This window comes from Pan paniscus, chromosome X (genome assembly GCF_029289425.2).
Source record: "Pan paniscus chromosome X, NHGRI_mPanPan1-v2.0_pri, whole genome shotgun sequence".
NCBI lineage: Eukaryota > Metazoa > Chordata > Mammalia > Primates > Hominidae > Pan > Pan paniscus.
In genome coordinates this window covers 70715787-70855679 of record NC_073272.2, presented here as the reverse complement: position 1 = coordinate 70855679, position 139893 = coordinate 70715787, and the positions used below count along the sequence as shown (strand labels likewise).

General features: G+C 47.3%; 6 protein-coding genes and 1 pseudogene across 22 annotated transcripts; 4 read left to right on the top strand and 3 right to left on the bottom strand.

Annotated features, from left to right (window-relative positions):
• Positions 1 to 7200: 7200 nt before the first annotated feature.
• On the bottom strand, positions 7201 to 33466 carry NLGN3 (neuroligin 3). Of its 7 annotated transcripts, XM_008973558.5 has the most exons (9): positions 33309 to 33450; positions 30898 to 31041; positions 30103 to 30759; positions 29404 to 29463; positions 24772 to 24831; positions 22945 to 23094; positions 13983 to 14168; positions 10511 to 11300; positions 7201 to 9142 (listed from the first exon to the last, which is right to left on the bottom strand). In XM_008973558.5, exons 3-9 carry the CDS (start codon positions 30557 to 30559, stop codon positions 8299 to 8301), a joined length of 2547 nt encoding a protein of 848 aa, XP_008971806.1. In that variant the 5' UTR covers positions 30560 to 30759; positions 30898 to 31041; positions 33309 to 33450; the 3' UTR covers positions 7201 to 8298. The 7 variants fall into 7 exon arrangements, with proteins under 7 accessions (XP_008971806.1, XP_003820194.1, XP_034806072.1 ...); XM_003820146.4 differs by lacking the exon at positions 30898 to 31041 and having other exon boundaries at positions 33309 to 33466; XM_034950181.3 differs by lacking the exon at positions 30898 to 31041 and having other exon boundaries at positions 30103 to 30246; positions 33309 to 33439.
• Positions 33467 to 35822: 2356 nt separating this feature from the next.
• Positions 35823 to 59715, bottom strand: MED12 (mediator complex subunit 12). Of its 11 annotated transcripts, none has more exons than XM_008973561.5 (46): positions 59390 to 59702; positions 58766 to 58870; positions 58366 to 58557; positions 58073 to 58229; positions 57086 to 57267; positions 56801 to 56911; positions 56422 to 56676; positions 55892 to 56038; positions 55631 to 55730; positions 55364 to 55500; positions 55012 to 55143; positions 54519 to 54645; positions 53850 to 54079; positions 53395 to 53475; positions 53093 to 53263; positions 52744 to 52888; positions 52526 to 52576; positions 52085 to 52203; positions 51755 to 51898; positions 51107 to 51270; positions 50772 to 50903; positions 50119 to 50346; positions 49799 to 49943; positions 49521 to 49641; positions 49024 to 49125; positions 48810 to 48923; positions 48383 to 48558; positions 48024 to 48203; positions 46622 to 46693; positions 46037 to 46170; positions 45705 to 45866; positions 45314 to 45425; positions 45058 to 45147; positions 43801 to 43910; positions 43419 to 43554; positions 43014 to 43175; positions 41612 to 41986; positions 41238 to 41388; positions 40875 to 41080; positions 40632 to 40709; positions 40487 to 40541; positions 40324 to 40411; positions 37418 to 37640; positions 36905 to 37045; positions 36309 to 36390; positions 35823 to 36098 (listed from the first exon to the last, which is right to left on the bottom strand). In XM_008973561.5, the coding sequence occupies exons 1-46, from the start codon at positions 59486 to 59488 to the stop codon at positions 36055 to 36057; spliced, it is 6468 nt and encodes a 2155-aa protein (XP_008971809.1). In that variant the 5' UTR covers positions 59489 to 59702; the 3' UTR covers positions 35823 to 36054. The 11 variants fall into 11 exon arrangements, with proteins under 11 accessions (XP_008971809.1, XP_063457633.1, XP_034806071.1 ...); XM_063601563.1 differs by having other exon boundaries at positions 36905 to 37042; positions 40884 to 41080; positions 59390 to 59635; XM_034950180.4 differs by having other exon boundaries at positions 40884 to 41080; positions 59390 to 59634.
• A 6584-nt stretch (positions 59716 to 66299) lies between these two features.
• On the top strand, positions 66300 to 70509 carry IL2RG (interleukin 2 receptor subunit gamma). Its single transcript, XM_008973562.4, has 8 exons — positions 66300 to 66481; positions 66856 to 67009; positions 67218 to 67402; positions 67611 to 67750; positions 68524 to 68686; positions 69219 to 69315; positions 69568 to 69637; positions 69992 to 70509. Exons 1-8 carry the CDS (start codon positions 66367 to 66369, stop codon positions 70175 to 70177), a joined length of 1110 nt encoding a protein of 369 aa, XP_008971810.1. The 5' UTR covers positions 66300 to 66366; the 3' UTR covers positions 70178 to 70509.
• A 650-nt stretch (positions 70510 to 71159) lies between these two features.
• CXHXorf65 (chromosome X CXorf65 homolog) lies at positions 71160 to 74094 on the top strand. Its single transcript, XM_034949774.3, has 6 exons — positions 71160 to 71381; positions 71487 to 71573; positions 71776 to 71913; positions 73083 to 73151; positions 73516 to 73622; positions 73808 to 74094. Exons 1-6 carry the CDS (start codon positions 71357 to 71359, stop codon positions 73931 to 73933), a joined length of 552 nt encoding a protein of 183 aa, XP_034805665.1. The 5' UTR covers positions 71160 to 71356; the 3' UTR covers positions 73934 to 74094.
• A 293-nt stretch (positions 74095 to 74387) lies between these two features.
• Positions 74388 to 82073, bottom strand: FOXO4 (forkhead box O4). The gene is made up of 3 exons (XM_003820148.6): positions 80942 to 82073; positions 76185 to 77241; positions 74388 to 75849 (listed from the first exon to the last, which is right to left on the bottom strand). Exons 1-3 carry the CDS (start codon positions 81392 to 81394, stop codon positions 75842 to 75844), a joined length of 1518 nt encoding a protein of 505 aa, XP_003820196.1. The 5' UTR covers positions 81395 to 82073; the 3' UTR covers positions 74388 to 75841.
• Positions 82074 to 109760: 27687 nt separating this feature from the next.
• On the top strand, positions 109761 to 120466 carry SNX12 (sorting nexin 12). Its single transcript, XM_003820149.7, has 4 exons — positions 109761 to 110160; positions 115356 to 115451; positions 116335 to 116459; positions 117184 to 120466. The coding sequence occupies exons 1-4, from the start codon at positions 109996 to 109998 to the stop codon at positions 117284 to 117286; spliced, it is 489 nt and encodes a 162-aa protein (XP_003820197.1). The 5' UTR covers positions 109761 to 109995; the 3' UTR covers positions 117287 to 120466.
• Positions 120467 to 132875: 12409 nt separating this feature from the next.
• LOC100995991 (suppressor of cytokine signaling 5-like) lies at positions 132876 to 137499 on the top strand (annotated as a pseudogene).
• Positions 137500 to 139893: the final 2394 nt, after the last annotated feature.

Genomic DNA, 139893 nt, shown 5'->3' with positions numbered 1-139893 from the left:
GCTGAAAATGACCGTGTCTAAAAAAGTTGTGATGTGGCTGACCAGCCTCATTACTTCTTACAATCAAACAGGCCTGCTTCCAGCACCGCAGATGCGTTCCATAAATACCCATCCCTAGACTCCTCCACCTGGAATTCTGTCCTCTCTCAGCCGTGTCCATCTGTCAGATCCATCCCATTTGTCAGGGTACAGATCAAACTCTTTGAAGCCTCTCTTTTGGTTCCCCCCAGTCTGAAGGGCCTGCTCCCTCTTCTGAATTACTGTAATAACTTGGGCCATTTTGCCCTGTTATACTTTATACCACGGCTATTTGTGAACATATCTCTGCTACAGAACTGTGAGCTCCCTGAAGGCAAAGACTATGTCGTATTTATCTTTTCATAGCCTATACTGAGGAACACAGTAGGCACTCAGTCATAATAATAATATCTGACATTTGTATAATGCTTACAGTTTCCGAAGCACATTCACATACATCTTCTCATTTAATCCTTACAACAACTCTGTGAGGTAGGTGTAATCGTCCTGTCCCTATTTTACAGATGAGCAAACAGACTCGGAGATGTTAAACCCTTCAACCAAGGTCATCCAGCTAGGAAGAGGCAGAGATGGATCTGAATGCAGGTTTTCTGACCCTATAGTCCAGTTATTTCAACTTTCTACATCTGAGCTGTTGGTTGGAAAATTCCTTCTTGGAGACTGAAGCCACAGGGCTCATCCTGGGGGCTGGGGAGAAGGGAGGAGAAGATCTAAAGGTCAAACTCCTCTCCTTTCGTTCCCACTCCCTTCTCCTCCCCACTCCCTGTTTCCAAAAAGAATTTCAGAATGCAGTCTTGTTTTGTTGAAGAATGCCCTGGCGTGAGATGTCCTTGTAGATAAGAAGGAAAAATGTGGGGTGAAGACAGGACAGTTGGGTGTATTCACAGCTGGTGACTAATGGATCTTTGTCAGCCTGGAGGGAGGTCCTTTGCCTAGCCAATAATTTAATTAATGACTTGGATGAGGACATTGATGACGCGCTGATCAAATTTGCAAATGACATGAAGCTGGCTTCAGAAAGATCCCAAGAGTCCATAATGAACCAGGAAGATGAAATGTAAAGTTTCATAATCAAGTTTTTAAAACCAAATGCTTAAGTGCAAGGTAAGAGAGACATGTGTGAAAAGGTTTTAAGTGTTTGGGGTGATTGTAACCTCATTATTTTTGACACTAGCTGCCCCAAATGCTAGTATGTTAGGGTCTGGAATGGGGGAGATTACAGTTCTGCTTTCCTCTCTGCTCATTAGACCACACTGGATGACTGTCTTTAGCCTTGGATTACCATATATGAACAGGGATGTTAGCAGCCTGGAGCGTGTACAAAAAGCAAGAGACCAGGAGTGTGGGAAGACTTGAAAATCATTGTGTATGAACGACTGGAGCTCTTTAACCTGGAGTGGAGATCAACAGGGTGATGATGGTGGTTCAGGATCCAGTTTTCAAATACAGGTTCAAACTATTGGGGTAGGGCAAGGTGGTTCACGCCTGTAGTTCCAGCACTTCAGGAGGCCAAGGTGGGAGGATCACAAGAGCCCAGGAGTTGGAGACCAGCCTGGGCAACATAGCGAGACCCCTTCTCTAGAAAAATATTTTTAAAAAATTTTGGCTGGGTGTGATGGCACACGCCTGTAATCCCAGCACTTTGGAAGGCCGAGGTGGGTGGATCACAAGGTCAAGAGATCAAGACCATCCTGGCTGACATGGCAAAACCCTGTCTCTACTAAAAATACAAACATTAGCCGCGTGTGGTGGTGTGTGCCTGTAGTCCCAGCTACTCGGGAGGCTGAGGCAGGAGAATTGCCTGAACCCAGTAGGCGGAGCTTGCAGTGAGCCGAGATCACACCACTGCACTCCAGCTTGGGTGACAGAGCAAAACTCCATCTAAAAATAATAATAATAATAATTTTAAAAAAATAAAAAAATTAAAAAGAAAACAATACAAGTATTGGAAGAGTCCTCATATAGAAGGTGGATTCACCTTGTTTTGCTTTGTAACAGCGTGCAATCAGGAGCAATGGGTGGGTACTGTGGGAAAGCTGATTTTGAATCAACATAAGGTAGAACTTCATAATGGTTTGAGATGCTATAATATGCACTAGTCTTTTTGGGGAGGACAAGAATTTCCTATCAATGGAAGTATTTAATATTTAAGCAGAGGCAAAATAACTACTTGGCAAAGAGATTGCAGAAGGGAATCAAGCACCAGATCATAAGGGAGGGGAACTAGGTAACCATTAAGGCTGCTTTTTCTTTTTCCTCTTTTTTTTTTTTTTTTTTGAGTCAAGGTCTCTCTGTGTCACCCAGGCTGGAGTGCAGTGGCTCGATCACAGCTCACTGCAGTCCCGACCTCCTGGGTTCAAGTGATTCTCCCACCTCAGCCTCCTGAATAGCTGGGACCACAGGCATGTACCACCACGCCTGGTTAATTTTTTTGTTCTTTTTTTTTTTTAGAGACAGAGTGTTCCTATGTTGCCTATGCTGGTCTCAAACACCTGGGCTCAAGATCCTCCCACCTCGGCCTTCCAAAGTGCCGAGATTATAGGTGTGAGCCACCGCACCTAGCCTAAAGCTACTTCTGACACTATAATTTTGAAATTCAAGTTGGGGGGGTGGTTGGAGGCGAAAATAGTTTTAGCCCTCAGAGTAGGTACCTCTGAACTAGTTATTATCTCTGCTTCCAGTCTTTCCTCCTCTAATTCACCTTGCACGTAGGCTCTAGAAATATTTTCTTGAATACTCTACCATGAGACCTTCCAGCTCAAGTATGATAGAATCTCAGTAACCCTAAAGGTCATCTGGTTCAGTCTTTTATCAGATGCTTTCATTGTCTGCATCATCCACATGGAGTCCCTGCTTGAATATTTCTGGTGATGGAGAACTGCCTACTTTTAGGGGCAGTCCATTTTAATTGCAGAGAGTACTACTAATACTAGAAAATTCTTCCCAAACATAGCAAAATGCTTATATTTAGATGTTGGGATTAGGACATTTTTCTTCTGTTTTTGAAACTGTTGGTAATACATTTTAAAGGACTTCAAGAGGCTGGAATCAGGAGCTGAAACTTTTATTATAATTTTTCATCATAAAAAAGGAAGGAAAAGGAGCATCTTCCTTATGTTGAACCCAAATCTGCTTTCCTATAATTTCCATCCATTAGATCTTGGAGCCCTGAAGTCACGCAGAACAAATCTACTGTGAGCCCAGTAATTACTCACTGACAGTAGACAAATTTCTCCTGGGATTCTTCAGTCTTCTCACTCTTCTCTGGATATACTTTTGTTAACATCTCCCTTGAAGTCTGGTGCTCATAACTGAACACTGGGCATCAGATATGGTCTGATCAGTGCAAAGTAGCACAAGATGATCACCTCCTTTGTTCTGAAAGTTGTACTCTTAGTAATATGGCCCAAGGTCACAATACTTTTTACAGCAACCAAACCACACTTTCAACTCATGAGCTTTCATTCACTCTAAAATGCCTCTAAGCCACATCTCTCACATCTTACATTTGTACTGCCACATTTTGAAGTTCAAATAAGGGACTTTACCAACTTTGTGTAATTCGCAAATTTGATCTAGTGACATTAAAACAGAACTATTTTGTATGTAGTCATTCAACCAGTTAAGAATTCGCCTAGGTTTACCTTTACCTACCCCACATGTATACATGTTTTCCCAAAAGCATTGAGAGAATGTTTGGTTGAACTCTAGATACGCTGTGGGTGATAACTTTTCCCTCCTCTACCTGTCCAGTCACTCTGTCAAGGGAAATGAACCCAGTGGGGCATGATTTGTTTTCCCTGAATCCATGTGGGGACTGAGTGATTATCGCTTCCTTTTGTAAGTGCTCACCAACCATCCTTTTAATCATTTGTCCTAGAATCTTGCCCTCAATCAATATCAAATGTATTGATCTATAATTTGTGGAGTTTACCTTTTCCCATCTGTCAAAGTGGGGCCATGTTTACCCATCTCTAGGCTGCAGCACGTATCTCTTCCCTTCTTCATGGGGTTTTCAGGGCCACCACCAGTTGTCCTGCAATTTGAGCTGCAAGTCCTTAAGTGCCCTGGGATGCTACTGACTCAGACAATGAGATGCAGTTACTCAAGGCAGCTTACGGCTCTCTTGAACTAGACTGCCTTCAGGAGTTTCTCTCTGGTGTTCACCTTGTCCTTTCTAGTCTGAAAATCGTTTTCCTTGCAGAAGAGAAGGAGTGAAAGAGGAGCTGAGGAGGTTTTGTTTTTCCACCATAAAACTATTGGCAAAAGAGTTCGGTCAGGGTGTCCAGTTGCTCAATCAATAATTGCCAAACTCTTCTGCTGTGAAGATCTTCATGAGCTGCCTTACCAAGCTGATTTCCCACCATTTTGGCCCATCCCCTCAAGCACACCTAGACCTTCTCATCTCCATGATTTGGCTGAGGTTTCCCTCCAATTTGGAATGCCCACTACTCTACCCACCCACCCCAATCCCATCATAGCCTTTCTTACAGTTTCTCCAATCCGTTTAACCTTTACCATACAATTGAAGCACATGCATTTCATTCATTGGATTGTGGTTCCGTTTTGTCTTCCTGACAGTACACAACCCAAAATAGGTGTCTTCTATCCCCCACAGTATGTAAACTAGCACAAGGCCAAGCCTACAGTCCTGGTAACCATACTTCAAGCTATGGAGATTTCCACAGTGACCAACCTCTGACCCTTCACACACACTACAAATTCAGATCATATGATAGCTGTGTCCAACTCCTTAAAGGACTAAAATAGAAACCAGATAAATCTAGGGATGTGGAGTGACCGAATCTAGGCACTAATGCTTTTTGCAATGTTAAATAAATCCAAGTATATCCTCAGCTTCACTTCAAACAAGGAGCTGGGCATTTTAGCTGGACCCAGGGCTGGCCATCAGCAACAGGGCTGAGAACCTGAGGCTACAGGGGCACAGAACTGACTGTCAATTAGATTGAAATCATGCCTGTCTTGGAGGTCACCTCTTCCACCTAGACCTTTCAAAGGTGTGAAGACCAATTGTAATCTCTCACTGATGGGTCCCTAATAGGATTGGAGCTGGTTTTGCTATGGCGCCTTGAGTTCTTAGAGGAGAGGCAGTGTCTAAATCGTCCCAAAATAGAGAGCACTCCTAACTTGGAGGTACACTCCCCACTAAAGAACAGGAGGCCAGGTATGGTCTCAAATAGGAGGCCACGTAATATCTCAAATGGAGCAATCAAAGGATGGAACATAAGAACAAAGACTCTGAATTGACCTCAAAAGGTCAATTGGGAGGCCGAGGTGGGAGGATTGCTTGAGCCCAGGAGTTTGAGACCAGCCTGGGCAACATGGTGAAACCCCATCTCTGTTAAAAAAAAAAAATAATAATAATATAATCTAGCTCTCTGCTTTCAGGAAGATGAGAAATACCAGTGCTTCCCTTAGTAGCCATTCACTCAATTTGGCAACTGCGATTGAGAACTCACTAGGTGCTTGTGATCATTTCCTATTCATAGCACAGTGATTCCTTGTATTTCACTTGATCTCATTTTCCCCTCTATCATTCTCAAAAGAAACGGAGAACAGGTCATCAGCTCTGTCCTTATTTAGGAGTTAAATTTTGAAGATGGGTATAGCACACTTTTCACATGGTAGGTGCTCTACAACCATTGAATGTTACCTCATCAGCTTTTTCCTTTCTAGATCACACACACACACGCGCATGCACGCACACACAGCACCTAGTCCCGTGGCATTATTTATGCTCTTCTCCAGACCTTCTCTAGCTTTCCACTTATGCTAAAAATGTGTTGGCCAAGGGTAGACCCATCATGCTTTGAAAGGTATGACCAATGGCAGGTAGAGTGGAACGAGTTGAGTGGGACTATGGCAAGGGTCGTGTAGTGCTGGGTGGCATTCTAGGTCTGTTTCTAATACTAACTGTGACGGGCTTTTCTGGGCCCATTTCCTCAACTATAAAATAAATGGGTTGGACTAGATGACTCTCGGGTGACTTCTGGTTCTAAAACTCACACTTGGATGACTTCTCAGATCCTCCATGCTGTGTTTTTGTTACTATATGCAGGATCCACATTAGTTTTGGAAAAAAGAAAGGAAAGAAGGGTGTGAGGAAAGGAGGGGGAAAAACCAGTTTTACACCATGGACTCACTTGTGATGTACCCTTACACCATCTCCCCAGTTCTTCTTCTTTTTAACTATACTTGTGTCAAGTCAATCACTGCCCATCTCCAGTGTACCATATTAGTGTATTAGTTCTAGGTTTTGGTCTTTGTACACACTACCTGTGTTCGTCCTCTCTGAACATGGTCCTCCTTGTGATGGTTCATCTCCCTCATTTTGTCAGGGTCATTTGAAGAATTCTATTCCTGCTTTCTGAGGTATCAGCAACCCCACCCAACTATCATACTTGCCGAGCACACTCCCAGTTCAGTCTTTCAAGTCACTGAGAATAATATGAAATCCCATAATGCTAACCCTGTGAGGCCCCACTGAATCCATGCCCCAGGGTTGATAGGGAGTCACTGATCACAATCCTGTAGAAAAATCGCTCCCAGGGCCCCAAGGACTTCTCCAGTTCTAATTCACAGAGCAGCAAACAAGTATCCCTGGGGAAGGAGAGGGCCTCTGCTCTGTCAGTCACTCAAGGCCAGGGAGTCCACGTCTGACGCTGCACTGGATTCAGATAGGAGAAAGAATTTCAGCATGTTAGAGGTCAAACCTCCTCCCAGCCCCCAGTCCAAGGTGAGGGCAGGGTGGTTGCAGCAGAGGAGGAGGAGGAGAAGGAAGAGGAGGAGAAGGAAGAGGAGGAGGAGGCCGCAGCGGTGGCAGAGGAGGAAGGAAGTATTTTTGCCATTTCATTAGGAGGCCTGAAGTGCTGAGAGGAGGCTTCAGCTGCAGGAACCCAGCGCGCTGGGGGCAGGGGGATGGGAAGAGCAACCTGATTAAGATTGGAGAGGCCTTCATGCAGGGGCCCCCAACCCCCAACCCCGCACAGTGCAGCCCAGACTCAGCTTAAAGTATCAGCTTTAAGTATCAGCTTAAAGATACAGGAGGCAGGGGGAGGCTGCCTGATTGCCTGATTCCCAGCCCGCAGAGGCACCCTGTTCGGAGGTCTGTTGGGGCAAGGCCTGTGCAAGGGAGGCAGGTTGGGAGTGCTAACTGGATTTTTTATTTTTATATCAAGACACTGTGTTTAAAATTTTTACAAAGGACAAACTCCATGGGTTTCCGTTAGTGTTTTAAGAACTTTTCTTTAAAAAAAAAAAAAAGCCAACAACAACAAAAAACACCGCCTTTTTGAAAGAGAAATGACAGACACAAAAGACTGTAAAGAAAATGGGGCGAATTTCTGATAGCATTTCCCCAAGGGCAGAGGCAAAACCCAGATCAGACCTGGGGGCCCAATAGTGATGTGGCTTCCATAGTACGTTGTTCACCAAATCTAAGGTCACCTGGTCTGGCCAGGCCAATGCTGTTGGCCTTTGGGGAAGCAGGTCACCCTGCAGGCTCTGCAGCCCTCCACACGGACACAGAGAGAGTTGGAGATCTCTCCCCTACGGCCCTCCAGCTCCATCCAGTGCTAGCCCCTTTCTCCTTCCACCCCATGCTCTTGCTTAAATCTGTTTCCTTCCTGGGGGTCTTGTTCCTTGGTCTGATTGTGTGAGCACTGGGGGTCCTAGAGCCAGAGAGACCTTCGGGCCTGAAGCCCTCCCTTCCAGAGGCTCTTAGCACTCATGGGTTGGAAAAGCATTTGTTCCAAAATTAAAAAAGAAAAATCAACAAAACAAGACCCAGAAAAAAGACCAAGTCCTGGGGAGGAAGAGCTATCCTGCTCTTTAAAGCTCCCAAGTCTGGAGTTGGTCGGTGGTGCAGTTCCAAGAGAGGCCGAAGGCGAGCACCAAGGGGGTGTCCAGCTGTTGCTTTCAGGCCCCCCAGGAGTGTCTGTGGTCAGATTCAGGGAGCTGGCTTCAGCTGCTGTTTCATGGGTTCTCGGTTTACCGAGGACTCATCTGCGTCCCCATTTAAAGGGTTTGTTCAGGTTTACTTCCGTATTTGTGTTTTTGTACATGCGGGTGCATGTCCACATCTGTCTATGTTTGTGCAGGTGGATCTGCTGTAGGGTGTGGGTGCGTGCGTATACATATATGTGTGTGTGTGTCTGCGTGTGTGTGTGTGTGTGTGTGCATGTGTTCCTGGATCTGGGAGGGAGGGAGCCTGGAGATTGGCTGTGCTCTGAGTTGGAGCTATACCCGGGTAGTGGAGTGTGAGTGGGGCAGCCCGGTACTGTTGAACCCTGCGGCAAAGGTGTTATAGGGGTGCAATGTCTGCAGCCCTACCAGGGAGTTGGGGATCATAGTGATGGTGTTGGGGGTCATGAGTGGGATGTCATCCGGGGAGCGCCGCAGGGTCAGGGTGTAGTCGGGCAATGCAGTGAGGCGCAGCGTGTCATGGGGGGGACCGGCCTCACACTCGTGGTGGGTGGGGCCCAGTTGTAATGCTGCCAGCTCCTCCTCTGGAGCAGCTCCCAACTCCGGGGCCCCGGCTCCCCGCTGAGGGCTAGGCTGCCGCAGGGGCTCCTGGCGCCGTTTGTCCTTACGGTAGTAGAGGGCAGCGAAGGCCAGAACGTTAAGGAACAGGAGGGAGGCCCCCACGGCGATGGTGACACTTAATTCAGTGGAGTAGTCACGAGGGTTCTCCACCAGGAGTGGCCCTGCATCCTGGTCCCCGTTCCAGGACCCCTGGGCATTCTCGTTGCTGTAGGCAGGTGAGATGGCTGGCCGCTTGGTGCTCCAGGTCTTGCCATTGGGCCTGCGGGTGATGTGGGAGCTGTGGGTGGTATCCGGAGGCGGCACTTTGGTGGTGGTGGACGTATAGTGGAACATGTCATGCAGGTTGTATAGGTGGGGCACCAGATGTTTCCAAAAGGCCACCTTAGTGGCCCGGTAATGATCTCGGACCCTTGGTTTCAGCCCGATGTGAAGGTAGAGCTGGTCTCGGGGATTGTATTTGGACCAGGCCACTTCCTCAAAGCGGTTGGCCTTGGTGTGAATGAACTTGGTGTCCTGGGGGACCGGCTTGTTGGGATCCCTGAAATACCACATGGAAATCTGGGGTCACCACTCTATCTGGATGAGGAAAAGGCCCAGCATTTTTCCTCTGACAGCCAAACCTCTTTCCCAGTTTAGAACTTCCCACCATTTCCATCTTTTTCAGGGTCCCCTGCTCTGCCCACACCTGCTTCTTCCCCAGGGCTTGAACTCCTATATCCTCCTTCCCGGCGCTCATCCCTTAAGATTAAGGCTATAGATGCTTTTTCTTTGCACATGCTACTGAGCATTTATCAATCTTTTCAGCTGCCCAATTTTGCCAGGAGCCCCCTAATAAAGGCTCTTTCTTTTATTAAGCAAGCAGAAGTTGCTGAACCCGAAGTCTCTTTTTCTTTCTTTCTTTCTTTCTCTTTCTTTCTTTCTTCCCTTTTTCTTTCTCTCTCTCTCTCTTTCTTTCTCTCTTTTTTTTTCTTTTTTTTTTTTTTGAGACAGAGTCTCGCTCTGTCGCCCAGGCTGGAGTGCGGTGGGGCAACCTCGGCTCACTGCAACCTCTGCCTCCTGGGTTCAAGCAATTCTCCTGCCTAGGTAGCCGGGACTACAGGCACCCGCCACCACGCCTGGCAAATTTTTTGTATTATAGTAGAGACGGTGTTTCACCATGTTGGCCAGGCTGGTTTTGAACTCCTGAGCTCAGGCAATCTGCCTGCCTTGGCCTCCCAAAGTGCTGGGATTACAGGCATGAGCCTCCGCGCCTGGCCCTGAAGGCTCTTTCTGAAGTACTGCATTCCTATTTCACATAGCCTGTGACCAGCTAACCTTGAATCCCATAGTGTGTGTGTGTATATGTGTGTGTGTGTGTGTGTGTTTAAGATAAGGTCTCGCTCTGTCACCCAGGCTAGAGTACAGTGGCGTGATCACAGCTCAGTGTAGCCTCACCCTCCGGGGCTCAAGTGATCCTCCCACCTCAGCCTCCCAAATACCTGGGACTACAGGCATGCACTACCATGCCTGGCTAATGCTTTTTCTTTTAGAGACAGGGTCTTTCTATGTTGCCGTGGCTGGTCTTGAACTCCTGGGCTCAAGTGATCTGCCTGCCTTCGCCTCCCAAAGTGCTGGGATTACAGCCGTGAGCCACTGGGCCTGGCTAAATCCCATAGTTCTTCCAGTAACTCTCATTCCTTCCTAGTCCCGATGCTAACTGAGTTCTGAGCCTCAACAACATTTTTGAAGGAAGGAAAAATGGCATGAAAGACTCAGGAAGGGGAGATAGGAAGATGAGTGAAGGGGTACCAAGCAAGATTTTGGGAATATCTTAGGAAGGGATATGATGGAAGAGGTTTAGCTAGAGGAGCAGAGGGGAGGGCATGCTGGGGTCTCAAAGAGGAAAAAAACCCTATTTTCTCCTTACCCAGTCTTGGCAAAGTTGGTCCAATAGGTCATGACGACAGCACTGAGCATAACATCATTCTTGGAGAAGTTGCAGGGGAAAAGGTCAGTGGGGCCTACCATAGGAACCCCAAAAACATAGGGTACTTCATCCCCATGAGCTGCATCTGACCAAGCAGGCTTCATGAGGCTCTGGCAGTGATGATAGAAGGCGTAGAAGTAGGTAGGCGAGCCGTAGCGGGCATGCAGATCGGCTGTCACCACTGAGGGCTCCACCCACTGGTGGTCAGTGAAGAGTGCCACCAGTGTTTTACGGCGGGTCTCAGGGTTGTCACGGTCTGCCCAGTCTGTATACATGAACTTGATGGTCTCTCGCAGGGTGTCCTTACCCTCAGGATAGCCATACAGATTGTCCACAAAATTGGAGACGGAATAGTCAAAGTCAGTGCCAGAGACACCATCCTCAGGGTCCACCACCCCTTCCACAAACTTGAGACCCTCGCCCTGGTTGACACCTAGCATGATGTCATAGTTGAGGAACTCGCCCTGCTCCATGAGGATCTCAGGGTCATCAGGAATGACATCACCATCAATCACAGGGCCAAAGGCCACGTGGTAGCGGGCTGGCTGGATGTCCTGCTCTACCAGCTCCTTGGCACTCTTTTGCCGAAGACAGTCCACCATATCCACGGTGTCCAGCACATTACAGCCCACTTTGTCTGCCAGCAGGCTGGTGTACTTCACTGGTTGGTAGTTCACAGCCCAGCTGGACAGAGCAGAGCCACTTTGGATGATGGCTCTCTGGAAAAGGCCTACAGAAGACAGGTAGCGCCAGGTCAGATCTGTCGTGTCACACATAGCCATAAATCCCTTCATTCCTTTGTCACTGAGGCTGCCCCATGGTTTAAATGGGCTAGGAAGGGGGAACAACTCTTTTGGCAGGGGATGATGTAGGGCCAAAGGAGGGGTTGCTGAACCCCTTCCTTGATGGCTTCCACCATCCCTTCCCTGTCCTGGTGCGATGGCTGGTAACTTAGGGGTTAAGGCAATGTCAGGAAGAATTAACCCCTTGAATCCCAGACATCAGCCCCCTTATGCCGCCTCTCTTTATCTCTCCTTGTCTTCCCCTCTTGCTTCCTGCCCAGCTGGGCCCAGCTCCGTGCCAGCGCACCACCAGGGAGCTGGCACTTGCACCACAAAGGAGTCTTTTTCATGAGAGATGAGAAATGCAGGCAGGCAAGAGCCCCACATTCTGAGGGCTTGGGGAAGGAGCCCAAGGGCAAAGGCCTTGGGGTCTGAAAGTCTCCAGGGAACCTGTGCTCCCCGTCTGTGGTCTCCACTGAGACTTTGTTTTTTTTTTTTTTTTTGGAGATGGAGTTTTGCTCTTGTTGCCCAGGCTGGAGTGCAATGGTGGGATCTCGGCTCACTGCAACCTCTGCCTCCCAGGTTCAAGCGTTTCTCTTGCCTCAGCCTCCCGAGTAGCTGGGATTACAGGCACCCGCCACCACGCCCGGCTAATTTTGTATTTTTAGTAGAGACGGGGTTTCACCATGTTGGTCAGGCTGGTCTTGAACTTCCGACTTCAGGTGATCCACCCGCCTTGGCCTCCCAAAGTACTGGGGTTACAGGCGTGAGCCACCGCGCCTGGCAGAGACTTTCCTTTTATCTGAAGCTACCGATACTTCAAATTCAGATTTTCCCCTAGCAGAGAGGGAGCCAGTCCCCCAAACTCAAAAAGAAGATAATTTTCCCCTCTAGAAAAAAAAAAGGATATCATTCTCTCCCTGGCCCCAACATTCCCAAGGGAGAATTTGTCCCTCAGGCACATAATTCCATTCCTTTAAGAGAAAGCCAGTTTGCATGAGTGGAAAGAGAGGGAAAGAAATGATAGATTACTACTTAAAAGACAGCCTCATTTTCCCAAAGATTATTCTCCATGCATCAATTACAGAAAAACAGAGAGAACAGATCTTTAAAGAAGTCAAACCTCGGCCAGGCACAGTGGCTCATGCCTGTAATCCCAGCACTTTGGGAGGCCGAGGTAGGCAGATCGCTTGAGCTCAGGAGTTTGAGACCAGCCTGGGCAACATGGCGAAAACCTGTCTCTACAAAAAAAATTTATCCCCAAAATTAGCCGGGCATGGTAGCATGCACCTGTAGTCCCCAGCTACTCTGGGGGCTGAGGCAGGAGGATCACTTGAGCCTGGGAGGAACAGGTTGCAGTGAGCTGTGATCACACCACTGCACTGGGGGACAGAGCCTGGGGGACAGAGCGAGATCTTGTCTCAAAGAAAAAAAAGAAGTCAAACCTCCAGAGACACAGGCCCCCTATGAGACAAAGCATAGCACCACTCCAGGAAAGGCTTTCTTCTCCTAGGGGAGGAGTCCCCAGTCAGAGGAGGCACAGAACATCTTTTCAGGCCAAGGCACCCTTGCAGCCCGTCATTTCGCCCTCCTTTGGGGAAAAAGGGAAGATTCCTGTTCCCACTATGGTCACCTAGGAACACAGTCTCTCTCTTTAGAGATGCAGATCCCACCTAAGTCTTCCCTCACCAGGGTAGTCCCTGGAGGGGCAAAGACAGAATTTCTAGGTCAAAGAAGGTGGTTCTTCTCTCTGAGAGAGACAGAACTTCTTCAAGAGATGGAAAGTCTTCCTGTGAGAATGTCCCTAACTCAGGGGGTTAGTGTTCAATTAAAAAAGAAAAAAAGCATCCTCGCTCACAGATTTCCTTACTTCAGAAAAGGGCACCTATTTCAGGAAGATCTTTTCTTCATGAGAAGCTCAGCTTTGCCTCTCAGAGATAGAATGTTCCCAGTAGTCCAGAGGTGGAGAAAACATTTCCTGCCGAGCAAAAAGGACCTATTCTGCTCTCTTGGAAGGGTCACTGGCAAAGGGACCCACCACAAGGAGAGAGGCCAAAAATGAGAATCTCCCCGGCAGCTTGCACAGTCGGGGAGAGGTCTGGAGTCTGATAATAGACCATCATCCTATGGAAGAAGCCCACCTCGCGGGTTAGTGACTCTCATTTCAGACCCACTTCCCCCTCTAGGATGTTTCCCCTCTTGTACAGACTTGTTCTTCAGAGAGAAAGGCAGAGAATGGATGTTTCTTAGACCTAGAAACCAATTTCCACCCTATATCTCTACTGTGAAGTAACATGTCCTTCCCATGCTGAAAGATCCTCCCCAACCCCTGTCAAACTATTGTCCTCTGAGGGGACAATTGTTCTATTCCCACTCCCCCAAATAAGACTCCCACATCAGAAGGAGAATCTTGCTTTCCCGGGACATAAATGGGATTCTCTTCCTTCCCTCTCCAGCTTTGGGAGAAGTACTTCTCCCAGAGAAACATTTCTCTTCCACTTCTTGCCAAAGGGATACCAAGCTGGTAGAAGAGAGCTGGCCGATTCCCTTGGATGCCCTGGGGCATGGATGGGGCATGCTGGGACAGCCGGCACTTGGCTAGTTCATGTTTTGCCCCACGAGTTACTCACCCTCTGAGTGATGTGACAACGTGAGGAGGCTGACGCAGGATGCACCAATGCCCGAGCCAAAGACAGTGATCCGGCGGGGGTCTCCCCCGAAGAAGGCAATATTCTCGCTCACCCAGCGGAGGGCCTGGATCTGGTCAAGGAGCCCATAGTTGCCCTTGGCAGCCTGATCTCCAGTACTCAGGAAACCTGGATTCAACAAAGGGCATGAAGACAATGAAGGCAGAGGGATGGAGGATTTGGGTGATGACGGCAGGCAGGGTCAACAGGGGAGGTGGGAATAGAGAATGAGCACGCAGTGTAGTTCTTCCCACATAGTTAACTTAAACCAGTGCTCCTTTCTGCAATGTCCAGCATCGTCAACAGAGGAGGGGTCAGCTCCCTGCCTCCCACCTGTTATCCAGCTTGGAAGGAGGGGTCTGCAGACCATTTGAAGTGCATGCCTCCAGGTGGGAGACAAACTGCAGAAACTGCAAATGTCCAGAACTCAGCATTCTCTGCCCTGATGTACTATTGGGGACCTTACCCTAACATCTGGCAAGATAGAATGGAAACCCTGGAGTCAGACGGTCCTTGATTTGAATCCTGGCTCTATCACATCTTAGTCATGTAGCCTTGGGCACTTAATTTAAAATCTCTGGGCCATAGTGTCCTCTTCTGTAAAATGGGGATAAAAATACCTCACAGGGTTGTAACAAGGATAAAATGAACATAAGCATCTATAACATGCTGGGCACATTGCAGCTCTATAGTTACTTCTCTTTCCCCTTTCTTCTCTCTCCAAAGGAAGTGTAGATGATCCCAAGAGGCAACAATCCCTAAGCTCTCCTTGCCCTTCCTGTTCAAATCAGTCCCTCTCCACTTCCTTCCGGGGCCTCGATGGCCCCCTTCCCCTCATTTTCAGGGCAGGTCCTCATTTCCCTCCCTTGGAGGCCTAAGGAATCAGAAACTCTGGGGTGGGGCCTAGCAATCTGTGTTTTTAACAAGCTCTCCAGGTGATGCTGATACCTGCCAAAGTTGAGAAACCACTGGGTCAGACCATCTTTTTCATCTGGTGGAGAAATGGGGAAGTAGCGCAGTGCGTTACCACAGAAACAGGTCTTCCCGCCCCCCCACTGGAATTTGCTGCTGAGGAGACATGTCACCATGGAGACTACCTTCCCACCCACCTGCTGGGATTTGCTGCTGTGGAGACTTGTTGCCATGGAGACTACCTTCCTGCCCACCTGCTGGCTATCCCACAGAGATGTCCTATATTCCCCCCTACTCTGCTTCCATTTTAGACTGAGCCTGCGGCCTTATTTCATCTCTCTTCCCTGAATCCTTGGGTCCCTTGGAAGGCTCTGTCTTCTCCTGCCCTAGGCTTTTGGAAGAAGTCTTTGGAGGTGGGTAATTGTGAAGCTCCTACACATTGGAAACCCACACTTGGATCAGTATTTTTTACTCCCCAGTTAAAAGCTCATTCACAGCACCTGGAATCAACTTTGTGAGAGGCCATGTTGGAGAAGACTCCCAGAGCTCATGGGGAGTTCTCTGGCGTCCTTGCAGTCCATAGGCAGAGGCTGAATTCAAATAGACTCAAGCAGTCACAAGACCTCACCACTGTCTTTCTCAAGTCCTTCTGTACCTAGCTTCTGCAAAAGAGCTCATCTCATCCTCTTCAAGTGTGTTATTAATTTACCTCTGGTACAATTAAGTATGTAAAGTACTTAGTTATTTCTCCCGGGCCCTAGTCACAAGTCCTCTTTAGCCCCAGGTTCCAGAGGAGGAAATGAGAATGAATTAGAGAAAGCCTGCATGAGGATGAAGAAGGAACCCTTGCTCTTCCAGACAAGGAAATCAGCTTTTCCTTTGCGTGGCCCATTCAGAAATTGAAGCTGCTCCTTTGAGTCTTAAAAACTTGGCCGGGCATGGTGGCTCACACCTGTAATCCCAGCACTTTAGGAGGCTGAGGTGGGAGGATCACTTGAGGTCAGAAGTTTGAGACCAACCTGGCCAGTGTAGCAAGACCCTGTCCCTTTTTGTTTTTAAAACAAAACAAATTAGCCAGTTGTGGTGGTGCATGCCTGTGGTCCCAGCCACTCAGAAGGCTGGGGCTGGAGGATCACTTGAGCCTAGGTGTGAAGGCTGCAGTGAGCTGTTATTACCCCACTGCACTCCAGCCTGGGGGACAGAACGAGACTCCATCTCTAAAAAAGCAACCAAAAAAAAAAAAATCCCTCAAAACCCCAACTCTGTTGACCATGATCCAACCCAGCTGCCCAAGCCTTGGGACCCTCTGGCAGAAATCACTGTCCTTCTTTTAGTCCTCCCTCCTCTCTCCTTCCCCTGTATTCTCTTTTCCTTTTCTTTCATTTAGGCAATAGTGGTCTTGGCTTCAGCCTTTGCCAAGGCATCATTTACTGAAATGTGTCAAACATGCCTGCCCTAATCAGCAGGCAAAGCCTGCATTTGGATGTAGTAGAGCAGATTTCTCCAATGTACCAATTTCCTGGGTTAGGAACAAAGGCCTGAAAGGGCTGGATGGAGGATTTATTTATTATTTATTTTTTTTTTTTTAGAAGGAGTTTCACTCTTGTCGCCCAGGCTGGAATGCAATGGCATGATCTCGGCTCGCTGCAACCTCCGCCTCCCAGGTTCAAGTGATTCTTCTGTCTCAGCCTTGCGAGTAGCTGGGATTACAGGTGCCTGCCACCATGCCTGGCTAATTTTTGTATTTTTAATAGAGATGGGGTTTCGCCATGTTGGCCAGGCTGGTCTTGAACTCCTGACCTCAGGTGATTGGATGGAGGATTTGACCATCACTCTCTGCTCTCTCAGATCCTATGAGCCTCTGGTTAAGGGGCCCCGAAGCATGTGGATGATGCCATGTCAATGATCCCTACTCCATGAAGAGTCCTGCTTGAAATGCTATCTCCAGGCCAGGCGTGGTGGCTCATGCCTGTAATCCCAGCACTTTGGGAGGCCAAGGCGGGCAGATCACCTGAGGTCTGGAGTTTGAGACCAGCCTGGCCAACATGGAGAAACCCCATCTCTACTAAAAATACAAAATTAGCCGGGCTTGGTGGCATGTGACTGTAATCCCAGCTACTAGGGAGGCTGAGGCAGGAGAATCACTTGAACCTGGGAGGCGGAGGTTGCGGTGAGCCGAGATAGCGCCATTGCACTCCAGTCTGGGCAACAAGAGTGAAACTCCATCTCAAAAAAAAAAAAAAAAAAAGAAAAGAAAAAAGAAATGCTATCTCCAACAGGCTCAGGAAGATGACAGCAAACCTGACCAACCACAAGCACACAATATCTGGCATTCTGGGAGAGGTCACTCACTGCTAGTTCCCCAGTAACTCAACCATCCACAGAAACCATGTGAGAATGAAGGCTGAAATACTAAACTCCATAAACTGTCAGAATAAATCGGAGCCAGTCTCCCTGGGCCCAAGTTTATACTGCAGTTCATGGTAAACTGCTCGTCAACAGAAGATGGGGAATCTGGCAGATTGTAACAAAACCAGATATTTGTGTCACTCAAGGCTTGATGTTTACTGGGTTTTCGGTTTGCCTGGAGGGTACCTGAGCAAGCATGTAGGATTCAATTCTGGAACCTGGAGTAAAACTTGGCAAGTGCCTGCTTCCTCAGCCTCAGGGATTTCCACATCCTATATCCTGCTGGAGTCCCTTTCTTTGTTGGCTTCAAGCCCAGTGGGGCCTTCTCAAATAATAGCTACCCCTCTGCCTTGGAGAGGATCCATGGATTAGCCTGTGACATTCTCAACATTCATGAATCACCCAAGATATCTAGAAAAGCACCTTAGAGGCCGGGCGTGATGGCTCATGCCTGTAATCCCAGCACTTTGGGAGGCCGAGGCAGGTGGATCACCTGAGGTCAGGAGTTCAAGACCAGCCTGGCCAACATGGTGAAACCCCGTCTCTACTAAAAATACAAAAATATGCCGGGTGTGGTGGCAGGCGCCTGTAATCCCAGCTACTTGGGAGGCTGAGGCAGGAGAATTGCTTTAACCGGGGAGGCGGAGGTTGTAGTGAGCCGAGATCATGCCATTGCACTCCAGCCTGAGCGACAGAGCGAGACTCTGTCTCAAAAAGAAAAAAAAAAAAAAAAAAAAGAAAGAAAGAAAGAAAAAAGAAGAAAAAAGATAAGCACCTTAGAGTGAACCGCCTGATGGGTTCAGTGCTCAGGAAAGCTGATGGGAAGGAGAGTGAATGAATGCCTGTGACTGGGGTCCAAAACAAACCACCTGTTCTGGGATGCTTTGGGCAACAAAACAACAAAGGCCCCACTACACAGGAAAATTCCCCGCCGGGCGCAGTGGCTCACACCTGTAATCCCAGCACTTTGGAAGGCTGAGGAGGGCGGATCACCTGAGGTCAGGAGTTCGAGACCAGTCTGGCCAACATGGCGAAACCCCCGCCTCTACTAAAAAAAAAAAAAAAAAATACCTGGGCGTGGTGGTGCGCGCCTGTAATCCCAGATACTCCAGAGGCTGAGGCACGAGAATCGCTTGAACCCGGCGGCAGAGGTTGGCAGTGAGCTGAGATTGTGCCACTGCACTCCAGCCTGGGTGACAGAGCAAGACTCTGTCTCAATAAAAAAAAAAAAAGAAAAGAAAATTCCCAAGCATCAGGGACAAACCCATGTTCTACATCTGGTGTCAAGAGACAAAAACAAACATCTTATATGTACCCGGCATCCAATACGGGCTTATTGATTATATTTGTGTTCCAGAACAGGAACTGAAGGGTGTGCAGGAAGTGGTGAGGAACTTCTGAGCAAATCTCAGTGTAGGACTCCTTCTGAGTTTTCGGTGATATTTGATCATCAACTGCTTAAGCTCAAAGAATGTTCCTGCGCTCTAGATGTGCTGTTCTGGTTATCCAAATGACGGGGCTGTCAAGTGCGAGTTCTTAACCTGACTTTCATGGATGAACTTAAGGGGGATCTGTAAAATTGTTTTTTCTTTCTTTCTTTTCTTTTCTTTTTCTTTTTCCTTTTCTTTTTTTTTTTTTTTTTTGAGATGGAGTCTCACTGTGTTGCCCAGGCTAGAGTGCAGTGGCACGATCTTGGCTCATTGCAACTTCCGCCTCCCAGGTTCAAGCAATTCTCCTGCCTCAGCCTCTTGAGTAGCTGGGACTACGGGCGCGTGCCACCATGCCCAGCTCACTTTTGTATTTTTAGTAGAGACAGGGTTTAGTTGGCCAGGCTGGTCTTGAACTCCTGACCTCAGGTGATCCACCCACCTCATCCTTCCAAAGTGTTGGGATTACAGGCGTGAGCCACCACACCCGGCCCTGTAAAATTAAGTGTGTGTGTGCGCACATGCATGTGTGTGCACACACGCATGTGTGCATTGTTCCAGGGGAGAGTCCGTAGCTTTCATCAGAATCTCAAAAGGGTCCAAGATGCCCCCAAAGGTTAAGAACTTCTGGTGTAGAAGCTTAAGGATTAGAGCAGCTGAAGGACTGTGAAGTAATCAGCAAATCAGGATATCATACGGAATGCTCACCAGCGACAGCCTTCTGTGCGGCCCACAGTTCCCAACTGACACTGTGGAGACTTCACATCCTACGTGAAATGCCGAGTCTCTCCCCAGATCCTAAGTCTCTCCTTCTGTCTCCTCTCTGCTTCCTCTCCCTGACTCTCTATTGTCCTCTCCTTTTCTTCTCTTCCTTGCTTTCTCCTCTTTCTCTCCCTCTTTTCCATGCTCTCTTTCTTCATTCCTAGCTGCTCTGAAGCATATTTTTAGTATTCTTTGTATTTTCCAATAAACCTTATAGAATGGAGCATTGTGTTTATATTTTTTTAAGCAGCTGAGCTGAGTGTTTTCTGTCACTCTAAGAAAAGAAAGTAGCAAAATTACTTTTGGCTTTGAACTACCGTGTACATGTGTCTGCATATCTGTTTGTGATTACATTTGCGCGTTCATTCCTCTCTAGAAACTGTGCAGCCCAGCCGGGCGCGGTGGCTCACGCCTGTAATCCCAGCACTTTGGGAGGCCAAGGCAAGTGGATCACTTGAGATCAGGAGTTCCAGACCAGCCTGGCCAACATAGCGAGACCTTGTCTCTACTAAAAATACAAAAATTAGCTGGGTGTGGTGGTGCACACCTGTAATCCATAATCCCAGCTGCTCGGGAGGCTGAGGTGGGAGGATCACTTGAGCCTGGGAGGTCAAGGCTGCAATGAGCCATGGTTGCACCACTGCACTCCAGCCTGGGTGACAGAGTGAGACTCTGTCTCAAAAATTAATTAATTAATTAATTAAAAAAAGAAAGTGTGCAGCCCTAGTGTGTGGGTTTCCAGCCACCTTCATGGTACCATGGTACCATGGTACCAGGACAGAACAGCTTACAAGAGCCTCACCATGGTGTCTGAGGTGATGCAGAAAGACAGAGGGGCAGGAGCAGAACCATGACATCCCAACATCCCAAGCCTACCAGACCGTGGGGAGGCCAGCGTGAATGGCCTGCATGCTCCATATTCAGTCTCCCGGGCGCCAATGAAGGGGACACCGACTTTGCTTTTTTAAAGGAGCATCATTTCTGCAGTTTGAACCCCAAAAGAGTATCTTCCTATCTCACATAGTATTAATTGTAAGCCAAGAGAAGATTGCCGTTCTGCGCATACAACTGCACCCAGAAGTGAAATGCAGCCCCGGAGCCTCTGAGATTGGAACTGACAAAGCAATATAGTCAAGAGAAAATTAAGGGCCAGGCGTGGTGGCTGATGCCTGTAATCCCAGCACTTTGGGAGGCTGAGGCAGGCAGATCACCTAAGGTCAGGAGTTCGAGACCAGCCTGGCCAACATGGTGAAACCCTGTCTCTACTAAAAATACAAAAATTAGCCTGGCATGGTAGCGGGTGCCTGTAATCCCAGCTACTCAGGAGGCTGAGGCAGGAGAATCACTTGAACCCGGGAGGCGGAGGTTGCAGTGAGCCAAGATGGTGCCATTGCACTCCAGCCTGGGCGACAGAGTGAGACTCTGCCTCAAAAACAAAATAAAAATAATAAATAAATAAATAAATAAGCAAATTAAAATAAGGCCCTTGAGGTGGGAGGATGATCACTTGAGCTCAGGAGTTCAAAACTGGCCTGGGCAAGAGTGAGACCCTGTCTCAAAAATTAAATGAAAATAAAATAAAATATGGTCGTGTCCCCTAGTTAGCCATGGAATAAGCCATGCCTAACTGCTGGTTTAGCACCCATATGCCTACAGACCTGACCAAGAGCCTACACTCCCGCTGAAACTCTTCCTCCAGAAAGAAGTTGGCTTCTTCATGCCACTACAGGGATGCGGGGCTTGGGGGAGCATGAGCAGGGCCCTGTGTGCTTAGTCACCCTCTCTGAGGCACTCATTTACCTCAAGACTTTGGCCATAGATAGGCATGGGTGGTCACCAAGGAAGGTACAGGGTTCAAGGGCAGCCTAAATGACTGACACAAGCTTGTGCACAGCAGAGAATGCGGGGGTGGGGAGGTGTATGGGTGCATATGAGGAGGCATTTGGGCAATGAGTGCATATGCATGGGAGTATGTGTGTGATGGGTGGGAGTGTGCAGGGGACATGCTTAGAGTACAAAGAGTGTGTACGTGTGCATATACGGGGTAAGGAAGTGTGGGGAGACTTGGGGGATGCGGTTGGGCCTGGGTAGAGGTGTGTGTGCATGTATGGATACAGATGCAGCCCCATGTACACGGATGTGTATATATTTGTGGGGTGGGGTGAGGGGAGAAGTGCATGGGTGTGTGCTGGGTGTACATATACAGGCTGTGTATGGAAGAGTGTGCGCATGTATACGCGTGCATGCATATGTGGATGTGTGTGTGGGGGAATGTATGTGTAGGGGAATGACATAAGGGCAGTGTGTGGGATGTATGTAGATGTGGATATGGTGTGTGTGTAGTATCTGTGTATGTGTGGGGTGGGACAGTGTGGACAAACAGGTAAGAGTATATGTGTGTAGGGAAGGGGAATATTTGTTTGTGTTTCTGAGGAGATAGTGAGGGACAGGTGTGTGTGGTAGTAGGTGGATGTGTAAAGTGGATGTGGAAGTAGGGTGTGCAGGGGGATACGGGCGTGTGTAGGTATTTGTGGGGGGTGGGTGGAAGGAATATTTATGTACATTTAAGGTGTATATGTGTGGAGTTTGGGTGTGGACATGGATGTGCAGGGTGTAGGTTTTTGTGTGGGCTGTAAATATGGGGGTAAAGTGTGAGTGTGGGTGTGTATGCGTCGTGGGTATCGGTGTAGATGTGGCTACAGAGACATGGGGAGAAGTATATGAGCATGTGTGTGTGTATATGCAGAGGGTGAGAGCCATCTGCGGGGTGCAGACGTGGAGTACACAGACCGTGTGGGTATGTGGATATGTGTTCTGGAGAGACCATGTGAATGGAGTTACCTGGAGTGCTAGGAGAATGTGTTTACATGTGAGGGGCCTGGAGATGTGAATGTGGGGCTAGGTGTGTGTACTTTATGGGGGTGAGTGAGAAATCACCGTCTTCCTGCAGGTGCATGGCGGGGTGGATGTGTAAACACATGAAGGTAAATAGGTGTGTGGCCATGGAGTGGACTGGAAGGAATATCTGTGCATGTGTGGGGTGTTTAGAGATGTGGGGCGGGTGGGTAGAGGTGAAGACAGGACAGTGGAAAATCGAAGCATCCTACAAAACTCAGCCAAGTCAAAGTCTGGAAGCAGAGACCTGGCTTGGGACCTGAGAGAAGGTGTGAAGTTTGAATTGAATTTCTGGTGGCATCTAAACCTTCCAAGAAAGGGCCTGGGGATATGGGGAAGCCCCTAGCATTTGGGTAGGGGCCAGAGGATAACACCATTTTGACTGTGGTTATTAGCACCAGCTAGAGAAGCAAGGCTATCTGTTTTTAAATTCTCCAGCATTCTTTCCTCCCCCCTTGCGAAGCCAGTCTTCCTTCCAGGCACCAGGCAGGGAACCATACCTAGCACTCCAACCCGATAGTTGAGGGTGATGACGATGACATTGCCATAACTGGCGAGGACGCTGCCATCAATCATGTTGCCTGTCCCTTCCATGTAAGAGCCTCCGTGGATGTAGACCATGACGGGTTTAGCACCACTGTCCCGGATGTCTGCAAGGAGAAGGGGTGAGACACAGGCTGGGTGGGATGCCCTTGCTCCCCCACCCCTGCCAGCCCAGGGGGTGGGTGCGGGCAGCAAAGCTATCCCAGGTGCCAGGACACCACCGCCATCCCTGAGGGCAGGACTCATGGGGTTGCTCAACCTGGAGCTCAAGCATCAGCCCGAGACAGTGGGGCTTCAGTGATATTTTTAAAGGCTCTGGTTTCAAGTGCCTCCCAGCTGAAGGCAGCCAGGCATGTGATACAGCCAGGCCTCAGTGGGCCATGGCTGGGCCCTGGGCGCGGGGGGCAGCAGAAAGAGGAAGGGCTGGTCCTTTAGCCACATCAAGTGAGTCGCTACCCTGGGCACCCAGGAGTCCTGGGACCTGACATGGCTTTAGAGAGCAGGAGCTGGGGAGCCCTGAAACCCCCAAGACTAGACCAGTTACATGGAAAAACGGCCATTGGCAGCAGCTGGCCCCCCAGTGCAGACAGAGACAAGAGGTGTGGGAATAAGGGGTGGCACAGGGAGAGAACAAGGAAGGATGTGGGAAAGGGGAGTGAATGGCAGAGATAGGGTGGGGGGAACCTTGTTGACATGGTTTCTTAGCCATGTGCCCATTTCCCCATTCTCCCTGGGCAGACTTAACCAGAAGCATTGGGGATGGGGAAGAACTAAGAATGACAGAGCCTGCTCCCAGTCAGCACCAAGATGAAGATGGAGCCTCCCCAGAGGCCATTCAACAAGGGACCATCAAGCGGCTGCTCCCGAGCCCAGGCGGCACGGCATCAGGGCTGGGGCAGTCAAGAGAAGGCTCCAGGCCTGATCACCTCCGCCTGTAGCCTGTCAGTCCGTGAACTGGACCAATACTCTCTGCCATGCCAGCACAGCCCTACCCATCACCACTGGGCCCCCCTGAGCTGCCTGGCCCCTTCAGGGCAGAGGGGCAGGGCCAGGGCATGGAGGAGGAAGGGAATGCTCTCTGCTGCGGAGCAAACAGAACTTGTTTCTCCAAGGAGGAAGGCTGGTCCGATCATTGCCCAAGGATCTTATGCCATCTATTGATGGCTGTGGTGTCCTGGCCTCAGCCTGGCATTTTAGCCCATTCTTTCTGGCCTTGTCTTGTACCTACTGCAGCCCCTAGCCCCGAGACCATCTCTCTCTTTTCTAGAAGGCTGGGGAGGTTCTGGTGCTGCTTTTCCAGCCCCTTTGGTTGTCACTGCCTCACTCCCCAGTTCACCATCCTGCGGGGCCCCTCTCCCAGAAGCCAGGCTCCCTGTGAGACACAGGGGTCTCTTCACTGAAACACAGGTAGTCTCCTTGCCGTTCCGTTGTCTTTGTCCTCTCCCCGCCCTCAGTGGTCCTGCTTTCTCTCCACTCTCCCTGCTGCTCAGTAGGGGCAGGTGCCTCTGAACCACAGAAGATGGGGAAGGGGCGGGAGACCCAGGCAAGGAGGATGTCCTCCCCATGGCTCTGCTTGTGGTCCCCTGCTCCTGCCAGCCATGTCCATCACCCCGGAACTCCCAGTGGCCAACAGGGCCAAAGACAGATGAACAGCCCAACGGCCTTGTACAGGAACAGAAACACACCAACGGACAGACAGACAGACAGACGGGGCTTCTCCCCATCGAGAAGGGGAGGGGCTCTGTGCCATGCACCAGCCGCCGCGCCCTGCAGCCCCCAAATACCTTCATCTTCATCCCCGTCATTATCCGCTAAGTCCTCGCCCTGTTTCTTAGCGCCGGATCCTGGGGACCAGACACGGGGAGACACAACAGCACAGAACAGAGAACAAAACAGAGAGAGAATTCAAAAACAGCATGACTGCAGTGTGGCCCAGCAAGCCAGCTCCGGGCCTGGGCCCAGGACAGGCAGGAGGGATGGCAAGAACTGAGGGAATGGGTGGGCTGAGGCCCAGACCTTCATCAGGATGATGGTGTTGCAGGCCCCTGCTGTGCTGGCCTCTCTGCACCGCCTTGCCCCGCCTCCTTGTCCCCAACAGCCCATCTCAACCAACTACCTTTCCAGTGAGGAAGGAGGTAGCAGCAAGTGGGCCAGGGCACAGAGCCAGAGACCCTCTCAGGGGAAGGATTCATTCTGGGTGGAAGGGGCTGCTTGTGTGTACACAGGCAGGTCGAGCTGGAGAGCAGGGTCAGGTACCAAGGGTGAGGGGTGACACTGCCAGCAAGTGTGGAGGTTGTGGATACGAGGTACTTAGGGCAGAGACGTGTAGAGGGACCCCAGGCCTGAGCTCCTGGGGCCCAGTGGGCAGGCTCAAGCTGGGCCTCAGCTGACCCTGATTCCCACAGGAGAAAATGGGAGATGAAGCTTTCCCTCTGGTCTTCCTTGTTGGAGCCCCTGCTCTGGTTAATGGCAAATGGGGTTCCTGCCCACAGGAACCAGTGTTGAGAGCAGCAAGCATTGCTCTGAGATGTAGAGAGAGCCAGAGAGGGAGAGAGGGACAGAAGAAAGGGGAAGAGGAGAAAGGGATGGTGAGAGAGAGAAAAAAAAATAGAAGAGAAATAAAGAGATAGGAATAATGGTCACAGCTCCAACCATGTACTGAATATTCACCATGTGCCAGACACTCTGCTTCTGCCATATTGTTTGATCCTTACACCCCAGTGAGATAGGTCCTATCATTATTACTGTTTCACTGATGGGGAAACTGAGGTTCAGAGGGGTAAAGTGACTTGCTCAAGATCACACAGCTAGGAAGTGCTAGAGGTGCGATTCACACCCAGGTCTGCTTGACTCCAAAGCCCATGGTCTTTCCACTGCATCATGCCACCTTTCTGGGGTGGGGGAAAGGGGAAGGGAGGGAAGAAATAGATGAGAAAAGCAGTGGGGCATGTAGGGGGAGAGAAGGGGCAAGGAGGGGAAGAGAAAAAAGAAGAGACTAGAGGTGAGAAGGGAGACATTTAGGATCTGGGGCTAAGCTGGCACAGATTCTCCTTCCTGTTCTAAGGAGGCTAGAAGTGCATCCTGGCAATGGCTGTGGAGGGAGAGGACCGGCTGTCTGGATGCTGGTCAGTGTGTGGAAACAGAGGGGGCTGTGCTGCCAACCCAGGCATCTATGACATCAGATACCCTCAGCCTGGAGGGAGTAAAGAGCCCTCTTTCCCAGCCGGTCTGGACTCTGATGACTAGATTTCCTTACAGCCATTCATCAAAACAGGAACTGCCCTCATCCTACAAAATGGCTTTTCAACCAGGACAAGAGCACAGCTCTAGGGGAGAAATTGCCTCTGGCTCCCTGAACTTCCGGTGGCACCTACCGTCTTAACACATTAGCTCAACACCTGCCAGTGCTGTCCTCAGAAACCTTAATGGGACATGGGCATCATCCCTCACACTGCGGACAGCCTACCAAACGGGAAGGAATTGCTCATCCCCAGACACGAATTCCTTCCAACTTGATGGGGTGGGGTGTTGGGGAGATGGGGCAGGTCTTCCCCAGGAAACCCTTCATTTCCCATCATCGCTGACTTAGAAGATACGTCCCTTGTGAATCCCTCTGAAAGTGTTCCTGGGTTGCTGCATTGTCTCAGCCTCCTTCACACAGGTGCCTCTGCTCCTTCAGCCTGGCACTTGCTGAGCAGCTCCTAGCTGCCATGCCTCTCACCCAGGCCAGCCTGACTGCCGACCACCATTCCCAGACCCTGCGCCGCTGAGGGATCCCAGCCAGGCTGGTCCCCAGACCTCTGCACACCACAACCCTAACGACCTCCGGGGATGGGTCTCCCTCAAGAGGCGGGATTTGTCACTCTTCCAAATGGCCACCAGGTCCTGGGTAGGGAACTAATTTGAACAGTGAAATGACCAAATGCCTTCCCTTGCACTGTCTGGAACCCACTTCCTGATTGGCCCATGGGACTTAGGGAAACCAGCTGAGTTTTTTTTTTTTCTTTTTTTAGATGGAGTTTCAGCCTTGTTGCCCAGGCTGGAGTGCGATGGCACCACCTCGGCTCACTGCAACCTCCACCTCCTGGGTTCAAGCGATTCTCCTGCCCCAGCCTCCCAAGTAGCTGGGACTACAGGTGTGTGCCACCATGCACCTGTATTTTTAGTAGGGATGGGGTTTCACCATATTGGCCAGGCTGGTCTCGAATTCCTGAGCTCAAGTGACCCACCCGTCTTGGCCTCCCAAAGTGCTGCAATTATAGGCATAAGCCACCGCGCCCGGCCAAACCAGCTGAGTTTTAATACAAGGCTAAGAGCTTCTTCAGAGCAGTGATTAGGCCTTTAGTCATTTCTAAATCTTTCCTCTACCTCACATCCCTCCACATCCCAACAACACCTAGCACATGGCCTTGCCCACAGTCAACAATCACGATTGGTAAATGTGCATGTTTGAGCCGGGGCTTCCAGTCTGCTCTCTGGCCACACTCTCAGGGCTGGACTGGACAGCCCAAGGCTCTTACTGGGCGATCATTCTTCCTAAGAAATGGTTAATGTGAATGCCATCTCTCCTTCAGGTTTTTTTCTTTTCTTTTCTTTTCTTTTTTTTTTTTTTTTTTTTTTTTTGAGATGGAGTCTCGCTCTGTCGCCCAGGCTGGAGTGCAGTGGCACGATCTCAGCTCACTGCAAGCTCTGCCTCCTGGGTTCATGCCATTCTCCTGCCTCAACCTCCCGAGTAGCCAGAACTACAGGCGCCCGCCACCGCGCCCAGCTAATTTTTTGTATTTTTTAGTAGAGACGGGGTTTTGCCGTATTAGCCAGGATGGTCTCGATCTCCTGACCTCGTGATCCACCTGCCTCGGCCTCCCAAAGTGCTGGGATTACAGGCATGAGCCACCACGCCCGGCCTCTCCTGCAGGTTTAAGAGACCTTCTTCCTGAATTCATTTACAGGCTAATGGAATGCTAAGGCCAGAACTGTACCCTACCAACCTCAGATGTGGAAACAGAGGTTCTTGAAGGACAAGACTTGCCTAAGGTCTCACTGTGAGTTGGCAGCAGAGCTGGGACTCAGGCCTTGTGCTTCCCAGACCTGTACTCTTTCTGCAGCACCATGATGCTTCTGAATTACACAAAAAACATCAATTGCCTATGGTGTGTGAGGTCCTGGGTGGGGTATGGGGCTGTGGTGAAATACTATCCCTACAGCAGCGGGTCTCACTCCATGCTCGGGTGTGCATTAGAAGCGCTCAGGGCTCATGTTCAACATATAGATTCCCAGGCTCTGCCCCCAGAAATTCTTATTCAGTAAGGAGCACCCCATCCCAGAAATCCTGGCAACCCCATTCTGAGAAACTCTGCCCTAGGACATCAAAGGAAAACAAACTCCCAGCTTGCCAGAGGGTTGTAGGGATCAAGCTGTGATTTTTCCACCTGTTCCTTAGGCTGTTACTGTTCCAATTCTCCCCAGCCCAGCCACATCTCACCATTTTTTTTGAGTTGGGGAGATGGGAATGAGCAGATGGGAGTTGCTTCTGTGTGCTACAGTGGAAAGAACACGCCCTGAGGGTCAAGAGACCCAGGTTTTGGTCCCAGATCTGCCACAGACCAGCGACGGGGGCCTTGAGCAGCAGCAAGTCACTCCCCTGGGCCTGTTTCCTCATCTGTAAAATTGGGATACTGATTCCTGCCTTAGACGCTTCCAGAGATACAGGGAGGATTCTCTAAGGTAAATGCCAAGGCACTTTACAGAAAACATGAAGCGATATTCCAACAGGAAGAATTATACAGGGGGAGAAACTCCTCTCAGCATGAGGGTAAATTTAAAATTCAGGATCTTTTGCCTCCTTTAAAGTCCATAGTTCCCAGAGACCCCCAAGTTCTGCCACCAGAGCAGCCTGGGTCTATCAGCTACACTCTGGCCAGAGGTAGTGGGGTGGGAGACAGAGGTGTGTATGGCAGGAGTTACTAAACCTGTGTACACGTTTGGTCTAAGCTTCAGGGTGGGAAAATTGAGTCTAGACTTTCAATCCAGGAGAAAGAACACAGAAGGGATGGTCTTCTGGCTCCACCCACTAGGAAAAGGGTGGAGCCTCTGGCTCCATCTTGGCTTCCTAGAGTTTCTCCTGAGGTGTCACCGAGAGAGCCACTGGCTCTGCCTTTGGCACACACTTTAGGGTGGAATTTGGGGCTGGGAAGATTGGAAGAAATAGGGTTGCTGCTTCTGCTCTGAGCCTGCCTTAGGCCACCAAATTCTCCCTGCAAGGCAGCCAGGGCCCTCAGATGAGGTGGTGCTTATGCCTGCTTACTGCCCCCTGAGCCTGGGCTACTTGGAGGAAGGCTGGGTCCTGGGGGCAAGGGCAGGTGGGCAGGCAGCCCTCCCTCTCTCTCTCTCTCCCTCCCCGCCGGCTCGCTACCTACCTCCTTTCCTACAAATTTTCTTGTTGGGCTTTCGGGCGCATTCCTTGGAAATCCGCTTTACTGTAAAATGAATAAAAAACTAAAAAATAACAGGAGGCCTCTGCCCAGGGGCATGCACCCCCCACCCCCCAGGCCCCAAGAGCTGAGCTGCTCTGCAGGCGGCACATGGCAGAGAGCCTGTCCCACCATCTCCTTGTTTCTGTCACTTACCTTAGTGTGACCCCCGCGGGAGGAGGCATCAGCTAGTGAAAGAGGAGGCACCTAAGCATCACCCACCAGGCTTGCCGCCCCGCCCCCCACACACCCAGTGCCCTTGGCCACACACACCTACCACCTTTCGAAGCAGGTGGAATGGCAACAGGGGGGCCTGGTGGAGCCAGCATCCTCCCGCGGGCAGCTGCCAGCCGTGACCCATACTCCCCCAGGGGACCCCCATCCAGCACTGGACCTAGACCCGTCAGAGCTCTCAGGCCGGGCCAGGCCCCTCCTGGCAACAGTGTCACTCACACATGGGAGCTCGGACAATGCTGGGAGAGGGAAGAACAGGGAGGGGGGTGGGAGGCCAAGCAGAGTGATGGTTAGAAGCATTTTCACAGACAGACAGATGCATGCTGCAGGGCACACAACCACATGCAAGCCACAAACACAGCAGGGCAGGCGGGAGGCAGGGAGGGCACAGTGCCTGGCCGCAGCACTCACCATCCTCCGTCGGCACATAGACGTTCAGGTAGAGACAGTCTTCGTTGGGCTCCTGGATGTAAGTAGCGACGATATCCAAGTTGGCAGTGAACCAGACCGGCAGCATGACTTCGGGCACAGCTGTGTGGATGTTCTGGGGGCACACTGGGGGAAAGTGTGTGGCGTTCCGGATGCCCGACCAGGATGGGGGTGGTTCAGGGGGCAGGAAACGTTTCTCGCCGATCGGGGGAGCTGCGTAGGGCACCCCCAGGTATTGGTCCACAGGCCCCAGGATCTCACTGGGCAGTGGTACTCGGGCACCCCTTAGCTTCCCAAAGTGAGTGTTGACTGTGGGTGCTGGGGCCTGGGTACTGGCCCTCAGCGCCAAACTGAGGAACCACAGGGTGAGGCACAGGCTCCTGCCAACCGTGGGCTTGGGGCTCAGGGACAGCGAGGGCGGGCCAAGCCGCAGCCACATGTTCCGGGCAGGGGGACTGGCAGGAGAGGCAGACTCCAGGGTCACAGCATCAGCCCAATAGGCAGCCCCTTCATGGCCACACTGACTTGAACCTCAAAACTGAGCTCTCGAGGGACACCTACAGGTGCCCAGCAATGTAGAGAGCAGGTCGTCCAAGCACCACAGCTTCAGAAAGGGGACTCCCTCAGGGCCAGACAGGCCTGTGGAAAGAGGGAAGTATGCGTCATCCAAGATGGTCTGGGAGGGCAACAGAGTTGGTCTTTGGGGGCCCCGCTGGGCTTGGGCTATTCTCTTATAGGTAGGAGAGGTTTCACATGCCCAGGGGCCCAGGGACTCACAGATGATCCACTGCCAATCAGAACCATTCTATGTGCCTGGCCATGGCTGGAAAATCCAAGGGGTTTGACAGTGACAGTTGTTGCCACTGCAAGTTCCCGGTGCCCAACTTCAATTCCACAGCCAAAGGGGTTCATCAGGGTCGGCTGGAGCCAGTAGCATGTGACAGCCAGGGGGTGGGGAGAAACAAAGATGGAGCTCAGGTCCCCGGGCATGCTGCTTGAACAGAGCTGTGTAGCCCTTGGGACCTGGTAAGCCCACACAGGGACCTCCACTTCAGGACAGGGTGGGATTGTCAACCTCACTCCGGGACACTAAGACACAAGAACAGAAAGCAGCAAATCGGCAGAGTCCCACAGAGAGACTCCCTCACCCTCAGGCAGGGCAGAGGGCGGGACAGCCATTCACCGGAGTCCTCGGACCCTCCTGCGCCCCTCCTGTACATTTCTCCTCAGCCCTCACTGCTCCCAAATCCTTAAGCCTTGGTCCTTTCGGTTGGCTCTCTCTTAATTCACACCGAATTCCAGAAGTGAGGCAGAAAGAGTTCTGCCTAGCACCCTAGGCATTGTGGATGCTCTTCCGGTGTATTATAAAATAAACAACGGAGCATGGGGAACACATATTCAGAGACTCATAGAAATAAACTCATAAAGACTCAAAGAGGGAATGAGAGAGACCAAGCCAGGATCACAGACACTGCGATATTCACTCACAGAGACATATATTCCAAACCCACAGAGATCCCCTCATATAGTCCCACATTCTGAGACAGAGCACCTCACACAGCCAGAGCCTCACAGAGTGATACATTCAGAGACACATATAGAGACTTACTGAAATATAATCACACATACCCGCATAGGTAAATATCCAGACACATGCAGCATAATGGTGACACATAGGTGGAGACAGAAACAGAAATAGCAACACACTCAGACACATAGGCCTTCTGACACAGTTACACAGTCAACACATAGACACAGGCACACACAGATACTCCCGCATGCTCCCGCACACACACGCACACACAGGCACACTCACGCCACATGCACATTTAGTTTTCCTCCATTTCTCCCGCCTTCCCAGATTGCAGGCCTGCTCCTTTAAGAACTGGCTGAAGGGGTGGGGGAGGGAGATTGGGAACGCCCGGCAATCAGCCACCACGAGAGGGGAATGAGAATGTGTGTGTGTGTGTGTGTGTGTGTGTGTGTGTGTGTGTGTGTCTGTGTGTGTGTGTGAGAGAGAGAGAGAGAAGAAAAAGGAAGAGGAGGGAGGGCGGGTAAAGTGGCTAAAGGGGTGGGGGCTCAGAGGAAATGAGGAAATGGGGAGCAAAGTATGGGGGGTAAGATCCCAGACACTGCCCAGAATGCACCCGGGTGTGGGGAGGAGGGGAAGGGGAAGGAAGGGGTAGGAGTAGGGAGGTGGGGCAGGAGGGAGTGGGTGGGTGTGTGTATTGGGGGGGGCATAGTCCGCAGCTGAGTTCACACAATCCCCCCATTCACCGTCTCCATGGCAACTCCAGGGCACAGACCGCTCATTCACACAGCTTCCCCACCAGCAACCCCCCCACATTAACCCCCTCGGTGCTGCCCCCACCCCACAAATTCCATTAACCCTTTCGGGATGCCCCCCTCTCCAGTAACCCTTCGGCGCCAAATGCCAAATTCTCCTTTGAGTCAATTCCCTGCAGCCCCTCCTCCGTGAACACCTAGACAATCGGACCGACCCCCAAACGCCCTCTGTACCCTAGGACCCACTGTGAATCCCCAAGGCCAAGATCTCCATCCTGGTCCAACTTGCAATTTGGGAGAAGACAAGGGGAGGCAGCAATGCCGGGGATGAGAATGGCATCTCGGGGTACTTTTGGGGCTGCAGCGGTGCTGGGCGCGGGGCATTGTGCAGGAATGGACCAATATTGAGAACTGCAGTATTGGGGGCTACGAGGGCTTGGAATGGATTGGGGGATGGAGTTGCACTGGAATAGGGGAGGATAGGATAAAGGCCTCCATTGGGTGGGGGGGCTGCAGATAGTGGGGGAGGGAGCCTGGCTATGAGATGCTATGATGGAAGGGGGATGGGGCTGCACTGCAGGGGAGGGGGGACTGGCAATGTGCAATCCCGGGATGGGGCTGGGGGCCCTCAATAGGGGTATTTTGATGAGCATGCGGGATGGGCTGTGGAAATAGAGGGACCATGGGCGGGAGGATGTTAGGGATGCGGGATTTAGGGAGGAGGTAGAGGAGAGAACAGAAGCGGGGGAGGATCGGGGGTCAGGGGTGCCGAGGGAGAACATGGGGTTGAGAGGGATGGGGGCCACTGGCTGGGGAGTGGAGGAGCCTGGGATTGGGAGGGGTTAGGATGGGGGCAAGGTATGGGCAGCTAGAGGATGAGAGACCGGGGCAGGCGGCCTCACCTGTTCCCCGGGCTGCTGCAAGCGACTGAACCGGGCCACGGACCACCCATATCGCCTCCAGGCCAAGGGCTCCGCACCCGAATCCCCGAGATCAGCTCTCCGGCAGCCTGGCTGCTGTGCCCGCGCACCGAGGGGGCGCGCTGCGCGTGCCCGGACACGGGGGGGCGCGGTCCCTGCCATTAACTCCTTTTGTGCCAGAGATGGCTCAAGTCCTGGGGCATGGCCCAATTCCCCCCATGCTCAGGCACGTTCCGCTCCCTCTCTCTCACGCGGGCGCACACACACACCTCAGATTGCAAGCTATCAGACAGGTGATCTTCCAGGGCAGCTAGCCCAAACTTTACCTGCAAAGCTTGAGACCTTGTCCCAAAGGGAGAAACTGAGGCACTGCCTGCAGGAACCCTCAGTCATACTACACAAAAACACACCTCCACCTCAATCAGCATCCCTTATTTCTCAGCGCCAGCACTACCCAAGCAGCAACCAGTGGGGCCACTCTGCTCTCATCCTGTCACTCTCCCAAAGGTCAATGCTGTTCCCTTCTGCTGCTTCTGCTGGGGCATGTCAGACTGTCAGCATGCCAGTTGTCTGACCATTTCAGTCTCTCCCCTCCAGGTTCAGTGTCTTTGTGTCTTGTGTTTTTGTATGTGGCGCACCTGCCATTTGTTTAGCAACCCCCAAGCCCCTCTGAATGTCCCTCATCCCAGCCAAGCCTGTACTCCTGTGGCTCCTCAGAATGTTTATGTCAGGATAGAATAAGTGAGAAGAAAGCTTCAGTCATGTTTGCCTTTACACTGTTGGGGAGTTCCATTCCTTGTGCACGCAACTCTTAAACTTGGTAAGTCCCATATAAGCAAGGGCTTCGTGGGCCTCAAAGAGGGCTATTTTATTTTTTATAACTTGGGTACTGATTGGTGCTCCTGGTTTTGCCAGCACACTAGACACTTCCCAGTAATAGGGTGCAACTATGGCTTGCATGTTATCCTTAAGTTGTCAAATCATCCTGTACCACCCACTCACAAGGCTGAGGCTGATCCTCTTCCAGCCCTAGCTAGGCAGGGCAGAAGACTCCAAGACTCCATTGTAGTAAACCAGTTGGCTCTCCTGGACAGCCTTGGATCTAGAACTCAAACTGGAAAGCAAGAGGGCGAGAATGGCCCTGCCGCAGCTCCAAATGTGACTCTGGGGCAACAGTTTTGAGTTTTCTCTACTGTAAAATGGGAGCGAGCAAGTCATCCTGGGTAACTGCCAAGGTGGGTCACGTGAGAACAGGCAGTTCTGGCAGTAGGGCAGAGAGAGAAAGGGTGCTTATTTTTACTGGTCTCTCTTCCTCCTAGAACCAAACGGTCCTTCCACGACCTATTCTATGATGGCACATGCCAATGGAGGGCAATTTTTCATCCAGGAATGTGACTCTCAGGGAAGTTCTCTGTCCTATGAAAGGTATGCCACTTGGTGCATGATGGGGACCACACAAGATGACAAGAAGGGTAGGCAGTGTCTGTCATCTCCACCCTCCCCAGCTTGTTTGAGGCCCAACATCTGGGGTGTTGTGGAAGAAGAATCAGGTTCTATTGATGTTTCCCCTGGCCTAATGGCCCCTCCTCAATCCCAGCGGTATATCCCCCATGGAGGAAAGCTGTAAAGAAGCTCCAACATTTAGTTGAGAATGTTCATTGCCCCTTCTTAAAAGACTAAGGGGCCGGGTGTGGTGGCTCATGCCTGTAATCCCAGCACTTTGGGAGGCCAAGGCGGGCAGATCACCTGCGGTCAGGAGTTCGAGACCAGCCTGGCCAACATGGTGAAACCCCGTCTCTACTAAAAATACAAAAATTAGCCAGGCGTGGTGGCATATGCCTGTAATCCCAGCTACTCGAGAGGCTCTGAGGCAGGATAATCACTTGAACCCAGGAGGTGGAGGTTGCAGTGAGCTGAGAGTGTGCCACTGAACTCTAGCCTGGGCGACAAGAGCAAAACTCCATCTCAAAAATAAATAAAAAGAGACTAAGGGCCTATACCTTAATGTGTTGCCATGTTGAAGAAGAGGAAGAGAGGGTAGCAATCCAATTAGAATTAAGAAATTTAGGCCGGGCGCGGTGGCTCACGCTTGTAGTCCCAGCACTTTGGGAGGCTGAGGCAGGTAGATCATGAGGTCAGGAGTTCGAGACCAGCCTGGCCAACATGGTGGAACCCTGTCTCTACCAAAAAAAACACAAAAATTAGCCGGGCGTGATGGCACATGCCTGTAATCCCAGCTGCTCGGGAGGCTGAGGGAGGAGAATCGCTGGAACCCGGGAGGCAGAGGTTGCAGTGAGCCGAGATCGCGCCACTGCACTCCAGCCTGGGGGACAGAGCAAGACTCCGTCTCAAAAAAAAAGAAAAAAAGAAATTTTAGAGTGTAAGGTAAACAGGGGAGATGATCAGAATAGAATGAAGACTCTTACTTGTTGGTCCAACCCCCTGCATTCTCCCAAGAGACCACCCTTCCCAGACATGCAGAACTCGCACACTCCCTTTGCAAAGAAGCTCTGTGTATTGGGTGCAACAGCTCTGGGGTCTCTATATAAATAATATACAAAACCCAACAGCTCAATGCCTCACATTAACAAAAATACTAAAAACTTATTAAAAATGGAGCCTGAGGGGAGGGCCCCAACCACTACTGGTGCTAGCCCAGGAATGGGATTGGGAATTAAGAGGAAAGGGTGGGGCCACATCCAGTGCACAAGCAGTTCCTCCAGGTGGCTCAGTAGCGTCCAAATATGTTGGTACTGGGCTGTGGCTGGGTATCTGTGAAAAACCAGAGATTATCAGGGATGGAAGACCAGGCAGGGGTGTGGGTATGCACGAGGAAAGCTGTTCAGGTATCGAGGGAAGGGGATGGAATGGAATGCCTCCTCTCATAACCCGGGCCTGAAGCCATCGTTTCAGCCACTTTGGCCCACCCCGCCCCCTAAATTTATTCCATGGGGTTCTCCTTGGGAAGGCAGGCAGGCTTACTAGAGAGCTGTTGTTGAAGTTGCCGGACCAAAGCTGCTGTCTGTTGCTGCTGCTGGGTCTGCTGAAGCCCCTGGCGCTGGAACTGGGTGGAAATAGGAAGTGGAAGACTGAAGTCGAACTTTTCTCCTTCTTCAACCTCCTTTCCCAATCCGTTTTTTTTTTTTTGAGATGGAGTCTCGCTCTGTCCCCCAGGCTGGAGTGCAGTGGCGTGATCTTGGCTCACTGCAACCTCTGCCTCCCAAGTTCAAGCAATTCTCTGCCTCAGCCTCTTGAGTAGCTGAGATAACAGGCACCTGCCACCATGCCTGGCTTATTTATTATTATTATTTTTTGTATTTTTAGTAGAGACCGGGTTTCACCATCTTGGCCAGGCTGGTCTTGAACTCCTGACCTCAAGTGATCCACCTGCCTTGGCCTCCCAAAGTGCTGGGATTACAGGCGTGAGCCACTGCGCCTGGCCTCCCAATCCATTTTTAGGGTGCCATGCCCTGCCTCCCACCTCTACCCTATTCCATACTGTCCCCAACCCAGTTCACTGGCTGCGTGCCCAACCTGGGCAGCTGTCCCTGAGCCTGGGGCTGTAGTCCAGCAGCTACCTGGGGCTGGGACTGGGGCTGGGGTTGGGGAGGAGCCGCCTGTTGCTGCTGTTGCTGCTGGTGTTGCTGTTGTTGCTGTTGCTGCTGCTGCTGTTGCTGTTGCTGCTGCTGCTGCTGCTGCTGTTGCTGTTGCTGCTGCTGCTATAAGAACATAAAAGATACTTCAGAAGGAGCAGAGGGAGGAAGCTAAGCCTCAGAACTAAAGGGCTGAGGGCAGGGGATGAGGAAGCAGGGTGGGAGCTCGGGGTCTACTGCCTTCCCTTTTTAGACAGCTGCACAGAAAGAAACCAAATCTAGGGTACCCAGCAGACAATGTCCAACTCTCTCCCACTATGATCCCCAGAAAACAAAAAGGGGGAGGGTAGAAAACTTCTCCAGCACCACTAGAGGCCAGCCGCTCTGCTAGGTGTTTTGGTACACTGCCTTGTTTAGTCTCGGTAACTGTGTGGGAAGAACTTGTGCCTCTCTTCCTCCCTGGGCTCCCAGGTCCCAGATGAAATCCCAGTGCCTTACCCGCAGGATCTGCTGCTGCTGCTGCTGCCGGATGTGGTACTGCTGCTGCTGCTGCTGCTGTTGCTGTTGCTGCTGCTGCTGCTGTTGCTGTTGCTGCTGTTGCTGCTGCTGCTGCTGCTCAGGTAGGATGGCTGTTGAGCGGACGCCTGCCTGGACGCCCTGGGCACTCATTGGAGTCATGGTACTTATCATGGGTGTCTGCTGCAGTGTCTGGTGTGAAAACCTCCAAAGACAAGAGGGTCAGAGGTCAAGGCATGAGGGAGGTGAGGAGAGGGGGTCAGTATAAACCTTGGGTCCCTGACCTGAAAGAAACGTTAGCAGGTTATTTCATTCATTCCTCGTGTCACTAACCAGACTTCCAGTCTGGGGAATAAGTTGCATAAGATGATACTCTATTTTAGTGTCTCATAACCTTAATGGTTAGGAATTTTTCAATTCTGCATTAGCTATTTTTCTCTTACAAAAATGAAAAATAGGGCTGGGTGCGGTGGCTCACACCTGTAATCCCAGCACTTTGGGAGGCTAAGGTGGGTGGATCACTTGAGGTCAGGAGTTCTAGACCAGCCTGGCAACATGGTGAAACCCCATCTCTAGCAAAAATACAAAAAAAATTAGCTGAGCGTGGTAGTGGATGCCTGTAATCCCAGCTACTCGGGAGGCTGAGGCAGGAGAATTGCTTGAACCTGGGAGGTGGAAGTTGCAGTGAGCCAAGATTGCACCACTGCACTCCAGCCTGGATGACAGAGTGAGACTCCATCTCAAAAAAAAAAAAAAAAAAAAGAAAGAAAAGAAAAGAAAAAAATAGTCTTAGCACAAGATAGGCATTCTATAAACACTCATTGAGGTTTTTTGCTGTTGCTGTTGTTGTTCCCAAATAACATTTCAAGTTGTTCTACCACATGTGTATATCACTTCAAGAGTCTACTGGCCAGGCTCCCCGTCTCAAGTCTTCTTTTTTTTTTGAGACAGAGTCTCACTCTGTTGCCCAGGCTGGAGTGCAATGATGCGATCTCGGCTCACTGCAACCTCCACCTCTCAGGTTCAAGTGATTCTCCTGCCTCAGCCCCCCAAGTAGCTGGGATTACAGGCACATGCCACCACACCCAGATAATTTTTGCATTTTTAGTAGAGACGGGATTTCACCATGTTGACCAGGCTGGTCTCGAACTCCTGACCTTAGGTGATCTGCCTGCCTGGGCCTCCCAAAGTACTGGGATTACAGGCATGAGCCACCGTGCCTGGCCTGAAGTCTTCTTCTTGCACCTTCCAGTACACATCCTATCCATTCATTCCAAGGAACCTTGCAACATACCCAACTCCTATCACTCTTCTGATCAAAAGAGCCCTTTCTGGGACTGCGTCTCAATTCTTCGGCTGAGCATTCAAGGCCATCTCTCAGCCTGCCCCCTCCTAGCCTAGCCCCAGTGACTTCCCCAGCACAGATTTTACACTCCATCCAGGCCCTTCTCCCCAGGCACCATCCTCATTCTGGTCCCCATGTCTTTGTTCATGTTACATCCTCTACCTGGAATGCCCTTTCTTTTCCTCTTCTCCACAAATCCCAATCACAGCTATTCTTCAGAGGCCAACTCAAGTCTGACCTCCTTCATGAAACATTCTCTGATGAGTCAGGCCCACAGATATTACCACGTACTTTTTCTCAATCCACATTTTACCTCATAGCATACAACTGCATACCTGATTATATCTTTGCTCAGAGTGTTCTCTCAATATTCTTCTATAAGTCTCATCTCCCCAGCTATAGTAAAGATTCTTTGTAGTGAGGAACTATGTATCGTGGGGGTTTTTTTTGCTATCTTTCTTTACCTCACCCAGTCCTGGTATAGTGCTGGCTACACAATGGGCAGTTAGCCCACTCCCCACTGTTCTTAATCCTAAGCTTCAGAGTCTCTATACATGGTTACAAGGCCTCAACTAAGGCTTGACTAACGTTAACCATGGTGGGAGGATTCATTCATTTGTCCATCCTGGTATTTAACCTGGTATTCAAAGCCGGTACTGGCTTTACGACTCCTTGTCATGTAGTTCATCTATGAACTCCAGATATTTTTTTCTTTTTCTTTTCTTTTTTTTTTGAGACAGGGTCTCACTCTGTCACCATTGGAGTGCTGTGGCACAATCTCGGCTCACTGTGCGATTACAGCTCACTGCAGCCTCAAACTCCCAAGCTCAAGCAATCTTCCCACCTCAGCCTCCTGAGTAGCTGGGACTACAGGCATGCACCAACACACCTGTCTAATTAAAAAAAAATTTTTTTTGGCCAGGTGTGGTGGCTCAGTTCAAGACCAGCCTGGGCAACATGGCGAAACCCCATCTCAACTAAAAATCCAAAAAATTAGCTGGGCTTGGTGGTGTGTGCCTGTAGTTCTAGCTACTTGGGAGGCTGAGGTAGGAGGATCACCTGAGCCTCAGAGGTCGAGGCTGCAGTGAGCCATGATCATGCCACGACACTCCAGCCTGGGCAAATGGAGTGTGACTCTGTTTCAAAAAAATATGTATTTTTTTTGTAGAGATGGGATCTCCCTATGTTGCCCAGGCTGGCCTCGAATTCCTGGAATCAACTGATTCTCCCACCTTGGGCCCCCAAGTGCTGGGACTACCAGTGTGACCTACCACACCCAGCCCAGATTTTTCCTTGAGTCAGATAAACAATTTCCCCTCTCTGGGCCTCAAAGAACTGTTAAGGAAGTAGTCATGAAACTATTGGTCTCCAGGGTCCCTTCCAGCTCGAGACTTCTGTTGGTTATGGGCTATGTGGCAGATAAGTATTCTTGATGTCTCCGAAAGTTCTGACCAGTCCCACCACTTTCAGGCACAGGCTTTCCCAAGTCAAATGCTCCCTTATACCTCTGCATCTCTTCCTAGCTCACCACTACTTTGGGTACCTTTGAGTGGAGGTCAGTCCATGTCCATAGGTGGGGGCCTGCTGGTGCACATAGCCACTGGGCCGCTGTTGCAGGTGGCGGGTAGGATCTACAAGAGTAGGATTGGTAGAAGGGTGGGTGCTCTGGTAAGGCTGGCTGGAGTAGCTGGGGGGCACCATGGTACCTGCAGGGCCTGTGTGTTGCTGCAATCCCACATGAGAAACATAAGGAGTATAGCCCTGGAGGGAAGAAGGAGAGAGGGAATCAGGGCCGAGAGTATGCAGAGCAGTTTGCCTCATCCCCCTAGTCTCACAATCCCAGGCTCTTACCTGGGAAGTCTGCAAACCGTAGGAAGAGCTGGGAGTCATCTGATGGACAGATGACTGTCCCAACATGCCCTGACTCTGCTAAAGGGAGAAAAGAGAACAACTCAAACTCAGGAAATGCTTGCTGCCATCTCATCTCTTGTGTCTCCCACCCTGAGTGTCCTTGTGAAGATCCCAAGTGTCTCCTCAGTCCTGTGACCCTCAAAAGCCCCTCTCCCTGACAGCCCTCCCTACTGCCCCTCTCACTATCTTTGCCTGGAGCTGTTGGCGAAGGCGCTGTCCTTGGGGCACCGCAGGTTGCTGCTGCCGGTACACAGAGGTCTTATAAGAGGAGGGTTCTAAACCCATGACGCCAGTCATGGTTGTGGGCAGCACTCCAGGGTAAGTCGGTCGGGTGGGCAGCTTCTGCATTGGTAAGCGCACAGGGCGGTATGGGTCCACACGAGGGCCACCTGAAAAGGAGAGTGGGCTGACCTCTAGGCTCCTCATCCCTCTGTCTCTTGCTCAGTGTCCTTGACATCCATAGCTCCTCAGGGGAATGGCATCATCCTTTGGGCAGGGGGAGTGTACAGGTAGGTCCCTCCAGCATTCCTAGTGGCTGGCACTCACCTGCAGGTAGTGGCTGGTTCTGGGTGTACAGGCCTATGGAGCCTTGCCTGTAGTTAAGGTGTGTTATAGAACCAGGGTTTGGGTGGTGCAGGAGGTCCGGAGGCACTGTCACACCATAAGGGCCGCTCCGACCCGGGCCCATTCCATAGTCCTGTGTGAGTGGCAGAGGAAGAGGGTGAGTGGGTTGTAGCTGAATGGGGTCGGGGAGCTGGGGGAGAATGAGGTAAAGAGGAGCTGGATTCGTATATGGTTAATTTTTATTATGATTCTAATGGCACCCCTTCCTTATGCGCCCCCACCCCTCCCACAAACCAGAAACCGGAGCGTCATGAAGTGAGAGGCTGTGGGAGAACTGTCACGGGGGAGGCGCTCACCTCTGTCTTGGTAGCTGGCTGGCTGCGTTTCTTGCCCTTGGTGGACTTCTTCTTGCGTTCCTCAGTACTGGGTGGAGCAGCCCCCGGTTTGTCAGTTTTGGGGGGCTCTGGAGCCTTTTTCTCAGGCTCTAGCAGGGTAGGAGCAGGCGGCTCCTCATCTTCTGGGGGCAGTGGCAGTGGCTCCAGGTAATAGGCGCGGGGCCGGGGCCTCAGGTGTGTGTGGTAGAGCAGCAACCGCTGCTGCTCCTCTCCTCGAGCCACTCGCCGGTCCACTCGGACTGTTCCAAACCAGCCCCAAGAGAGTGGTGCTGACGGCTTCAACCCCTCGAAAAGATCCCAGGGCGAGATCTTCTGTTTGGTGGAAACCTGTAGACCCTGCTCCAGAAAATGAAAAACAATAAGCTGTTGGGACTTAGAAAACAGAAGACTGCAAGCATTTGTAGGAATGGGTAGAAAGAAAGTCACAGGTAGATTCAGGAGAGATGGTAAGAAGCAGACAGACAGACATGGATACACATATACATGCGGAAGAGAGTTATGCCGGGAGAGAGTGAAGGGTGGGGGACAGGGAGAGGTGTGGAGGTGCAAGATGAAGCCAGCCCGGACCAGGAGAGGAGATGAACAAACGGGGCGGGGGGCATGTGGGGAGAGAAGATTGGGAGAGAAAGGGGTTGGCGAGAAAGCCAGAGAGGGAGCGGGGAGGGAGAGGGATTGACATTCAGAGGAAGACAGAAAAAGGAAGGCAGAGAAAGAGAGAGAGGAAGGCAGGGAGAGACTCTGCCTTTAGGCAGGCCGAGAAAGAGTCAGAGAGAGAAAGAAACAGGAAGAGAGAGACAAAAAGGTGGAGAGACAAAGAAAGGCAAACGAGTCAGACAGGGAGAGAGACAGAGACGGAGGAAAAGAGACAGATGGACTAGGAAGACAGATGAAGAGAATGTATATATGAAGGAGTTAGACTTTGGGTTTTAAACTATACACAATAATTATGGTTACTCAACAAATACCGCAACTGACAGAGAGGGAAAAGATAAAAGTGTGCAGAGATGGGTGGGTGTAGGGAAACACAGAAATAAAAGAGATACAGGCTGTCGGCCAGATAGATGGGTGGGGTAGGACATGGGGCAGGTGGAGCAGAGGAAAGAGGAGGGTAGGGTATTGAAAAATGGGTAGTATGTTAAAAGGTGAGGGCAGGGTGAAGGAAAGAGGGTGGGACTTCAAGGATGGAGATGAAATGTAAGGTAAGTTAAGTGATTTGCTCAAAACCCCAGAGATGGTGTTCACCGGCAGAGACTGATGGGCTCCTGAATCTGATGAGTCTGTTGGAGCTACAAAGCTGATGCAGGCAAAGTTCTTGCCCAAAGGGGAAAAAAGGCAAGGGACACGGGCAGACAATGGAACATGCCTCCTTCTTGAAGATGGAATCGAAGCCAGCAATCTTGTTGCCCTTGGTATCGATAAGGGAGCCCTGTGGCTCACACGTGATGACATCTCGGGTCTGCTTGGGCAGTGGCAGCAGCTGGCGAACCTTTTCCAGACTGTCCGACTGGCGCTCCCCCAACTCCTTCTGCAGGCACAGGAAGATGGGACAAGAGTTCAGAGATACAGAAAACAGGGATGGGAAGTCTCAGGGGACAGCACAGAACCTGGCACAGAGAAGACCCCCACTCAGTAAATGCTCACGGCATGAGTAACAAAGAAAAGACAGACGTGAGAAGGAAAGGTAGAGGGCTCCAGCCAGAAGCAAGTTCCTGAGGCTGGACAGCAGATTCCAGTAACCGCAAACCTTGCCCCCGCCTCCTCTGCTTACCTGCAACTTCTTCGCCAGGTTCATGTATGCACGCTTGTTTTCTTCCATGCTACCTTGTGAGATGCTAGACATGTCTGCAGCCAATGTCCCATTGATGAGCACGCTCAGCATGTCCAACACAGTAGTGAAGAGCTCACTGAGACAGGAAGCCAGAGAGAAAACCAGAGAAGAAAGAGGTGAAGATAGAAAAAGGCCTCAGCAGAGGATGCAAGCAGGGAGAGGTGCTTAATATGTCATCCCAAGGGCACCAAAACTGTATGGGGAGCCCAGGGCCACGGAGTCCACAGTAACAGCCACACCAATCTCAGTGGGTGCACCTGGCATGGGAGTAGGGGGAGCTTCTTGGGTATGAAACTGCAGGGAGCGGGTGGGGATGCTTTACTTGTTGGACTGCATGTCGACAGTGCCGCTGATGATGATCTCCAGGAGGAGCATGGCCCACTCCGTGGTCTGCTGGGTGCTGCGCTGCACCGTGTCAAACATGCCCCCCACCTGCCAGGGCCACAACAAGTCAGTCAGATGGCTCAGGGACAAAGGCCAGAGTTTCAGGAAAGCTTAGTTCCAATCTGAGTTGGGACGCCTGAGTTCATGCTTGAGTTTTTTTTTTGAGACGGAGTCTCGCTCTGTCACCCAGGCTAGAGTGCAGTGGCGCGACCTCGGCTTACTGCAAACTCCGCCTCCCGGGTTCACGCCATTCTCCTGCCTCAGCCTCCCGAGTAGCTGGGACTACAGGCGCCTGCCACCACGCCCAGCTAATTTTTTTTGTATTTTTAGTAGAGACGGGGTTTCATCGTGTTAAGCAGGATGGTCTCGATCTCCCGACCTCGTGATCCACCCGCCTCGGCCTCCCAAAGTGCTGGGATTACAGGCGTGAGCCACCGCACCCGGCCATGCTTGAGTTGAGCCTATGATTTGCTACATGATCTCAAGACAATGACGGAATTCTTGACGTCTCTAAGCCTCTGTTTCCATACTTAGAAAGTGATGGGAATTGGACAGAATGATTTCCAGGATTCCATTCAACATTCCACAGTGGGTTTCCAGTGCTTCTAGGGCCCAGTCAGAATCTAGGATACTGAGGCAGAGGCCCTGCAAGGATCCAGGGTACATAACCTATTGGACCATGACCACAGTGATCCAGCCCCCTTAACCACTTTCAGTCCCTGCATACTTTCAGAGAACAAGGTTAATACTTCAAGACTCAGGCTGGGCACGGTGGCTCATGCCTGTAATCCCAGCACTTTGGGAGGCCGAGACAGACGGATCATTTGAGGTAAGGAGTTCAAGACCAGCCTGACCAGCATGGTCAAACCCCATCTCTATGAAAAATACAAAAATTAGCCAGGTGTGGTGGTACACACCTGTAATCCCAGCTACTCAGGAGGTTGAGGCACGAGAATCACTTGAACCCAGGAGGTGGAGGTTGCAGTGAGCTGAGATGGCGCCACTGCACTCCAGCTTGGGTGACAGAGTGAGATTCTGACTCCAAAAAAACACAAAAAAAACAAAAAAAAACCCTTCAAGACTCAGAATAACCTGGGGCCTCTATCCTTACCCCCATTCTCCCCAACCTGAGGCTTTTGCACTCTGCATTTCCAGCCCTACCCTCTTCCTTCTTCTCCCCAGCTGGCCTTCTCACCAGGTTGAGCCGCAGTTTGAGTGCCTCATGCATAAGCTGCTTTGGTTTGCAATCATCTAAGTACTGGTCATCTCGCCAATTATTCACAATCTAGAATAGAAACAAATAAAATATGCAGCTCAGGGATCTTCGTGTTTCCATCCCACAGCAGCCAATATGTTTATCAGAAAGTACTGAAGTTTCCAAGTACAGAGTAACCCCTTAGGTGCATCCTTCCCTGACCTCCTGCCCACCTCCATGGCCCAGAGATCTGTACCTGGTGCACCTGGCTGTAGAGGGAGGTAAGGAGTCCCTCACGTTGTTCATCCTGCCCTTTCAGACATGTTAGCACCAGCGATAAGAAGGGCTGCTGGCTCAATAGGGACATGCTAGAGACAAGAGAAAGAAGAGAAGAGAAGAGAAGAAGAGAAGAGAAGAGAAGAGAAGAGGAGAGGAGAAAAGGGAGACTGTGGGTTGGGAGTCAACTTCCAACCTCATTCTCCAGACTACTCTCTTAAGATCTAGCCTCTTGCTCAGCCATGCCCACTCTTATCCTCTGATTTTCCACTTTCCTATGATGCTTCTCCTTGGCCCATTTTATTCTTCCCCGGGCCTGCCTCTTCTCCTTTCTACCCCTCAATCTTGGTCCACTCCCTAAGCCCCTTTACCTCTTCTGCTTTTGTCGATCACGTTCTTTGCGTGAAGAGGAACCCAGGTGCTGACCCTTCTCCAATTCTTCCCCAGCAGCCTTTAACACATGTCCCTGGACTGAGGTGGGCAGTTTAGCAATAAGGGGGGCCACCAGCCATACACCAGAGCGCTCTAGAGAGCTGGAGAACAGACAGAGGACACAGGGTCACAGGGGAGCCAGGCAAGGCTGGAACAATCTATCCTCTCCTTTCCCTGATGGACATGCTGGCATCTCCACGCATCTGATATCACTCACGCTACCAGCAGAAAAACTCCTAAGGGGATGGGTCCTAACATGTTTCTATCCGACCTGAGCACAGGCTTGGTCTTGCTGCTGCTGGGCATGTTGCTTGCAGTACTTCCAGAAGATGACCCTGTCTCTGCTGACTGTTGGAAAACCTCGATTGTGGCCTTGGCGATGTTCTCCAAGAGGGAGTTCATCTCCTGGGGAGGATGAAAGGCACAGAAGTGCTAAAATAGGTAGCTAAGGGTGAAGGAAAGCAGATGGTAGGAGAGATCGGAGATGACGGAGAAGGACAACACTGGCGGAGATTGATGGGGAGATAGGAACGCAACTCTGTTAGGAATCATGCCCTCTAGTACCTCCATATTTCTCCAATTCCTCACTGTCTTCTCCTTTACATACCTCCTTACATCTATGGCCAGAGAAACAGGCTCCACCACCACCACCAAGCTTCCCCACAGCTCAGAGCTCCAACACTCTCAACCCATTTCCCTTATCATCAGCTCCACTTGTTCACCATTTTCCCATCCCCTCTTATCTCTCAGCTCAAGAGCCCAAGGGTAGGATCTAGGTTCTTCTGTGGTGGACCGCCTCCCTGACACATGGAGCTGAACGTGAGCACAGGAAAGGGAGGGTCCAGGCACTACTCACATTGTTAGGGGTCTGCTTGATCATGAGCTGCAGCTCCAAGGAAGACTGGCGCATGGTCCACTGGTCCAAGTTCTGTGATAGAGGCCCCACACCCAGGCTAGTCATCATCGTGTTACCCCCAGCTACCCAACAATCTGAGGCCAATTCCTGATCTCCTGCAACATTGAATCACAGACTCCTGGAGGTCTGAAAGGGACCTCTATGTCCCCATCTTTAAGAAAGACTACATTTAGGGAGGCTGAGACAGGCGGATCACCTGAGGTCAGGAGTTCGAGACCAGCCTGGCCAACATGGCAAAACCCCATCTCTACTAAAAATATAAAAATTAGCTGGGTGTGGTGATGGGCGCCTGTAATCCCAGTTACTCAGGAGGCTGAGGCAGGAGAATTGTTTGAACTTGGGAGGCAGAGGTTGCAGTGAGCCGAGATCGCACCACTGTACTCCAGCCTGAGCGACAAGAGCGAGACTCCGTCTCAAAAAAAAAAAAAAAAGACTACATTTAAATAGTCCAAACTATTTGAAAATCTTTCCAATTTTTAAAATAGTTCAGGAAAGATTTCACATCTTTCCCATCCCTTCGTATCAGGAAGTTCTGCTTAATGCTTAACCTTGAAACCCTCGATGTTAAAGTTGAAGCCTGCTTCTCTTGTTTTAGACCAGCTGCTCAAAGTCCCTGACAGAACCTTTATAAGACAATCTCTCAAAGTCCTGTAGAGACCAGAAGGCTACTGTTAGCTAATCTCTCTTCAACACTATCTCTTCTGCGCTGAAGAGACCTTATTCCTTTAGCTTTTCCTCAACGGCTTTATTTTTCCACTCTCTGGTCATCTGAAGGTGTGAAGCAATGTGAAGAGGAAAGTGCACAGACATGTCTGGGTTCACATATTGACTCTAAACTTATCGGCTATGTGACCTTAGACAAGTTACTTAACCTCTTCAAGCCTCAGTTTCCTCATCGGTCAAACAGGGAGGCTCACCTACTTCATAGGGTCATAACGATTAAATGAGGAAATGTGTGCAGAGTGCCTAGCACAGTACCTGGCACAAAGCACATGCTCAGCAAGTAGTAGCTATTACTATTCAGTTCCTGAGCCATGGCCAAAATGCCAAATATACACGGCCCACACCTAGGCCTCCCAGATGCTATGCTTCCCATTGATAAGCTAGATTCACTCCAGATAGCTATGCCCTCACCTAATACTCTTACACTGGAGTCTAGACTCTACTGGACTTGCTCCTCAGCCCATGCTGGAGCTGTTTCTCTCGCTACCTCTCCCCTCCCCTATATCCTTGTTTGTCTTCCTCTCTACTTAACTCCCCCTCTCCTTTTCTCAAGGTTCCTATTGTTTCTCCCCAGATTGGGCCCACTGCTTCCTCCACAGCCCCCACAGCCTTGGCCTACCTGGAGAATGCGCTTTATGCGCTGCCGCTGGGGGTTTTCCCCATCCTCATTGTCCAGCAGTCGATGTGGATAGCAAATGAGCTGCATGAGGCGCTGCGCCTGAGCACTACTCAACACTGGGTCTTGCAGGTCATTGCTGTCCTCACACAGAGACTTAAGGCAACGTTCTCCTACCCATTCCTGAGGAAGCTGACAATCAGGGACTGGGAACAACCAGTGAGGGGGTTAGGAATATGGGGGATGGGCTGGAGTTGTTAAGGAACACAATGTATAGTAGGGAGCTGGTGTGATCACGGGCTGGAAACAGAACTATATTACACAGAGGCATTTAGGAGGTGTGGGAGGAAGGTGAAACTGACCTGTTGGCAGATGCTGCGCAGCACGTACTTGGCATAGACATCCAGACTGGCTGTCTCCACAGAGATGTTGCGGCCACCCTGCCTCCGACCACCACTGCCACCTCCTCCCTCCTCCTCTGGAAGTTCTTCTGTTCCTCCTGTCACAGTGAAGCCTGAACCTTTCAGTTCCGCATCCCCTGTGGTTCACGGGTGGGAGATAGGGAGGGCAGAGTGAGATTGGAACACTGTGTGGAGACCCACCCTGGGCCCACAGAGGTAGAAACACCCCAAATCCTGCCCTATGGGACAGAAATATACTTCTCTCCCTCCCCTCCTCCCCAAAGGTCAGAGAGACCACCTTCAGAAGGGAGAAAGACTGTCCCTTGTAGTTTAGCTGGCACTCCACCCTATACACACTTCTGGCACCACTCCCTTCCTACCCCCGTACCAAGTACAAACACAGCCTTGAGAACAGCAAACACGGCTCCATCCACGATGCGGTTCTGGGAGGCAGCCAGCAGGTGGCGGTCGCAGGAGGAGCGGATTCCTACTGTAGGCTTGTCTGGGGAAGGCGATGAAGTCAGGGGAAGCAAAAGTAGAATCCACGGAGGCAGGGGAACCACACTTTCTACTGTTGGCTGGTTCAGATCAGGGTCACTTACTTCCATCAGACTGGCAAGGATTGAGCTGCGGTGTCTTGAAAAGGTGAAGGAGGATGCGGCAGGTAAGCCGGGCCCCTGGCTCAGAGTCCTGTTCACTACAAGCTAAAAGGAAGACAAAACAGATCTGGAAGGGATGAAGTTAAACTGTATGTGGGTTTATGTGTGTGCGTGCCTGCATGCATGCAAGTGTATGGCAGGGGCATGGGAGAGAAGATGAGGTAAAGTGAAAGGAGAAAAAGCAAGATAATATTGAAAGCGAGGTAGAGCAGAGAACTGTTACGCAGTTGAAGGGTCAGAAATTGGAAAGGTCAGGGCTGCAAATCCAGGGCTAAAAAACAGGTTTCTTCTAGCCTTCAGCATACCAAAGGACTGGCCTTCTGAGGAAGGCCAGGGAGCCGCAGCAAGGTCTCCCACAGTGAACAATGAGAGGATGGCCGTCCAGTGTGTATTGAAATTTGAGGTCTAGAAATGCTAGGGGTTACAGATTGGTAGTTCACCAGCATTAAGGAGTGAAGGGATGGCAGCACAGCGAATCAGATCTTCCAGGAGCAAACACTGCCGAGCGATGAGGATGGCAACAAAAGTAGCCAGCGAGTCATGAAAAGACAGGTCACTGACCTGGAGGAAAAAACAGACAGACACCACGACTCAGTGTGGAGGCCCACTCAAAGCAGTGTGCCTCCACTCTACGGAACTCTGTCCCTGGTCAGAGGATCACAACCAGCCCCCTGCCCTGGTCACTGCCCCACTAGCAAAACCCCACCCCAAGTCTCACATCAACATTGCAGAGGAGATCGTTGAAACCACAAGTGCCATTGTTAGAGGAGCAGCACAAGGCCTTAAGCACTCCTAGCCATTCTGCACTCAGTGACTTGCAATAGCCGGTCAGCTCTGCACACAGGATTGCGATGTCATTCACCCTAGGGAAAAGTACAAATGCCCTCAGGAAAAACCTTGCTCCACAAAACCTCAGACCCATTAACTTCTCATCTCTGCCCCACTAAATAATCAAGGTTGTAGTACCGCCCGGGTACCTCAGCCCTCCCTATCTCAGATGGGGGCATGGTGCCCTTCCTCACTCAGTACACCCCATACCTATCGGGATCATGGTGCCCCACACAGACGTGCATAAGGGCATTGCAGACAAAGCTGTAGCGGTTAGCAGGGTTCTCACTAAGACTCTTGCCTAGCCCCGTGTAGGTGAAGGTGTGAGCTGCAGGGTTCTCTAGAGTGTCGATCATGAACTCAGGTGCCCAGCGCATATTTGATTCCGATGGCTCCACGTTGCAGTAGATAGTGTTCTTCACCTTTGAGCAAAAGTCGCTGCAGGGATGGAGGAAAGGAGATAGTAGTGTTGAAGAAGGTCTGCTGAGGTCGAGGGATGGTCAGGAAAGGGGAGAAAAGAAAAAAAGGAGAAAGTGAGGGATGAAGGATCTTGAGACAAGAAAAGGGAGATGGGACAAAACAGACTGGGCAGGAAAGGAACCACATGGGAATAAGGAACTGGGGCCTCCGAAGGCAGTGAGGAAAAGGGGGAAGAGGGTGGGCCCCACAGATATAGGCGGGGAGCAAGCCTGCTGAGGAAGAGGGCCCACTCTTGGTAACACAACAGTATGTGGAGGACACAGTCCACAAATGACCCTAGACAGGCAGCAGGGTCCCGGGCCATCCTCTCCTCCTGAGTTGGGTGGTCATGGGAAGAAGGGAGTAGGTCCCACTCGCTACCCCTTACCTTCCACCTCTCTTACCTGAAGAGCTCCCCAAATTTGTTCTTTAAATGGCTACAAGAGGTGTACAGATCATAGAGATAAGCAAGGATACAGCGCTCTGCAGAGGAGCCATCGGACCGGTTCATCCCATGCTTCACGACGCCACACAGCCTGCATGAAGAAGCAAGGTTGGGAGGGTCAGCAGATGGTATGCGGGCTCCTCCAAACAGATTCAAGCCTCTGGGAAATACCATTCCTTTCCCACCTGAGCAGCAGGCACTTCCCCAGAGTGTGAGGAAGTGCATGCTCTTCCCAGGCCACTTCCACCGGCATTCGCCAGAGCTTTGTTTCAGTTATTCCGAAGCTCTGCTTACCCCTCAAAGACCTGTGCCATCTGGTCCTGGTTGAGGATGAGGCAGGCATGATAGTGCCGCAGGACAGCCACGATGCACAGGCACAGGCTAGTAGTGTAGCTGCCCACCAGATCCGAGGATTTGAGAAGCAGCTCAGCCTCAACTACACTCAGTTCATTCAGCAGCTAGCAGAGTAAACGGGGGTGAGAAATGCAAAGAGGCCCCTCGTGTTACATAGAAACCACCTTCCTATGGGGACGCTGGCAAGGCTGGGCCTGAGCCCCTTCCTGCTGGAGCCACCACAGGATAGAAGGGCTCGTTACCCTATGCCACAGTCTATCAACAACACCTCTATTGATAGTTTATTGTTGATAGTTTATTCTATCAACAACACCTCTAACCAGTGTCCAGGATACAGTTCTATGAACTCCACAGTGGGAGGATGGTCTGTGCCCAATGCTCTAATCTGCCTCTTGGCCTCCCCAGGGAGCACTTAAGTCTCTATTCCTGCAGTCTTAGCTCATGTTCCACTCCCCCCATGCTAGTCTTTCTGCCCCTTCAAATAGCTTGGGAAACTGGCTGGAGCCTCTACCCCTGTCCTTATGACCCTCCATAGCCGCTATATGGCATGAACTCCTGCCTCCACCCTCATCTCCCCAACTTCCCCACCTGAATGGCAAAGTCGATGAGGCCACTGATGCTGAGTGAATATTCCATGAGGTCGAAGATGAACTGCACATGCTGCACCAGAGGCAAGTGGTATGACATGCCAAGGGCAAAGCTCGTGATCTGCTCCAGAACATTCCGGGAGACCTGATAAGGGCAGTGGGAGTGAGATGGGAGTGGAGAGAGGAAAGAACCAGGGAAGGAGGAAAGGATGACACTGGAAGGGGATGAGACCAGGAGGCTTAGCCTGCCTAGCAGGGAGAAGATAGGGAAGAAAAGGAAAACAGAACAGGAGGCCAGAATGTGGGAAAGGGGCTGGGCTTAGGCCCACACCTGAGCCGTGACCTGGTGTTGGTCATAATGTGAAAGGTGCTGGAACTTAGCAAAGATATCTTCAGCAGTGGGGAAGGCTTCAGGCCGGTTGCGTCGCCGCTTCTGCCCATCCTCCCCACCTGAGGGGACAGTTGAAAGGGACCAGTCAAGACAGGGAAGATAACTAGTTGACTAGGGGTGGGGAGTGGGGTATGGAGAGAAGGCTATGGGAGGGAGGGAGGGAGAGAGGGAAGGAGGGAGGGAGGGAAGGAAGGAAGAGGGAAACAGGGAAGGGAGGGTCAAGGAAGGGATGGGGGAGGAATGAAGGGAAGGGAACAGTGAAGCAAAGGTTTAGAGGACCACAGACTATGTGGACCTTAAAGGAATATGTACAGGGAGGTGCTAGGTTCAGGGAGGGAAGGGAGAGGGAGGGAGGGCAGTATGGGGCTTACTGTGAGGTACCTAAGAATGTCAGGTCTCCAGGATTCAGAGGCACAATAGGAGCAAGCTGGTCTGTAGAGGGGGGGAATGAGGGGGGAAGTTTCAAAAGGACTAGAGCTCTCAGGAGACTCCAAGAGACAGGACATTGGGACATGACTGGGGAGTTCCCTATACTGGGGAAGGGAAGACTGACTAGGGCATTCTTTGGGGGAGATCTGTTTAAGGAGCCTCAAACCCACCAGTTTCTGCTGTCCCTTTGCGGTTCAGAACCTTCAAGATATCCTTGGTGATTTTCTTGATGGCATGGCGGGCATCATCTCGCTGCTTTCCCACCCCAAACAGCACGACCAACCGCTGGTTGCACTCATGGCTGCATGACTCCTCCTGCATCCCAGCAGCACCATCAGACTCCAGCACCGATCTCCTTCCCTCCTCTTGAAAGCATGCTTCAGACCCCTCAGCATCCACATGCTAAAGCCCTTCCCTTTCCCAACCCACATCCTCAGAACAGCTCCAACCCCTCAGCAAATTCCTTGGACAGCAATCTGGGTTCAAAACAGATCATCACAAGGTGCTGGGGAATAGTACCTGGGGGATGGGAAAATGGGTGGCGTACTGCACGTGTCGTGGCTGGTCATAAAGAATCCCAAGGGTCCCTTCAATCTTCTCCTTGGGTGGGGGCTTCACCTCCTTCTCGACATCTGGCTTCTCAGGGGATGGACTGCCCTTCCCCTCACAGGGCATAGTAGGGGAGAACAACTGAGAGAAAGGTGAGAAAGCAGAACATGAGAAGAAGGAAAGTGGATGAGGGGGCATTAAAAAATGCCAAAAGCAAGCATAATGGGAAGATCCAAGGATCCAGATTCTGCCACGCTCAGGATTGAACTTACTGAGAAATCAGGCTTCTCCATGTCCTCAAAGAGCACACTGGAACTAGGGTCAATGTCCATAGATTCTGAGAGCCCTGGATCCTGAGGGCATAGAACATAAGCGAAGTTGCTTTAGCCCTAGGGAGTGGCTCCCACCATCTATAAAACTTCACTGGGGAAGTGGAGAGAGAAGACCAGATTGGGGAAAGCACAGGATCTGGAGTCAAGCCTCATCCAATCACTTAACCAGTATAGGCTCTGTTTTCTTCAGTTTGAAAATGGGGATAAGAGTACCTCACAAGGCTGATGGGAGGAACCAATGAAACAATTGATGTGAGAGTGCTTGGTCAATCACCAAGTGCTAAGAAAAATACTACCCCCCTGCCCCAGGCAAAAGAGGCTCTTAGAGGCCCCTGGGAGCCATGAAGATGGAAATGTCAGAAGAAACGATCTAGTGCAAGGAAAAGCCCACTCACTTCCAGCTTGCTGCTGCTGCTGCCTTCAGCCTCCTTGTGCTCTGCGTCATCGGCAGGATCATCAAAGGGAGAGGGAGGCCGGGGACCAGGGGCTCCAAAGGCAAGGTCCCCTCGGGAGATGAGAGTGCAAGTATACATGTTGTGGGAGAAAACATCATGTCGAATCAGTTCACAGAACAGCAGTACTAAGTTAAAGAATTCCACCCGCTCACTCTCACTTCGAGGGTCCGCTGGAGGAAGGGAATGAGGAAACATTAAGTTAGGAGAACACAAAAAGGTGGGCCAAAAGAGAGAGGGACACACCTAAGGCAATAATAAGAGTGATCAAATAGAAATCCCAGAAATTGTTGAGGGACAAAGTGTGGTTGGTTACCCCACATGCTGTCCCACACACCATCTCAGAAAGGAATGTAACATCTTTGTTGCGATTTATGCAGTGAAAATGCTTCAATCACAAGCTCTTGTTTTTATCCTTCTCTGTATTTCTCTACTCTGTTTAACTGTAAGATGACCAGTTAAAGAGGATCACTAGAACTACATCTAAAAGTCATTCTGCACAGAGCCCAAGAGAGAAATATAGACCAGAGGGCTGTTAATTATGCTTTCTGATGACAGTGGCGGGTAACTGAGTCTAGGCAGAGGTAACTAGAGAGTGGTAGGGGTCCGTACTCAGCATGGGAGCCTGTGTATCCAGAAACTGCAGGAGGACATCCTGGAAAATGGGAGCACTGGGAGCAGAAAGGGAGCCAGAGGCGATGGAACCCTTCTCATCTGCGGCTTCTGATTCTCCACAACGCTGCAAGATGACAGAACAAATTGTAGAACTGACTTTTACCTGCTTCTTCACTCCTCAATGTGTAGGCCTTAAACTACCACCTGCTTGACCTCTACCCCATGCTTTTCACTTTCATTCCCCTGCTGACCTCCACGTTCCTTACCACCTCCCAACTGAAGCCTTGATGTTATCTCTAACTCTTACTACAATCCACTCTTCTCTACTTTCGCCTCACGTCCGTAACTTTGCCTTAGGTTCTCTTCTGCTTCTTTACTCTGTTCTCACACCTTCAACTCTGGTCCCTCCACCACCTCCATCTCTCGGTCTCCAACCCCAGTAAATTCCTTCCCATTGGCCAATCTTGTTCTCTTATCTCTGCCCTCTAACCTCAGCCTCAATCTCCGCCTGTCTCTTCTCCAGGAGCTTGGCTACCACCATAGCACGATGCCGACCAGAACGCTTGCAGCTGACAGCCCATTCACATAGCAATGACACCACAGCATCATCATCTGAGGAGATCTGGAGAACAAAGGAAGAGAAGGAGGAGTAAGGTAGGGGTGGGGACAAAGAAATGAGTTCCAATTTCCTAAAGACTGGGCTCTATCATAAAACATCCTGGGCCCAGTAAGATCATTTCTGCAGATATGCTCTGCTTTCAATGCCTCACCATGACTTCCCCCTCAGACATATTATTGCTCTTGCAATGTTTTTTGCTCCTTCTATTCCCCTTTTCGCTTACCTCATGCCCATCCTTGCTAGGCCCCAATCCAAAGATTCGGTTACAAAGGGAGTCAAGAGAGTTGCTGAAGTCAGAGCGCTCAAAACTATGGCTGTCCAGCACTTCCAAAGTATGAAGTACCCGTCCAATGGTGAAGCCTAAGGAGGAAAAGTGGTAAAGGGGACTGAACCAGAGGCCCGGTGCATTCTGGCTCTCAGATCTACATGTCCTTACTATCCCCATCCTTTCCTCAAACATATTTCCTATTATCTGTTCTCTGACACATACCTGCAGTAGCTTCCTGGCATTTATCGAAAGACCAGCGAACTTCAACTGCCTGTCCCCGCTCCTTGATCTGCTGCTCGATCTCCCGCAACTTTGCACGGACCTGCAATGTTAAAAAGGAAGGCTACAAGGATGTACCAAGGCATATAAAAGGCCAGAGCCCCAGGCTAGAAGAATAGTACTAGACTCCAAATCACTACTTCTGAAAGAGTAATTTAGCCTCATAGCCCAATCTGAGAGTACCAGGCTAGTGGTCAGACATACCTGCTGAGTGAAGGCACTGTTACCCTCTGGCATGGGCAGGTTGGACGGGGCAATAGGCAAGTGGTCAAGTGGTGAGCCGGTCTTAATTCTGCTATCAGTCAGTGAGTAGTGCCAAACCAAGGCACTAGGACAGCACAGGAGGATGGTCTACCAGATAGAAACAGCTAAGTCCAACTCATTCACCATGGTTACCCCTCTGGAATCCCATTCTAAGACCCAACCCGTAGATTCCAGATCCAAAGTTATTCTGACTGGGTCCCCAAGACAGGCATCACTCCACCCCGATCCCCTCCCTTCACTCACTTTCCTAAAAGGCTTTGGGCCCACTATTTAGCCTTGGAAGGGAGAGAGAGGCAGGTGAAAACCCCCAAAGGGGACTAACACCCCATTACCAAGAAACAACAACCTCCAAGCAAGTACTCAGCACCTACTCCCACATCCAGTTTGGAATTACCCCTATTCTCTGGGATGGGCACCTGATTCTTCTCAGGCTATCTCTCAATGCTTCCTTGGGCCCGCCTAGTACCTACCTGTAGGATACAGCTGAGGCCAAAAACCAGGGGCCGGTGCTGAGGGCACATAAGCAGGTCACTAAAGGGAGTCGAGGGTGTGCTGCTAGTTGGGGGCTGAGGAGCAGGGGTGGTGGGTAGCGTGCTTGTTGACTGAGCAGATATAACATGAGATGAGTGACTGCTCACACCATCCAGCTGCAGGGCCAGTCTCCGTGTACAGAAGTAGGCAAGCCGGCGGGACAGGTATGCAGACTGAACAAATTCCCCAGAGTACTGTGAAGACACGACCATCAGAGCCCCTAGTTCTCTCCAGGGGACCCTGCTCTAACATTTTATTCTTCCTCAAATTCTTCTTAGACTCCCCCTGCCCCACCAGTACCAAAATTCCAAGCCTTACTCGGAGAAGCAGAGGCAGCAGCAGTTTAAGCAATTCATCCTCTCCAGGGCGGATCTTCTCAAAACACTCAAGCACCCAGGTCAGGAACTCATGTCTGTCCAGCATTCCATCCTATGGGTACCAGGGGAGGGAAGAGGGGACTATTAGAGATGAAGCAGATAAAGTAAATGAAAAGATGAAGAGAACCACAACTGGGGCAAGGTGGCAGGCAGATTCTGTTCTCTACTGGCAGAGTACAAGTTCAAGCTCAACCCAATGCCCCACACAGCATGCCCTACTCTCTACCTGAAACATGAACATGGCCAGCTTCTCGGTGTAATCCCACTGCCGGATTGCCACCTCTACATCATGGGGCAAGGGCCCTATCGTGGAACCACAGCCCCCACTTCCTGCAGGCCCTGGCCGGTAGTATTCAGCCATCTTCTGTAACTGCTCCCATAAGTACTTGGTGATGATCTGAGTCCATTCTGGAGGAAAGAGGGAAAAAGGGCTATTTGATACTATCCTTCTGCTTAGAATATCCTTCTACTGGCTGGGTGCGGTGGCTCATGCCTGTAATCCCAGCACTTTGGGAGGCTGAGGCAGGTGGATCATGAGGTCAGGAGTTCGAGACCAGCCTGGCCAAGATGGTGAAACCCCGTCTCTAGAAAAATACAAAAATTAGCCGGGCGCAGTGGTGGGCGCCTGTAATCCCAGCTACTCAGGAGGCTGAGACAGGAGAATCACTTTAACCCGGGAGGTGGAGGTTGCAGTAAGCCAAGATCCTGCCACTGCACTCTAGCCTGGGTGACAGAGTCTTGCTCTGTCTCAAAAAAAAAAAAAAAAAATCCTTCTACTTAGAATACCTTACCCCCACCCCTAATCACCATATTTGTAAATTCAGTTCATCCTTTTAGTCTCTAGTCAAATCCCACCTTCCTAAAGCCTTTCCGGGTACCCCCATAAGAAAGTAATCTTTTGTCCACTCAAAGAACCTTCTGCTCCTAGCTTGACATTCACCACTTTCTATATTTAATTATGTTATTTGTACATATACCTTAGCAGCCCTGTTAGACTACTAGTATCCTAGGGGCAGAGATTATGCACCGGACGTCTTTGTAGCCCAGTATATGCGCACAGTAGACACTCAAATTTCTCAGTGTTTACTGATCAAGCAAATGCAAGAAACAAGCAGAAACAAGGAATCTAGATTAAGAAGGAGGATGGTTCCAAGGGTGTCTCTATCACTCCTTGAAGCCATCAGCAGTACACCTGGTGTTAGGAGTTACTCACCCATGAAAGGGTCAACATGTCTCTTCTTAACCTTGGTCTCAGAGATTGCTGCATAGTAGGCACAGGTCATCTTAATGAGCCAGGCAGCCCGCATCACAGGCACTGTGTATTTGGCTAAGTACCCAAACACCTCTTCCTTCTTACTGAAAATGGGGACCTGGATGGACATTGCAAATAGTGAGGTCTCTATTATCCCCATGAGCTGACACCCATGTAGCTTAATATGGGAATAGGAGGGTACTTGGTACCCCATGCTCCCTCCTTGGCCTGAAGGACAGGAAACAGTACCTTACCTTTTTGGCTAGTTGCGTGAGTGGCTTGGTGCCAGCCAAGTCAGTGAACCAAGTGTTAATGGCACTCTGGGATCGTGCAGTCACCAGCCAGAAGTTGTCCTTCTGGTTCACTTGGGGCTTCCTGCGACCAGTGTCAGGGAGGGTATTACAACGTAATTTCTCTGCAATAATGCTGCTGAAGTTGGAACTGATCTGAGGGAAGAAAAGTGTACCTCAGGGTGGGAAGAAGGGGCAGACAGGTGGTCCTGCCTTTTGCTGGGCAAATGCCAATGAGATAGTATTAGGTCATGAAGGCAAACTCAGCCACTTAGGTTGTCCCTATAAGTCTTCCCAACCCAGGGCCTTTGCTCCTTCTCAGATTCTTCCAGCCTTTTCCTTCAGCCTGGCAGAGTTGTCTCACCTTGGCAGGATTGAAGCTGACGTTCTTGGCACTGCCATGCTCATCCCCAGAGACAGCAGGCTGGTTATTGAAACCTTGTTTTACATTCAAGGCCGTCAGTTCATCCTGAGGCAGGAAAGCGGCGTTTAGTTGTTTTTTCCTTAGGGGAAGGGGGAAGGGGTGGGAGAGTAGGGCAGGAGAAAAGAAGGAACAAGGTGAAAGGGCAGGAGGAGGGTTCCGTGTAGAACAGATCGTTACTTAAAGCTGGGCCCTTACATTCACTTGGACCCCACCCTCACTCCCATGGTCACTAGGATTCCCAGCCACCCAGCGCGCCCTCAAACATCACTCTTCTCTTGCGAACAGCCGAGCAGCCGTACCCCACCAAGCTGTCTCAGACAACTTTCTGAGGTGTGTGTGGAGGAGGGCGCCTCTGGTGCGGCCCCTACACCACCCCCTATTCATACCTTGGAACCCCCCACCGCCCCCCGTCCTGCCCTCCCACGCCAGCCCACTTTACTCTTCCCCCTTTCGGGACTTTTGCTCTCACCGAACCGCCCCGCCCCCCATTCCCAGCCGTCAGTGCCTCCTCCTAGGCTGACCGCGTGCCCCCGGCCCCTCCAGAGCCCCGATTTTCGAACGCACCTCCTTCTGTTTGGGGTCCTGAGGGTAAACATCGGGAGGCCCCAGCCGCGGCCGCTTCAGGGGCCGGTGTTCGTAGCTCAAGATCCCGAAGGCCGCCATCTTGCCCAGCCCGTAGCGCCGGAGGCACCAGCAGGGCCAGGCTGACTGGGGGAACGGGAAGGGGGAGAGGGAGCCGAAAAGGGGGGCGGTGGTTGAGAGGACGGCGGCCGAGAGACAACAAGGGGGCACGTTAGAAACTCTCGACCATTGCCGGAAACTACCGAGGGAAGCCGAGGTACGCCGGGAACCATCGGACAATACCGACCGCAGAGGGGGTGGGGCCTGGCCCGGTGGGGGCGGAGCTCTGTGCCCCGGGAGTTTTTCGGCGGTGGCGGCAGCAAGTCGATTTCACTCAGCAAAAATCTATGAAACGTTCCGGAGGCGCAGAATGAGCTGGGGATGCAAACCAGGGAAGAGGGAGGCCTCTGTGGTGCTGAGTTCTGACTGGACTTCGGTTCCCAGAGCCTAGCTCGGTTTTGGCCTAGAAAAGTCTTCAATAATATTTGCATTGGTTAGGAACTCCGTCTATTACAGATCAGTTCGTTTCTTAGTTCCGGCATCTGAAAAATAGGTGCGCTAACACCTCCTTCAAGGGGCTATTGTGAACATTAGAAACTATGTATGCATGAGAAAGAACCTATTAAACCCTGAAAGGCTGGCTCTAATCCCTCAAGGTCTACCATCGAGTTGTCTAACCTTTTCTTGTTTGTTTTTCTGCCCAAGGGTACCGCATACTAACGTTTTTGATTCACAAACCCTTAAAGGTGCTGATGAAAGCTATGGACATTCTTCCCAGAAATAATAATAATAATAATATGCATATATTGACATGCAAAATGTTGCTTTAGATTCTTAGATCCCCTGAAGTTCATCCATGTATCCCCTAAGGGTCCATGAACTCCAGGTTAAGAACCCTTGGTCTAGCTAAAGAGGCACCTACTGTGTCAGATGCTTTTCAGACACTATCTCCTTTAATCTGCTCACAGCCTCATGAGTTAGGGATTATTATTGGCTCGATTTTGCGGATGGAGGAAGCTGGTTTTCAAAGTGTGAAAATTCACTTATCCAATATTATACAGCTACTGAGTAACAGAGCTGGCACTAAGATTCTGAATTCCAGAGCCAATATCCTATTGTCGTATTGCTATTTGTTTATTTTGAGGCAGGTTCTCCCTCTGTCGCCTAGGCTGGAGTGCAGTGGCGCTATCACGGCTCACTGCAGCATCAACCTTCTGGACTCCAGCGATCCTCCCGCCTCAGCCTCCCAGTAGCCTGGACTACAGGCGTGCGCCACTGTGCCGGCCTTGTATTGCCTTTTAGAGAAAAGACAGCCAGTGTGCTGTAACAAAAGTAACAAATAACAATAAACAAAAATAACACCAGTAACAAAAATAACAAAATGCTATTGAATCACAATGGAAAGAAAAAGTAATTCAAGGCGGGGAGTGATGGCTCACGTCCGTAATCCCAGCACTTTGGGAGGCCAAGGCAGGGAATCACCTGAGGTCAGGAGTTCAAGACCAGCCTGGCCAACGTGGTGAAATCCCATCTCTACTAAAAATACAAAAATTAGCTTGTGTGGTGGCAGGCGCCTGTAATGCCAGCTGCTCAGGAGGCTGAGGTAACATTTGAACTAACTCTGAAGGATATTTTTATTTTATTTTATTTTATTTTTTATTTTATTTATTGTTTTGAGACGGAGTCTCACTCTTGTTGCCCAGGCTGGAGTGCAGTGGCGTGATCTCGGTTCACTGCAACCTCCGCCTCCCAGGTTCAAGTGATTCTCTTGCCTCAGCCTCCCCAGTAGCTGGGATTACAGGCTTGCGCCATCATGCCTAGCTAATTTCTGTATTTTTAGTAGAGACGGGGTTTCTCCATGTTGGCCAGGCTGGTGTCAAACTCGTGACCTCAAGTGATCCGCCCACCTCGGCCTCCCAAAGTGCTGGGATTACAGGCGTGAGCCACCACGCTCAGCCTGAACGATAATTTATTTATTTATTTATTTATTTATTTATTTATTTTGAGACTGAGTTTCGCTCTTGTTGCCCAGGCTGGAGTGCAATGGCGCAATCTCGGCTTACTGCAACCTCTGCCTCCCTGGTTCAAGCGATTCTCCTGCCTCAGCCTCCCGAGTAGCTGGGATTACAGGCATGCACCACCATGCCCAGCTAAATATTTTTTTGTTGTTGTATTTTTAGTAGAGACGGGGTTCCTCTATGTTGGTCAGGCTGGTCTCGAACTCCCGACCTCAGGTGATCCACCTGCCTCCACCTCTCAAAGTGTTGGGATTACAGGCGTGAGCCATCAACCTGAAGGATATTTTTAAAAGATAATTTTTCTTTTCTTTCTTTTTTTTTCTTTTTTTCTTTTTTTTTTGACAAGGTCTCACTCAGTGGCCCAGGCTAGACTGCAGTGGTGCAATCTCACTTCACTGCAACCTCTACCTCCTGGGCTCAAGCAAACCTCCCACCTCAGCCTCCCAAGTATCTAGGATCACAGGCGCTGGCCACCACACCCGGTTAATTTTTGCTTTTTTTTTTTTTTTTTTTTTTTTTGGTGGAGACAGGGTTTTGCTATGTTGCCCAGGCTGGTCTTAAACTCCTGGTCTCTAGCGATCCACCCACCTCAGCCTCTGAAAGTGCTGGGATTACAGGCATGAGCCACAGCACCCAGCATAAAAGAATTTTTTAGAGCAGTTTTAGATTCACAGCAAAATTGAGAGGAAGGTATGGAGAATTCCCATATACTGTCTGCCCTCACACATAGATAAACTCCCCCATTGACATCCCCCACCAGAGTGGGCCAGGCATGGTGGCTCATGCCTGTAATCCCACCACTTTGGGAGGCCGAGATGGGTGGATTGCTTGAGCCCAGGAGTTCTAGACCAGCCTGGGCAACATGGTGGAACCTCTATCTCTCCAAAAGCAAAATAAAAAATTAGCAGGGTTTAGGGGCGGGCGCCTGTAGTTCCAGCTACTCTGGAGGCCGAGGGGAGAGAATCACTCGATCTCAGGAGGTGGACGCTGCAGTAAGCCATGATGGCCCCACTGCACTTCAGCCTGGGCAACAGAGTGAAACTCTGTCTCAGAACAAAACAAAACAACAACAACAACAACAAACCCACCAGAATGGTATATTCGTTACAGTCTACCTTGAACATCATTACCCAAAGTTCATGGTTTACGTTAAAGTTCACTCTTGATGTTATTTTATACAGTCTGTGAGTTTGGACAAAGAATAACATGTGTCCACCATTGTAGTATCTTACAGAATATTTTCACCGACCTAAAAACTTTTTCTGCTCCACCTATTCATCCTTCCCTCTCCGACAATCCCTGGCAACCGTTGATCTTTTTACTGTCTCCATAGTTTCGCCCTTTCCAGAATGTCATATAGTTGGAATCCTATAGTAGGTGGCCTTTTCTGCATGGCTTCTTTCACTTAGTCATAAGTATTTAAGTTTTCTCCCATGTCTCTTCACGGCCTTAATAGCTCATTTCTTTTTGCACCGAATCATATTTCACTTTCAGGATGTACCACAGTTTATCCATAAACCTACTGAAAGACACCTTCGTTGCTTCCAAGTTTGGGCAATTATGAATGAAACTGCTGTAAACATCCGTCTGCAGGTTTTTATGTGAACACAAGTCTTCCACTCCTTTGTTAATACCAAGGAACATGATTGCTGAAAGAGTATGTTTAGTTTTATAGGAAACTGCCAAACCGTCTTCCCAAGTGGCTGTACCGTACCATTTTTGCATTTCCCCCAGCAACAAATGAGAGTTGTTCCTGTTGCTCCACATCCTTGCCAGCATTTGGTGTAGTCCGTGTTCCGGATTTGGGCAATTTTTTTTTTTTTTTTTTGAGACAGGGTCTCACTCTGTCACCCAGACTGGAGTGCAGTGGTGCAATCTCAGCTCACTGCAACCTCCGCCTCCCAGGCTCAAGCAGTTCTCCTGCCTTAGCCTCTCAAGTAGCTGGGATTACAGGAATGTGCCACTATTGCCTGGCTAATTTTTGTATTTTTTAGTAGAGACGGGGTTTCACCATGTAGGCCAGGCTGGTCTTGAACTCCTGACCTCAAATGATCCACTCACCTTGGCCTTCCAAAGTGCTGGGATTACAGGCATGAGCCACCATGCCCGGCCTCTTTTTTTTTTTTTTTTTAAACAAGAGATGGGATCTTGCTGTGTTGCCCAGGCTGGTCTCCAACTCCTGGGCTCAAGCAACCCACTCGCCTCAGCCTCCCAAAGTGCTGGGATTTCAGGCAAGGTGTGAGCCACCTTGCCCAGCCCATTTTGGCTATTCTAATAGGCATGTAGCCCTGAAGGATTTATTTATTTTATTTATTTTATTTTTTAGGCAGAGTCTTGCTCTGTCACTCTGGCTGGAGTGCAGTGTGCGATCTCAGTTCACTGCAACCTCTGCCTCCTGGGTTCAAGTGATTCTTGTGCCTCAGCCACCTGAGTAGCTGGGACTACAGGTGAGTGCTACCAAACGTGGCTAATTTTTGTATTTTTTTAGAGACGGGGTTTTGCCTTCTGAAGGATTTTAGCCTACAGAAAGTTAGGAAGAGGCTAATTCCAGAGAAAGGAAATGCGTATGACATATCCAGTGTGGCTGGAATTGATCATTGGAGCTTGGACTTTATTCTGAAGGCCATGAGTAGCTTTTGAAGACTTTTAAATTGGAGAATGCCCTCTGTAGTGGGTTGAATGTGGCCTCCAAAAAGATATGTTCACTTGGAACCTGTGGATGTCACCTTCTTTGACAAAAGGCTTTTAGCAGCTGTAATTAAGGCAAAGCTCCTAGGAGAGAACACCCTGTATTAGGGTGGGCCATAAATCCAATGACAGGTGTCCCTGTAAGAGAAGAGAAGGATAAAGGAGATGCAGAGAAGAAGAAGAGGTAATGCAAAGATGGAGGCAGAGATTGGAATGATGTGTCTACAAGCCAAGGAGCACCAAGGATAGACGGCAGCCACCAGAAGCTAGAAGAGAGGCATGGAACAACTTCTTCCTCAGCGCCTCCAGAAGGGACCAACCCTGGCCACACTGATTTCGGACTTCTGGGCTCCAGAACTGTGAGAAAATAAATGCCTTCTTTTTCCTTTTTAAAAAATTTTTATTTATTTATTTATTTATTTATTTATTTATTTATTTATTTATTTGAGATGGAGTCTCACTCTGTTGCCCAGGCTAGAGTGCAGTGGCGCAATTTTGGCTCACTGCAACCTCTGCCTCCTAGATTCAAGCGATTCTCATGTTTCAGCCTCCCGAGTAGCTGGGATTACAGGTGTCGCCACCATGTCTGGCTAATTTTTGTATTTTTAGTAGAGACGGGGTTTCACCAGGTTGGCCAGGCTGGTCTCGAACTCCTCAAGCAATCCACCTGCCTTGGCCTCCCAAAGTGCTGGGATTGCAGGTGTGAGTCACTGCACCCGGCCGAGAGAATAAATTTCTGTTGGTTTAAGCCACTCAGTTTGGGGATAACTTATGGCAGCCCTAGCAAACTAATACATACTAAAGATACATACTAAATACTAAGCTGGGCCATATAGTCCAGTTTTCCTGAGACTCCCAGGCAAGTGCTGTTTTTCTTTGCTTAATATCCTACCCCACTTTCTGTCTGGTAAAATTACACTCATTCTTTAAGATGCCACTGAAATAGCACCTCTTCAGCACAGCCTTCACTAAACTATCCCCCTCTCCATCTTGGTAAATTTAGTTACTTCCTCTTCTGTGCTCACATACTTTGTAGTATCTCTACATTTATGCTATAGGACTTGTTACACTATGTTGTATTACTTGTTTATGTCTTCCCCACTTTTCTGTGAGCATCTAGACATATGAGGATGTCTTGTTGGTCTATTTCCAGAACATAAGCACAGTGCCTGGCACATATTAAAAACTTAATAAATGTTTGCTGAATAAATAGTTTCTGTAAGTGGCTTCTCCAATCACCTCTGTGTTTTCGGGGAAGGTAAAACTGGCAACAGGATGAAGAATGGATTAGAGAGCAGAGGGCCTTTAGAAAGGGAGGCCAGTTGGTGGAGTCTAGATAGAATCATGACTAGAGCTAATGAAAGACTGATTTAGCAGAGTGGCTGTGGTAATGGAAAGGAGGAAACCGTTGGGAGAAACACCACAGAAGCAGAGTGGGTTATATTCTCTGGGTGAGAGAGGGGGAGAAATTGAAGCTGATTCTGAGGTTTCAAGTCTGGGTGACTGAGAGGGTGACGATACCATTGACTGAGGTGGGGAAGGCAGGAAGAGAAGCAGAGTTGGGGGAAGATGGGAAGCTTGAAGCTAGTATTGTTGTTCCTCCATTTCTAGAATATTTTTGTATTATAAGTCACACTTCCTCGCCAGTCTCAACAGGGACCCAGCTCAGGCAGCAGCTAAGGGTGGGTATTCTGGTTTGGATTAGATCAGAGGAAAGACAGCTGTATATGTGCCCACAGGAGCCAAGACGGTATTTTCCATCCTCCCAAAACAGTAGAGCTTTGACAGAGATTTAAGGGTGACCGAGTCAAGGAAGAGGCATGGCATAGAACGGTGATGTCGGGGGTGGGGGTTCAGAACTTCCATTATAGAACGTAATGATTTAGAGGAGAAGGTGGTTGAGAATGGTGCTAGTGGTAGTGAACAGATCCTTCCCAGGATCTAGGTGGGCTGAGGATTTTTGAGTCTGTGACACTATTGTATATCCAGCTTTAGTTTCTGTTTACCACCTTACAGCAGCACCTAATCTCCTAGAGGACTTAGCCCGTGTCACACAGCACACATTTGCCACACCCTCTGTAAAGCCCTGGTTTATAAGGTTCTTTCCACCGGAAGCTATGACAGAGGAAATGTGTGGGTGGGGAGGGGTAGTGGGTGAGGGACCCAGGTTCCTGACACAGACAGACTACACCCAGGGAATGAAGAGCAAGCGCCATGTTGAAGCCATCATTACCATTCACATCCCTCTTATTCCTGCAGCTGCCCCTGCTGGGAGTGGGGCTGAACACGACAATTCTGACGCCCAATGGGAATGAAGACACCACAGCTGGTGGGAAATCTGGGACTGGAGGGGGCTGGTGAGAAGGGTGGCTGTGGGAAGGGGCCGTACAGAAATCTGGTACCTGCCACTGGCCATTACAATCATGTGGGCAGAATTGAAAAGTGGAGTGGGAAGGGCAAGGGGGAGGGTTCCCTGCCTCACGCTACTTCTTCTTTCTTTCTTGTTTGTTTGTTTCTTTCTTTCTTTTGAGGCAGGGTCTCACTATGTTGCCTAGGCTGGTCTCAAACTCCTGGCCTCTAGTGATCCTCCTGCGTCCGCCTTTCAAAGCACCAGGATTACAGACATGAGCCACCGTGCTTGGCCTCCTCCTTCTGACCATCATTTCTCTTTCCCTCCCTGCCTTCATTTTCTCCCCAATCTAGATTTCTTCCTGACCTCTATGCCCACTGACTCCCTCAGTGTTTCCACTCTGCCCCTCCCAGAGGTTCAGTGTTTTGTGTTCAATGTCGAGTACATGAATTGCACTTGGAACAGCAGCTCTGAGCCCCAGCCTACCAACCTCACTCTGCATTATTGGTATGAGAAGGGAAGAGGGGGAGGGGATGAAGAAGAGGTGGGTTGGATCAGAGACCAAGAGAGAGGGTAGCAAGTCTCCCAGGTACCCCACTGTTTTCTCCTGGGGTAAGTCATAAGTCGGTTGAGGGGAGATGAGGCTAGGCTCTGGATATCTGCAGTACCCAGATTGGCCCCGCTGTTCCTCTTCCTTCCAACCTTTCTCCTCTAGGTACAAGAACTCGGATAATGATAAAGTCCAGAAGTGCAGCCACTATCTATTCTCTGAAGAAATCACTTCTGGCTGTCAGTTGCAAAAAAAGGAGATCCACCTCTACCAAACATTTGTTGTTCAGCTCCAGGACCCACGGGAACCCAGGAGACAGGCCACACAGATGCTAAAACTGCAGAATCTGGGTAATTTGGAAAGAAAGGGTCAAGAGACCAGGGATACTGTGGGACATTGGAGTCTACGGAGTAGTGTTCTTTTATCATAAGGGTACATGGGCAGAAAAGAGGAGGTAGGGGATCAGGATGGGAAGGGAGGAGGTATTAGGGGCACTACCTTCAGGATCCTGACTTGTCTAGGCCAGGGGAATGACCACATATGCACACATATCTCCAGTGATCCCCTGGGCTCCAGAGAACCTAACACTTCACAAACTGAGTGAATCCCAGCTAGAACTGAACTGGAACAACAGATTCTTGAACCACTGTTTGGAGCACTTGGTGCAGTACCGGACTGACTGGGACCACAGCTGGACTGTGAGTGACTAGGGACGTGAATGTAGCAGCTAAGGCCAAGAAAGTAGGGCTAAAGGATTCAACCAGACAGATAGAAGGACCTAATATCAAGCTCCTGTTCTCTGCCTCCCAGCTTCTCTGCTCACCCCCTACCCTCCCTCCTCCAACTCCTTTCCCCCCTATTTTCTCCAGTGAGTTTTCTTTTTTTCTTTTCTTTTCTTTCTTTCTTTCTTTTTTTTTTTTTTTTTTTTTTTTGAGACAGAGCCTCACTCTGTTGCCCAGGCTTGAGTGCAGTGGGGCGATCTTGGGCTCACTGTGACCTCTGTCTCCCTGGTTCAAGTGATTCTCCTGCTTCAGCCTCCCAAGTAGCTGGGAGCATGCACAACCATGCCTGGCTAATTTTTGTATTTTTAGTAAAGACAGGGTTTTGCCATGTTGGTCAGGCTGGTCTTGAACTCCTGACCTCAGGTGATCTGCCCACCTCGGCCTCCCAAAGTGCTGGGATTACAGGCGTGAGCCACCATTCCTGACACCAGTGAGTTTTCATTAGGGATTCCCTACCCATACTCTTCCTGATACCAGATAGACAAGTAAACAAAAGGAAGCCATTAAGGGGATCCAGAGGGGAGGCATTAGATTCAAGTCAGTGAAGGGAGCAGTGTGGCTTGAGTAGTCAAGAGATGAGAGAGAAACTGGGCAGTAGCAGAGATGACACTGGTGGGTGTTCAGGAGTATGTTTTAATTCTCCCTTCTCTCATAGACACCCACTTTCCCTCATCCTCTTTCTCCTCAAGGAACAATCAGTGGATTATAGACATAAGTTCTCCTTGCCTAGTGTGGATGGGCAGAAACGCTACACGTTTCGTGTTCGGAGCCGCTTTAACCCACTCTGTGGAAGTGCTCAGCATTGGAGTGAATGGAGCCACCCAATCCACTGGGGGAGCAATACTTCAAAAGGTAAAATGGGCCCACATGACCCAATCCATGAGCCCAACACCCCAGCCTTTCTAACACCACTGTCTTTTGCTCCACTTCCCTGTCACTAAAGCCCCTAAACTTGGTGCCCCATCTCCCCACACTGTCTAACCCCAACCTCTAGAAATCAAGGTTTTTTTGTGTAGGGTTGGGTTAGCGTGTTGTTAGAGTAGGGGGGTGGATTGAGAAGGAGGCTGAGGGGTACTCAAGGGGGCTATAGAATGTATAGGATTTCCCTGAAGCATTCCTAGAGAGCCTGCAAGGTGAAGATGGCTTTGGAACCAGCTGGATCTAGGCTGTGCCACATACTACCTCTTTGGCCTTGGCCACATCACTAAACTCTTGGATTCTGTTTCCTGAGATGTAAGATGGAGGTAATTGTTCCTGCCTTACAGGAGCTGTTGTGAGGATTAAACAGAGAGTATGTCTTTAGCGCGGTGCCTGGCACCAGTGCCTGGCATGTAGTAGGGGCACAACAAATATAAGGTCCACTTTTCTTTTCTTTTTTCTATAGAGAATCCTTTCCTGTTTGCATTGGAAGCCGTGGTTATCTCTGTTGGCTCCATGGGATTGATTATCAGCCTTCTCTGTGTGTATTTCTGGCTGGAACGGTGAGATTTGGAGAAGCCCAGAAAAATGAGGCGAACGGTAGCTGACAATAGCAGAGGAGGGTTTTGCAGGGTCTTTAGGAGTAAAGGATGAGACAGTAAGTAATGAGAGATTACCCAAGAGGGTTTGGTGATGGAAGGAAGCCACAGGCACAGAGAACACAGAATCACTTTATTTCATATGGGACAACTGGGAGAAGGGTGATAAAAAAGCTTTAACCTATGTGCTCCTGCTCCCTCTTTCTCCCCTGTCAGGACGATGCCCCGAATTCCCACCCTGAAGAACCTAGAGGATCTTGTTACTGAATACCACGGGAACTTTTCGGTGAGAACACTGTCATAAGCATGCTGCAGTCTATCAACTGCCAACTGCCTGCCAGCAAGACAGACAGAGTGTGGGGGTGGGGGCAGAGAGGAGAGGGAAGGAGGCCCTGCACTAACTGTCAGGATGTGGCCGACCAAATGGGGGATGGACTATACAGAGAGAGACACACACAGAAGTGCAGATTATAGATTGAATGAGGCAGATGGCAACTGGTATTGGGGGCCCAGGAGCCTGTGTATCCCTTCTGTAATCAATTACAGTGGTTGCAGACATCATGAGTACTCCTTTGGCACAGAGCTCGGTCTTTTACTTCTGCCCCTAATTGACCCCTGACCTGGACATATCTGTCTTTAGGCCTGGAGTGGTGTGTCTAAGGGACTGGCTGAGAGTCTGCAGCCAGACTACAGTGAACGACTCTGCCTCGTCAGTGAGATTCCCCCAAAAGGAGGGGCCCTCGGGGAGGGGCCTGGGGCCTCCCCATGCAACCAGCATAGCCCCTACTGGGCCCCCCCATGTTACACCCTAAAGCCTGAAACCTGAACCCCAATCCTCTGACAGAAGAACCCCAGGGTCCTGTAGCCCTAAGTGGTACTAACTTTCCTTCATTCAACCCACCTGCGTCTCATACTCACCTCACCCCACTGTGGCTGATTTGGAATTTTGTGCCCCCATGTAAGCACCCCTTCATTTGGCATTCCCCACTTGAGAATTACCCTTTTGCCCCGTACATGTTTTTCTTCTCCCTCAGTCTGGCCCTTCCTTTTCGCAGGAGTCTTCCTCCCTCCCTCTTTCCCTCCCTTCCTCTTTCCATCTACCCTCCGATTGTTCCTGAACCGATGAGAAATAAAGTTTCTGTTGACAATCATCAAAAATGTCTGTCATGGGGGTGGGGAGCAGGGGAAGCCTGGGATGCAATGAGGGTGGGAGGGGAAGAAAAAGGAGTAGTACATTCATGCTATGGAGGCAGGAGTATTACCAATTCGCTAGAAAGGGTACTGTTCTGGAAACTGACTTTTTTCCAGGTGCCCTGCACTCATTCCAGGGTTTAGTTTAGAGTTAGACTTACAATGGGCTGGGCGTGGTGGCTCACGCCTGTAATCCCAGCACTTTGGGAGGCCAAAGCGGGTGGATCACGAGGTCAGGAGATCGAGACCAGCCTGGCCAACATGGTGAAACCCCGTCTCTACTAAAAATACAAATATTAGCCAGGCGTGATGGTGTGCTCCTGTAATTCCAGCTACTTGGGAGGCTGAGGCAGGAGAATCGCTTGAACCCAGGAGGTAGAGGTTGCAGTGAGCCAAGATTGTGCCACTGCACTCCAGCCTGGGCGACAGAGGGAGACTCCATCTAAAAAAATAAAAAAAATAAAAAAAGTTAGACTTACCATGTTGTCCCCCCTTTCCAACTAATCTTTAACATACCCCACCCAAGTTTTTCTCTCCTTATCCTTACTCCACTTTTTGGCCACACCTGCCACTTCTGACCTCATAATCCCTTAACTGCAGTCTCAGGCCCCACCCCTGGGGATACTGGTTATCCACAACTATCAACAGCTCTCTCCTGCCTGTCCAGCCTGGGCATCCTCAGCCTATGAAATCCATCTGCCTCTCCAGTCCACCAACCCTATAGGCCTATTTGCCCCACACAAGGCCTCTAGAACACCCTCCTTCTGCATGACTCATCAGGGCACTTTGTGAAGAGTGAGGCGATCTTGAGGGCATGTTCATCTTCATCAAACATGGAGGTGAGGGGCAGCACAGAACTAGAGTCTGTGGATGGGGGTGGAGGGATCTGAGGGCAGTGGAGATCACAGAAATGGGTCCATGTGTCCCATCCTATCTCTTCTCAGATAATCAGCAGTTTCTGGTCAATACCAACTGTGCTGTCGTCGTGTTGCTGTATTACATCCGCAGTAAAGTAAAGTTGCCTAAAACAAGTGAGGAGCTTGGGGAGGGGACTAATGGCCAAAGGTCAGAAGGAGTTGGGTCATCTCTAACCCCCAAGCCCTCCTCCTGGCAAGAAGGGAGTTCCTCATATCCTTACAGCTTCCTCCAACCCATTCTGTATAGGATCACTGGCCCCTTTTGCTCCCACTCTCTTTCCTTAGCTGCCCCAATTACCCTGTGATCTCCCTCCAGACACCATCGATTTGTGTGAACAAACGGGGAAAATGAAGATGCTTTTCCTGATGAAGCCCAATCATGCAGAGTATGCCAGCAAATACCTTACAGCTCGAAGCACCTACTACGTTTGTAAGGTGGAACGTGGGCCACCAGGTAGAGGCTCAGGAGTGTTCCCCAGAAATAGAATAAGGCCTTCAAGATAGATTATGAACCTTATCTTTAAAACAAGGCATCCAAGGCTGGGCATAGTGGCTCAAGCTTGTAATCTCAGCACTTTGAGAGGCCAAGGCGGGAGAATCGATAGAGGGCAGGAGTTTGAGACCAGCCTGGGCAACATAACAAGAGCCTGCCTCCAAAACCAAAACCAAAACCAAAAACAACCAAAACCAAATTAAAACAAAAAACAGAACACCCTCAAACAACAGAACGCCCTCAACCAGATCCAAATTGACCATCTCTAGTCAGCCTAACGAAGGGTACTGCCTCTATAATAATAGGTTACCTCACACATACTCTCCCCTAGGTCCATACCTAAGGGGAAGAAATATCCACCAGCTCAAGGTAGGTTTTTTTTTTTTTTTTTGGAGACAGAGTTTCGCTCTTGTTGTCCAGTTGTCCAGGCTGGAGTGCAAGGGCGCGATCTCAGCTCACTGCAACCTCTGCCTCCCAGGTTCAAGCGATTCTCCTGTCTTAGCCTCCTGAGTAGCTGGGACTACAGGCACCCGCCACCAGGCCCAACTAATTTTTTAGTGCAGACGGGGTTTCACCATGTTGGCCAAGCTGGTCTTGAACTCCTGACCTCAGGTGATCCACCCACCTCAGCCTCCCAAAGTGCTGGGATTACAGGCGTGAGCCAATGTGCCCGGCAAGGTAGTCTTTATTTTTATTTATTTATTTATTTTATTTTTTGTGATGGAGTCTTGCTCTGTCACCCAGGCTGAAACAGTGGCATGATCTTGGCTCACTGCAACCTCCGCCTCCTGGGTTCAAGCGATTCTCCTGCCTCAGCCTCCGGAGTAGCTGGGATTACAGGCGCCCACCACCATGCCCAGCTAATTTTTTTTTTTTTTTTTTTTTTTTGTATTTTTGGTAGAGATGGGGTTTCACCAAATTGGCCAGGCTAGTCTCGAATTGGCCAGGCTAGTCTGGAACTCCTGACCTCAAGTGATCCGCCCACCTTGGCCTCCCAAAATGCTGGGATTACAGGCGTGAGCCACCGCATCCGGCGGGTAGTCTTTAGTGTTAGGTCCTGGAATCTTGGGCTTCTGAAGGGTGGAGACTGGATGACAGGGGCTGGAGATAGCACATGGCTATGTTCACAGGAACCAGGCTGGAGAATGCTTACAGAGCTTTTGTGCCTCTCCTCAAGAATCCGGAGCCTCGGCTGCTTGGTAAGAAGTGAGATGGGGGAGGGAAGAACATGAAGGGTACAGTATATAGCTGTGTGATGGAGAATGTAGGGTGGGACTAGCGTGATATGGTAGGTCAGATGATAGGAGCCTAGGAAAAGGCGGGCAGGGTCCAGGTCCACTTTAGGAGGGACGTTTAGCTCACACCAGGTGGAATGTGCATGCGTTACTCCCCACTTCCTCCATTTCTTGGCCATCTTCTCCGTGTATCTCCCTATCACCATTCCATCATTTCCATCTTAGGCCAAGTGGGGCTCCAGCTGATGGTTTGAACAATGAATGGGAGCATCAGGAAGGGTAAGGTCTCTAGTTCTCAGAGGTGCAGGTGCCTTTTCCTTGTTCTTAGTTGCACTGCGCATACAATGTGATGCCCTGGAGAGGAGACGAATTCAGATGCTTAAAATGAAAGAAGCCAAGAAGGTCGTTATAATTGAACCCCCTGCGAGTGTCCCGGTAAGACTTGCCAAATGTGATCTGCCCCAGCACCCCCCTCTCCCTACCAGCCGACTGAATGTTCCTACACCCCAGCCCTCTGAGATGAATTTCCTGCCTCCAATTTCTTTTTTCCTTCCTTTGGCCCTGGGTTGTAGAAACCTTCCCTGCAGGGGCCTCTTTGTTTACTTACTTTCTTTTTCTAGTCCAAGCAATCAGGACGATCAGACAAAAAGAAGTCCACTCGCAAGTCTCCGACCTTTAGGAACAGACCAGACTTCAGGAAGAATAAAGGTCACCAACTCAATAAAACCACCAAGCAAAAGAAGTAATACTAGGTGTGAAATTACTGGAATTTAACGTGAGATTTCTTTTTCTAGAAAGACTCCTTCTCCCAATATCTGCACTAAGGCTTGAGTACGTACGCCCCAGGCACCTAGGAGGCTCTGAGGGTGGATGGGAGCGGCAGGAGAGGGCTGGGGCAAGCACATGGGTGGGGGTGAGGAAGGCTGTGAAGTCTAGTACAATGAGCCTTTGAGGAACGGAGTAGGGGGTGGGGTCTTCTCAAACCAGACTACCTCCCCTTGGGAGGCCTATCTCACAGCCCGCCTACTCCTGCAGGGGTTAGGTGTCCCTCCACCCCCACACTCCACCACCTCCCCGGGGTGAAATTCCCCCACCCTCCTCCATGTCTCTGCCTTTGGGCAGTTTCTTCCTCCCGCCCTTTGCCTTTTCCCCTCCCTCCCCCTTATCCAAGGGGAGAAGCAAGGCAGCAGAAACCAGAGCTGGTTATAGGCATTTATTGAATTTATTCATTTATTGATTTGACACACTTCCCCACTCCAATCTAGCACATGATACAATCTGGGTAGGCCAGGCGCTGACACAGGAAATGATGGGAACCCACAGCAGGGGTGGGGGAGGGGACGATGCAAAGGGCACTGGGGGAAGGGCTGCTTTGGGGGCTGGGGTGGAGAAGGAGCCCCAGATGGCCTCCCTGGCAGGTGCTAGTAAACCTGATCCACATCCCCCCCCCCGCCATCCCTGCTCATTTCCCAGACCCTCAGCCAAGCTCCCCAGCTCCCCCTTCCCTGTTCCTCCCCTCCCCGCTGCCTGCTGCCACACACACTTCCACATAACCCCTGCAGTCAGGGAAGGGGAAGAAGGGCAGGGACAGCTGTCAGGGGCCTTGAACAGGGAGGTCTCTGTACCTAACTTTACCATCCTAAATCCTTCCCTCCTTCTCTTCTCTCCCCTCCCAGTCCTTTCCCTGGCCCCAAGCTAATTCCAGGCCTTCAACGTACTCTCCCACCATAGCACTAACCCATGCTGGGTCATAGAAGAGTGTGGCTGCACCCCAACACCACACACTCCCAGGCACAAGTTGAAGGAATGAGGGGACCTGGGTTAGCTTTTTTGTTAGGGAAACTCTAACCTATTTCTGCATAGACCTTTCTCTATACCTGGTCCGTAGGGGAGCTCTTCCCTGTGTTTACTATTACTCCCCACCTCTCCCCACTTCCCTGTGTCTCTCCTAATATTTATTGTCTGTAGTGTTTGTATCATGTCACTATCACAAAGCCTTCAGAAAGAAAAAAAGCATTCTGCCCACCACTAGCACCCTGCCATGGTTAAAAAATCTCTATATTTGTGTTTATATTTCTTTAAAAGTTTATAAAAAGCCTTTCTGTTATCTGCAGCCTTCTAAGGGTGATTTGGCCTGGCGAGCCACTCCAGTGCTCAGACCTTGGCCCTTCCAGATCCCCTAAACAGCCCACCCACCCCACATCACTGGCCTAAGGGGCCACTGCATAGAAATCCCAGGCTCCAGCTAGCCTGGCTCAGCTCAGATAAGACTCTCTACAAAAAAATCCTGCTCCCAAAGGCAGGGGTAAGGCCACTGGTGACTTCACATTTCCAACAGCATTGCTCATCTTGCTACAAAGCCTAAGGGGGTAGGAATGGGGAAAGCCGATGATGGCTCCTGAGAGGGGGCCTTACCCCCTAATTGGCACAGTGAGAAAAACCCTCTCCCCTTTCCCCTCCCATCTCCCTCCCCATATCGTCCCCAGATGGGGCAACTTTATCTTTATAATTTCTTCAACACCTGTGTGTGACCAGACCCCACCCTAGCTCTAAAGCAGGGTCCCAAATTCCTGGGGAGGGCTCAAGGGTAAAGAGTAGATATGAACACGCCTGGCTCCACCTCTGAAGCAGGGGACAAAGCTTCCAGGCATGACTCAGGGATCTGTGGGAAGAAGAAACGGAGAACAAGGTAAGAGGCTTACCTGGGGCTTGCCAACATTCTATCATCCAGATTCCCACCAAAGAAGATGGTGGCACCTAACCCGCTTCCATACACATACCTTTTCTGTGCTACCTTGCAGGGGTGGGCACAGCTAAGGGGCCTGGAGGTCCCATCCGGAAACTATGCTACTGTAATATGACATCTTCCCTCCAGTTCCCCAGGAGCTCTGGCTACCACTTGTCCTAAATCTCCCCTTCGCCCAGATCATGGGACTAGCTGGGCACCTAGGAGTGGTCATAGGCTATGAGGTGCTGTGGTGATTGGGGGTACTGTACCTGGCTCAAAGTTGAAGTCCAGTCCCTCACCCTCATCCATGAGGTCACTGATGATGTTATCCATGTCACACTCCAGGTTCTCCATATACATATCAAGATCTAGATCCTGAGGCATTCTGTCTTGGCTTGCAGCTTCAGTAGGGGGTGTGGGCACAGGAGTCCCCAGAGCCTTGGGGATGGGGGCACTTGCCATGACTGGAGGTGGTGCTATCATAGAAAGGGTGGGAACCAGACTGCTGGGGCCTGGAGCCTCTAGGGGCTTGGGACACAGGCCGACGCCCGTGGCCAGCTTACTGGAGGAAGGAAGCCCCCCCAGCAACAGAAGAGTCGGAGCCTGGGACAGAATGGGATCTACCTGGGTCATGAGGACATCAGCAGGGGGTGGTGGCGTATCAGAGGTGAGCAGGGCCTCCAGAGCCTGGGAGCTGGAGAAGCACCCTTCTCCTGCTGACAGGGGCCCCTCTGCTGGGCTGAAAAGGGAGCTGCTGTAGGTGTGTAAGGGGCCGCTAACCCCAGGATGCTGCAAAGAGAAGCCAGAGAGACCACTCCGAGATAGCAGGGAATGGGAAGAGGTGAGATTGAGCCCATCTAACAGCTCTAGACCTTCATTGAGGGTGGGAGGGACACCCCCTGCATAGCTGCTGACTGAAGCTGGTATTTCTTCCGCCAGCACCTCAGACTCTGGCCTCAAGGGGGACAGCCGGGTGCTGACACTGCTGGCATTTGAACTGCTTCGTGGACGGAAGGTGGTCCACATATCGGCTTCTTCACGGTTTCGAGAGCAAGGGCTGCCTGACCACTTGGCAAAGTGGCCGACAGGGCTCGTTGGAGTGGCACCTTCGGGTGGAGCTGGCAGCACAGATGGTTTCTTCTTGGGGGCTTTACTGCGGCCCCGGAGCAGCTTGCTGCTGCTATCCATGGAGGCGGCCCGGCGGCGGGGGGCTTTGCCGCTCTTGCCTCCCTCAGGGTTCAGCATCCACCAAGAGCTTTTGCCGGTGGCCTCGTTGTGAACCTTGATGAACTTGCTGTGCAGGGACAGGTTGTGGCGGATCGAGTTCTGGAGGGGCAGAGATGGCAGGAAAGGGGCGTGAGGTACTGTAGGGGAGGTCAGTGGCCAGCGGTCAAGTCTAAGAGGATGCTGGACCCCGATGATCTAGGGTTTAGGATTTGGCGCCACCACCGCAGCAGGGTTCATTTCGGGGCTTCATTTCCCAGGTCATTAAAGTTTAAGAAAAACTTTAAATAATTTACAAAAAAAGAGAAAAAGATAAAAGATAAAAGGGTGCTGGAACACAGCAGGGGTATTCCTGGAGACTCAAAGAAAGTTGAATCCAGGGGGGAAAACTGGTAGAAGTAGGGGTGGGGGTGGGGTGTGAGGGGAGACCACACACATTTCCCGCTCCCAGACAAGCTGCTCAGCCTCTGCTCCAGACTTCTCTGTACAGCGGGTGGGAGATAACGTGTAATAATCCACTGCAGAGAGCACGGGGGGTGCCCACCCTGGAAAAGCTCCTGGTACTCTGCTCCTCCCAGGGCTTGGTGTGTGTTTTGCGGGGGGTGGGGGGGCGGTACCTGGGGCTGGTGGGCATTGGGGAGACGTGCTCCTTGCCCAGCAAGAACTAGGTTCAGGTGGGAAAGAGCATTGCACCCCTTTCCTTGAGTGCAGGTTTGGGTGGAGTTTACGGGACAGTGGTACAGCACCAGCCCAGGATGGACCCGCCCTGCCCAGAGCCAGTTCTCTGAACAGGCTGAAGGGCTGGAATCTCAGCACAGCAGGTGCTCCATTCCCCACAGAGCATTTGGGCCACCCAGCTCTCTATAGAATTTAAAGATTCCTTTTTCCCCCCTCCCTGAATCCCAGCCTTATTTCTTCCAATCCACAACACACATCCTCAACTACATTCAGTTCAGGTTCAGGCTTCCTGCTGTGCCTCAAATGCGTGAGGTGCAATCTTCCCCTCCCCTCTTTTCCGAGGAGGGATCTCCCCTCTCTAAGTTTTACTAGTTCCGTCAAGACCAAGCTTCAGTTCCACCTCTTTTATAAAGCGGCTGCTTGACTTTGGCAGCCAAATTTCTAGTATAGTATTTTTAAAATCTGCGCCACACAATTTCACCCAATTTATATTGTGTGGCTTATGGTTTCATGTAATTCGTCTCATCGAGTGTAAGTGCCAAGTGTAATGTCCTCCAGTCCCACATCCCCCAACAGAGCCCTCCCAGAGCACCAAGCTCACAGCATATATTCTATACCTACTCAAGCTCACAGTACATAATCAATATTTGTACCTGATTGGTGGGTTGCCCCTGGGTTGACAATGGTGAGGCTCCCCTTGAGGCTCTGCCAGCTCTTCAGTGCCTTGGGTATTGGAAGCTGTATGTTTTCCCTTCCTCCCTCACTGGTGACATTCTACTAGGGAAACGATGCTTTCCAGTGGCCCAGGGAGCTGAGATTGGCAGCTTCTTCAGCCCCCAGTGCAGCTTATATTTACTGATTGCCGCGGGGCAGGCTAGTTACACAAGGGGTTTGGCCCTCCCCTGGCCACCCCCCTTCCCGAAACCTGCCTTCTTTTCCCTACCTCCTTCCCAGTGCCTTTCCCCCATTTCTCAGGAATTTGTGCATAAACTCTTCAACCTTGGGGGCATTTGACCTCCCACTTGGAGGTCTTTAGTTTAGAAATTCAGGAGGAGCCCAGAAGTGCTTAGAGCAACTAGGAGGCTGAGGCCATGGGACGGTCAGAAACTACTTGTTTCTCTGACTGGTGCTCTTAAGATAAGGAGCACCTTTGCCTGGGGAATGATGCTTCTTGTTCCAGGGTTCTTTAGCCAAAGAACTCCTTGTGTTCCTGGGACCCTGAGGTAATGGCATTTCAACTGTGCTGATGTTCCTTCAAGGAGTGGCACTTGTCCATCCGGCCTCACCTCATAGTAACTAAGGACCACAATGACCATGACCTGGCACTATGATTTCTCCTCTTTTTATCCTCTAATTCTGGATCTACTTGAGAAGATCCATTCCTTTCCCTACTACTTAATAGCCACAAGGCCCGTTTGTCTCCTCTTCTTTAGGCCTTGGAACTAGCAAGTGGTACACAGACTCTTAATTGGAGAGGTCAGTTTCCCAAAAGCCCATAACTCTTACATGTTGGAGGGCAGGGTGGTGGGGGTGACTGCTAATTGCTCCCTAAGCCACCTAATCTAAACTTTCTTGTTCTAAGTGAGTGCCGCCCCCTGGTGGGGTGGGAGTAACCTTGGCATATCATCAGGGAGGCCAGTTCAGGCATGAGACTTCACCTCAGAGAGGGGTGGGGGGGCCTTGAAGTCCCAGGCTCAGCCTGATTTGACTTTGCCCTCATTCCAATTAGAGCAAGCCAGGCTCTTTTTAGAGAATATGATTTATAGTTAGACCTGAGTTCAAGTCCTCACCCTGCTGTTATTAGGTGAGTTTCCTAACCTTTTGGTACCTAGTTTCCTAATGTGTAAAATGTGGAATCTCAGAATTGCTGTAAAGATTAATAAAATAAAAACTTTAAAAACTACTTTGTAAACTCTAAAGCCCCACAGAAGTGTAGATTATAAGGACGGACTATACTCCCACAATATAACTAACAACTTGTTATTTCCTCTACCCTGGAAAATGAACCTAAGGGAAAAGAAAAACAGCTGTGTAGGCTGGGTCCAAGGAGGGGAGCTTTTTATGAGCTGAGACTGTGGCGTGGCAGTCTACCCAGAAATAGTGCCAAGGGTCTCAGTCAGCTGTCCTATCTTCTGTTCTGCCCAGCCCCTAGGGATAGCACAGATCTGATCCCTCAGTCTCCTATACCTAGGGGAAGTTCCTCTGCTCATCCAACCTTCTGTACTTGGTTATATGCTGACCTCACCACCTAGAGAGGTACAAGCCAGCAATAGGGCTTGAGGCTCCCCAGTTTTGTGATTACAGCCCCATATTTCTCAGGACAAGTTTTTCAGAGTATCCTTTGAGATATTCTCTCACAGTTTCTTCACAGAAGGCCAAGGGAACTCCCAACTTTGTGCTCTAAAGTCAGAGCCCTACCTCCTTCTTCATGACTAATATTCCTTAACAGTAAAGGATGACTTCCCCCCAAAACTTGGATAGCCCCTTACAAGGGAGAGTTTCTTGGCAGCACAGGGTAAGCTGAGCCAAGTGGCAGCTCACAGCCCTTTTTCTTCTTAGTGCATGAGATCAGCTACCTTTCCCCATGAATATTATTGTTTTTACCCTTTGCCACTGCACTCCCTCCTCCTGGGTAGAGCAGTGCTAGAACAGTACCACTACACTGAGGTATTGGGAGGCAAGTAGGGAATCCAAGTAATCCCACAGGAATGGGAGAAAAGGTGTTGGGGTGGGAGGTGGGGGAGGAGGGAAGGGTAGGTTCATGTGGGGAATCCACACAGTTCCTGCTGTACATAGGATAAAGACTTCTCTGTGGGAATAAGTGTTTGGGGCAGCCCAAGCCAAAGTGCTGCGAATGTTGAGCAGTGAGCAGAGAATTCAATTTTCTCCAGGGCAGGGACAGTGTCTTATTCATCTGTGATCCTTCAGCATCAAGCACCGAGTGTGGCATATACTATGTACTAAGTAAATGTTTGTCTAACTGGAGATTGAAGGTGGATCTCTGGGCTTCCCAAAGGGGGTGGGGGTGGGAGGTAGTAAAAGGGGCCCCAGAGTAGAAGTAAGGGAGGCTAGGGGGTCCAGGGGGTAGATGGTGTTGGGAAGAAGGTAAGAGGGTCATAATTACCTTCCATCCTGCTGAGCTGTTGCTGTCACCCTTGTCCTTGAAGTAGGGTACAGTACGGACCATCCACTCGTAGATCTGGGCAAGTGTCAGTCGCTTCTCCGGGGCGCTTTCAATGGCCTGGCTGATGAGTTCTGCATATGACTGATTTCCCCAGGCATTCCGGCGGGAGCCTCCCTTCCGAGGACCTGTTACAGCCCCCAGGATTCCGGGCTGGGGGCCCCCAGCCGGCTCTGGGAGCCGAGAGGGCAACAGGATCGGCTCTGAGCGCCCCTCCGTGTGTACCTTTTCCCCCAGATCTGGCTCCACGTCGGGCGGCTCGGACGGCTGGTTAGCGATCTCTGGTCGGGGAAGGGGCCAGGTGCAGGAGCGGGGACGGCTCTGGGGTTCGAAGTCGGGATCTAGGTCTATGATCGCGGCAGCCTCTGTGGCTGAATTCTCATTCCCCGGATCCATACGTGGAGTTGGACCTCCCCGGCTCAGCGTTCAGTGAAGCCTGCCACAGTCCCTCACGATGCCTCCCCTCAGGGGGGAAGCATCGAGGGCCAGGAGGCACATTCCTGCCAGTCTTCAGAAAGTCGCGAACTTCCCCCTAGTCCCAGGACGCTAGTCCCTAAGCTGTCCCTTCACACAGTTCTCCGATCCCCTTCCCGACTACAGCCTGTAGCCTCAAAGCTCTTTCCGAGATGCCACCTGTAACCTCTGCCGAGCGAAGACACTTTTTCTGCAACCTCTCACTCAGCTTCCTGCTCTTTTAAACCTGAGGCACTGTATCCCCTCATACATTGCGCTCCCATCACCGAACGTCTCCTTAGCCGCAGTTCCCTCCCCCTTTTAAGTTGCTGCCCCCCGGACACTCCTCCCAAATTTCCTCCACCCGGATTGCTGCCCTCCCCCACGCCCCGCTCCCCCGCGTCACTTGCCCCTCCCCTGACTCCCCCTTCCCCCGCCTCTTCCCTTCTCGCCACTCTTAATAGGGTCCGGGTCCCCGCGGCTGCGGCCTCCCTTATTCCCGCACCGATTCCCCTATCAACCCCCCCCACCCCCCGCCCCCCGGGTTTCCCTTTTGTTTTGCTCCAAGCAGCAGCCCCCTCCTGACGTCTCTGTTTACCACTCGCCGGGGCAGCCATCTGCGCACGCGCCTCGAAAGCCAGTCGGGAAACCGAGTTCTGCAGTCGTGCCACCCTGGTCACTCTTGAGGACTACATCTCCCGTCCTGCTTCGCGGCCAGGAGCCCGATACGGCGGCAGGAGAGCGGCGTGGCAGGATATAACGAGGTGGAACTTTAATTATTAGAAGTCGTCGCGGACTCTTTCTTTTCTTAAGAATCGTTTTTCGCCCTTTCCCCCTTTCCATTGTCTCCCTTGTGATTCGGAGTCGTGTAGGTGACCAGATTGAGAGGTGCTAGCCCTTTCCCTCCTTCATTTAGGAGACGGCAAAAGGGAAAAAATTATTCTCTTAAAGATGCAGGAGACCAAGAAGCAAGAAGCAAGGAACTGACTAGAAAATAGGATGTATGCACGTTGGAGAGTTGGGTGGGGGGCTTGTGTAACATAAACAAGTGGTTAGCCCACGGTGGTGTTCCTCCTCACCCCCTTCCTCCTCCCTCCACCCGCCTTCGTCCCCCCATATGCAGTTCCCACTGACAGTGAGGTCTCACTTACCAATCAGTTTCCTCCACTGGCTCTTCTGGCTTTCCCTTCAACACCGATATTCTCCAGGTTCACATCTCCAACGGCTTCACTTCTCATTCAACAGGTCCAAACTCATTATCTGTTCCTGCACCCGCACCCCTATCCTCTGGCTACCCTTATCTCTGAATTTGACTTATGGTAGTCCTGATCTACCCAGTCTCCCAAGCTCCAAGCAGCAGCTTAGAGGTAATTACCCATTACTTCTTCATCTCCGTAACTTTCTACATCCAAATCCCAGTTCAAGACCTATTTATAACTGCATTTAAATTGTAGGATCAGCCGGGTGCAGTGGCTGACGCCTGTAATATCAGCACTTTGGGAGGTCGAGGCAGGCGGATCACTTGAGGTCAGGAGTTTGAGACCAGCCTGGCCAACATGGTGCAACCCATCTCTGCTAAAAATAGAAAAATTAGCCTGGTGTGGGGCACGCACCTGTAGTCCCAGCTACTTGGGAGGCTGAGGTGGGAGAGTCGCTTGAACCCAAGAGGTGGAGGTTGCAGTGAACCAAGATCATGCCACTGTGCTCCAGCCTGGGTGACAGAATAACACCCTGTCAAAAGAAAAAGGTGCAGTATCATCTTAATTGGATCTCCTTCCATCAGTCTTTACCTCACTACAGTTTATATTCAGAGCTGCCAACAAGGTTACCGTTCTAAGAAACATGTCTGGTAATTATGGCTAAAATTTATGGAGCCCTTATTATGTGCCAGTCTCTGTGCAAATTGCTTTACGAACATTAGTTCATTTACTCCTCAATCATTTACTCCTCAATTCAACCCCATGAGGTAGGTACCACTATTATCCGCATTTTATAGATGAAGACACTAACAATGCTCAGAGATTGACTTGCCCAACGAGGCAGAACTGGGATTATATAACTTACATGCGATCGTATAATTTCTTTCTTTCTTTCCTTCCTTCCTTCCTTCTTTCTTTTTCTTTCTTTCTTTCTTTCTTTCTTTCTTTCTTTCTTTCTCCTTCCTTCCTTCCTTCTTTCTTTCTTTCTTTCTTTCTTTCTTTCTTTCTTTCTTTCTTTCTTTCTTTCTTTCTCTCTCTCTCTTTCTTTCTTTCTTTCCCCTTCCTTCCTTCCTTCCTTCCTTCCTTCCTTCCTTCCTTCCTTCTTTTTTGAGACAGGGTCTTGCTCTGTCACTCAGACTGGAATGCAGTGGTGTGATCTTGGCTCACTGCAGCCTTGACCTGCTGCACTCAAGCAATCCTCCCACCTCAGCCTCGGGAGTAGCTGGGACTACAGGCATGTGCCACCACGCCCTGCTAATTTTTGTATTTTCTGTAGAGACGGGGTTTCACCATGTTGCTCAGGCTGGTCTGGAACTCCTGACTTCAAGTGATCCACCTGCCTTGGCCTCTGAAAGTGCTGGGATTACAGGCATGAGCCACCGCGCCTGGCTATAAATTTTGTTCTTTTGATCATGTAATTTCCCTGGTTAAATCTTCCTCTGATTTTCCCCATTGCCTGTGTGATAAAGTTCAAATTCCCTAGCAAGGCATGCCAGGCTCCTCAGATTCAGGCCACTTCACACCTTTCCTGCACGCTAAGTTACAAGCAGAGTTTCACACTATTTCCTGGAAATACCATGCCCTTTTATACCTTTCTCTCTGCATCCTGGGATATCATCCCTCTTGTCATTCCTCTCCACGTCTCTTATTTTGGAAAACTCCTATTCAGCCTTCCCTGTCTCCCTTAGGTGTGATTAGTTCTCCTTTTTTTTCTGCATTCCTAAGCACTTTGTGCAGTCTTATGTTATATAGCACAAACTATATTGTATTGTAATTATTTGTTTACTTATCTGTCTCTCCCAATAAACTGTGAGCTCTTATTTATTTTTTTTTAGACAGGGTCTCGCTCTGTCACCCAGGCTGGAGTGCAATGGCATGATCTCGGCTCACTGCAACCTCCGCCTCCCAGGTTCAGGCGATTCTCCTGCCTCAGCCTCCTGAGTAGCTGGGATTACAGGTGCCTGCCACCATTCCCAGCTAATATATGTATTTTTAGTAGAGATGGGTTTTCACCATGTTGGTCAGGCTGGTCTTGAACTCCTGGCCTCTGGTGATCCACCCGCCTTGGCCTCCCAAAGTGTTGGGATTACAGGTGTGAGCCACAGTGCTCGGCAAATATCATTTATTAAATGAAGTATCACAAATAGCATTTGGACATTTAACAACTTTTAAATAAACATGTCCTATGCATTTTTTGCCTGGCCCTGTTCCAACTGTTAGACAGCAACCTCTGAGGGGCAGGGACTGTAATTTGGCTTGTCTGCCACTTGCAGTGTTTCTATTGTGTTCTGTGATGATGCGGCCTTCCTCCTGTGCAGAAGGATATCCATGCAACCCAGGATTTTTCAGCGGTGGCAGCACATTGGGCCTCCAAAGTGATATTAGCCTGATCATGGTAAAATAGCCATATTGGTTCTCCATATTCCTGCCTTCTTCTGCTCCAACATGCATTTGTCCTCCACCTGTTACCTAGGTGTATACAAAAGGCCATATATTCCCATCTGAGGTCCAGACTAGAGAGATGAGACATAGTTGCTCACGATGCCTGCAAACATTCCCTGCACATGCCCCTTTTTTCTTCACCCCAGCTAAGGGTGCCTGATAAGTGCTGCATGAGTGGTGAATTTGGTAGAGGAGAGAGCCTTGTGGCACTAGGTCACAAGGAGATCTCTTCTAACTGAAACAGCTATGATGGCAGATCATGCAGAGTTACTGAGACAGGGAAATGGCAGGGTGGGGCAGGCACCTGTCCTGGCCTGAGTTAAATCTTGCATTGTCTCTCTTTGCGCATTTGTTTGAAAAGGTCCACCTCTCCACCAACTCATGTCCATCACCTCCTTAAATTTCCAATTCAAAGCTCAAAACTAACCTGCCCTTGGAAACTTTTCCTGACTAGTCCAACCTGACAGGCCACTTCTCCAATTTGCATCTCCTGAACCTGTATGAACTCAGTTTGTATTTTTATTTTTTATTTATTTATTTTTTGAGACAGAGTCTTGCTTTGTCACCCAGGCTGGAGTGCAGTGGTGCGATATCGGCTCACTGCACCTTCCACTTCTTGGGTTCAAGCAATTCTCCTGCCTCAGCCTCCCTGGTAGCTGGGATTACAGGCGAGCGCCACCACACCTGGCTGATTTTTGTATTTTTAGTAGAGACGGAGTTTCACCATGTTGGCCAGGCTGGTCTTGAACTCCTGACCTCAGTGATCCACCCGCCTCGGCCTCCCAAAGTGCTGGGATTACAGGCGTGAGCCACCGCGCCCGGCTTGTATTCTTTAACTTTGTGCTTCTGCTTACATGGCTTTTCATTTCATGAGGGCATATTGTCTCCCCAACTAGATTATAAACTCTACCATCAATCAACGGATGTTTGTGGAGCCTTTACTGTTGAGAGTATACCTTGAAATCCTGGACAGATAAAAATGACCACACGTCATAGGACCAGATAATTTAGGAGGACGAGCTAAAGGATTGGTGGGATGGTAAAAACACCATCATGACTTTAAAGCATGCAGATAGAGAGGTCAGGGTTGTTCAGCTGTGAAAATGTTGCAAAATAACATTAGTCAAGAGACAGAATTAGCAAGATGGTCTTGGAAAATAAAAAGACATTGGGCAGGAAACAAGATTAATAGGAGGCTCCCAGAAACCACTGTAGCTGTAAGCTACAAACAGATAATGGCAGGATTTAGAAGACACAGGCTTTTCTCCCAGTTTGAAACCCCAGAGTTTATTTTCTCAAATGTCCCCCCATTCACAATTTGTTTTTTTTCCTCTTCAAGGTCATAGGGGTTTGGCTCTCTTGACTCTTTCACTGCCACCGCCCACTCTTCTACTTGGGTGCCACGCCCCTACCACAGGTCTTTTGCCAAACTGGCTCTATGAATTTGAATTGAGGTTGACATTTCCCCACTTCTTACTCTACCCAGCTCTGAAGAAACACACAATTCACATGTAGCGTTTTTATAGGATTTTTGCTAATAAACACATGGAAAGATGAACACAAATAACAATGAAAAAAATTCAAGGACGCTCAGAAGGTGCCACCTCTATTCGTCCCTGATCTTCACAAACGTATATAGAACGTCCATATATTTGCTTTTTCTCTTCCCTAAGTCTTTTCTTATGTGTTTCTGTGAAAGATTTCTAGTCCTTGTCTTTTTTTTTTTTTTTTAGACAGGGTCTCACTCTATTGCCAGGCTGGAGTGCAGTGGCGCGATCTTGGCTCACTGCAACCTCCACCTCCCAGGTTCAATCGATCCTCCCATCTCAGCCTCCCAACTGGCTGGGAACACAGGTGTGCACCACGACGCCTGGCTAATTTTTTGTATTTTTTGGTAGAGAAAGGGTTTTGTCATTTTGCCCAGGCTGGTCTGGAACTACTGAGCTCCACCCACCTTGGCCTCCAAAAGTGCTGGGATTACAGGTGTGAGCCACCATGCCCAACCTGGTCCTTGTTTTAGAAGCCACCCTCCCAACTCTGTCTGTTATTGTTTTAAAAAATCTTTTCACAGCCTAGGCAACATAGTGAGACCCCATCACTACAAAAAATAAAAAATTAGCTGGGCATGGTGGCTCATGCCTGTAATCCCAGCTACTCGGGAGGCTGACATGGGAGAATTGCTTGAGCCTGGGAGATCGATGCTACAGTGAGCCATCATGGTGCCACTGCACTCCAGCCTGGGATGAGACCCTGTCTTAAATAAATAAATAAATAAATATCTTTTCAGTTAATGACTTTTTTTTTCTGAGACAGAGTCTGTTGTCCAGGCTGGAGTGCAGTGGTGCGATCTTGGCTCACTGCAACCTCTGCCTCCCGGGTTCAAGTGATTCTCCTGCCTCAGCCTCCTGAGTAGCTGGGACTGCAGATGTGTGCCACCATTCCTGGCTAATTTTTGTATATTTTATAGAGATGGGGTTTCACCATTTTGCCCATGCTAGTCTCAAACTCCTGAGCTCAAGTGATCTGTCCGTCTCAGCCTCCCAGTTCTGGGATTACAGGTGTGAACCACCGTACCTGGCCAATGAACATTTCTTAAGGGTCTACTATTTTCCAGACATCAGGGTTGGTACTTGCTCGTAAAGTGCACCCTAGAGTGAAGTACTCAGATTTTAGCCCCAAATAGCTTTTTTTTTTTTTTTTTTTTTGAGGTGGAGTCTTCCTCTGTCGCTCAGGCTGGAGTACAATGGTGTGATCTTGGCTCGCTGCAACCTCCACCTCCCAGGTTCAAGCAATTCTGCTGCCTCAGCCTTCTGAGTAGCTGGGATTACAGGCACCCGCCGCCATGCCCAGCTAATTTTTGTATTTTTTTTTTTTTTTGAGGCGGAGTCTCTCTCTGTCACCAAGCTGGAGTGCAGTGGCGCGATCTCGGCTCACTGCAAACTCTGTGTATTTTTAGTAGAGATGGGGTTTCACCATGTTGGCCAGGCTGGTCTCGAACCCCTGACCTCAAGTGATCCACTAGCCTTGGCCCCTCCCAAAGTGCTGGGATTATGGGCATGAGCCACCACCGTGCCCAGCCCCACATAGACTTGAGTTGGCACCACTTTTTTGGACCATAGACATAACTCTGGTGCAGTGAAAAGAACACTAGATTGAGTCAGGAGATCTGAGTCCTTGTCATAGTTTTGTCACTAACTAGTTGAATAATTGATACTAATTATACTAATATTGATAAGTAACATTTATTGGGTTTTTATTATGTGTTAGGTACCATGCTAAGTGCTTTATGTGGATTATCTCATTTAGTCTCACAACAAATGTATAAACTCAATGGTAGTACTGTTTTCATTTCACAGAGGAAAATGAGACTTAGGATAAGGAGACATGCTTAAGGTCCAGAATTACTAAGTGGTAGAGTAGAGGCACAAATGCAGGCAGTCTGACTCCAGAGCCTAAACAAGTCAGTTTCACTCTTCTGGCTTTGGTTTACTCATTTGTAAAATGAGAGTGATATATGAGAAGATCTCTAAAGTCTCTTCTAGCTCTAAAATCCTATTTTCTGTGATCTCCAATCTGGGTTCGAGACCCCAGGTTGCCCTTTATATCTTAGGTCGCCCTGAGCTTACACTTCACACCCACATGAATTTGGTCCTAGCCTCCTGCATAAATAACATCCACAATGCTTCATTCCTCAGGTTTTTTATTTGTTTGTTTGTTTTTGTTTTTGAGACGGAGTCTCGCTCTGTTGCCCAGGCTGAAATTCAGTGGTGCAATCTCAGCTCACTGCAACCTCCGCCTCCCGGGTTCAAGCAATTCTCCTGCCTCAGCCTCCTGAGTAGCTGGGATTACAGGCACGTGCCAACACGCCCGACTAATTTTTGTATTTTTAGTAGAGACGGGGTTTCATCATGTTGACCAGGCTGGTCTTGAACTCCTGACCTCGTGATCTGCCCGCCTTGGCCTCCCAAAGTGCTGGGCTTATAGGCTTCAGCCACCGTGTCTAGTCAATCTCTCAGGTTTCGAGGAACCTTAGAGCTTCCTCTTTAACTCTTCCTGTAGAGCTCTATGGTTCCAACCTTTGAAAGTCCTCAGCCTGGGCAACATGGTGAGACCTCCATTTCTACTAAAAAAAAAATCTTTTTAATTAGCTGGGCATGATGGTGAGCACCTGTGGTCCCAGCTACTTCGGAGGCTGAGGTGGCAGAATGGCTTGAGCCCAGGAGGTTGAGGCTGCAGTGAGCCGTGTTTGTGCCACTGCACTCCAGCCTGGGCAACAGAGTAAAACCTTGTCTCAAAAAAAAAAAAAAAAAAAAAAAAAAGCCAGGTACAGTGGCTCATGCCTCATGCCTGTAATCCTAACACTTCGGGAGGCCGAGGTGGGTGGATCACTTGAGGCCAGGAGTTCAAGACCAGCCTGGCCAACATGGTGAAACCCCGTCTCTACTAAAAACAGAAAACATTAGCCAGGCGTGATCGTGCATGCCTGTAGTCCCAGCTATGCGGGTGGCTGAGACACGAGAATTGCTTGAACCTGGGAGGTGGAGGTTGCAGTGAGCCAAGATCACATCACTGCACTTCAGCCTGAAAAAAAATAAAACAGTCCTACTGGCATGATATTTACCAGAGTTATTTACCAAAGATTTTTTTTTTCCAGAGATATTTGCCAGAGAGTTTTCAATACACAAAAACATGCATATATATATATATATGTCCATATATATATGTCTATGTCTCTCTCTCTCTCTATATATATATATATTTTTTTTTGAGACAGGTCTCATTCTGTTACCAGGCTGGAGTGTAGTGGCACGATCTTGGCTCACTGCAACCTGTGCCTCACAGGTTCAAATGATTCTCGTACCTCAGCCTCCTGAATAGCTGGGATTACAGGCTTGCACCACCACACCTGGCTAATTTTTGTATTTTTGGTAGAGATGGGTTTTCGCCATGTTGGCCAGGCTGGTCTCAAACTCCCAACCTGAAGCGATCCACCTGCCTCAGCCTCCCAAAGTGCTGGGATTACAGGCATGAGCCACCACGCCTGGTCAACATGCTTATATTTTAAGTTACCTGGAAAGACCAGGATATGATACTTTATATACTATATGTTCATAATTTTGTTTAGTAAGGTACATTGAGAAAAGATAGGTAGAAATGCCAAAAAGTGTTAACAGTGGTTATCTGTTTTCCTTTCTTATATTTTTCCAATTTACTATGACCATGTGTACCTTTTAAACTGAGAGAAATGCTTTATATTTTGCCTCTTTTTTTTTGTTGAGACAGAATTTCGCTCTGTTGCCCAGGCTGGAGTGCAGTGGCATGATCTCGGCTCACTGCAAGCTCCGCCTCCCAGGTTCATGCCATTCTCCTGCCTCAGCCTCCTGAGTAGCTGGGACTACAGGTGCCAGTCACCACGCCCGGCTTTTTTTTTGTATTTTTAGTAGAGATGAGGTTTCACCGTGTTAGCCAGGATGGTCTAGATCTCCTGACCTCGTGATCCGCCCGCCTCGGCCTCCCAAAGTGCTGGGATTACAGGCGTGAGCCACTGCGCCAGGCATATTTTGCCTCTTTCTACGAAGGATTTGAAGCACCTTACCAGAAGAATACAAACGTCGTAAGATTATAGAAATAGAAAATTATTTCTTCCTTTCTCTTTTTTTTTTTTTTTTAGACAGAGTCTCGCTGTGTTGCCCAAGCTCTGGAGTGCAGTGGCGTGAGTTCGGCTCACTGCAACCTCTGCCTCCCGGGTTCAAGCGATTCTCCTGCCTCAGCCTCCTAAGTAGCTGGGATTACAGGTGTGCACCAACATGCCTGGCTAATTTTTTTGTATTTTTAGTAGAGATGGGGTTTTTACCATGTTGGCCAGGCTAAGTCTCGAACTCCCGACCTCGTGATCTGCCCACCTTGGCCTCCCAAAGTGTTGGGATTATAGGCTTGAGCCACCGCGCCTGGTCTTCCTCTTCCTTTCTCTAAAGGAAGAGGAAGCTCAGGTGTGATGACTGAATACTAAATTCACCTTTTTGGGTAGTCAGTGGGTGGAGAAAGGGGGAAACACAATCAATTACACAATTTTTGTTATCAGAAAGAAAGAAGCATAGCAATTCCTCAAGAGAGACAGAGATTTTCCTGTTACTAAATTCTTCCTCCCCCAAATTGAAAAGACAAGATTATAGCAAACAAAATTTTTTTGAAAAAACAAAACACTTATAATCCCATTGCCCTCATACAACTTTCATCATGGCCTATCAGCTTTTAGTCCTTATCCACAGACACATATAATTTTACATGGTTGCAATTAGAGTCTGTATACCATTTTGTGTTCTGCTTTTTTCAATGAACATATCATAAACCAGTTTTCATATTTAGTTTTCCATAATTATAATTTTTAACAGCTACATAATGGTCTATTGCTGGCACTAAATTCCATAAGAAATTTCTTATGTGGGATTAACATAAGGGACAATGTCCTCAGTAACGGTTTTATAATACACACAGAAGAGATTTTCACATTACTTTCTTGTAACTACCCTGGCTAAAAGCCAAGGACGTAACATTGAGGCCCTTCTGCAGGGCTGAGCTCAGATGGGTCAGACCTGTAACCTTCTGGGGCTCCAGCTTGATCTGAGGACACAACTTAAAATGCCATGTAAAGGAGCGGATGGATAGAATCTCCCTTACAATATAATCCATAAATATCTCTTCTCATAGCCAGGCTTTTGACACGAACTCAGAGGCAGAGTACATTTATTCTCTGATGAAGATCAGAAGTATTGGTATGCTCTGTTGTTGACTGAGGCAGGATCCATATGTTCTGGAAGCCAGATAAACAGGTGGATGGGTGACAGGGTTACCATTCTGGCTCGAAAGTTGAGAAGCCTGGCCGGAGTTGTTGTCTGCATAGAGCTTTACCTCATATCCTCATGGAGGCAGGGTGCAGGTGAAGTCAGATTTTTCTTAGGAAGCAGCTTTTGGATCTGAGTTCTGTACCACAGAGGAGGGGTTTTCGATATGAACAATTTTCAAAGCCCATTACCAGTCAGGTGGCATGGGCATAAGAAGAGAGTCTCAAAATACTCCAATGGAACCTTGGGTTTTTGGAATTATAGGGTCCCAGTGTGCCTTACAGTATGAATTAGCTGCAGAATGGGGTATTATATTGACCAATTGAATTTTGGAGACTGTCACCAAGAACAATTAAAATTTTTTACATGAATGATACCAAGCTGTTATTTCTGGCACTAATTATGTAGCAGAGCCTATTGCCTCTTAAGAACTATACCTAATATGCAATAATAAAACTTTGTCAGCAACACAAAGCCAGCTTCACTTTATTTTAAGAATTTATTTCTTTTAGAGAGGGAGTCTCACTATGTTGCCCAGGCTGGTCTTAAACTCCCAGGCTCAAGTGATCCTCCCACCTCAGCCTCCCAAAGTGTTGGGATTATAGTCATGAGCCACTGTGCCTGGACCTATTTTAAGATTTTTAGTGTATAAACATTACAGCCATATGACAAAAAAAACTTTTTTAAAATAGAGAAAAAGAAAATAATTAGCCTCAATCCTATCATCCTAACACAACTATTAAAGGGTTTTGTGTACTTCCCTTATTTTTTCACCACCATATTTTACATATTTATATTCATATTTTATATATATATACATTTATGTCCTGTTTTAATAATTATAATTACACATGTAATACATATTTTCCTTTAAAAATTTAGAACATTAAAGAAAAAGCTAAAAGTACCTTTGGACCCTTATCCTACACACCTTTCCCCCGTCCTTGAAGTAACCACTGCCATGAGTTTGATATGCATTCTTCCCATCCTTTAAAAAAAATGGCCGGCATGGTGGCTCACACCTGTAATCCCAGCACTTTAGGCAGCTGAGGCAGGAGGATCCCTTGAGGATAGGAGTTTGAGAATGAGAACAGCCTGTGCAACATCTCAAGACCCTGTCTCTACAAAAAAAATTAAAAATTAGCTGGGTGCAGGGTCATACACCTGTGCCAGCCACTTGGGAGGCTGAGGCAGGAGGATCCCTTGAGTTCAGGTGCCCAAGGCTTCAGTGAGCTATGATGGTATCGCTGTACCACTGCACTCCAGCCTGGGTGACAGAGTGAGACTCTCTCTTTCTCTCTCTCTCTTTTTTTTTTTTTTTTGAGACAGATTCTCACTCTGTCACCCAAGCTGTAGTACAGTGGTACCATCATAGCTCACTGCAACCTTGAGCACCTGAGCTCAAGGGATCCTCCGCCTCCCAGGTTCAAGCAATTCTCCTGCCTCAGCCTCCCAAGTAGCTGGGATTACAGGTGCGTGCCACCACACTTGGCTAATTTTTGTATTTTTTAAGTAGAGATGGGGTTTCACCATGTTAGCCAGGCTGGTCTCAAACTCCTGGCCTCAAGTGATCCACCTGCCTCGGCCTCCCAAACTGCTGGGATTGCAGGTGTGAGCCACCACGCTGGGCCAAGACCCTGTCTCTTAAAAAACAAACAAACAAAAAAACTCTTGCATGGGAAATACATAGTTTTGTTTTGTGGGGTTTTTTTCTTTGTATAGATGATTACATTTGGCAACTTGCTTTTTTCTTTTTCTTTTTCTTTTTGAGATGGAGTCTCGCTCTGTCGCCCCAGGCTGGAGTGCAGTGGCACGATCTAGGCTCACTGCAAGCTCCGCCTCCCGGATTCACGCCATTCTCCTGCCTCAGCCTCCCAAGTAGCTGGAACTACAGGCATGTGCCACCACGCCCAGCTAATTTTTTATTTTTTATTTTTTATTTTAGTAGAGACCGGGTTTCACTGTGTTAGCCAGGATGGTCTCGATCTCCTGACCTCGTGATCCGCCCTCCTCAGCCTCCCAAAGTGCTGGGATTACAGGTGTGAGTCACCGTGCCTGGCGGCAACTTGCTTTTTTCACACAAAAATGTTTTTGAGGTCTATCCTTATTGAAACATCTAGTTCATTCCCTTTAACTGCTGTATCGTATTCAATTTAGTGAATAGGACACATTTCATTTAGCCATTCCCTAAAGAATTCTCATCTTTGGCTGGGTGCAGTGGCTCACACCTGTAGTCTCAGCACTTTGGGAGGCTGAGGCGGGCGGATTACTTGAGCTAAGGAGTTCAAGATCAACCTGGGCAACATGGTGAAACCCCATCTCTACTAAAAATACGAAAATTGGCTGGGCTCGCTGGCTCACGCCTGTAATCCCAGAACTTTGGGAGGCTGAGGTGGGCAGATTGCCTGAGGTCAGGAGTTCGAGACCAGTCTGTCCAACATGGTGAAACCCCATCTCTACTAAAAATATAAAAATTAGCTGGGCATGGTGGTGCACCCCTGTAGTCCCAGCTACTTGGGAGACTGAGGCAGGGGAATCACTTGAACCTGGGAGACAGAGGTTGCAGTGAGCCGTGATTGTGCCACTGCACTTCAGCTTAAGTGACAGAGCAAGACTCCATCTTAAAAAAAAAACAAACATAAATAAAAATATAAAAAATTAGCCGGGCATGGTGGTGCGCACTTGTAGTCCCAGCTACTTGGGATGCTGAGGTGCTAGAATCACTTGAACTCGGAGGTTGCAGTGAGCCGAGATTGCACGCCACTGCACTCCAGCCTGGGTGACAAAGGGAGACTCCACGTCCCCCCACCGCCAGCAAAAAAAAAAAGAATTCTTATCTTTAAAAAAACATTGTGGCAAGAGCAAGAATGCTAATAAGTCTGCTAAACTGCATCAATTTCCCTGGTGTCACTCAGAGCACACTGGTGCAAAGAGACAACCTGAAGTAAGACAAAATAAGTCACTTTGCATCTCTGCATACAGTGCAGAGATGACTGGTCCCTAGATCACCATCCTGTGAGTCTAGATTCACAGTGCTGTTAAGTTGAACATTCTGCAATGGTGGAAATGTTCTATATCTACACTGTCTAGAAAGTAGCCACTTTTTGGGCCGGGCGTGGTGGCCCACACCTGTAATCCTAGCACTTTGGGAGGCCAAGGTGGGTGGATCACGAGGTCAGGAGATCAAGACTATTCTGGCTAACGCGGTGAAACCCTGTCTCTACTAAAAATACAAAAAATTAACTGGGCACGGTGGCACATGCCTGTAGTCTCAGCTCCTTGGGAGGCTGAGGCAGGAGAATCGCTTGAACCTGGGAAGCGGAGGTTGCAGTGAGCCGAGATTGTGCCACTGCACTCCAGCCTGGGCGACAGAGTAAGACTCTGTCTCAAACAAACAAACAAACAAACAAAAAACAAAAAAGAAAATAGCCACTTTTTTTTCATATGTGGCTATTGAAATATGGACAGTGCAACTGAGATTTAATTTTTAACTTAAATTTGGTCACTTGTGGCTAGTGGCTATCAAATTGGATGATGCAATAATCTAGCAAATGGTCATTAAAGCCACAATTTTTTTTACATTACAAGTTACATAATCAGAAGCTCCAAGACAATCGTGTCCACTCTCTAAAGGTCAAGTGATGATGCTGAGATCTTGTCTTGGCCCTATTACATGCCTTTCTTTTAAGGTTAAGTCTCCTTGTTCCTGGCCTCAAGATGGGTTAAGAGATTCATTATCATATAGAAAGGACAAGGTTGCTAAAATGTCTGTCTTTCTGGGAAATAACTATACTCAAACCAAACCATGTAGAAATTAATTTCTAATTCCAACACCCTCACTTGACATTTAATAAACTAAAATCCCCCATCAATCATCCCACTAGCCCACTAAAAGCTTCAAGGATGACAGAAGTATTACACAAAATCAACAGAAGAGTATAAACATCTTACAAAAATGGTCTTGGCTAAGAGCCAGCATTGTTCAGTTAGTCGGGTTATGTGTCATAAATGGGGTTTAGACTCAGAACTGATCTACTTTCTTGTTTTCCATAAATGCCTGTGGGGCTCTCTGAATCCCCATGGAGATCTCCTTTATCACCCAGAAGGTTCCTGACTGCCCCATATAGCCCGCTAAATCTATAGCTCACATAGATAGGCATGTGGTTATGCAATTTGCTCCTAGAGCAGGCTCCATAATGTCCGGGTCTAGAGTCCAGTTGATCTTCCCTGGCAGTATCAGGCAGATATGACAGCACATGTGGGCTGAAAGGAGGAATAGCGAGAGGCTCAAAGGCACAAATACATACACTCTTAATACAGACAATAGTAAAATAACATGAAAAACATACTAGCTATGCCTGTTATAAAAATCCATTACCAGCTCCTCTTTTTCATATGGGCCCTGATGTATATAAGTATACCTATCCTCTGGTCTTTCCCTCCCCCTCCCATTTCCTCTTCTTTTATGTTTACTTTCTCTGATCTCTTTGCTTAGTCTCTTTCTCCTTCTGCCTCTGGCAGTTTCCACTGCTGATCCCCTTTCTTCTTTTTCTGGGGCCAGTCTTTTAGCATCCTTCAACAAGGTCATGCACTCAGTTAATCTATAAATTATCAGGCCATTAAGATACAAGTTAAGAGAAAGGAGGCTTAAACACCATCTTGCTTTACTTGTGCTTGTGCTTTGGTGTACTCGGAGACTTCTTCCTACCCTGAGACTTTCTATCTTCAACTTTTAAAAAAGAAAGACCCTCGGTCCGGCACGGTGGCTCACGCCTGTAATCCCAGCACTTTGGGAGGCCGAGGCGGGTGGATCACAAGGTCAGGAGATTGAGACTATCCTGGCAAACATGGTGAAACCCCATCTCTACTGAAAATACAAAAAAATTAGCCGGGCGTGGTGGCAGGTGCCTGTAGTCCCAGCTACTCGGGAGGCTAAGGCAGGAGAATGGCGTGAACCTGGGAGGCGGAGCTTGCAGTGAGCTGAGATTGCGCCACTGCACTCCAGCCTGGGTGACAGAGTGAGACTCCGTCTCAAAAAAAAAAAAAAACAAAAAACAAAAAACAAAAAAAAACCCTCTCCCACTATAGGAGCAATACATGTTTATTAAAGAAAAATGGTAAAATACAGAAAAAAATTTACAAAGTACTTGTAGTCTTATCACCCAGTGAAAACCACAGGTAATATTTTGGTATATTTCTTTCCAGTATTATTTTTTCCTACATGGATTTTTAAAAATTGTAATCACATTGTACATATAATTTTGTATTCTTGTTTTTTCCCCAACATATAAGCATGTATTCAAATGATTACACAGGTTCATAAATATAACTTTCGTGCATGTATAATATTCTATAGTCGGATGTACCATCGGTTAATCATTTCTGAATTTTTAGCCATTTATCTTTCTTCTTTTTTGAAAAAATAGAGATGGGGTCTCGCTCTGTTGCTCAGGCTGGTCTCGAACTTCTGGCCTCAAGAGATCCTCCTACCTTGGCCTCCCAGAGTGCTGGGTTTACAGGTGGTGAGCCACCACACCCAGCCCATTTATCTTGAAGTGGTATTAAAATGAGGATTTGTACAAGCATTACCAGGGATCTATGTTAAGCACATATAGATTGTCCCAAAACAGCAATTGCCTATGTAATCACTGGAAAATGATAGTTCAATGAAAGCAGCAGGTTTTCAGTGAATGGTAGATTTCTCCATAAAGTTTAAGAGTAGTGAATTTTATTTATTTTTTGTTTTTAATTTTTTTTTTTTTTGAGACGGAGTCTCACCCTGTTGCCCAGGCTGGAGTGCAGAGGTGCGGTTTCAGCTCACTGCAACCTCCACCTCCCGGGTTCAAGTGATTCTTCTGCCTCAACCTCCCGAGTAGCTGGGACTATAGGCATGCGCTACCACACACGGCTAATTTTTTTTTGTATTTTTAGTAGAGACAGGGTTTTACCATGTTGGTCAGGCTGGTCTCGAACTCCTGACCTCAAATGATCTGCCCACCTCGGCCTCTCAAAGTGCTGAGATTACAGGCATGAGCCACTGCGCCCGGCCCGTTTTAAATTTTTAAAAATGAGAGTGGGGTCTCACTATATTGACCAGGCTAGTCTTGAACTCCTGAGCTCAAGTGATCCTCCCACCTCAGCCTCCCAAAGTGCTGGGATTACAGGCATAAACCACCACACCTGGCCAAGAGTAGTGAATTTTATAGTAGCGTCAGGACCTCCCTCTCTATTGTGGAATCCTGGTGTAGTAGAAAGAAAAAAAATACTTTGGAATCAGACATTCTTTCCTTTATTCAATAAATATTGATTGAGCATCTATTGTGTGCCAGGGACTGTAAATACACAAATAAGAAAAACCAGGCCAGGCGCAGTGGCTTATGCCTGTAATCCCAGCACTTTGGGAGGTCGAGGCAGGTGGATTGCTTGAGTCCAGGAGTTCAAGACAAGCCTGGACAACATGGAGAAACACCATGTCTACCAAAAATACAAAAGTTAGCCGGGCATGGTGGTGTGCGCCTATAGTCCCAGCTACTCTAGAGGCTGAGGTGGGAGGATTGCTTGAACTCAGGAGGCAAAGGTTGCAGTGAGCCAAGATCGTGCCACTGCACTCCAGCCTGGGCTACAGAGCGAGACTCCATCTAAAACAAAAACAAAAACAAAAACAAAACCAGCAAGAAAAAACCCAAGTGCTTCCCCTCATGGAGCACATAGTTTAGTGGAGTTCACAAGCAATCAAACAAGCAATTACATATAGCACGATAAGTGCTAAGATGGGGAAATATGGGGGGCTATACATGTATAAAAGAAGAGATCTAATTTGAACTTGGGGGATCAGGAAGGCTTCCTGGAGAAAGTGGCATGTAAGCTTAGATGTGAAGGATGAGTAGGAGTTAGCAAGCTAAAGATACAGAGGGGACTGGGGAGGAGACTATGTGTTCTACACAGAGGGAATAGCAAGTATAAGGTCTTATAAGTATGTGAGAGACTCTCTTTTATCTGAAGATGCCATTATTTTGCCTTCATTCTTAAAGGATATGTTTACAGAATATAGTATACTAGACTGACAGTCATTTTCTTCCCGCCAATTTAAAGATGTTTTCCCACTGCCGTCTAGTCTCCATAGTTCCTGAGGAGAAGTCCATGGTAATTTGAATCATTGTATGCAGTGTTGTTCTTCTCTGGCTGCTTTCAAGATTTTGTTTATTTTTTGGCTCTCAGCAGGTTTTTTTTTTTTTTTTGAGATGGAGTTTTGCTCTTGTTGCCCAGGCTGGAGTGCAATCTTGGCTCACCGCAACCTCCGCCTCCTGGGTTCAGGTGATTCTCCTGCCTCAGCCTCCTGAGTAACTGGGATTACAGACATGCACCACCATGCCCGGCTAATTTTGTATTTTTTGTAGAGACGGGGTTTCTCCTTGTTGGTCAGGCTGGTCTCGAACTCCTGACCTCAGGTGATACGCCCACCTCAGCCTCCCAAAGTGCTGGGATTACAGGCGTGAGCCACCATGCCTGGCCCACTCTCAGCAGTTTAAACTGTGATTCAAGTAAGTGCAGTTTTCTTCATCTTTATTCTGTTTGAGCTTTGCTGAGCTTGAATCTGTAAATGTATACCTTTGCCAAGTTTGGGACATGTTCAACCATTATTTCTTCAAATAATGCTTCTGCCCTATTCTCTCTTTCTCCTCCTTCACACATATTTTATTTTATATGAGACAGAGTCTCACTCTGTCGCCTAGGCTGGAGTGCAGTGGCACGATCTCGGTTCACTGCAACCTCCGCCTCCTGGGTTCAAGCGATTCTCGTGCCTCAGCCACTTGAGTACCTGGGATTACAGGTGTGCACCACCATGCCCGGCTAATTTTTTGTATTTTTAGTAGAGATGGGGTTTCACCATGTTGGCCAGGCTGGTCTTGAGCTCCTGGCCTCAAGTGATCTGCCTGCCTTGGCCTCCCAAAGCGCTGGGATTACAGTCATGAGCCACCACGGCCAGCCTCCTTCACACATATTTTAGACCTCGGATATTGTCTGAGACTCTGTTCATTTTTAAAAAATCCTCTCTCTTCTTGAGATTGAATACTTTTGATTATGATATCTTCAAGTTCACTGACTCCTCTGTTATATTTCATTCTGCAATTAATTCCATACACTTAAATTTTCATTTCAGATACTGTATTTTTTAGTTCTGGAATTCTCATTTAGTTCTTTCCTATACTTTCTTTTTCTCTGCTGAGGTTTTCAATTTTTTCATTTGTTACCAGGGTATTTTTCTCTCCGCATTAAGCAATCTCATCTTTGAGTTAGCCTCCATTAATTGTCTTTTTCCTTTAGAATGGGTCACATTTTCCTAATTCTTCGCATACAGTTGTCCCTTGGTATCCATGGGGGATTGATTCCAGGAACTCTCTTATGGATACCAAAATCTGAGGATGCTCAAGTCCATTATATAAAATGGTGTAGTTTTTGCATATAATCTATACATATCCTCTCATATATTTTATTTTATTTATTGATTGATTGAGATGGAGTCTCACTCTATCGCCCAGGCTGGAGTGCAGTGGCATGATCTCGGCTCACTGCAACCTCTGACTCCCAGGTTCAAGTGATTCTCCTGCCTCAGCCTCCCAAGTAGCTGGGATTACAGGCATGTGCCACCACACCCGGCTAATTATATATATGTAGATAGATAGATAGATAGATAGATAGATAGATAGATAGATAGATAGAGATGGGGTTTCTCCATGTTGGTCAGGCTGGTCTCACACTCCTGACCTCAGGTGATCTGCCTGCCTCGGCCTCCCAAAGTGCTGGGATTACAGGCATGAGCCACCCCAGACTCCTCTCATATATTTTAAATCATCTTTAGATTACTTATTAATACCCAACACAATGTAAATGCTATATAGTTTTTATACTTTATTTTTTATTTTTAGTATGTTTTTGTTGGTGTATTGCAATTTTTGTTGTTGTTTTTTGAATTTTTTTTTTGAGACAGAGTCTCACTCTGTCACCCAGGCTGGAGTGCAGTGGCATGATCTCAGCTCACTGCAACCTCTGCCTCCTGGGTTCAAGCAATTCTCCTGCCTCAGCCTTCCAAGTAGCTGGGGACTACAGGCATGTGCCACCATGCCTGGCTAATTTTTGTATTTTTTGGTGGAGATGGGGTTTCTTCATATTGCCCAGGCTGGTCTCAAACTTCTGACCTCAAGTGATCTGCCCACCTCGGCCTCCCAGAGTGCTGGGGTTACAGGCGTGAGCCCCTGCGCCTGGCCTGTTTTTTGAATATTTTTGATCTGCAGTTGGTTGAATCCACAGATGCAGAACCCATGGATATGGATAACCGTATTGAGTAATTTTAGAGGGGTTCCTGGACATTGTGTATGTTATGTTGTGGAGATTCTGGATTCTGTTATATTCTCCGAGAGGGTAGATGTGTTTGTTTTAGCAGGCAATTAACTTGTTTAGATTCAAACTGTACTTTGCCTTGCCTGTGGTTAGTGGCAGCTCAAATCTTAGTTCCATTCTTTTAGTTTTAGATGGAAACTGCCCTATGCATGCATAGTTCAGAATATGCCTTGGGGAAGAATTTATACAGGTAATTTAGGGCTCCTTTTCTCAGAATCTCTCCTTTCTTAGCTATCTCCTCACTTTCCAGAGACTGTGGTTGTCCCAGGCTTTGTCCTCTGGTTCTTCAGGCTAGAAAGATAAGAATTTCCTAATGGACTTTCAGTGATGTGGCCAGTGATTGCAGCCTGACCTCAGGCTGAGGCCATAAAACATGGGAAACTCACCCCATGCTGATCTCTTATTCCAAGTTCCAATTGCCTTCTGAAATCTGCCTGCTTTTGTTCACTCTCTGGAGCCTTCAAGTTGTGTGTGTGTGTGTGTGTGCGCGCTTGCGTGTGTGTATCTGTGTGTGTGTGTGTATTTTGTCCAGAGTTTACAGATGTTATCTATTGAGAATTTACTCCATCATACTGAGAATGGAAACTGTAAGAGATTCTCAGATGAACTTACTTCATATTTTAGGGGTAAAATCATAGACCTCAACTTCTTTCTTTTTCACCTTAATATTTCTGTATATCATCACCCATGTTCTCCTCTTGCTTCAGAGAAAAAGGCCAACTTGTCCACTTTTTCCCCTTTTTCCACCACCTTATTTATATTTGTGGAAGGACCTACAGTTCACCAATCCATTCATTCATTTACTCAACAAGTATGTATCAATCCAGGTGCTCTGCTAGGTGTTAGGGGTAACGAGCAAGCAAAAATAGACTCTACTTCACTGAAACTGCTCTCTCCTAGGTCATAGGTTATCAAAAGTCCAGTTTCTTTTCTTTTCCTCTTTTTTTGAGACGGAGTTTCGCTCTTTTGCCCAGGCTGGAGTGAAGTGGTGTGATCTCGGCTCATTGCAACCTCTGCTCCCTGGATTCAAGCGATTCTCCTGCCTCAGCCGCCTGAGTAGCTGGGATTATAGGCGCCCGCCACCACACCTCGCTATTTTTTTTTTATTATTATTTTTAGTAAAGACAGGGTTTCTCCATGTTGGCCAGGCTGGTCTTGAACTCCTGACCTCAGGTGATCCGCCCGCCTCGGCCTCCCAAAGTGCTGGGATTACAGGTGTGAGCCACCGCGCCTGGCAAGTCTGGCTTCTTAATCACCAGATAAAATAACTTTTTCTCAGTCTCATCCTCTTTAACTTCATTGCATCATCCTCCATTAACTCTGGTGACCAGCCTCTCCTTAAAATTTTTCCTTTGCCTTCCAGGTCTTCTCCCACCTTGTTGATTTTTCTTGTCACTTTCCAAGTAGGGGAATTCTCAGAGACTTTGTCCTTGGCTCTTTTCTTCTCTTGTCCTTCGCAGTCTTATTTGATCTTAGAGTTTCAACTACCACTTCTGTGCCCAAGACTCTCAAATCTCTCTCTTCAGCCTTGACCTCTCTCCTGAGGTTGAGACTTGAATTTCAGCTGTTTTTCTCTGCCTGATTGTCTAACAATGACACTAAATTGCAAGTAGTCAAAATCTAACTCATTATCTTGCCTCTGAACACGCTTTTCCTGCTGTGTTTCCTATTTCAGTTAATTCCTGATACTGGAAGCATAGAGTTAAATAAGAGCTCCATTAGGGGTGTTGTAAAAGGGATTCTTGCATTGGGTAGGAAGTTTGATGACAGGGAAAGCTGTAAAGTCCCTTTCAATTCTGTGATTCTATTATGTTCCCAGCACAGTGCTGTCCATTTCCTTCAAGGGGCTCACAATTGAACCGAGGGAGACAAACCAATTGAGTGATAACTGGTCTTGACTTTGAATGCAGCAGAAATTCAGAGAGAGGTGATAACATGCACTGAAGTAGTAAGAGAAGACTTTAAGAAGAAGAGAACCAAGCCAAGCTCTTCAAAGGTAGAAGCTGTGTCTTTTATTTCATTCATACTCCCACAGCACCATTCTCTGCACACTGTAGAAACTCCATAAAGGCTTTTTGAATGAGTTTGTAATATTATTAATGTTTATTGAGTACACATTGAGTGCACAGTTCTTCACTAAATGATGTGGAGGTTAACCAAGATGCGGTCTCTTATCTTTTTTAACCACTCAACCAATGAATATTTACTGAGTGCCTGTTATTTACAAAACACCATGCTAGAAATTATAGGGATGCAAGATGCAAGAAAAATATGTCTTAGACCCTCCCTTAGGGAGTTTACAATGTGGTTGGTAAGATGAGACATATATGCACAGGAGGCTAACTAAGAATGTGAGCCAGAGCCAAATGAACACTACAGACAATAAGTGTAAACACAATTTTTAAAGTACAGGTTACTGTAGACTGGGTGGATATGGAGGCTTTATGGAGGAGGTGGGACCTGCACTGGGCTTTGAAGGATAGGCAGAAATTAAACAGGCTTGAAGTTCTCATAGTTAAGATACAATTCAACACATGAAGCGTCAGACTAAAGACCAAACAGATGAAGAACAACATCTAGGCAGGAATTTGCAGCTTATATCAGCATTTGTTAGAGTCATTCTATTTCCCTCCCACCATAATCACATTTTTTTTGCTCTTTTTCTTCCTTTTTAAAATATGTCCCCCCCCCCCCTCCTCTTTATGGTGACATACAGGGCTAAAATATTCTCCTCTGAGAGGCATGTTAAAAGCCTGAGCTCAAAAACCAGACTGGGTTCAAATCCTGATTTTATCACTATTTTGGGCAAGTTGCTTAATCCATCTATGCCTCATCAGTACACTACAGATATAAAAATAGCACCTATGTCATAGGATTGTTTTGAGGATTAACTGAGTTAAAATATATAAAGCACTTAAAATAGTACCTGGCACATAGTAAGTGTTCAATAAATGTTAGCTTTTATTAAGGGAAGAAGGCTGGCTAATTCAACATTATTGTCTTTCCAGGTCTTCTTGTTTCTAGATAACTAAGTATGTAATTAATGAACACCTCTATGGAAGCTGGAGGTCAGACTCTTGTCAGCTGATGGGTTAGGTCTTTAGCAACCCCATTAACATGCATAGACACTCACACACTTATGCTGCTGCCACTTTTTCCCAGATTGCCCTCACCCCTAGGCGACTTAGAGATACTTTTGTGAAATAAATACAATCACCAACTTAAGTAGGCAGGTTGAGTGTTAAAAGGGCACTTCATCAACGTAGGGAGACAACTGACAACTTTCAGAAGGGATTTAGTTTAAAGTAGACTATCCCCAGGGAGGCCTCAGGTGAAATGAACGTCAAGAAGGGAACAAATCACTAATGGTAATAGGCAGCTGGATGGGTGTGTGTGGAAAGGAATGGGGTGCTCCATAGAAAGGCAGTTAAGCTCTGAATCCAGATCCCCTGGAATACAGATTGTATGGATATGAGCTCTACTCTTGTTTTCACCAGTCTACTACCTGTTTTTACAACCAGACCCTCCCCTCTTACTCCCTCCTTGCAGTTCCAGCTTCCTGCTCCCAGGAACACAAACACCCCAAATTACAGGGGCTTTTGATTGCCATTTCCTTGGGACAGGCTGAAGAGAGAATCGAAAGAAGTTCTTTTCAGTATGGTTGCATAACATCGAGTCGGAGATTGTGAAATGTCCTTTGAGAAAAATGTACGGGCAGGAAGATGAATAGGTGTCTGTTTGATTAAGGTACAGTATTGCCTGTGGGCAGGATGATGAACTAATGAGATTCCATACAATTTAAAGGTCCTAAATCTCCATTTCTCACCGCCCCCATTCTTGACTCCTTTTGGCCAAGAATCACTGTGGTCAAGGAAACGCAATAGAGAGGAAAGTGCACATCAAGTTCTGATGTCACCTGTTTGTCAAGAGATTTGACTCAGCTACTCTTTGTGTGTGTGTGTGTGTGTGTGTGTGTGTGATAACTGAGGTACAGAGGATAACTGTGTTTCACCCAACATCACTTAGTAACTCTGAACTTCTGTGCCTGCCATGAAAAATAAAAAGGGTGCTCTGTGTGCGTGTGTGTGTGTGTGTGTGTGTGTGTATGGAAGCCAGCTAGCTGTTATTGCCTTATTAATGCAAAGGACTTAATTAGCCCAGTACCCTCTACTGTCCTCTTCTTTTCACCCTATCAAAATTTTCCCTCAAAGATCATTTATCATTTATTTACACCTCATTGTGAATTTAACTTGCACAATTCTCCTAGGGCCATTTGATTTTAAGCCTTATCTTGTCACTCACCTATATATTTAACTTTCTATGGAATTGGTCCCTCTAGCTGCTAAACATATTTAAATCTCTCCTATCCTAAAAAACAAATCCTTCTTTGACTATGCATGGCTCTCTAGCTACAACATTTCTTTCTTAGGCAAGTTTCTCAAAAGATTCTCTACTAAATGTTTCCACTTCTTTACCTCTGATTCAATTCTCAATTCACTATGATCTGGATTCTACTCCCAGGACTCTACTGAAACTGTTCTCATTTAAGTAATTATTTAATCTAGTGGACATTTCTCAGGGCTTATCTTATTTGACCTTTCTACTATATTAAACACTATTAACCACCTATTTGCTCCTTTTAGAAACATTTTTATTCGTTGCCTTCAGATCATTATTGTCTTCTGGCTCTCTTCCTACCTCTCTGACCACTCCTTCCTGATCTCCTTCACGAGCTTTTTTTTTTTTTTTCCCAAGATGGAGTCTTGCTCTGTTGCCCTGGCTGGAGTGCAGTGGCTCGATCTCGGATCACTGCAACCTCCGCCTCCCGGGTTCAAGCAATTCTCCTGCCTCAGCCTCCCAAGTAGCTGGGACTACAGGCACATGCCACCTCGCCCGTCTAATTTTTCGTATTTTAGTAGAGACAGGTTTTCACCGTGTTGCCCAGGCTGGTTGCAAACTCCTGCACTCAGGCAATCAGCCCGCCTTGGCCTCCCAAAGTACTGGGATTACAGGCATGAGCCACCGTGCCCGGCCCACAAGCTGTTCTTTTCTGTGCCTGCCCTTTAATGGTTTTCCCAAATGGAAATAGTTTTACATTTTCTGGTCAAAAAATAAATGTAAGTTTATTGTTAAAAAATCAGATCCTTTAGAAAATTATAAAAATATAAAATCCAACTGAAACCCCACCACACAGAGGTAACCACTGCTAACATTTTGGTGCATGTCTTTCCAGACTTTAAAAATTATATATAAATAATTATTTATATATATAAATATATATATTGTTTATATATATTTATATATATTATATATATATTTATAATATATAAAAATATATTTATATATAAATAATTATATATAATTATATAGATATATATATCATATATATTTATATATATTTATTTATATATATTATATAAATAAATATAAATATATAAAAATAAATATAAATATATATAAATTTATATATAAATATAATAATTATATAATATAAAATATAATAATTATATAAATATATAATTATATATTTAATTATATATAATTATATGTTTATATTATTTATATATTATATTATATTATTTATAATTACAATTATTTATATTAATTATTATATATAAAATATACATTAATACAAGTGATATCATACTACAATATTTTTTACCAGCTTTTTTCACTTTTTCATGGACATCATTCTGTATCAACAAGCATAAGAAATTATTTTAAATGGATAGATAGGGGAACTGTAAATTAGGCCATTTACACAAGATAGTGAAATTTATGATGGAAGTGACTAAGATAAAAAGCCTTGTAAAATATAAAATCCACTACCCCTTTATAATACTTGTTATATAAGCAAATTCACAAATTAGAAAAAAAGACTACACAAATATTGCAGAAAATGAACAATTATTTGCTCTTAAAAACAAGAACCTTACACTGGTATCTTTATGTGATTATCTGATTATTTTCTGAGGATAAATTATTGGAAGTAAAACTTTTGAGTTAAAGATTTTGGTAAATAACATTAAAAATAAAAAATACAAAGGCATTATACTTAAACACAGTTAATGAAAAACAACCCTCCCTGCCGTCTGTGACTTCTTTTCTCCAGTTCTGCTCTCCAGAGACAACCAGTATTACAAGTTTCTTCAAGTCAAAGTTTAAAAAAAAAATACATACTGCCAATCTATTTCCCAGAAAGATTGTACCGATTCACATTCCTACCAAAACTGCATGCCCTCACCAACTTTCAAATCTTCTGTCCTTGCCTCTTCATGTTTTTCTTTCTACATGGTATGCTGATGACTCTCATATCTCTATCTCTCTAACCCTGACCTCGCCCTCGAGCTCCAGGCCAGTATTTCCAGCTACTCGCTGGACATCTCCACCTGGATGTTCTACAGACACCCCATATTTATCTAAACTGAACTCATTTTTTACAGATGAGGAAAACTGTTTGTATAATTTGCTCATGGTTATACAGCTAGAAAGCAAGGATTTAAACCCAGGCAGCCTAAGTTCATGGGTCACACATTTAAGCCCTACACTATACTACCACCATATCTAATCACGTACAAGTCGTATCTATTTTATTTCTTCAATCTCTGTCCTATCTCTTCCCTCCTCTCCATTGTCACCATCACCACTTGATTCTGAGTCTTATTGTCAGTACCTTCATAATTCAACTTAAATATACCTTCCATGTTGTCTACAAAACAATTCTTCTAAAACATAAATCTGATCATGTATTTTTCCTGCTTAGGATCCTTCAGGGACTCCCTATCACCTACCAGAAAGCTTTGTATCACCTATCATAAAGTCAGAGACCCTTTACTTAATATAAGCGGATCATCCTTTGTCTGCCCATCCCTAGCCAGTCTACCTTTCTAAACACTTCCATCACACAGTCTGAATTGGCGATAAATGCCTAAAAATGCTCCACTGTTTCTTATCGCAAGGACTTTGTGTATTCTTTCTTTCTTTCTTTCGCTCTCTCTCTTTTCTTTTCCTTTTCTTTCTTTCTTTTTTTGATGGAGTCTTGCTCTGTTGCCCAGGATGGAGTGCAGTGGCATGATCTCAGCTCACTGCAACCTCTGCCTCCCGGGTTCAAGCGATTCTCCTGCCTCAGCCTCCTGAGTAGCTGGGATTACAGGCGTGTGCCACCATGCCCAGCTAATTTTTGTATTTTTAATAGAGACAGGGTTTCACCATGTTGGCCAGGCTGATCTCGAACTCTTGACCTCAAGTGATCTGCCTGCTTCGGCCTCCCAAAGTGCTGGGATTACAGGTGTGAGCCACCGTGCCCGGCCTGCATATGCTGTTTCTTATTCCAGAAATTACCTTTCCCTATTTCCACTCCTATTTGTCCTTTATGTCTTTTCATGTCTGTTAAACTCAGATGTTTCCTCCTCCAGGGGAACCTCCCCTAATTTTTCCAGTTATACATTTCCTATGTGCTGCTTTGAACATTTACTTATTTTGTATTTGTCGCATTATATTAGTTTTGTTTACTTGTCTCCCTTGCTAGAATGTTAACTCCTTGAGGGCAGGGACTCTTATTTAACTCCAGGATTTTAGTGTTTAGCATGGTGCTTGGCACTTATTTGCTTAGTGGATATTGGTTAAATTGAATTAAACAGCAATTGTGAAATTGTAGGGCCTCATACTCTGTTGAAAGAATTTCAGGCATCAGTGATATGGGAAATATTTTTTGAGTAGAGGAGGGCAGGGGAAAGGTGGAGAAAGGATGACCTGAAATCATCACCCAGTCTACCCTTTAATGTGGAGCATATGTAAATTAGTCATATAAATATTAATATTTCTATAGATATTCTCATGTAAACATTTATTCTATCTCCATTATGGGTTGCAAGCAACCTCAGAGCAGTGCCAAGTATGGAGTTCTGCGGAGTAGAAATAGAAGGTATGAAATAAGTACCCTCAATTTGCTGATAAATGTAAGATTGAGTACACCTGGAGTGTGGCAACAAGGAGTAAGATATGCCCAATTTTCCTGAAAAGTGAGAGAGAAATGTCTTTCTTTACCCCATCCTAGTTGCTTGCTGCTTTCCTGGCGCCATACGTAGTGCTGAGTGCGCCATTGTGTGTGGCGTGAACTGAAACCATCAGTGGCACAGGTGGGACGGCTACGTTATAGGTTCTCAGTACTATTGTTGGAACCCCACCCTCCATAGACCACCCTTCTATTTTCGCGGAAAACCAGGACTTATTCAGGTCACTGGGCTTCGGCCTATCACTGTAGGAGCCTGGCTCGCGGGGCAGTGCCCACTGTTGATTGATACACGGTACGAGACAATTTCTTGGGTTGAGGAGCCGCGATTGGCGGAGCCAGCCTGTGCTGCTAGGCAGGGTATTGGGTACTGCGTATTGGGGATGCAGGTTCCCGGGTGGCCACAAACATCACCCGGAAGCCTGAATATGGCCTCCACTCTACAGGGCGCGCAGCAGTCAGCACGGCCGCTATTCAGGGCGCGGGGCCCAGGCCCGTGCGGCGTGCGCGTGCGTGCGTGGGCGCGCGTGCGCGCCGCCGCCGCCTGTGGGTTGGCTGGTTATTTTGCAAGCGGGAGGGGCCGTGCGCGCTCCTGCCTCAGGCCTCTGTCCTCCACCCCCTTTCCCCGGTCCCAGGCTCTCCTTCGGAAAGATGTCGGACACGGCAGTAGCTGATACTCGGCGCCTTAACTCGAAGCCGCAGGACCTGACCGACGCTTACGGGCCGCCAAGTAACTTCCTGGAGATCGACATCTTTAATCCTCAGACGGTGGGCGTGGGACGCGCGCGCTTCACCACCTATGAGGTTCGCATGCGGGTGAGTCACGGGGTGAGGGAGACAGCTGAGGGAGGACCGGGCGGCGCGGGCGGGAGGGGGGAGGGAGGCTACCGCGGGGACAACTAACGGCGGGGAAGACGCCTTAGGGGTCATTTGGGGGTTAGGGGTATAATAGGCTTGGAACGAGGTGTGCCGATTCAGTTGTGGCCGGAGGATGCAGAAAACTCCTGAGGGAGACATCGGACGGGGATGCAGGAAAGCTACCCATGAGGAAGTGAAGCATGGCTGGATAGGGTGGGGTGGATGGAAAAAGATTAGAGTGAGGAATTCAAGGAGATAGGAATCACGGCTGTAGCGACTGAAGGAAGGGAGGGAGGATGGAAGAGGGCTGGGGGATGGAAAGCCAAGGCGATATGTCGCTGAGCTCCATAACTAAACTAGGTTGTGGGAAGTCTGAAGAGGGAGGGCAGGAAGGCCGGCTGCTTTCTAATGAGGTCTCCCTGGGATAATGGAGTAAAGCAAAGCCTTGAATTAAAGGGAAGGTAGATTCCAGAAAAGGCAGACAGTAGGCTTGTGGGAGCAGAAATAAGAAAGGGAGTCTCCTTGAGACCGAGCGCTTTCCTAACTTGTGTCGGATCAGCATCTGAAGGAGAGAAATGTTTTATGCTTAAGTTTTCGCAGATACTACGTGCTGTCTCGCCTTGAAACCTGGCCTGGCCCTGGGATTGGTGCCTTGTCAGTCACTGCTTTCATTCTATGTGGATCCTTTAGATTTGAAGTATCCAGAATGTTTATTTCAGTATTTATTGACTCTCGTTTAGGTACTTTGTATATGAATGGCTTTTTGCCCTTTCTGTCCTAGATTACCCTTTTGGATTCTGACCCTGGTCTGTAGTTACTTTAATACATGACATTTCAGAATTGCCCAGGAGTGGCTTCTTCCAGCATGCATGATAGAGGACTTTACTCTCTAGTGCTTAGCCCATAATGCAAGGATGGAATGTGCAGATAGAGTACTTGGTTTGCAGGATCTTTTGCCCACTTGAAGTGGCTATAGGCAAAACAGTTTGAGAATCATTTTGTAGTTTTCCTTATGTTTTCTTCTCAGACTAAAAGGCCAGAATATTCTCTGTGGACAGCATCCTGCTCAAACAGCATTGAAGAACTAAAAGAGTGTATGTGCTTTCATTGTTGAAGGAGTGAATTGAATGAGAAATTGTGGTCTCCTACTTGGGCTTTGAAATCTTATTGAGAAATTATGATTTCCAGATTCCAAGTTTGGCAAAGTCCAAACTGAAGAAAGAAAAGTGAATAGCAAAACATGAGAAACACTTGTCTATATAAGAACGATGTGAAATCATGTCTTTGGGGGAGAATGGAATTTAGGTCCTTCAGAATATGATAAAAGCAGGAAATTGTCAGTGCTGGAGAACTTAGTTACCTGAGGGAGCTTGGGCATGACTAGTACAGCATAAGGGCTGTCTGCTGTGGGGTTTTGGAGACATTCAATGCATTACCCAAGAGTCTTAGGGATTCTGAATGAAATCGCTCTTTACTCAGGGTATTCTTTTTTTTTTTTTTTTTTTTTAAGAGATAGAGTCTCGTTCTGTTGCCCAGGCTGCTGTGCAATGGTGCAATCTCGGCTCGCTGCAACCTCCGCCTCCTGGGTTCAAGCAATTCTCCTGCCTCATCCTCCCGAGTAGCTGGGATTACAGGCACATGCCACCATGCCTGGCTAATTTTTGTATTTTTAGTAGAGACGGGGTTTCGCCATGTTGGCCAGGCTGGTCTTGAACTGCTGACCGCAAGTGATCCTCCTGCCTCGGCCTCCCAAAGGGCTGGGATTAGAGGCGTGAGCCACCACGCCTGGCCCTACTCCAGGTATTCTAATAACAACAGGGACTGTTCATCTAGTGCCTACTGTGTACCAGGCACTGAACTAGGTTTTAATTTGTGTTAATCCTTACAGAACTTCGTTTTACACATGGGAAACTGAGGAGGAATGCAGTTTAAGTAACTTGCCCGAGTACACGTAACTATAACTGACAGGGCTGGAATTTGAACACAAATATGTCTGACTCCATATTCTTTCTGCTACACTTCTGTCTCCTTGACAACACTTAGTAGCAAAACTTTAGCATGCAAAATTTTTCTACTGACTAAACTTTTAATCGGTCCCTTCCACAATTTTTTTTTTTTTTTTTTCGAGACGGAGTCTCGCTCTGTCACCCAGGCTGGAGTGCAGTGGCATGATCTCAGCTCACTGCAACCTATGCCTCCCAGGTTCAGGCGATTCTCCTGCCTCAGCCTCTGGAGTAGCTGGGACTACAGGCATAAGGCATGGTGCCACCACACCTGGCTAATTTTTTTTTTTTTTTGAGATAGAGTTTTGCTCTTGTAGCCCAGGCTGGAGTGCAGTGGCATGATCTCGGCTCACTGCAACCTCTGCCTCCCGGGTTCAAGTGATTCTCCTGCCTCAGCCTCCCAAGTAGCTGGGATTACAGGCATGTACCACCACGCCTGGCTAATTTTTGTATTTTTAGTAGAGACAGGTTTCGCCATGTTGGCCAGGCTGGTCTCGAACTCCTGACCTCAAGTGATCCGCTTGCCTCGGCCTCCCAAAGTGCTGGGATTATAGGTGTCAGCCACCATGCCCGGCCTAATTTTTGTATTTTTAGTAGAGATGGGGTTTCGCCATGTTGGCCAGGCTGGTCTCGAACTCCTGACCTCAAGTGATCCATCCACCTCAGTCTCCCAAAGTGCTGGGATTACAGGTGTGAGCCACCACGCCTGGCCTTGTTTATTCTTTTTTTTTTTTTTTTTTTTTGAGACAAAGTCTTGCTCTGTCACCCAGGCTGGAGGGCAGTGGCATGATCTCGGCTCACTGCAGCCTCCGCCTCCTGGGTTCAAGCGATTCTCCCGCCTCACCTTCCTGAGTAGTTGGGATTACAAGCACCTGGCTAATTTTTGTATTTTTAGTAGAGACAGGGTTTCACCATGTTGGCCAGGCTGGTCTCGAACTCCTGACCTCAAGTGATCTGCCTGCCTCGCCTCCCAAAGTGCTGGAATTATAGGCGTGAGCCACCGCATCCAGCCCTTATTTATTCTTTTAAATAAATAATGGTTTAGTAATCTTACTTTATATGAATCTCACTCCATTTCAACCTATTGACATTCCTTGGACCTTGACGATCCTGGATGGAGTTTAATGTAAAATTGGCCAGTTATTTGGCTTTTGATGGCCTATTTGAGAACTGGATCCTGAAAAGACAATTTCCAGTGTCAAGGAGTACAAAGCATGATGTAGTGGGTTCTGTGTGAAGCTCTAATGGAGTTTCGAGTTGCTCTTTTCCTGCCAAGAGGCAGTTGTGGAGAAAGGAGATAACTAGTTTATTTTATTCATCCTCTCACCTGAATTGACTGGCAGTAAATATGGTCAGTATTAATACATGTGGTTGGCCATTTCTATTTAGAACTTGTAGACAGGAGTGAAGATCAGGGTTTTCTGTCAGGGGATTCGTGTTGCCACTAGAGCCTTGGGAATCTTCTCAGTGTTTAAAATGTGGGAATGAGCTGATTTATATCAGGGAGCAAGCTATGGTAAGCCAACTTTTGTAATGGTGATTTCTTATGCACTTTCTAGATGAGGAGAGGATAAACAGACACATAGAGTCTCTGTTAATCAATTGAGCATTTATTGAGTAACTTGCATATTCTGCATTTTAGAAGATGCAGAAGTAGTCATAGTTTCTGATCTTAATGAGATTAGTTAGTTAGACAAGGCAAACATGATGCATAAAACAATAGTGTATCAGGCAATGCTAAAGTATAACTGTCAGAAGAGTTCAGAGAGGAGGAAAACCAATAAATCCAGTTGTTGTTGTCAGAAAATTTTTTTGTATGAAGTGAGAGTTGAGTGAGCACTGGTAGAATGGAGAGGATTTGGACAGGAAGAGCAGAGGTAGGCATACCTTGGATGTGTTTATCTCTTTACAGGGAATTTAAATTCACTTTTTAAAGGAAAATGTAATATGTACACATGATAAATTCAAATTGTACAATGAAAAATGTGACTATTCCACCCATTCCAGTTGTCTTCTCTTACTCTCGAAAGTCAATCACCATTACCAGTATATTTTCATAAATACTTTATTAATCAGTATAAATATATACATATACATCCCTTTTTAAAACACAAATAGAGGCAAGCTATATATATATACTGTTCTATACCTTGATTTTACTACTTAATATCTTTCCATACTGGCACATAGAGATCTTTCATTTTTATTTCGAGAGACAGAGTCTCTGTGCCAGATTACAGTAGCATAATCACAGTTCACCATAGCCTTGACCTCCTGGGCTCAGGTGATCCTCCTGAGTAGCTGGGACCACAAGCGAGCACTGCCACTACACCTGGCTTTTTTACTTTTTGTAGAGATGGAATCTTGCTATGGTTGCCCAGGCTGGTCTCAAACTCCTGGGCTCAGGTGATCCCTTGCCTCGGCATCCCAAAGTGCTGGGATTATAGGTGTGAGCCACTGCACCTGGCTTTCACATTCTTTTCATAGTTATTTAATATTCTACTATACAGGTATACCATAATTCATTGTAACCTATTGTCTATTCATAGACATTTATTATTATTATAAATAATAAAATGCAGTGAAACTCTTTTTTTTTTTTTGAGACAGAATCTCACTCTGTCTCCCAGGCTGGAGTGCAGTGGTGTGATCTTGGCTCACTGCAACCTCCGCCTCCTGGATTCAAGTGATCCTTTTGCCTCAGCCTCACAAGTTGCTGAGATTACAAGTGTGTGCCGCCACACCTGGCTAATTTTTGTATTTTTAGTAGAGACAGGATTTCACCATGTTGGCCAGGCTGGTCTTGAACTCTTGACCTCAAGTGATCTGCCTGCCTTGGCCTCCAAAAGTGCTGGGATTACAGGCGTGAGCCACCAAGCCCGGTGAAAACTCTTATATGTACATATTTACATACTACTGCAAGTCTACTTGTAGGATAAATTCAAAGCAGCAAGGGACTTCTGATCATCAGCTATGATAAGGTTGGATGTGGTAAGGGTTGGTTTTTACCTGGTGGTGATTTGAAGGGGTTATAGGAGCATGATCCATAGGAGCTATTTCTTCATTGGGACCTGTCCAAGTTACTCAGACAGGTGGCTACCACAGGCTGAACATTACCATCTTTCTTCTTTAATTTTTCCTTCCATGTAGACAAACCTACCTATCTTCAAGCTAAAGGAGTCCTGCGTACGGCGGCGCTACAGTGACTTTGAGTGGCTGAAAAATGAGCTGGAGAGAGATAGCAAGGTATGGCCTTGTTCTCTGTGTGGCATCTTTGGAGGAGGAGCTCTACATAGGCTGAGGGGGCATACAACCACAGTCTATAAAGTCTTGAAGGGAATGAAGAGGGTGAACACATTCTTATCCATCAAATCTCAGTATTTTAGATCGGGGGGATACCTTTTGAAACTTGAAAGTGGTAAGTTCTGGCTGGGCACAGTGGCTCACGCCTGTAATCCCAGCACTTTGGGAGGCTGAGGCGGGCGGATCACCTGATGTCAGGAGTTCAAGACCAGCCTGGCCAACATGGTGAAACCCCGCCTGTACTAAAAATACAAGAATTAGCCAGGTGTGGTGGTGGATGCCTGTAATCCCAGCTACTTGGGAGGCTGAGGCATGGGAATTGCTTGAACCTGGGAGGCAGAGGTTGCAGTTAGCTGAGATCGTGCCACTGCACTCCAGCCTGGGTGACAGAGCAAGACTCTGTCTCAAAAAAAAAAAAAGAAAGAAAGTGGTAAGTTCAGGACAAGTTTTTTTTTTTTAAAGTATTACTTCACTTAGTCGCTAGTAAAGTTGTACAACTTAATTCCTGTAGGTGCTAAAAATGGAAAGTCTAGTGTCAGGAAAATCCTAGCTAAATTCTTGAATGGTAGTGGCTTGTTAAGGAAAGTGAGGATTATTTGGAGTTTATTTCCTTCTTTTGAGGTGGTAAACCTGTCTTCCCACAGAAACGGATTAATTTTTGACCTGAGCCATCCTGACTGTTCTTATGGTCTTAGTTCTTGCAAGTTGCTGGCTGTGGGACAGGATGGACCCTATGCCTAATAAGAAATGAGGTACATGGTGCTTTACCATCTCATTCCCACTCTGTCTCTCTCCCATGTGGCTGGACTTTTGTGTGTGCCTGCAGATTGTAGTACCACCACTGCCTGGGAAAGCCTTGAAGCGGCAGCTCCCTTTCCGAGGAGATGAAGGGATCTTTGAAGAGTCTTTCATCGAAGAAAGGAGGCAGGGCCTCGAGCAGTTTATTAACAAGTAAGCCAAGTTCCTGGGGGCTCCACTTGCTACTTTTGCCATCATAGTCTTTCTATATGTTTTGTTTACCTCACCTTTTATTTTATTTTTATTTACTTATTTATTTATTTGAGACAGAGTCTCACTCTGTCACCTAGGCTGGAGTGCAATGGTGTGATCTCGGCTCACTGCAACCTCCGTCTCCTGGGTTCAAGTGATTCTCCTGCCTCAGCCTCCTGAGTAACAGGGATTACAGGCGCCGGCCACCATGCCCAGCTAATTTTCATATTTTTAGTAGGGATGGGGTTTCACCATGTTGGCCAGACTGGTCTCGAACTCCTGACCTTAAGTGATCCACCTGCCTTGACCTCCCAAAGTGTTGGGATTACAGGCGTGAGCCACCGCACCCAGCTCACCTTTTATAATGGGTACCATGATGTGGTGCCAATTATGTGGTGGGCTGACTGGACAGTAAAACTCCATTCCTTTGAGTAGGATTCTGATCCTGTGTGTCAGGGCCTGAGAAAGCACTGCATGTTGGTTATATCTAGGGATTTCCCTGTCTTGCCCCTCTATCCCCCATCCCCTTTACAATATTAGGGTTGAGGTGGTACCCTACTGCTGTCCTCTACTGGCTTGAACCTCAGGGCTGACCTTGCCCTTCTTCCCCTGTCCACATCCCCATCCCTCTGCTAATTCTCTCTGATTCTGAATACTACTGATAACCATCCTGGTTTCTTTATAGAATTGCTGGGCACCCACTGGCTCAGAATGAACGCTGCCTACACATGTTTCTGCAAGAGGAGGCAATTGACAGGAACTACGTCCCGGGGAAGGTGCGCCAGTAGGAGCCCCTCTCACCACCTGCCCTCTACTTTCCTGCTGAAATGACATTGGTTTTTACACTAAGCCTCTCTCTGTCTTTGATCTGAAGTTGGCTGCCCATCTCCTGGCCTGATAGACTGTCTGGCATTGTGCTCCCTGGTACCTGACTACACCATGTGGGCACTCTGCTAGGATCCTCTTCTCTGAGGAGAGGTGGGAACCCACAGGCAGATGCCCTTTGCTTGGGGTTGGGGTGGGTGGGTGGGGGGATTAGACTGGAAGGCAATTTCTTGGGCATTTACCCATGCCAGAAGGCTAACCTGGGGGGAGGGGGGCGCTTGTGCTGGTGAGGCACTTGGATACATACTGATGCTGCAAGTTCAGGGGATTTTTCTTACTCTTAGGTTTAACCAAGAACACTGAGCAGGGAAAAACCCTGCCTTTCCTAACTGCATGTATTTTTTCCTTTTTGGAAAGGTGGTAGAGACTCAGAAGCTTTCCTTGTTTTCTCTAGGCCTGCTCCCAGTTTTGTTAACAGTTTCTTTTGTTGCTTTCTCTCTCCCTTGTTGCTTTCCATGGCAGTAATCCTCCTAGAGTCCAAGCAGTCTGTTGTATGGAGCAGGGTGTGTGGGTTTTCTGGGCCCATCATTATGGCTGCTTCAGAGTCAGAAGAAAGCCATAGGGCAGTAGGGGAGCTCCTATTGCCTAGCCCCTCTCCCTTTGTGGCTCCCACTCTAGCTGCCTATTTTTGCTCATCAGCTGGTGAGTCAGTATGGGCCAGCAGTTCTCCCTCCCCAAGCCCTTGCTACTTTATGGGTTAGCTTTGCAGGTTTGGTGGCTTGAGGGGTGGGGGCAACTCACCACTGCCAGGTAACTCCCTGAAGGGTGGGAGTGGATTATCTTCTAGGCTCTTACCCTCGGTAGGGAAGGGCATCAACACTGTCTTCCTTCCATTCTCCTTTCCCCCATCCCATTTAGTGCTGCCACAGGGCAGAAGCACACAAACCAACCACACAGTCTCTGACTTCTCCTAAGCACTTTGAGTTGTTGAATGGGGCTCAGGGGCAAGAGTTTTTGCTGCCCTCCCCAGCGTGGTCACAGGGTTATTGAACTGCCTGCACTTGTTTCTCATGCAACTCCAGCATTTTCCCCAGAAGTTGAACTATGGATAGCAGCTTGGTATGGATTTCCTAAATCTTAACATTTGAAGCAGCTTCTTGAGGCCGGCAACTATCCTGGTTTCTGTCTTGGAGGGGGTGGTTTGTTTGCTGGGGCCCAATGTCTGTCCCAAGTGGTGGGGTGAGAGTAAGTTAACTTTGGTGCCAGGTGAGAGGTGGAGGCTCTTTGCTTAGACTCCCTATCATGGAAAGATTGGAGTTTTCTATGCAGGGCACTGGGGAAAAGGATTGCTGATTCTGACTGACCCTGATCAGAGAGATTAGGATTGTATTTTGACATAGGATTTGGAACCCATCTAAATGTTGAAGTTCCCTGAGACAGCTCTCCAGCTGCTGAGCCTGCGCCAGGGGCTAAGCAGCCCCTAATGAGAGGCTCTGCTCCCTTTCCCACCTCGCCAATGTTGTTGTTGCTGCCTTTTTGATTTGTATCCTCTGTTATAGACATTTTTTAAAAACGATTTCCTCTTTCATTGTGCACAAGTGCTGAGAGTCTGAGGCCCCATTTCTGCTGTGTATATATATCCTGACTCGGGGCTTTTATTCAGCAAACTGTTCATTCTTCTGTCAGACAATGTCATATTCAACTCTGTTCATATTAAACCACTGTGAAGCAAGCCTCTGTTTTCCTGCTTAAGTTGTAAATTTAGTATTCTTTAGTGTCTAGGATATGCTGGGTATTATGCAGAAATCATACAGTGTGGCCAGTGTCCTGAGGTAATGTTTTGCATTTAAATTTTTTTAGAAAGCAGAATCTTAACTTATCTTAATGATATTTACCTATCCTTTTTGCAACTCACAACTGACTTTGTCACAGAGGTAATGCATCTGCTTGCAGGAAGTAGCTGTAGGCTCAGTACCTGTTGTTTGAGTCACATTTAGCAGATTTGGTTTTTAAGCTTGTGGGTTTGTGCTAATTTGGGCAGAATATATTTATTATATATGTGTGTGTGTATGTGTGTGTCTGCATATGTAATACATGTACATAAACACACATGCATGTGTTCATCCTCTGACACACCCACACAACACCAACAAACATTTCTTCTATAGGCTTTTTATCTCAACTGACACTGTTTTTTTTCCCAAATAAATTTGACACAGGCAGAAAGGTGGGTGAACTCTCAGAACTTTTGGTGGGTGGATATTCATCTGACCAGTGAGCTCTGAAATGGTTTCCCTACACAGAGTGGGTTTTGGCAAGGGTTGGAATGAGGGGAGGTAGCAGTCTTGTCATTTAGAAAATCAAAGCTAGTTTTGATGTAGCTCAACATGGAAAGAAGGTACAGAAAGTGATGTGTTCAAAACATTAGCAAATTAAGGCTGAATGTGGTTGGCTCATGCCTGTAATCCCAGCATTTTGGGAGGCTGAGGCAGGAGGATTGCTTGAGCCCAGGAGGTTGAGACCAGCCTGGGCAACAGAGTGAGAGACACTGTCTCTACAAAAAATTTCAAAAGAAAAAAAAAAGGAAATTAATGTTACTTAGCAGTATTTGGTTCTAAGTAGAAGAGTGGGGGCTGTGAGGAAGTTGAGGTTTTTGGTAGTTCATGAATGAGATGACTAAAAATATCTGAGGGGATAGGGAAGAATGGGTATTTCTGTGAAATAAAGGAAAGGAAGGGTAAAGAGAGATGCAACCTTCATAGGCAGCAGTGTTAGAGAATGAACTGCAGAATAAATAGAAAAGCAGCTATAAAATAAAGTGTTAACAAAAATTTGGACAGATGACAACTCATTTAACAAGTGCTAATAGTCTTCTGTGTGTCTGGTCCTATGCTAACAGCAGGGCTGGGGATAGGGTGGAGTGGTTGTGGTACAAGTAAAATATGATATTACATTCTCTTTTTTCGTAGACCTTAAGAGTTCAGTTGAAGAGATGTTTAGCTGGGCGTGGTGGCTTATGCCTGTAATCCCAGCACTTTGGGAGGATTGCTTGAGCCCAGGAGTTGGAGACTAGCCTGGGCAACCGAGTGAGATCTCATCTCTACAAAAAAAAAAAAAAAAAAAAAAAAAAAAAAAATTAAAAATCTGGCCAGGTATGGTGGCACATGATAGTCCCAGCTACTTGGGAGGCTGAAGCCGGAGGATTGCTTGAGCCCAGGAGGTTGTGGAGTGAGCCATGCAGTGAGCCATGATTGTACCACTGCACTCCAGCCTCAAAACAAAATGAAGAGATGTCTATACAAGGCAGGAAAATGCTAGAGACAGAGTAAGAGGTTCAGGCACATCTGGTTAGTTGTCCAGTCTTTTTCTTTTTTAAAAATATCAGGCCAGGTAAATCTCTCTTGGATGTCAAATTGGCCATTTTGGCACATTAACTGGGCCGGGCAAGAATCCTAAATCCAAACCCTCTTACCCATTAACACTGAGGAGAAGCATACTTTTCTTTGATAAGGAATTCTAATTTACATGGGTATTTGCATGTTTACCACTAATTAATCCCCTTTATCTATAGTGCAGAAAGGGCTTAACCTTATGCTGGAACCTGGGGGACAGAGGCTAACGAAAAATTTTGAACATAGCTAGACCCAAAAGAAGTCTAAATCTTCACATTCCAAAGATGCCTTATCTACCCTTTGACCCATTCTTTGAGACAAGGAATTAAGCCAGTAAAGGTGGGAGAGGTGGATAACATTCAGGCTTCTCTGGAGTCGATAGTTATCCTACATGAGATACTTCTATGTTGAAGATATTCCTACTTCTATGTTGAAATATATGCTGTAATAATTTAAGTAAAATTACTTTCTTCTGTGGAAATGTAGAACAGCTGCTCACTGAAATGGATATTTCTTCATATCCTTGAAAACTGTTGAGTCACCCTTAGTATTCTCTTCTTAGATATAATAAGTTCTAATTTTTCCTTACTTGGCTCATTTTTAACCCTTTTATCTTTTTATTATTCTGAAATCTCTCCAAGGCCCTCACATGTCCTCAAGTTGTAGAGTCTTAAATTGGACAACACTTTAATTACAGCCTGAAGGTTAGGTAGTTGTTATTCCATTTATATATCTTAGTATTTGAGTTTACTTTTGAAATATAAAGTCTTAGTGACTAATTTAGCATGTGGTTCTCTGCCACTCCCTTCCTGACCACCCACCACCCCTCATTCTTAATCTTCTTTTTTTACCTTGTTTGTACAAAAACCAGTTGTTGCCTATTTTATTTCTTCTGTCCATACCCTGTCTGTCTATGCATTTAAAAACAGAGAACTCCTTCCTTATAAAACAGACAAACCAGGGATAATTGTCAACATCAAAAAAGAATTCTTTAAATCACTGCAGGCTTCCTTTAAATAGGTGTTTCCTGTGGTGGTTTTAAGTGTTTTTATATAGGTCATCAACTGCTTGATATAAAGAAACTAAAGATAAAGGGTTAAGAGGCAGTGCCAGTTGAAGAACAGTTAGAAATTGGGATAAAACAGTAGTTCTTAGGTAAACAGTAAAATACATTCAGATTCACAGAAAAAAAAATATGTATATATATATTTTTTGAGATGGAGTCTCACGGTGTTGTCCAGGCTGGAGTGCAGTGGCGTGATCTCAGCTCACTGCAATCTCTGCCTCCCAGGTTCAAGCGATCCTCCTGCCTCAGCTTCCCGAGTAGCTGGGACTACAAGCGTGGCACCACCATACCCAGCTAATTTTTGTATTTTTAGTAGAGACGGGGTTTCACCACGTTGGCCAGGCTGGTTTTGAACTCCTGAGCTCAAGTGATCTGCCTGCCTCGGCCTCCCAAAGTGCTGGGATTACAGGCGTAAGCCACTGTACCTGGCCTGATTTATGTATTACTTTTCAAGAGAATGTTATACCAATAATATTTTTTGTCTAGATACAGTGAACTTTTCATCATCTGTACTAATGGAGGCATATACATTTTAATTTTGTTATGCATTTTTGTTGTAACATTTAAATATAGGGATGTCTAATCATAAAATTTAAAAATATTTCATAATGTCATCATACTGAAGACTCAGGAAGATCTGAAAAGAAACAGAAAGAGTACCAGACCTGGAATAGAAACCTGACTTCTAAAATTGGCTATATAGCTAGCTATAGGACCTTAGTTGAATTGCTTCACCATTTTAGGCCTGTTTTCTGAACTATACAATGAGGGATTTCGACCAAATGATCTCTGAGGTATCTTAAATCTCTAGCTTTTTATGATTTCCCACCCTTGCCAAGGAGTTGAGTAAACATTGGAGGTGATGCCACCAAAAAAGTGAAAGCACAATTTTTCCTTTATATGATGGAGTTTGCTGTAGTGTAGTTTTCTCTTTCAGAAATGAACGATTATCCTGATTAGATTTTGTTTGCCCACATCCTGTTATATCAAGTCATGAGTATACCCCCATTGAAACTCAGAGTTGATTTGGTTTACAGTTGTTCTAATTGTATCCTAAGTCTTCTAGCTGAAATTTTAAAATGAAGTAGTCACCCCATGGCGTTATTTATTTATTTTTTGAGAGGGAATCTTGCTCTGTCGCTCAGGCCAGAGTGCAGTGGCATGATCTTGGCTCACTGCAACCTGTGCCTCCCAGGTTCAAGCGATTCTCCTGCCTCAGCCTCCAGAGTAGCTGGGACTACAGGGGCACGCCACCACGCCCGGCTAATTTTTGTATTTTTAGTAGAAGCGGGGTTTCACCATATTGGCCAGGCTGGTCTCAAACTCCTGACCGTATGATCTGCCCACCTCGACCTCCCAAAGTGCTGGGATTGATTACAGGTGTGAGCCACTATGCCCAGCCCCCATGGAGCTATTTTTATTTAAAACACATACATTATAACTCTATTGATCTGATTACAAAAGTGCCTATTTTGTTAAAATGTTTTATTGTGATAAAAATTCAAAAATTATTAATGTTAGCCAACAAAATTCAAGCAAAACATAAATGTGTAAAGTAAAAAGTGAAAGATTTTTCCTTAGTCCCTCTCACCACTCCCATTCTCCAAGAATAACTTAATTTGGTGTGTGTCTTCCCAGATGTTGTTCTGTTTGTGTTTATATATTAATATACACATATATACATATATGAATACCCACACATTTGTATATAGGTTTTTTTAAATGAAATGGGATATTATATGTACTGTTTTGCAACTTTTTTTCACTTTGCATTGTATTCTGGACCTCCTCTTGCATTAATACATGGAAATTTACCTCATTTAAAAAATGACTGCATAACATTTCATGGTATGGTTGTATCACAATTTAATGATTCACCTATTGATGCAAATTTGTCTCCAATCATTCACTATTATAAATAATGCTACATATAACCTTGCTCCAGTGTGTAAGTATTTCTGTAGGATAGATTTTGAGAGAAGGAATTGCTGGGTCAAAAGGTGTGTGCCTTTTACTGTGTGTGTGTCTTTTACTGTGTGTGTGTGTGTGTGTGTAGAGATGGGGGAGGGGGGTGGTCTCACTTTGTTGCCCAAGTTGGTCTCGAACTCCTGGCTTCAAACGATTCTCCTGCCTCAGCCTCCCAAAGTGTTGGGATTACAGGCATGAGCCACTGCGCCTGGCCTCATTTTACGTTTTGATAGCTAAAGCTAAATTGCTTTCTTAAAGAATGCAGTTTAGGCTTCCAGTGACAGCAAATGAGAATGTTTCCCCACCCAAAGTGGGGAAATTCTGTTCACAAAAATTTCCTTGCCAAAAGTGGTAAAAATTTAAACAATTGATAATTATCCAAACTATTTGGTGAAAATCATATTTCATGGTTTTAATTTGCATTTTCTGGTACATTTAGTTGTAATGATACCACTGTCAGGTTTTAGTTTCCCCACACATTTACTTTTGGTCGTTCTAGAGGCAGTATCTATTGCTGCTAATTGAAGATACTGACCACTCTTCACCATAAATAAACCATCACACTTAATTAAAGGCCCTGAGTGTTTGTAAGTTTCTTCCCATCTGACTCTGGGGGAAGATGAAGCGATTAGCCTAGTGACAAAGCAACATTATCTGAGGCGCTCTCACAACCAGTACCTTTTTCAGATTGTCACTACTTGAGGTCAAGCCCAGAGCAGCACTGACAGCTCAACTACATGCTCTTCTGACCTCATGGGCAACCTGCTTTGGTACTCGGGGAAATATTACTTTGTCTCTTGAGCCACCATCCCTCCAGCTTGGACCCCCTGTCTAGTTATTTCTCCCAGATCCATACGTTTGATTCCTGGCAGGGATGGAACAAGGATGGGGACCAAGATCATGATGGTGACCATAATAAGAGGTCGGATTACCAGGCCTTCTGGTTGGCTGTCCAAGTGTCAATCAGAAATAAGCTTTAATTGGTCGTACGCAATGGGAAGCACATACCTGTCGTACACAATGGGAAGCACATACCCTCTTCTGATTGGCCTCTTAGTTGAGGGGTGGGCTACAGGGAAACCTGCTGGTTGGCTGGAATGGAAGACCAATAGGAACGCTGTGGCGCTGCTTTCGAAAGCGAGGCCTGCCCCGCGCCCCTGGAGCTGTCAGCGGGTGTCCTGGGAGCTCCAGAGGCCCGATTTGGTAACTGCGCTTTCCTGCAACCTAGGTATCCTCTACCCCGGTCACGCTTCTGGCGTCTCAGAATGTCTCTGGTTGTGCCGTGGTGAATGAAGCCGTAGTCCGCTTGTCCAGCCGTTAGGAAGGTCCTGCCTTAGGCTGCCGGTTTCGTTCCACAAACGCCAGCCTGGGGCTCTTCCTGAGATGGGGCCGTTGAAGTCATGGGCCTGGGCCTGGGGAGTGGGGATCAGGGACCAGGGAATGGGACAATACTTTGCGGGCCTCAGGATGAAGTTCTTTATTGCAAGCATTGTGGCCCGATTCGCGGCAGAAGCGGGAGAGGCTGCACTCTGCTGCTGTGAAGGCCTTTTTTGTATTAAGTCTCAGGAAGGGAGCAGGAAGTGTGTGACCCAGAAAGTTCCGCCATCTAGGTGGCCTCCACCATTTCAGCCAGCCGCCGCCTCTGTTGCCTGATTTCACCCCTTGTGGTTCCTTCCTAGACTCATCAGCTCTAAGACCACTGCAGTAAGTACATTAGCCCTTACAGCCCCTACTCAGAAAATCCCCTTTCTTCCTCAATGTCAGTGGGCTTGACCTCCTTGCTTTTATTTATTTTTCTAATTAATTACACCAGTACATTCTCCTTGTAAAAAAAAAAATCAAAACACTATACATATATGGGGCTAACACTTTGGCCATTACGCACAATCCTTGTCCTCTTTCCCTCTTCCCCAGAGTAACTGCTGTTAACAGTTTGGTGTGTATCCTGGCAGCCTTCCAGGTCTTTTTTTTCTACTTATCGTAGAAAATACGTTGTGTTGTGTTTTTATTTTAACAAAAATTATACCCTACTGTACATACCCCACAAGTTTTTTCATTCAGTGTTTTGGAAACATTTTTATTTTGGTACATCTAGGTTTACTTTTTATTTTATTTTATTTTTTAGTAGAGACGGGGTTTCCCCATGTTGGCCAGGCTGGTCTCAAACTCCTGACCTCAAGTGATCCAACCGCCTTGGCCTTCCAAAGTGCTGGGATTACAGGTGTGAACCACTGCACCCGGGCAGATTTACTTCTTTTTTTAAAAAGTGATGTATTATGCCATTGTATGGCTATAAAACAGTTTATTTAACCATTTCCTTATTGATAGACTACTAGATTTTTTCAATATTTTGCTTTTACAAATGGTACTGCTATGAGCATTCCTGAACATGACAGTTTCTCTAGGGCAGTGGTTCCCAAACTTCTTGATTGCAGGACCCCTTGACATTCCTAACAGAATTTGTTTATGTAGGTTTATGGCTCTCTCTATTCAATGAAATTAAAACTGGTTGGGTGCGGTGGCTCACGCCTGTAATCTCAGCACTTTGGGAGGCTGAGTCAGGCAGATCACCTGAGGTTAGGAGTTTGAGAACAGCCTGGCCAACATGGTGAAACCCCGTCTCTACTAAAAATACAAAAATTAGCCCGATGTGGTGGCACACACCTGTAATCCCAGCTACTCGGGAGGCTGAGGCGGGAGAATTGCTTGAACCCGGGAGGTGGAGGTTGCAGAAGTCGCGCCATTGCACTCCAGCCTGGGTGACAAGAGCGAGACTCTGTCTCAAAAAAGAAAAGAAAAGCAAACTAACTTTTCCAAAGCAAGAAATGTTATTGAGAAGAGTAAAATTGTTTTGTTTTTTTTACAAGTCTCATTAATGTCTGGCTTAATAATAGTGGACATCTGGAGTCTCATATCTGCCTCTACATTTGATCTATTGGGATGTTTTGGTTGAGTATATCACACATATATTATTGTAAATGTACATGTAACAAAATTTACCATTTTAACCATATTTAAGGAAACATTTCAGTGGCATTAAGTACATTTACATTGTTATACAACCATTACCACCATCCATTTCCAGAATTTTTTCATCTTCCAAACTGAAACTCAAAACAATAACTCCCCATTGTCCCCACCCCCAACCCTAGCAACCACCATTCTATTTTCTGTTTCTATGAATTTGACTATTATAGGTAACCTTATATAAGTGGAACCATATAGTATTTGTATTTTCATGACTGGCTTATTTCTTTTTTTTGAGACGGAGTCTGTGTCGCCCAGGCTGGAGTGCAGTGGTGTGATTTCTACTCACTGCAACCTCCGCCTCCTGGGTTCAAGCAATTCTCCCACCTCAGCCTCCAGAGTAGCTGGGACTAGAGATGCGCGCCACCACACCTGGCTGATTTTTGTATTTTTAGTAGAGATGGAGTTTCACCATGTTGGCCAGGCTGGTTTTGAACTTCTGACCACAAATGATCTGCCCGCCTTGGCCTCCCCAAATTCTGGGATTACAGGTATGAGCCACTGTGCCAGGCCGTGACTGGCTTATTTCACTTAGCATAATGTGTTCAAGGTTCATTCATGTTGTAGGTTGAGTAATATTCCAAAGTGTGTATATATACAGACATACATACCACGTTTTGTGTGTCCATTCGTCTGTCAAGGACACCTGGGTTGTTTCCACCTTTTGTCTATTGTGAACAATGCTACTATGAATATAGTTATACAAATATCTGTTTACATTTCTGCCTTCAATTCTTTGGGGTATATATCCAGAAGTGGAATTGCTGGGTCATATAGTAGTTCTCACTTCCCTTCTGATGGACATTTATATCAGTGCTACTCAAACTGTATTCCACAGACTGGTGCCAGTCGTGAACTATCACCTGTACACAAGGAGATTAGTATAGGAACTGAGGATAGGCATTTAAAACCTTTTATAGCAATTTCATGTGGCCATGGCATCTAAGTGAATGATCACTTTTCTAGTAATTTGTTTTTTCTCTACAAAGGTATCAGTCTGTGATGGATTGGAAATTTACCAAAAAAATAACAACAACAACAACAACAAAAAACCAAGCTGGGTCAGGCGTGGTGGCTCACGCCTGTAATCACAGCACTTTGGGAGGCCCAGGCAGGAGGATCACTTGAGACCAGCCTGGGCAACAAAGTGAGATCTCATCTCTACAAAAAATTTTAAAAATTAGCTGGGCATGGCCGGGCGCGGTGGCTCACGCCTGTAATCCCAGCACTTTCGGAGGCCGAGGTGGGCGGATCACGAGGTCAGGAGATCGAGACCATCCTGGCTAACACGGTGAAACCCCATCTCTACTAAAAATACAAAAAATTAGCCAGGCGTGGTGGTGGGCGCCTGTAGTCCCGGCTACTCAGGCTGAGGCAGGAGAATGGTGTGAACCCGGGAGGTGGAGCTTGCAGTGAACTGAGATTGCGCCACTGCACTCCAGCCTGGGTGACAGAGCAAGACTCCGTCTCAAAAAAAAAAAAAAAATTAGCTGGGCATGGTGGCATGTGCCTGTAGTCCCAGCTACTCAGGAAGCTGAGGCAGGAGGATTATTTGAGCTTGGGAGGTCAAGGCTGCAGTGAGCTATCATCACACCACTGCACTCTAGCCTGGGCAAAAGAGCAAGATCCTGTCTCAAACAAAAAAAACAAACAAAAAGACCCCAAACCCCTGGTCTTTTGCCACAGATAGTTTTCATTTTTGTTTTTTACTGAAGATGGGATGTTGCTGTGTTGCCCAGGCTGGTCTCGAATTCCTGGCCTCAAGCAGTCCTCCCACCTTGGCCTCCCAAAGTGCTGGGATTACAGGAGTGAGCCACTGCACCTGGTCACCACAGATAGTTTGAGAAGCACTGATTGAGGTAGATTCCAGTTTGGGGTTGTCATTTGCCATTAACTCTTTTTTATGGACAATGTTTCTCTAAGGCAGGTACTGAAGAGTAGAATTACAGGGTTACTGGATTGAAGAGTATGTACATTTTACATTTTATTACTGCAAAATTGCTCTTCGAAAAGGCCAAATGCTTCTAACAATGGTACATGAGTCCTTTTTTTGTGCCAGAAATGATATTCAAAAAAAGAAAACTAAAACAGTATATGAGAGTACCTGTTTCCTTACACTCCTGCCAACACTTGATATCAATCTCTTAAACTTTTGTTAGTCTGTCAGGCAAAAAATATCTCCTCTTTATTCACAGTTTTATGATTATTAGTGAATTTAAGTATTTTTTCATGTTTATTAACTTTAAATTTTGATGTAGTCAGATATATTATTCCTTTCCTTTATGGCTTTTACTTTTTTGTTGTTTTTTTGTAGAGACAAGTCTCACTTTGTCACCCAGGTTGTAGTGTAGTGGTGCAATCATAGCTCACTGCAGCCTTGAACTCCTGGGCTCAAGAAATCCTCCCACCTCAGCCTCCCCAGTAGCTGGGACCATGGGCACATACCACTACACCTGGCTAATTAAAAAAAAAATTTTTTTGTAGAGATGGGGTCTCACTATGATGCCCAGGGTGGTCTCTAACTCCTGACTTCAAGCGATCCGCCCACCTCGGCCCCCAAAGTGCTGGGATTATAGGCATGAACCACTACACCTGGCCCAGCTTTTGCTTTTTTAGTCTTAAGATGGCTGTTCTTGCTCCAAGGTTTTAAACATATTCATTTATATTTTCTTCTCATGTGTTTCTTCCCCCCTTTTTCTTACAGCTTTATTGAGGTATAATTGATGTACACTAAACTGCACATCCTTAAAGTATATAATTTGATGAATTTGGACATATGTACACACACCCATGTATCTATTAACACAATCGAGATAATGAACATGTCCATCACCTCTGAAAATGTCCTTGTGTGTTCCTTTGTTCTCATACATTTCTAAATGTGTGTGTATGCTCATGCACGCATGGATGCATGGATGTGTGCTGGGATTATACACTTTTTCATTTCTTAATTAAGGTAAACTTACATACAGTAAAATTCATCTTGAGTATACATTTCTGCAGGTGCTGACAAATGCATAAAGTCATGTAACAACTGGCCAGGTATGGTGGCTCACACCTGTAATCCCAGCTCTTTGGGAGGTCGAGGCGGGTGGATCACCTGAGGTCGGGAGTTGGAGAGCAGCCTGACCAACATGGAGAAACCCAGTCTCTACTAAAAATACAAAATTAGCCAGGCGTGGTGGTGCATGCCTGTAATCCCAGCTACTCAGGAGGCTGAGGCAAGAGAATCGCTTGAACCCAGGAGGCAGAGGTTGCGGTGAGCCGAGATCGCGCCATTGCACTCCAGCCTGGGCAACAAGAGCGAAACTCTGTCTAAAAAAAAAAAAAAAAGGTCATGTAGCAACCAATACAATGAAGATATAGAATAGTTTCATCACCTCAAAAAATTCCCAGTTCTCCTTTATAGCCTACTCCTCCCCTCTACTTCCCAGTAATCACTGCCTGTTTTTTGTCACTATAGTTTTGCCTTTTCAAACCTGTCATGTAATCATACAGTATATAACCTTTTAAGACTGGCTTCTTTTATTTATTTTTATTTATTATTATTATTATTTTTGAGACGGAGTCTCACTTGTCGCCTAGGCTGGAGTGCAGTGGCGTGATCTCGGCTCACTGCAACCTCTGCCTCCCAGTACAAGCGATTCTCCTGCCTCAGCTTCCCGAGTAGCTGGGATTACAGGTGTGCGGTACCATGCCCAGCTAATTTTTGTATTTTTAGTAGAGACGGAGTTTCACCATGTTGGCCAGGCTGGTCTTGAACTCCTGACCTCAGGTGATTCGCCTGCCTCGGCCTCCCAAAATGCTGCAATTACAGGCATGAGCCACTGTGCCTGGCCTGTTTTTTATTATTATTATTTATTTTGTTTTTTTGAGACGGAGTCTTGCTCTGTCACCCAGGCTGGAATGTAGTGGTGTAATCTTGGCTCACCGCAACCTCCCACTCCCAGGTTCAAGTGATTCTCCTGCCTCAGCCTCCCGAGTAGCTGGGATTACAGGTGCCCACCACCATATCCAGCTAATTTTTGTATTTTTAGTAGAGACAGGGTTTCACCATGTTGGCCAGGCTGGTCTCGAACTCCTGACCTCAGGTGATCCGCTCGCCTTGGCCTCCCAAAGTGTTGCAATTACAGGTGTGAGCCACCACACCTGGCCTATATATTATTATTATTGTTATTATTTATTTATTATTTTTTTGAGACAGAGTCTCACTTTGTTGTCCAGGCTAGAGTGCAGTGGCATGATCATGGCTCACCGCAGCCTCAACCTTCTGGGCTCAGGTGATCCTCCCACCTCAGCCTCCTGAGTAGCTGGGACTACAGGCGCAGGCCACCATGCCCGGCTAAGTGTTTTGTATTTTTTGAAGAGATGGGGTTTTGCCATGTTGTCCAGACTGGTCTTGAACTCCTGGGCTCTAGTGATCCTCTCACCTCAGCCTCCTGAAGTCTTAGGATTACAAGTATGAACCACCACGACTGGCTGGTTTTAATTCTTTAAACTGTTTAGAAGTTACTTTTGTGAATGGTATGAGATATTGCTATAACTTAATTCTTTTTCAAATATTAGGTTTGTGCAAAGTTATTGCAGTTTTTGCCATTAAAAATGGCAAATTTATTTTGCACCAACCTAACAAATAGGTAATCATCACTATATGATTTACTTTCTCCAACGACTTGAAATGACACCTTTATTATATACCCAATTCCCTTATACACACAAATCTGTTTCTGGACCATCTATTTTGTTTCACTGATGTTTGTTCTTATGCCAAAATCACACTTTTTATATTACTGCTATGGCTTTATCATAGTTTTGATACCTGATAAAGTCTTCCCTGTTGTTTTCAGACATTTCTTGCCTAACTAGTTCACTTTTCCTTCTACAAGGATTTTTAGAATCAGCCAATACATTCTCCAAAAAAATGTTGTTGAGATTTTAGTTGAGATTATGTTGAAATTTCAGCTTAATTTGGGGAGAGTGGATATCTTTACATTATTAAATTTTCCCAACCAGGAACATAATATATCCCTCTGTTTATTAAAGTTTTCAGTAATGATATGTCTCTCCTTTTATTTAGGCTTCTTTTATGTTTTATATTATTTTGTAATCCTGTGTTTACTTCTCTTTCTTTCTCATCTGTAAACTTTTGTTTTTTTTGAGACAGGGTCTTGCTGTCACCCAGGCTGGAGTGCAGTGGCACAACCACGGCTTACTGCAGCCTCAACCTCACTGCAGCTATTAACATTTATTTTTTCTTTTTTTTGGAGAGACGAGGTCTCACTATGCTGCCCAGGCTGGTCTTGAACTCCTGGTCTCAAGTGATTCTCCTGCTTGGGCCTCCCAAAATGCTGGGATTATTGGCCTGAGCCACTGCGCCCGGCCTGTAAACTTTTTTGAGTGTAGGGACATTTTTGTTTCATCCCTATATTTGCAGTGCCTGATGTATAGTAAATGCTCAGTAAATGTTTGATGAGCAAATTACACCACAATAAGTGTTCCAGCATTTCATTAAAAATGGTGGACTTCAGCCTGGGCAACATAGTGAGAGACCTCATCTCCACAGAAAATAAAAAGATTAGCTAGGCATGGCGGCATGTGCCTGTGGTTCCTGCTACTCAAGTGGCTGATGTAGGAGGATCGCTTGAGCCCAGGAGGTCGAGGTTGCAGTGCACTTCAGCCTAGGCAACAGAGCAACACCCTGTCTCAAACAACAACAAAAACAAAAAAACAAAACTTGTGGACTTGGGAATGGGGGATTGTGGGGGGAGGGGAAATGGGTGAAGAGGTGGAAATGGCTGGGGAATGGGTGGGGGCCTGGCGGGAGCAGGCAGCAGAGCTGGGTTCCCTGAGTTCTGTCAGGAGGAAGCCAGGCTGCACTTGCTGGGCAGTCGGAGGGGACAGGTGGCACCAGAAGGCAGTTGGACTTACCCTGTCGGTGACTGCGGCCTCTGCCCGTCCTGCCTTGCTGCAGGTGCCTTGGATGAGGCTGCCCCACATGCCCTGAATGATTTTTATAATCAGTGGATAAAGTGGGGAAAAATGTGGAATAACTTCAAATACAGGTAACAGAATGTCTTCAGTCATGAGGGAGGAAGCCGTAGTGAAAATCTGGATATGAACTCTGACAGATATTTGTCAAAAAGAAAAAACATCAATATAGGAGACTCAGCTGCTCGGCAACAAAGTAATCCCTTAAGAGAAAATGTTGCCTTACACCTGGCATGCCAGGCCCTTCAAAGAATTCTTCAAAGAGAAACCAACATTGTGCCACTGAAATCCCTCAAATTGTTGAAATAAGTATCAAAAAGGATAATGATTTTTTGTGTTACCCCAGGAACAAGACTTGCACGAAGAGATTCCTACTTTTGACATGCTCCATGGGGTGGGAAGAGAAACATTTCTGTTACAGTGACCCAGGATTCATTGGATACTGATAAAAAGTTTGGTAGAACTCAAAGTGGACTTCAAAGGAGAGAGAGGTGCTAAGCTCTGTACAGGACATGGACAATGTTTCCAGAAGAACTGTAGGGAAGTCGCTCTCTGAGACAGGTTGCAGGATACTGTGGGCTTGTGTTTTCCCATGAGAACTTACAACAAGCAGTCAAAGCCTCTCTTTTCCAATAAAAGAAAAATCTATTTTTCTGAATTAATGCTGGAGAAATGCCCTTTTCCTGCTGGCTCAGATTTAGCCCCCAAATGGCATTTGATTAAACAGCATACAGCTCCTGTGAGCCCACATTCAACATTTTTTGATGCATTTGATCCATCTTTGGGTTTTTTTTTTTCTTTTTTTTTGAGACGGAGTCTCAATCCATTGCCCAGGCTGGAGTGCAGTGGTGTAATCTTGGCTCACTACAACCTTGGCTCACTGCAACCTCTGCCTCCTGGGTTCAAGTGATTCTCCTGCCTCAGCCTCCTGAGTAGCTGGGATTACAGATGCCCGCCACCACGCCCAGCTAATTTTTGTGTATTTTAATAGAGACAGATTTTCGCCATGTTGGCCAGGTTGGTCTGGAACTCCTGACCTCAGGTGATCGGCACACCTCGGCCTCCCAAAGTGCTGGGATTACAGGCGTGAGCCACCTCACCCAGCCCCATATTTGGTTTCTACAGAAGATGAAGATAGTTTAGAGAGAGAAGACTGCTTAGTATTGAAGAAGGGGTTGATCCCCCTCCCGATGCACAAATGCATATGTTTGAAGCGACTGCACAGGTTAATCCATGAAATAAACTGGGACCAAAGTTAGCTCCTGGAACGACTGAAATAAGTGGGGACAGTTCTGCAGTTCCACATGCTAATTGTGACCTGAAAGAGGATACAGCCACCCAGTGTTTGCAGCCATGGAGGGCAGAAGCAGCATGAGGTACATGCCCATGTTAGCAGACAGGGAGCTTGGGAAGTCCACACACAGGCTGATTACAGATACTGCTTCAGACTACAGGGAATCCTTGTTATTGGAGAGTGATGGACCGTTATGAATCAGAAGCCCTTCTAGAAGGGAAATGTGAAGACACATTTTTGCTCAGGGATGCTGGGCAAAGGGACTGCCTCTTCTCTGTGAACTTCTGGGGCTACAACAGATCCTTGCAGGCCTGAATTGAGCAGTAATCACAACTTTGGTTTTGATGCCCATGACCCCTGTTTATTTCACTCCTCCACTGTATCAGGACTTTAAGAACATTATAGCAGCCATAAAAAAAGGATGAGTTCATGTCCTTTGCAGGGACATGGATGAAGCTGGAAACCATCATTCTCAGCAAACTTAACACAGGAACAGAAAACCAACCACCGCATGTTCTCACTCATAAGTGGGAGTTGAACAATGAGAACACATGGACACGGCGTGGGGGCTGTAAGGGGAACATCACACACCAGGGCCTGTCGGGGGGTGGGGAGCTAGGGGAGGGATAGCATTAGGAGAAATACCTAATGTAGATGATGGGTTGATGAGTGCAGCAAACCACCATGGCACATGTATACCTATGTAACAAACCTGTGTGTTCTGCACATGTATCCCAGCACTTAAAGTTTAATAGAAAAGAACATTATAAAGATCCCAGTTATTGCATGTTTTTTGAATTGTTGCTTACTATATTACTAGATAGGACTTTCCCTTTTAGCTGTAGTATATCTGTTGTACAGTAATCTGCAGGTGCACTACATATGATGGAATTAATGGGCTCCCTTTACCATCAATGTTACAAGATTTCTGAAAAGAGTATCTTTATAAACAAAAATTTAGGGTTCACTAGTGAGAACGAGAACCAGTCAAGGCAAAGTAAACTCTCCTGTCCCCAAAGGGTGTGAATCTCATCTGCTTTCATGTGCATCAGATGTATACCTATAGCAAGCACACATAACGGTGCTAGGTTTTTTCATACAGTATGTAAGCTTAGTGTTAGTATCTGTCAGATGCAACCTTCTGTTACTTATCCAGATAAACGTGGTGTCTAGTGGAACAACAGAGGATAGAACTACAGGTGTTCAGGCCGGGCACAGTGGCTCACACCCGTAATCCCAGCACTTTGGGAGGCTGAGGCAGGCAGGTCACTTGAGCTTAGGAGTTCGAGACCAGCCTGGGCAACGTGGTGAAACCCCATCTCTACTGAAAATACAAAAAATTATCTGGGTGTGGTGGCGGGCGCCTGTAATCCCAGCTACTGGGGAGGCTGAGTGGGAGAATTGCTGGAACCTGGGAGGCAGAGGTTGCAGTGAGCCAAGATTGCTCCACTGCACTCCAGTCTGGGAGACAGAGCGAGACTCTGTCAAAACAAAAACAAAAACAAACTACAGGTGTTGAGTAAGACTACAAAACAAGTTTGCCTATTTAGCGAACAGTTTGGTTTTTAATGGCTGTAGTAATTGAGTGAGGCAACTCTGGGGCATTTGCTGTGAAGAATTCTATTTCTTACTGAAGAACAAATTATTAATATCAGATGAGTATTTCAACAGTGTGACTAATGTTTGAAATTATTTTTTCTAAGAGTTTTTCTATAACCTTCCAAAAGTAGTGATGTTTATAATTACTATAAATCAAGCTTTAGAAGTCCAATACAAATAAAATAATGCCTTTCTTTTAGAAAAAAAAATGTAATTTTCTGGCCACAAGGGCATAGTGCATTTCACCTAAATGTTGATGTAGTTTATAGTCAGACTCTTTCTCTTCTGCAAAAGATACTGTTAAGTAAACCAGGTTTTCTAAATAGTCATTCTTAAGAGTTTGGACTTATAAAATTAGTAGCAGAATTTTATTTAAAGGCCCTAGGTATTAGGTTTTTTGTTTTTTTGTTTGTTTGTTTGTTTGTTGTTTAGATGGAGTCTTGCTCTGTTGCCCAGACTGGAGTGCAGTGGCACGATCTCAGCTCACTGCAACCTCTGCCTCCCAGGTTCAAGCGATTCTCCTGCCTCAGCCTCCCGAGTACCTGGGACTACAGGCGCTCGCCACCATGCCTGGCTAATTTTTTGTATTTTTAGTAGAGACGTGGTTTCACCGTGTTAGCCAGGATAGTCTTGACCTCCTGACCTCATGATCCGCCTGCCTCAGCCTCCTAAAGTGCTGGGATTACAGGCGTGAGCCACTGCACCCAGCCAGGTATTAGTTTTTAAGTGAGCGCTTTAACTTAAAACAGCTGCTGCAATATAGTCTTGCATATGATTTTTTAAAAAGTTGATGTGACCGGGCGCGGTGGCTCATGCCTGTAATCCCAGAACTTTGGGAGGCCAAAGCGGGCAGATCACCTGAGGTCAGGAGTTTGAGACCAGCCTGGCCAACATGGTGAAACCTCGTCTTTACTAAAAATACAAAAAATTAGCCGTGCGTGGTGGTGGGCGCCTGTAATCCCAGCTACTCCGGTGGCTGAGACAGGAGAATCGCTTGAACCTGGGAGGCGGAGGTTGCAGTGAGCCGAGATTGCACCATTGCACTCCAGCCAGGGCAACAAGAGTGAAACTTGGTGTCAAAAAAAAAAAAAAGTTGATGTGCAGTCTAATTGTTGTTTCATAAAAGTTGGATCTTCTCCTGTGCCCATAATGATTTTGTGAATCATGAAGAAAATGCGACTAGAAGATGCCCAAACAAATCAGATAATAGTAACTACAATGGTTGCTGATGTTAGATTATTGTTAAACTGTAATTACTAATTTGGATGGCAGTATTTATCTCTTTTTTGTAAACACTCATAGCTAAATTGCTTAAGTATAATTTACAGAATTTCAGTGTAATTTACTCTCAATGGAAAATCTGAAACATAAATTGCAGATTTGAAAGGTACTGTACAACCATTATATCTGTAAATAACTACTTAACACCTCTTTGTCACTTAGAATACTACTTGAGTGTAATACTACTTGAATACTACTGTGAATGTAATACTACTTGAGTGAGCTCTTTTGGAAGTTATATCAAGTTCTAGTGTTTGCTTCTTAGTAACTGAACTGAATGTACAGTTCTGTCCTAGACATTTTGCACTAAAGTGGCTGAATCCATTCTTGTGTCTTTTTGTTAATGTGTTCTGTACCACTGGTGAGTGCTCCATAGTTTCCTTACCTGCTGCTACAGAACGTTATTTTACATCCCTATGGCAATTGCCAAGGCTACAAAAAAGAAAAGCTTTATTTGTATGCCACACTAACTCTTTGACTGCTAATGCGTGTTTCTGCTTGCTGTGCCTTGTTATGGCTGCTTTTTTGTGCTAATAAAGTATGTTTGGTGTTCTCCTTGTATATCTACTGTTTTATACATTTGCAACAATTTCTTTTGTAAATGGAATGGTTTGGGGTTTTTTAAAATAAGCATTATCTAACAACCTACTATAGCTAATGTAGAATTACTGTACAGTCTCATATTGACTTATCAGAATAAGCTAACTCTAAGTTTAATGCTCTGCATCTTATCAATCATAATCACATATACTGTGGAGCAGTATCTGTAGTTACTGAAAATCATTGTACAGTTTAGATTATAACAAAAAACTGGCAGAAATAATAAATCTATTGATTTCTCTGCTTATGGGTGAAAGATCAAAACTATCAATGACATATTATAGTAAATGAGTATCTGTAACCTTCCACACATCAGAAGCAGATTAAATCAAGTCTTGTGAATTATTAATATATCAGTACCACTTATTGGTTTGGGGACCATCTTAATTGAAAATAAATGCCACAAATATAGAAATTTAACCAAAGACTTGTCCATTTTAAAGCAAGATGGGGATTGAAGTCACTTATAATTTCTGTTGCTTATAATTGAAGTCCCTGAAGAACATATATCAAAGTGTTTGAGAACTTCATTCAAACCTTTTTTTTTTTTGAGACGGAGTCTCGATCTATCGCCCTGGCTGGTAGTGCAGTGGTGTGATCTCGGCTCACTGCAACCTCTGCCTCCTGGTTTTAAGCGATTCTCCTGCCTCAGCCTTTGGAGTAGCTGAGATTACAGGTGGGCGCCACCATGCCTGGCTAATTTTTGTATTTTTAGTAGAGACGGGGTTTTACCATGTCGGCCAGGTTGGTCTCGAACTCCTGACCTTAGGTGATCTGCCCGCCTGGGCCTCCCAAAGTGCTGGGATTACAGGCGTGAGCCACCGCACTTGGCCCAAGCCTGCTTTTAAAGTTTTATATGCAATTAGATTGTTATGACCAAGATTGTGTTTTAGGGACGAAACTGGAAACTCCAAGAAAGCACTTGATGTTTTTATATGCTTGTAGCAAATTGATGTTCTAACTGTAGATTTATAGAAAGTATTAATGCTTTTATGTATTTCAGAACTTTCATATGTTAAATGGAAATTATTTTAAATGTGTAACTATTTGAGTTTATGTAAGCATGTATACACTGTGCTAAAAGTCACTTGTGTTTCAATTTGTGTATAATATTAATATGCAACTTTTGGTTTAAATATTTTTCTTAAATTATTAGTGGCTTACCTTTTAAAAAAGAAAAATTACCAGCGTGAAATTGCAAAGAAAAAAAAAGTCTTTGGACTTTCCCCGCTAGAAAAATGCACAAATGTACACAGAATTTTGCATAAATTTTAAACCTGGACATGCTCCCTGATGCCTATCCATAAGCTTCACATTAAATACTCCTAATCAGAAGTAATAAATCCTATAATAGGATTGCACTTGTTCATAATTCGACCATAGGCCATCAGGGAAGGCTTCATAGAAAAGACAGTTTTTGGTCTGAGATTTAAAGAATGAGTAGGAGTTTCCTGGATTTTCAAGGGCCGGGAAGGGCATTTTAGACTGAAGAGTCCAGTTAACTGAAAACCAATTAATACTGCAAGCCTTTTTGATCATCTGCCTTTTTGTTCACTCTGTCTTGAACCCCTTTGGGCTTCCTTCTGTTCTTCTACACTTTTCCTTACCCTCAATCATCCACCCACTATTGCCTCTCTTGCCAATTATTTGTACTATGTTTTCTGGAAAACTGGTACCATTGTAGACAGACTCTACTGTACCCTAAATTTCCTCACTGAATTCTCTCTCCACTTGCTTGCTTTAACTGAAACCCGGCTTCTCTCCCAGGGTGTGCCCTCTGTATTGCTATGGTTCTTGAGTGAAAGCCTCACATAACTGATTGAACAAATATCCCTACTGATGAACATTTAGGTTGTTTCCAGTTTTACAAACAATGCCACAGTGAAATGCTAATACATGTATGTTTGGGTACATGTGAATATATTTGTAGGATAGATTTGTGGATTTGAAACTGCTGAATCAAATGACACAAACATTAAAAAAATTGATAAATACTGCCAAATTTTTATCCAGAAAGTTTTTTCTAATGTACCTTCTTACCAAGCATATATGAATGCCTGTTTTCTTATACCTCACTGATACTGGAGAGTTATTAATCATTGTAATTTTTGTTTCCCAGAAGTCATCATCATTCCTACTCTTCATCACTGCTTCTAGACCTTTGCTTTCAACCCTCACATTAAAGGCCTCTCTTTTAAGGCTCATGCCTTTTGCAATATTACCTTTTATTCCTTCTCGATGTAGTCATTTATTGCCTTCTTGAATATTTCCTGATATTCTATGGAGACTTGAGCATCTGCTCTCTACCTCCCAGCCCATCACAATGCTCCTGTGGATGAACTGGCCAAGCAACAC

Bases quoted from the DNA above. Each gene is read 5' to 3' on its own strand.
- NLGN3 (XM_003820146.4), bottom strand. From the start codon at position 30,559: ATGTGGCTGCGGCTTGGCCCGCCCTCGCTGTCCCTGAGCCCCAAGCCC. The intron at 24,832-29,403 runs GTAGGTAGCGAG...TCTGGTCCCCAG, and splicing joins GAAAATTTGTAGGAAAGGAG to GATCCGGCGCTAAGAAACAG. The intron at 9,143-10,510 runs GTAAGGAGAAAA...GTGGTATTTCAG, and splicing joins ACCAACTTTGCCAAGACTGG to GGATCCCAACAAGCCGGTCC.
- MED12 (XM_008973560.5), bottom strand. From the start codon at position 59,488: ATGGCGGCCTTCGGGATCTTGAGCTACGAACACCGGCCCCTGAAGCGG. The intron at 58,871-59,389 runs GTGCGTTCGAAA...TTCCTGCCTCAG, and splicing joins AGGACCCCAAACAGAAGGAG to GATGAACTGACGGCCTTGAA. The intron at 48,559-48,809 runs GTACGGGGGTAG...CGTGAACCACAG, and splicing joins CAAGGCTGTGTTTGTACTTG to GGGATGCGGAACTGAAAGGT.
- IL2RG (XM_008973562.4), top strand. From the start codon at position 66,367: ATGTTGAAGCCATCATTACCATTCACATCCCTCTTATTCCTGCAGCTG. The intron at 66,482-66,855 runs GTGGGAAATCTG...TCCCCAATCTAG, and splicing joins GAATGAAGACACCACAGCTG to ATTTCTTCCTGACCTCTATG. The intron at 69,638-69,991 runs GTGAGAACACTG...ATCTGTCTTTAG, and splicing joins AATACCACGGGAACTTTTCG to GCCTGGAGTGGTGTGTCTAA.
- CXHXorf65 (XM_034949774.3), top strand. From the start codon at position 71,357: ATGTTCATCTTCATCAAACATGGAG. The intron at 71,914-73,082 runs GTAGAGGCTCAG...CTATGTTCACAG, and splicing joins GGTGGAACGTGGGCCACCAG to GAACCAGGCTGGAGAATGCT. The intron at 73,623-73,807 runs GTAAGACTTGCC...TTCTTTTTCTAG, and splicing joins AACCCCCTGCGAGTGTCCCG to TCCAAGCAATCAGGACGATC.
- FOXO4 (XM_003820148.6), bottom strand. From the start codon at position 81,394: ATGGATCCGGGGAATGAGAATTCAGCCACAGAGGCTGCCGCGATCATA. The intron at 77,242-80,941 runs GTAATTATGACC...CTGCCCCTCCAG, and splicing joins ACAGCTCAGCAGGATGGAAG to AACTCGATCCGCCACAACCT.
- SNX12 (XM_003820149.7), top strand. From the start codon at position 109,996: ATGTCGGACACGGCAGTAGCTGATACTCGGCGCCTTAACTCGAAGCCG. The intron at 115,452-116,334 runs GTATGGCCTTGT...GTGTGCCTGCAG, and splicing joins AGCTGGAGAGAGATAGCAAG to ATTGTAGTACCACCACTGCC. The intron at 116,460-117,183 runs GTAAGCCAAGTT...GTTTCTTTATAG, and splicing joins CTCGAGCAGTTTATTAACAA to AATTGCTGGGCACCCACTGG.